We start from the raw sequence: 112977 nt of genomic DNA, 5'->3' as shown, positions 1-112977 counted from the left end.
TAGTATGAGCCGAATCACGCTATTGGTCCTTTCACAGTTTGGAAAACGCAGGACAGTTTCCAGGGTAACAGCACTCCAGTCCACCGTATTGCGCTATTCTGCCACTGCAGGCTGTTTATTCGGTAAAATCGAAAAAAACCTTGGAAATAATGTTTTTTAATGTTAAAGACTTTTGCTTTTTTTTTTTTTTTTACCATTTTTTACCTTCATAGTGTGTCACTTCTAAAGTTTTTCACCATTCTGGAAGGCCTGAATACTTAATTTGTCATTTGAGGGAGATGTCATATATACCTAATACGATTTTAAAGCATACAAAGAGAGAAGAACTATATAGAGAGAAATAACTAAACATGAATACAAATCAACAGAAGGAGTTTAAACATGCATTCTGCCAGCGGCCCTAAAGATTTATGCTGCTAAAATTCACATTAGAGCCATGAAAAACACTAAACATATGATTTACAACATTTACAACAACATTCACTGGGTGGTTATCAATATTTTTGGCATACTAAATTGCAATACATTGAATACATCATGTGTGATGAAGTGTAATGGGGGAGGGGGTTAATTCATTGACTAGATTCACAGTTTCATGAATGTATACAATGGGGCTACTGATAAACTAGTCTGGGTTAAATTGAAAGTGATTTAATTAACTCATTTGGTTTAGAGCCTTTCCCTTTTTTACATCCTGTTGATTAGCCTTTGTCAGCCGTATAGGCTAACTGAATTAATCAGCTAAAATTACATTATTTATTTAGTTCAATTTAGTTTAAAATAAAACTTTTAAATAAAATGAAATATATATAACTTATAATGGAGACTGGGGCTAGTTGTCACAAGACTGCATGTCAAGATAAACAAATGAGTATTTTCTATAGGCCTAGCGGTTTCGTATCCACTTCTCAAACACCTAGTTATAAGACCCTTTTAAATGATAAAAGTTTAAAAACCTTTTTTTCTTTATACTGTCACACGGATGCAGTGTTTTCAGAGGAATCAACCTTCAAGTGTGACAACTAGATCCAATCTTACATGCTGAAAGAGTAATCGTTTGCTGTTGTTGTTGTTGTTGTTGTTTTTTTGCAATGAACAAGTCGTCAAGCTCATTATTTTTCTTACATTTAAGAATATGTTGAGCAATTAAGACTAACACAATTAAATAAGGAAGCTAAATAAAACAAAGAAATACAGACATAGGAAATATATTACAACAACAAACTACAACTGCTGCTGATTTACGATGTGGTCACTGAAGATGTAATTATCTGGAGGAACAGAAAAGAAAGAGAAGCGTTTTGAAAATGGCAGGGCCCTGATCTTTAAGCCCCTATTATTCACTCCCACTCGGTGCTGTGAGGGGCCAAATGCAGTTTGCATCCATTGTTCGATGCCTGATTTAACTGTTAGCCATGCCTACTCTGAGAAACAAAGACACGGTCCCCTGGGCCATGAACCTCAACCGTCAATCGTCTCCCATTACATACATGTCTCATTAAACTCTGATCTGTCGCTCCGCATAAAATAAACTAGTGGAACAGTAGTCACAGTTGTCACACAGAAATGTGTGGCTTTTAAATGTTGACAACAGAAGAGCCAACAGTAATGTGAATGGTTTGAGTTATGTAATCTTTTTACCTTTATTGTTAAGCTTTATTGTTTCTTTTTCCCATGAACACCTAGGTTTGCGTCACTTCTGAGAACATGTGCCTCATGACGCTCTGGAGCGCAACACTAAATCATGTGAAGAGTCAATGTATTGTCTGTTTTCAATGACTTCCAGCTAGCTGAGCAAGGACTTCATCTTCTGCTTCTTCTGGGTATATAATTGGTCACAATTAAAGGGGAGGAAAAGAACACCTCTAACACACTGTTAATGCTTCCTCCGTTGTTTTTCTTAGCTTTTTAATTGGCGAGGTGTGAAGATTTTTCAGATGCAGGTATTGTAATGCAAATTGTAGACTAAGTATCTGTCATTTGTCGCTGAAGATATTGTCAAAAGCTGTTCTATATAAGGAACACTCACCCTATAACACACAAATGCATACACTTTTCATGTCCCTCTATCTTACCAAACCGCATCTAATTTTGGTCGCTCAGCATCTCTTCCTTGCATTGAGTCAGAACCTGGCACATCGCCAGCCCAGGATGCTGCTATTCAATCACGAATGACAGTCTCTCTGTGTTACACACACAATTTCATTCTCAAATAAACAAGAACTATTTTCCCTTTTCCTAGACAGCTATTCATAGCACCCTGTCTGATTCCTATTGGATGATAGACCCATGGGAAAGAACCCATGCATAGGAAATAAGGAAAGTTTTCTTATCACTTATTTGCCTTTATCTCACTGTTTGAAACAGAGAAGAAAAGGTGAGACCGAGAGGAGTGGCAAGATGAAACAGTGAAGATAAGTTTAGATACGGAGAACAGAAAACCACTAAGTATGTGTGAGATGCTTCATAGATTCAGGGATTTATTTTTTATACTAAATAGTCATAAACAATCATACTGTTTAGAACTGTGCTACATCTGTTTTGTCAAATAACTAAGAAAAAAGATTTTCCCCTGTTCTTAACACACCGCCTCTCCATGGTCTCTGCGTTCTCCTGCCGTGTCCCTATGGAGTTGGCCCACCCATCAGGACCATAACAGAGGGATCAGCAGATGCCAGACAGGGAAGATGAAAAACTGAATTAAACAGGTTCAGCACCCCAACCCCCAACACACACACAAAAAAATACTCACTGTCACACATAGACACCGCATACTCGTTCTCTTTATCAGGAAATAGACACAATAGCTCTTACAAAGTCAAGGCTGCTTCATGCTCATCTGTATAGTTCTTTTTTGTCTACTCATACACTAGCTAGCACACGTGCATACAAATCTAAACCACTGTTGTGCCATACTGTAGGCTACGTATTGTTGTTTATAAAGTTAGGGGGAAAACTTGAATGACACATATTATGTTGTGTGTTATGTAACTTTACTCTATAATGAATGCAAGTGTAAGTAGAGAGATACAGGATATTCACTGTGAGCTTGAGTTTATTTTTATTTATGCGCTTGACAGAGTGACTTACTGTTAATTCGAGCTATGCATGTTTATGTAATTTATTTTCCATGATGCAATGACCTTGGTGTTGGTAGCATCATACACTACCAGTTGTACACTACCATACACTACAGGAACAATACAGGAGTAAATTAAGAGCAAGGTAAACAAAATATCCATTTAAATCTTTCATTGGTCGGCCAAACAGGGAGTCCTGCCCCAAATGCATGTCATTTGTGAAGCAAATGTTGCCGTGTCTGGCCGGCAGGGAAGGTCAAACAAACAGAGTGTTTTGGGAAGTCAGCCTACAAATAACTTTCTAATTATTCTCTATGCTTATATGTCTCTGCATGTTGTGCTGGATATAAAAAGTATTTGAATATAACAAAAGAGACATGCGGCTCCTTGAATTTAAGTGCCACAATAAACATATTTTAACTGAGAAGTCGAGTATGCTTATACAGGGCAAAGCAATGCTGTTTCTAGCTAATGTCCTAAATTTCAGCCAACTAAAACTTAAGTATGCTATACTAGTAATGCTGTCATATAATAAGAAACTCATGCATGATCACAAAATTATATCACTGTAAAGATCAATTTCTTCTTCTTCCTCTCATTTCCTTTCATCTTTTCCTAAACACCCCATCCCACCAAATCAAATCCTCTTTCCTTTTCTTCATCTCAACAAGCAGCTGCTGTCCTTCTCCCTATGACAGGAGATCCCCAGGAGAGAAAAGGGATGAGTGTGACTAGACGCTACAGGTCAGAGGTCGATACTGCATGTGCCAAATATGGCACATAAGTTATGTAAGTGAACACATATATCTACAATTATCATACACATACAATCAATAAGACACAATTTCTGTACTGTAAATATATATATATATATATATATATANTATATATATATATATGTATATATTTGGGTCATTCCACCAAACATGTGCCATTTGTGTCCTCAGGGTATTATACTGTATGTATAAAATTGCATGAATAATAACTTTAAAAGAATAAAAACTTAAATTTTATTATTAAACAATATCCTGCACATTAAGCTATAACTCCACATTACAAAATGTATTTTTTTTACATTTGTCCAATACACAGCTTAAACAATAATTTTGAAGAGTCACAACCAGGAAATGGCACTCATTCATTGAAATGACCTAAAAAAAACTATTTTATAAGAAAGATTTACTAACTTTCTTTAAATTTTACTTTCTTTTTCAGTTAGCAAATGCTAATGCGAAGAAATTGGCCGTATTAAACCATCTGACACATGTTTTTGCAGGCAGTAAAACATTATGCAATGACAACACCAAAATCCAGATCAGCCTTTCTCAATTCCTAAAACACCCACACCCACACACATACTCATTAGACGCTGACTGCTGTGTCAAAGATCAAAACCCAGGGGAGCTGACCTCATCAACAAAGCCAGGACTCCTAAGAAGAGGATCTATCTCTTCCTGCGGCACCCTTCCATCCTAAACACACTTCCTTTCACAATCCCTCCCCTCTCTCTCTCTCTCTCTCTCTCTCTCTCTCTCTCTCTTCATTTCTCCATCCATCCAAACTTCACTTCTACTTGTGATATTGAAGTGATACTTCACCCAAAAATGAAAATTCTGTCATCATTTACTCACCTTCGAGTTGTTCCAAATCTGTATAAATTTCTTTGTTCCAATGAACACAGAGAAAGATATTTGGAAGAATGCTTATATCCAGACATATTTTGCCCTCCATTGACTACCATAGTAGGAAAAAATACAATGGTAGTCAAAAGTGCCCCAGAACTGTTTGCTGTCCTACATTCTTCAACATGTATTCTTTTGTGTTCAACAGAACAAAAAAATTATAAAGTAATTTTTCCTACTATGGTAGTCAATGGGGGCTAAATCTGTCTGGTTCAACTTCAACTTCAACACTTCAACGGTCGTGGCACCACCCGTAGCGGCCCTGGGTCAAAGCCATCTTACAGCCGGAGAGGATGTGTTGTAGACTGGGACTCTAGTGGCCACACAGCTGGCAAATTTCTTCTATGCCTTACCAGCGATACAGGTTCTGGGGGCTTGGGAGTGTATCGTACGTAGCCCTGATCAGGAAACTTAACCTTGCCTAGGGCAGCTTCCACAGATCGGCCCATGTGATGGTCCTATCGATTACTGCCTCCCAGGTTGTCCATTTCCCTTGCTGGGATTGGCTCACTGCTCTGATCCTGTAGCTTTCCTCCTCCTCTTTCGTGACCTCCTGGACAATCAGCCTTTTCCTCTCTGTTTTTGTGGCTTTGGACCACATGCTGGTTGCTGTTGTCCATTCGAAGCCTGCCCTGCCTTGCTGGATTAGTCCCACAACCTCTTGGTGTTTCAGACGAGTTATGGCCTGATGCACCCATTTTCTTCTGGTACGAACTCTGGCATTAGCAATTTGTACCACCGGATTGGGAGAGTCTTTAAGCTCGAGCAGCAGCCTCACCTTTTCCAGTTTGCAGCCCGAACTGATGGTTTTAATCGGAAGGCTCAGGGTATTCTTCCCAAATAGAGCTGAGGAGGACAGGCATCGGGGAAGGCCAAGCAACTTCCGGATATAGTTATTTGCTTTCGTGTCCATCTTCAGGACAGTTGATGAGGTGACATCACATAACTTCAGGGGCCACAACAGGCGATGGAATAGGGTGAACTGGTAACACCAGACCTTGAATTTGCCTGTAAGCAGACTTTCATCAATCTTCTTTAGACCATCAGTAAGTTGTGTGGTTACAGAGAAAGCCATGTGTTTGTCTGAAAGGTCAGCGGTGTAGAGCCTTCCCAGGCTTTTCACTGGTTGGTCTATCAAGCGTGGAATCTTCTCACCACTCAAGGAGACGTTGTCCCTCCTGGCTCCTTTCCGGATTGAGAGACTGCGTGACTTGGATGACTTTATCTTCATCCTAGCCAATGTGAACAGGTCTTCAAGCCTTTTCAGAAGCCTGTTGGTGCATGCCGCCATCTGAAGGAGTGTGGTGACATCATCCATATAGACATATATGACAACTGGTGTCAATATATTTGTTTGCTAAGAGGTAACTAGTCATGCGTGTTGCCATCGCAGAGAAAAAAATCTTCCCTTCCACATTCAGAAGAGCAATGCCTCTAAAATGGTTGATGTTACAGGAGTCTTTTTCTTTTGGGATATATACGGTGACTGCCCTACACCATGCTGAAGGAATGGCTTTGGTTTTCCAGGCAACACAAAGGTATAAATGATAGCAGAAGATAAACAGACTTAATAGTGCAAGTGTTTCCAAATGTTGATTGAATTTAAATGGCTTTATTTTTCCACCCACCAATATGTTTCTGTACTGTCGATTTAGCACTTCACACAGGTGAACCTTATGTGACAGTAACATTCTCAGTTGTCAGAATACATTCTCCAATTTATCACGCAAAAATGTATAGATAAAAGGCTGTAAATATCAGAACCCACTTGATTTGGGGTAAAAGTCAGGGGAGTAAATTTGAGACTTGTATGAACTGTGAGACCTATGGAACACAGGGGGAACAGTATCTGACAGTAACTTCTCAGCTATCAGATACAATTTCCCCTTGAAACTGAGAGACAACGTCTAAATCCAAGCACTTTCCAACAGGTTCTCCAGTGGCAAAGCAGTTAACTGCTCTTCGCTTATGACTTGGAGGATCTAGGTTCAAGGCCTGGTTTTGTCAGATTTCTTTCACCCTTTAAACACAGGGGAACCTTATGTGACAGTAACATTCTCAGTTAGAATATCTAAACAAACAAAAAATAGAGACTATATTATTAAAATGTGTATGTCTAGAGCTGTTTTTGTTAACAGAATGACTTTTGAAAGGTTTGTGACTCCTTGTGTAGTATTTCTTCACTTAATTTTCCCCTTTCAATTATGTAGGTTATAATTTTAAAATGCCAGATTATTAAACAGTACAATGATTTTGTAACAGTACAGCTACAGACCAGAGACGAGGAGATGCAAGAACACATAAACACAACAATATAAATGAGGAGACTAAGGAAACCAAAAAAGTAACAACAAGGCAAGACAACCATGACCATGAAAACAGAGTGAGTTCTTATTTACCCTGTCTACACTAGTGTTTTTCTTTGTTTGAAACCGCATCTTTTTCACTCCGTTTTGGCCTTTCTCTTACACTGAGATGGCGTTTTCGTCAACGAAACTGAGCTTTTTGAAAAAGCACTTATAGTCTGCTGATGATGAGGAGATGGCTGACAGGTGTGGGTATTGCCGAGGAGAGACAGGTGAGGGAGCATGGAGAATGCTGGGTAGTGGAGTCCTTGGGGTAGCAGAGGATGGAGAACACAGGGAAACAGACCGGGAACAGACAGGACTGTGACAGATTTTCTGCAAAGAAAGTGAAGACTTAATAGCAATTTATCTCAGTGAATAAACAAAGAATGTACTCTTTCACAGAAGTTCAATGTAAAACCAGATTCATCGCCCTTACTTTCTGACGCATTTTAATGTGCATGTTTTTTTGTGTTGTGCACATGGGCATGTTTGTTTTTATCGTTGTGTTTGGAAAGCTTAAATTTCTGTTGTACAGCGTATCTGTGTATACAGTATGTTTGCATGAGCACTTTAACAGATTAGAGTTAAACATGCAAATTTGGACTTTGACACAGTGGGACTTTGTCTTTGCTACCTGATAAATTTCTCTCTTTTAGACACACACACAAACGCATTGGTCTGTTTTCTTGTATAGGGCTTTACACACACCTCTTATGAAAATGGAAACTATTTTCTTTAAACTTCCTCCTCCACCCAAAAATAACAGCCACACCATTTCTGAATTGACAAGTATCCATTCTATAGAAGTTCCCCACAAACTACACATTGAAGGAAACAATGACTCAAAAAGAGCAAATTCCCTTACTTCCCCAGAACTCACAACACAAGCTGTCACATCTTCCACAGTAAAGTAACAAAGAATTGAAAAAAAGAAAATATTTTCCATTATATTTTGAATGCCGATTTCGGTCATGTTGCACTTTAACTCATTCACAATTTCGGTTGGTTTCCAATGCATTTAAGTGAGCATGTAGTCTTGAATTCACTATTCATTCTTTGGTTCAAACATGTATTAAAACCAGAGACAAACATGCACGTACCAAAAGCACTGGATAAATCATGCCTTACCACCTGTCCGGTTTTTCAGAGGAACGTTGACCAACCACAAACTGTGTTTTAATACTTCAAACATGTGACATTTAAAAGGTTGACACCTCAATAAAATGTTTAGTTAAACTCTCAGGGTTGTTTTGAGTTGATGAGGAACTGATTTGAATAAACAAGCAGAAGTAAAAGCTCTTCGGTATGATGCTGAACGTGTTGCCCATGATACTATAAAAGCGGTTGTTATGCCCTGTTTTACCCTGAAGCCAAATGCTTGACCTCATTTGCTTCATTTCATCTTCTGCCAACAGATAATATGAAAAACTGCAAGCAAGTCAGCCTGATAATCTTGTCACAATTGGAACACTTAATGTCATTATTGTAGCTGAATGTTTGGCAGATCTAGTCAGAACAGAGAAAAATAAACCATAAGTTATAAATGGTGTTTGACGCAGGCCCCATGCATCTTCTAACAAGGCCTGCACTGACTACACTAATGCATCATCTGAGATCCAGCATACATGGCCACTGCTTGGAAGCGTAACTTCATTGAACGAGAGCCAGAGGAGGAGGAGAGGGTTTACATCAAACACAAAGCTGTTACCACACATGAAATGAGCAACAAAAAGCAATTCGCACTTCCTACGTAGGGCACTGGGAGAATGACCCATTTACCCAGCATGCCCTGGGGCGATGAATGGAAAAGATTGTCTTACGGTGCCAGTATGCAAAGTAGGTTAAATTTGAATGGATGAACAGGGAGAGAGGTGTCCCAGTAATCCAGGAGACTGGCAGAAGAAGGTCTTAGTCAAAGCTGTGTGTGCATGGCATTCGCCCTTAGCTGTATTTTTGAGGTCAGGGCTTGTTAGGATTTATGGCCTCACAAGAGTTGGTGTTAAGAGAGTGAATGATATATTATGACTAAAATAGTGACCTTGCAGATTTTGGCATGAGAAAGCATATGGCTATAAAGCTGGATGAACCACATAGACAGAGAAAGTTATAAAACATCTATTTAAGAAATAAAATAGTAATCTTTGTTCTAAATGTAGATGTGTATATGTAGATGCCACATTCAACTGCTCTAGCCAACGTATCTGCCATTTTGGAATGGTCAACATTTTAGTCGCAGTAAACAATAAGTTTTCCAAGATGCCCATAATATCATAAGATGTCACTCAATATTACAATTTTTTAAACTATGGTAACATATTCCTGTTATAACAGCTTTTGTATTAGTTTAGCAATTATAATATTTTGGTCTACACAACAGCACATAACATATGATATTTATGCATGCTAGAGTTGTCAGAGATAGTCAACATGCAATCTAATATTATGTATTAAATATAATGTATAATACGTATACTGACCCATCACTAATTGGGGCATCTGTGTATCTATCACTCAAAAACAAAATACTGCTATATAGCACTAAAAGTGAATCTTTGCTCGTGATCATAGGGGAACCACTTTTAGTGCTATATAGAACCATATTTTGGTGCTTCAGTGGTTCTTTGGGATGACTGAGGTGCTATATAGAACCGCTGAAGAACCATACGGTGCTATATAGCACCTCGGTCACCCCAAAGAACCTCTGAAGAACCACTGAAGCACCAAGATATGGTTCTATCTAGCACTAAAAGTGGTTCCCCTATGATTATGAGCAAAGAACCACTTTTAGTGCTATATAGCATATTTTTTCCCCCGGAGTATCTATTTACACTGAGTACAAATAGCCCGCCTTGTTGGCAGAGATAATTTGCACAAGCTCCGCCCACCAATATGTGATTGGAATAGAGAAAGCATAAGAAAGACATCTTTTGAAACAGCAATTCCAGCGGCGTAAGGAATAAAGTCTGTATGGCTTGTCATGGGAGACAGGGGTTCTAATCCACCTCTTGCTGAACATGCTCTTTAACCTTTTTCTATTACCTTACAGACCATAAAGGCATTTGTTTTCAGTAAAATTGATTTAAGACTTAAAATTCATTTTTATTCATAAAGTTTAGGTTCAGGGTAAGGTTAAGGGTGTAGGGCTTTAATATCTCAATAAGTTACCATCCATCATTTTAGTAATTTTTATAAATATAATGATTTACACTCTGTTATTATTGCATAATGTTTAATGCACAACAATACTGAGCTGCAAATAGTAACATTATCTAAGTAAATAGCATCTAATTACTCCTTCTACTTAATTCAAAGAAAATAAATCTATTTTCGGTTAGTGTAAATAGCATATCGCTAAGAAATGCTGCTTAGTGTAAACAGAACCAACTACTATTTAAACTTAATGTAAATAGCATCTATTGCTATTTACACTTAGTACAAATACTGACTTTTTTAGAGTGTTTTAGAGTGTTCTTTAACCCATGCCGTTATTCTGCACACACACAAAATATTTTTTAAAGGAATAGTTCACCCAAAAATGAAAATTAACCCTCAATTTACTTAACCACCAAGATATGTCTTCCTTTTTTATGAAAAATAATTAACAAAAAATTGATTATAATTTTTTTGGTCCATTGAAATGTTATATACAAGGCATATAAGGGAGTAAATTTTAATATGCATTTTTTGGGGGGTAACTATTCCTTTAAGGAATTTTTACATAAATATAAATCCATATAATGATGGTTCGTTGTGGCTGCAGACAGACAAAAAAATACAGATTTTGAACAACAGAAGGTTGCGTAAATAATGACAGGTTTTTCCTTTTAGTTTCATATCAGTAACGGAAATATCCAGTATCCATCTTTCAATAGAGTAAGATCTGTGGTCAAAAGCAGAAAAAGATCAGAAAAATATTATATAAAAATGTAAACAAAATTTAAAGGTTCAAAGTTAAATTGAGAGGTCAATTTTTCAAGCAAATCTAAAATATCATGACTAAATTTGACAGTAATGAGATGGCAGTGTCCGTTAGTTTCTTGAATCTGCATTAGATTTATGAAATAACAATCACAAGCATTTGCGCCTGTGCTGAAGGGGGCGGCTTATCATTTGCAGATAAACTGCTGGTGAGTTGTGTCTGTTTGGGTGCGGACACAGATAAATGACATGAAGAACCAGACTGACTTCAAGCTAACGGTCAGGAGGGTCGTTTCTCCTTCAATCTTCATCTCAGCATTTTTATTGTTGTGTGATGGGACAGGACAATGCGAGACGCTCGGGGTGGGGGGGCAGAAAGACAAATGGCATATGAGTTTCCTCTAGAGAGCAAAAAATGCTAAATCTGTGCATATGATAGTGAGTTGGAGGAAGGGGCCGTGGGGAACTGAGAGATAACAATGGGTTTAACCACAGAAGAAGCGGGGGTGTACTCTTGGTTTAAACTACTATGTTCGCTTTGGGACACGTGCCACTCTTGGTGGGAGGGGAACGAGTGAAATTAGGGGTACAGAGCCAGTCGTGCCTGAGTTGGCCTTCTGCTTTGTTCTGCCAGCTGTTGGTGTCACGGTCAACACACGAGAATCAGTGAACCCCAACATTACAGTCACAAATCTCAATACTCCAGAGTCTCGACTAGGGATGAGTGAATTAATCTTGAAATATCAGTGCTTATGTTGTGAAGAAGTATTAATAATAATATTAGTGTTTTTGTAACAACAATAGTTTTATTTATTAATTTAACATCACAATTCTTGTGGATCAATCTTTAAAGTTAAGAAATTATCTTGTGTAATTTTTTTTGTTTTGTTTGTAAGACAATAACTATTTTTTTCTTAAACTGGCACAGAAAGGCAGACACACAGGCTCAGACTTAGATCTGAAGCTCTTTCCATTTACTAAACAATGACCAAAGTAAATTTGCCTGTTTTATGTGCTGTTATGTATTGTAGTTTGTTTCTCAAAAATTGCATTGGATAAATGCATCTGCTAAAATAAATAAATGCTAGGTTATCAAATGATTGATATGTTCAATCATTTTTAATAAATATGAAAAAAATAAGTCTGCTAATTAACAGTATGCAATGCAATTTAATTGCATTTAATTTGTATATGCTTTATGAGTCAATTTAACTTAAATTATATTGAACTTACTTTAAATCTAGTTGTACAGTATTTTATAAGTCAGTTCAATATAATTTAAGTTTAATTGACTCATAGACCAAATTTGATTTAAATTAAAACTTTAAGGCAGCTGAAATTGGTGAGTTTTTTATACAGTGAAATAACATAAATTACATTTAATACATTGTTTAATATGGGTATTTGAGAAATATGTGACTTGGTATTGGATCAAACAAAAAGAGTGCCATTCCCTACTCCTTTACAAGTAAAACATAAAAGTAAACTAATATCTATGAATAAAACTTAACTGGTAAAATGAAGAAAATCTTACTTTAAAACTTCTTGGTGTGTGAAACCATTAAAATGAAAGTCACTACACTGATAAACATTAAATATTTTACCTGTCGTCCTATCATCAAAGCTAACCATTATATTCTGAGTTGTTCCCACATTAAATGAAACATTAAAAGTTACGTTTGTAGATTTGTTTGTATGAATCAATAAATTTGTTTAACTCGGTGTCTTTAGAAGTGTGAAATAGTTGTTAAAGCCACTAGACACCTTTCCACATAGACACCTATAGCTGCTGCCCCCTGTGTCAACTGTAGAAATTACAGAAGACCTGCAGCTGGCACTCTGTGAGGTTTAATACTGCCATCTACAGGCTCATGAGGGGTTTTACAACTGACCATACGTCAATAATGCAACAGTCTGTACTATTCATCAAAATGTTTAGGCATTTGGCTGAAATGTCTCACAGCCCTTTAATCCTTATTTGACTCTGGATACACTATCTCTCTTTATAGCATTGGTGACCGTTGGCTGGCTGTTAAGCAGACAGACTCACTGCCAGAGTTATAAAGCAGACCAGTTCAGGTTGCATTAGGCTAAACCAGATCTGAACTGGATGTGATCCAGATCAACTCCCCTTCTCGTTCTTTCCACTCCTCATTTCCCCATATTTTCTTCTGTGCTATGTTCCTCAGGGTCTCAGCCAGTCAGTCAGTCAGTCATATTTATTTATAGAGCACATATAAAACCAACAGCTGTTGGCCAAAGTGCTGTACAAAATTTAAGCATATAACAAAATACAAAAAGTAAACATAGAACACAGCGACAGATAGTGTACTACAGTTATGCCACTGTCTCCACTTCCTGTGTTCTCTGAAAGCTGACCATTTCCTAGAATGCAAATAAAAATTAACAATCCACCAAAAAACTAATTAAATAATTAATTGCTGAATGTGAGAAAGAAAAAATGCAGAAAAAGCAAGCACAAAGTATGTTTGACATGTTGTGAGTTAAACTTTAGTACTGACGCCCCAGTCCGGTCACATGATTTTCTCAGATTGTTTACTTGTACTGGCACAGTCTCTCGCTGTTTAAACCCTTACTAAACCCCACCATCTTTCTCCTTCATGTCTCCTCCCACCCCTGTATCCCTATAATCAGTTATAGTGTCTGTGTGTGCCAGCAGCCCAAGCAGTGACGTACACATAAAGCGAAGCGAGTGCGCGCAATTTTTTGGTTTGTTTGGAGTTTTTTTGCAATCAATCTTTTTTGTGTGCAGTTCTGTCATCCTAATCGTCTCTTCTCTGGAAAACTGTAAGTACGTTGAGGGAACTTTCTAGAAGCATGAGGGGGACTCACAAGCAGGCTGAAAAAAGAAACAGAAGAGCAGAAAACGGAATGTGTGCACTTTTAACTGTGCATGGGTGTTTGTTTTTTTAAAGATGGCATGTATTAAAGACATGCAGCACGAAAGACAACTAAATGCTCATTTTCATGCTCTGACATTTTTGCGTAACAACGCCGACTTTTAACAGCTTTAGGAACTGATGAGCAACAGATGAGAATGAAACTTTTTTCCTTATAGTCATAAAACAATGCTTATTGTGTCCATATTTGGACACATGCAACAGTCTTCTTCAAATCTTAACTAAACGAACAGCTTGTTCTATAATGTATGGAGCTATAGACATATCAATGTAGATTTACAATTAAATCTTTAAAATAGAATGTTATCGTTTGTTTATGTTAAGTTATTGCGAACATTGGCCTTTTGCCAGCTTCGTCCATTTTACTTACAATACTGCACACAGACAGTTTAAACTCTGCACAAATGAATCGACATTCTTTTTTAATATTAACATCACAATACATTTGTATTTTGCTTTAGGATCTATAAAAGTGTATAAAACTAGAACTACTGCATTTAAAATGAATGTCACCTATTAATGTCGCCTTTAAGGTCACAGAGGTTTGCTATGATGTAGCTGTAAAAATGCAAGTATAACATTTGTTTTGCAGGTATTTAATCTACCAGACAGGTGCTGTTGTCTTCCTGAAGGGTTGTGAGTGTATGTTCTTTTTCTCTTGTGATTTAGATGCTGCGTTTGACTGCTGGTCGTGTAGGGGGGCTCTTGTCCAGACGGACAGTGGCTGCATTCAGCTTTGGTAGTGCCAGGATGGCCAGCCGTGGTCATGGTAATATGAAATATCATCCACATGTGTATGCTTCATTTTGCATAATCAAATGATATTGTGCATCAGTAAAATACCTCAAAAGTACATCAAATTTAGTTACAAAGTGTATTTGTTTACAGCTTGACCATGTTTCTGACTTCTCTCTCAGATGTGACTGAGCAGGCTGATATGTCTCTGCCGATGTACTGTGACCGTCTGGACACTCCTCTGCCAGACAGACCATACCGCGAGACCCTCAGTCCTGCAGACAAGAGCCTGAAGCAGAAGGAGAAAGGACCGTGGAACAACCTCTCGAAAGAAGAGAAACTTGCCTGTTGGTATTTTTTCTTTTTTTGTGCCAGGGTTTTTATCACTTCTCTAAAAGTATAGTGTATATTTGAATGGGATTCAAATTCTGGCAAAGAGCTGTGTAAAAACATTGTGTAAAAAATACATCTTTGTAATCTATATTCATATATCTTTATTTAGTCACTGTGGCATTTATTTGCAGTGTACAGGATGACGTTTAACATGACATACGCAGAGATGAAGAGACCATCCAGTGAGTGGAAAACTGTGTTAGGTGGAATTTTCTTCTTTATTGGGTTCACTGGTCTGATTGTTCTCTGGCAGCGGTTTTATGGTAAGAAATGAGATACATATCATTAAACTAGATTATTAACATAGAGGTCTGGCACAGTTCACTTATTGAGTAAACAAAAAAGATTTAAATTATATATTTTTTGTTTAATTTAAATAGCCTTTTTGAACCCCACAAATCATTATTATTAACTTTTTAGACATGTAGTGTATTTTTAGTTAACATTTTTTAAAGATTAAGCACATTCTTTGGCTGGAAAAAGGTTTTGGCTGGAATAAAGGTTTTGGGCATAAAAGTAGGCCTATGTACAAAATTTGTACCTCACTTACAGTAAAAAATGATGTTCCCAGTAAGTCATGTTAAAGTCCCTGTGAACCGGAAGTTTCGATCGTTTTTACTTCCGTATTTTGAAGCATTTCGGAGTGAAATGGAATTTCTAATGAGAAAAAATAGTGGGCGTGGCTTTCGTCTTTCTCTGCGATTTGATTGGATGTATAAAAACAGCCATTGCGTTTTGAAATGGAACTGGCAGCAGACTGACAGTTGAAGGGGAGGAGTTAACGGATGCTCTGCCCAAGTTGTCTAACTTGCGTCATTTGAGATGGATAGTCACTACAGGACCGCAGTGCATTTTCAGATTTTAACTAAAGATTATGAGGGCACACGAATTTTAAAAAGACAATGATAAACTATTTACAATAAACACTGCAATATTTCATGAAAAAATAAGGACTGTCATTTTTTATTTCACTGGGACTTTAACATGTTTTCCATTAACTCGTGAAAATAATTTAACCAATTTCAACCTCATTTTATAAATTATATGAAATGCAACTACATTTTAAAGTTGGTTTAGTGTAATTCAAATTAAAGTGACTTGTAAAGCCAATTTGATTTAGCTTTAAAATTCATGGCATTTTGAACTCAAGTTTTTAAGTTGAAATAGGTGAAAATCTTTTTGCATGGTACCATAAATGTTCTTTACAGTCAATTTCTACATTTTAATCTTTCTTAGTATATCCCCCTCATCCACGTACCCTTGATGATGAGTGGCAGTCCATGCAGGTGAAGAGGATGCTGGACATGCGGGTGAACCCTGTGGAAGGTTTCTCGGCTCAATGGGACTATGAGAAGGGCCAGTGGAAATAGATGAAGTTAATGTAGCTCTGAGCTTCATACATCAAAGCCGTGTGTCTTATCTGCCAATCACCTTAGTCTTCATATGATGTATGCCCTTAAAACAACTATTTGAATGTTACCCATTAGGAAACATGTAAATAAAAATGTATGTGACCAGAGAAATGACTGTTACAAAGTTAACTGATTAAAGTAGCTTTATAAATGTGTATTTTTGATTTACCAAGAAAAGAAAACACACAATGATCACAAGATTAAAAGCGCTCTGTGATTTCAAATGGGTCTTTATTTAAATGATATCAGACAATTAAAAAAACTCCTAAGACAAACAATTAAGGGGTGAAGCAATTTAAATAAACCCAAAACCTTAAAAAAATAGTTTCTTTTTCATCCTTGAATTTTAGGTTAAGATGGCTAAGTACAAACACAATGAACAACAAAAAATACACTTCCAAGGAAATTATGATGAATTTAAGGCCATAGGAACAATGTGAGTTTACATCAAATGTCATAAATAAAAAATTGAAATCAAATGCCTTAAATATTTTACTAAGCTATGATGACCTAGTCTATTTGTCATTTAAGTTAACTAGTTTACATAGTGTCTTGCCAATGCTGGTACACTTCACTCTTAAGCATATTATCAAACTCGTACATTAAACTCTCTCCCTCCCACACAAACACACACGCACACACACACACACACTGCAACATGACAGACACAGACTAATCATGCAAGCAGCAAAGGTTTATAACACGGAATGTATTCTGTGAAATCAGTGTCTACAGAGCAGCAAAAGTGTAAATGTCGACTATTTGAATTCGCTGAGACTCAACTATAATTTTTACATTGTCCTCCAAACACTTCACTTGCAAATTAGGAAATGAAAACAGATAAACCTCACTGGATTTTTCCACGCTTTACAATTTAAACTTAAAGTCAACATGAAATCGCAACCCATTTAATTCCTAACTAAACAGGATGTTCGATTTGTTGGAACACTTCAGAAATTCATTTAAAACGAACATTCCGTCTGTTATGAAGTGCACCGCTAAATCTGCACTAAAAAGCAAAAAACACATTTAAAGTAGATCGTGTTGATTTTGATTTCACGTTGACTTTACAACAAAACGCTCCAGTTTTGGGAATTTCACGTTAGTATCAGGGTCTATTCATCTATACTCCAAGTATCTGAGACCTGTCTAATGCTTACAAACCACAGAGCAATACGACAGACATGTCTTTTCTAGGTTAGGTCTCAAAGGACGTCAGGTTTAGGATCGGTATCTTTTGACTGACACACCAAACGATATCAGCTCCCCCATGGGACCACCAGTTGGGGTTGAAGTCTGAAAATACACCTGTACCACCGTTCCCTTCATCACATCGGTTTGAATTAACCTGCTTGTCAATCATTATTAACTGCGACAAGCGAGGAATATTCGACTTGACGTCCTATTTGAATTAATAATGGGTTGAAGCCTACAGATCGTTTCTCCTGATCTCTGAAAGTGGAGCAGCAGGTGCTCTGACAGAAAAATGGCAGGAGCAGTGAGGAGATAGAAAGGTGATAGAAAGGAGAAACCAACAAGTGAGTTTAGAAGATTAAGTATTTGCTCCATATTTGTTAAAAAAAAAGAATTTTACCATTTCAATCAACAAATCATTCTTAAATATTACCACTTAATGGTACAAAAATGAGGGTATTAAATACTAATATACGCAGCAAAACCATGTTATCTGATCAAAGATTTGTCTATGGGCGGATGTTCAAAACATTGTTGATCATTAACACAATAGGTCAATTCTAATGTGTAAAAAAAACTTTCACACTAGGATAAGTGAATTTTATTATACCATGAATTGAGGGGGATTATGGCTTGGCTCTAAAAAGACCAATGTGCTACACACAAAAACATATCAAACCTCGCTTATCTATTAACAATGTAAGCTATAAACACTAGATCAGTATTCCCAGCACAAGTTTAGCCATTTGTTACTTCCCAATTCTCAAGACCATACAAGACACCAGGTGTTCTTGTGGCAACATGGTTTAGCTCAATTTCTTTCTGCTTAATTCGTTACACGTACTGTGCACATAACACAGTGAAATGACAGCCATTCCTTGCATATACATATCCTCTATGTTCTAGTTACAACAATCCCAAAGATATAAAGGAGTTATTTGTGATACCGCAGTTGAAACTGAAATTTAGGTTTAATAATCCATCATTAAAGGGCAACAAGCATACAGAACTTTCTCTCAAATCAAAACAGAAAATAGAAGATAAAGCTGTTGGTCCTTCGGTTTATGCAGGTACACACACAATTGATGCTTAGCTTGGATGTGAAAAGTAACAGAGTAATGAAATAAAAGGGGAAGGACTTAAATGTTTAATCCGTTCTGCCTTCTAATGGTAGAGATCATAGAATTGAATCCTCCTTCACAGAGGACGCAAGAAATGCCGTGCAGTGCAGGGCCCAAACGTGCCTCTCTGTTTATCTCTTGTACGTCAGACAGGTAACGTGTCACATAGATGTCAGTGCTGATTTAATGACTGAATACTTCAGTTCAGATTCAACTTCCAGCTTTCATTGGGTAATTCAAGAATCGACAATAAGCTTAAAATACAATTAAAGTAAATGTCTGTTTCCTTGTTAGTTGCCAATCTCTTTAAAAATGAGAGAATAATTAGCATACTTGAAAGTCTGACAGTAAAGCTGAAAATAATTATTTATTAAAAAAAAAATTACAGAGATACACACAGAACAAATGTTTGGTCAAACTTTGTAATTTTTCTCATTTTGTTAAGCAGGGTGGAGGGACGTGACTTTGCCTTTTTCGCAGCCCAGCATCCTCCTGCAGTCTGGGTCATATGATGTGACATGACATCACAGGTGAACTTCACATGGTCAACAGGAAACGGTGAGATGTGGGGTGTAAACATGAAACATGAAATTTCTTGGCAATCAATAGGGAAACAAAATAATCCGAAAGGTTTCGTTGAATTTTAAAATTTTTAAAACTGAATTTTAAAGTTCCTTCATATTACTTGGAGGTCTTAATAAAGCGGTGAGTGATTTTGGATCTTCAGTTATCCTTTTTCCTCACAGGCGTTTCTGTGCAATCAGTGACCCCACCACAACACCAGTGAGCAAGGTCACTCCCGCCAGGAACCACTTCTTGAAGTTTTCCTGTGACCTTCTGCTGTCTGCCGCTGCATCTTTCCCAAAGATCTCCGCAAAGCGTTCCTGCAAATAAACACACAAACAACATATGACAGTCATATGACAGTTTCACTCCAAATCAACAGGCAAAATCGAAGTCTTTTTAGGATAGTGGTTCTCAATGGGGAGGTGGGGGTTTAGGGGAGCGTGGCCTACAAGGGGGCCCCAGGTGACCTTTAAGGGGGGGCTCAAGATGACTAGTATTTTAAAATGAGACAAAATGAGTATTATAACACATTAAGAAAACAAAGATAATTCTTATTTGGCAATTTTTATAATGATAAAAAGTTTTCCAGTTAATGTTAAGCTCTAAAATATTTTATTGGATAGAAATTTTGTGAGTGAGAGGGGGTTCTTTGAATATTTACAGTGGGGGCCTTGGATTCAGAACGGTTGGGAACCCCTGTTTTAGGACCATTAAGTCTCATTATAATGTAGGACTGCACGATAATTTATCGCAATACCACTAAATCCTATTGAAATCAAGCTGGCTGCGATATGCAATGTGTCGATATTTTTTTAATGCGTAGCTTGTCCGTGAAGCATGGCTCTGGGATCAATAGGAAATGCTGCTCGATCTAAAAGCAGTGCCAGTTTGAGTCGCTTATAATGTGCATTTGAAAAAGCAACACCCGTCAAACATGATCATTATAATATAAATATATTTTATTATCATAAAAATACCCGATGAGGCTTGAGTAACAGTGATAAAATGATGTCCATAGGCATTTCCTAGATTCTAGAACTTGTTATGGTCTTCTTCTGCAGTGCGAATGCGTATTTGGAGTTTGCGCACGAGCGCGCCCTCTGGCTTTCGGATGCAGCAGCATTTTCCGTACTTCACTCAAAAGCTGTGCATAAATCACGTGATATTTATCGTCGGTTTATCGCGACAGCCCTATTATAATGAGACTTTTTTATGACAAATAATCATGTAATTTAGACATTTTGAGTTTTTAAAATTCCCATTATTCTCAATAGTCAATCTCGTTACTGTAATACAGACATTTGACCTTCCATTATGCATTGATCCTGCTTATTGTAACACACTAGATTTACCTTAAGGCAAGATTTTGAGCTGAAATATTACTCAGACATGCTCCAAGTAAAGTATGTGGAAAATTCCAGAGCTGTAACAAACATTATGACAAGCCATTCATACAGAAGAGGAAAATATTACCATGCCCAACCATCCAATCACATTATTTCCTAAAACTAACTGATTGCCAATTGCCTAACTCTATCCTTGTCCTTCCCCCACAGTCCTACTATTAAGCCCGCCCTTATTTGAGGCACGTTTGTGTGTGACAATGCATTATTCATTCTGTAACCACAAGGGGGCGAGATTTACCTTGTCTGTTTCAAATACTCCCCCCTAACCTAATTTCTCAGCAGGCTTTCACCCCCCCCTCCCTATTTGAAAGGGGATTTCAGGCTTTATAATGTAACCAGTTTCCTCTGGGAGCACACATAAAGTGGAGCACACCAATTGCCAATGAAAGGCGAAATAACTGCAGTGCCTGATCACTGTAAAAAATATATGGCTAAAACATGTTCATTTGGATACAAGCGATTTTCTGTTGGCTACTGACTGCTGATGTGGAGTTAATGCAATTACTGACATCACATTTTTGGTCCAGGCATTACAGCAATGCAACAAAAATAATCAGTGTATGCAGGCGATTACAAAACAAGACTAAAAGTCTTGGGGGACACACAGTCACACACACACTTTTGCGCAGCTATCTTTATGAGGACATACATTGACGCAATGCAATCTGTAGCCCATTACCCTAACCATCAGAACTACATGCCTAACCCTAACCCTTACCCTAAACCTAATTATAACCTAAACCCTAAAACCAAGTCTTCACCCTCAAACAGCCAAAATGTCCTCCTCACTAGGGCTGTCAGATTATTAAATAATCGTCTCATCTCGATTGTTTGACCTCATCGCGATGATTTCGGATCATCGCAATTATCGCACATCTCTATAGAAGACACTAGGGGGAGCTGTAGTGCATCTGCATATTACATATTTTAGTGTATATATTGTTACTAAAGCATGGAAATACTTGTAAAATGTACCACCACAACACAATCACTTAAAAAAAACTAAAACATATACAAATTACCTGCAGTACAATTTAATATTATTTAAGCAAATCTCAGTGTGAAAACCAGTCTACCAAAATCTCATTAACACACAAGTAAAATTTTACTGTAGTCTTGCAAGTGAGAAAAAAACAGACTAGAAGCTTTTCTATGACTGATAGTATTTTAATGGTGGCTTCAATTCACACCTGATCAATTTACTTCATTTACAAGTATTTGGTGGTTGACAGGTAAAAGCCTAAACCTTAAATATATGATGACCCAATTTTTTCCGAAGTATTTCCAAGAAAAAAACATAGTCTTGTATTCAGAACAATATGGTCGTTTCAATCGCTGAATCAAAAATGAATGAGAATTAAATGTCAAAGCTCAAAAACAGACAATTAATCGCCATAATCGCAATGATTTATTAGACAATTAATCGTCAATCAAATTTCATAATCGTGACAGCCCTACTCCTCACTTTACTCTCCTTGTCCTCACACCGCTGGTCTACAACTCAAACCGGTCCTCACAAATATAGATGTACAAGCACGCACGCACACACGCACGCACGCACACACACACACAGGCTTTGGTTGACTATCCCCGTGGGGACAGTCCATAGGCGTAATGTTTTTATACTGTACAAACTGTATATTCTATCCCCTATCTCTAACCCTATCCCTAAACCTAAAGATCATAGAACACTTTTTGCATTTTTAGATTTGTAAAAAATATTGTTCTGTACAATTTATAAGCTTTTTTGCCCCTGGGGACCTCAATTTTGGTCCCCACGGTAACAAGAGTCCCCATGTGTTGGTGTGTATTCAGGTTTAGGTCCCCACCGGGATATACAAACATGAACACACACACACACACACACACACACACACGCACGCACGCACACACACACACGCACACACACAAGCCTCAGACGCCCACCCCTGTTTTCCACTAAAGAACACTGATGTCATCCTTTAGTCCTTCCCGTTGGCCTAGTTATCTATAAAACCTTGAAAACATGGTAAAGTATGTGGAGGACGGAATAAAACCATCTGATGAATTTAACATGTTCACGGTCGCAACAATTACCAGTCACTGGAAGGCAGGGTTTCTCCTCAGAATGAAACAAAAGATGCCACAGCATCTTCACTGACAGCAAGAACTTTCTATGCAATGACTAGGCCATGGCTCCCTGTGTTTGTGCAAGCTTCCCCTACAGTAAGCCTATTGTATACCGTCCCAAAAACAGTTTTACACATAACTGCGCAAACAGAATTGGGTAAAAATAAAATTCACCCAAATCACACAATTATGACACAAATTCAACCAAGCCTGAGGAACATTCTGGGGTGGAGTTACTAATGCGACAGTCAAGTCAAATAACATGCTTAATTAAAATTGAAGTCAAATATTAAAAGTTGTAAATTCGTTCTAAGGCAAAAAGACGCCTCACCTGAAATGTAGGTGGATAAGGCAACGAAGACTAACAAAGGTGAAGTAACGTGAGAGATGGCACAAGTTGGACGTTAAGCGTAAGATCATAGGAATGTGTCACAGGCGTAACCACGGCAACTCCTGTCACACATAAACGTTTACTGATGCAAATGAGAGCTAATTCATAGGAAATTAATGAGCGAGTCTGAGGGAGGGGTGATGGGAGTGGCACAGGCTGATAAAAGACATGCAGTTCCAGAGCAGAGTGGTTATCATGAGCAATGACGCAGCATGTGACATCACAAGCCAGGACTTTAACTCGCTGTCACTCACAGTATGACACTGAACACTCCATGCGCAAACAGATGTGCTCATAAATGCTCAAATCTACTATGGGTGATAATACAAGCGGGTGCGAGGGTGTTATGATGGGTTGAAAATTTGGAACAAATTTCCCTTAAAGTGATAGTTCACCCAAAAATGAAAATTCTGTCATCATTTAGTTAACCTCATGTAATTTCATACCTGTATAAATTAATTTGTTCTGACGAACACAGAGAAAAATATTAGGAAGAATGTTAGCCATTTTCAGTTCTGGAACATCTTTGACTATCATAGTAGGAAAAATTAAATGGTAGTCAAAGGTGCCCCAGAACTAGCCGTTTTCTTAAATTCTTCAAAATATCTCATTTTGTGTTCAACAGAACAAAAAAGATACAATATTTTGTTCCTACTATGGTAGTAGATGATGTCCCAGAACTGAAAATGGCTAACATTCTTACAAATATCTTTCTTTGTGTTTAACAGAACAAAGAAATGTATACAGGTTTGAAACAGAGTAAATGATGACATAATTTTCATTTTTGGGTGAGATAGCCCTTTAAATGTGTCACTTTTTTCATTCATATTATTGGCCACTTGGCAAAACTCATATTGCGTAGATCTCAAAGTAAATATAACTTCACTCGTTCACTTCCTCAGTCACATCTACGTCAACGTCAGGTTGTTTAAACACAGCCAGCGCTGACCTCATTGTGAACGGAGAACAGAGAGGGTGTGCTTCAGTTAATACATGACTGTAGACGATCTATTTAAACATGAGCAACCTCTGAAGGAATGCTAATATTTATGATAGCTGAACCCTCCCTAACACATGCTTTGTTAAAGAACATCTCTGAGAAAAAGGTGGGTGGAATGTTCAGTGGTATGACAGCTATTTTTCTTAGTCAGCCCTAAATCGCAAACATGTTAAGACATGCCGTAGAAGGTATGGCAATTGTGTAACAAGGAGTGCTCAGTAATGTTTTATGTAGATTGAGAAAAGTCAGTACATGTGATAGGTGGATCCATTTATAGAGGTTTGGCTTAAACTTGAGCATACATTTATTCTAGAATGATTAAGCAGAAAAACGAAAATATTTCATTGTCATGCCTAAACGCTAAACTGCTGAAACCTCCAAGGCTTATTTTTGACAAGAGACACAGACTTGCACTGAAATTACTGAGCCATATCTACAACTTCTACACAGTCAAGCATCGCTCACATTTTCTTCTGAAAATGTCAATTAAGATGACAATATGACACATCTGTGAGAGTCTTGCAATCTCCTGTAGATACCAAGAGAAGAGGGGCACCATCTACTGTGAGATCTAAGCATTTCCTATCGAGAGTCCGCTAATAAATCACTAAGTGATCACATAACCTGCTTACTTGTTTTATTAATATAACAGTCTGAACAAACTCCTACAGACAATCATTCATATTGTATTCATACAAGTCATATTGTAGAGTATGAATTTTTTCTGAATATTTTTCTTATTTTTTAACTGTTTTGCTGTTTTATTAGTAGTATTTTACATAATTATTGTTATTTCTAAACACTTCTTTGCTATTTAAATGTAACTTGTGTTGAGTCAGACGTATGATATAGTAATTCTGTGCTCGATATTGATTTGTATTGGTTTCGGAAAGTTTTTTTAAACATGAAATTCCCGTACATAACTTTCTTAGTCCCTTATTGGACAATTCTCCCGGAAAAGCAAGCCCAAGCGTCAACCCGCCAGAGCGAGAAGAAAGAGCACACACACGCGTCAACCAGGGAGAGCGGAGAAGGAGCATGCGCACACGTCAACCAGCTGGAGCAAGAGCGAAGTTCAGGTGTTTGTTTGTTCACTGCATTTCGGTGAGGAATGTAATATAAACGGTGGATATAGCGCTGGATTTGGAGATCGTTTGAAACTGATAGATGGTCATTATGTCTGTGTTTTGTTGGCAATGGGTGCGCACGTGCTTTAGTTCCGCAAGCCCCCCCACCCCGCCCCGCGTGTAGGAGGTCGTATGTTTTCTGAAATAATTGTCAGCTGTATCTATCTTTTAAAAATGTGATCAAACTACAGACGCTACAGATATTTGAAGGGTGCGATACTATTCTGAAAGTACTCAAGATTAATACGAGATATGCAGAAACTGTCGGAGTTATGGCCACTTTAACTTAACATACAATACATAAGCTTATCGGTCCTATACCCAACACACAGGTAGAGCACATGCCCTGACATGTCTAACAATACAGCCAAACACACTTCATCATGCCTGACTATATTCATGACTAGTGTGTTCTTAACAGCTCTCAACCCAACGTGACTATTTTACAACTACGCCTTAAAAGATCTACACCTACAGAACTGATGATCCACAGTAGGTGTGACTGAGTGAATAAGAAAGCATGTGTACATAAACGCTATCTGTCATGAAAACCTGATTTTACTGGCCCCAAACACCGCCGAGGTTATGCGAAATCTCCCAAGAGATACTGGCTGCTAGGCAGCGGAGACTGCCAGGCGTTTTCCACAGCCCTATCAGAACAAAGAGCACATACAAACCTGGAGAGTGAAACCAGGTGCAAGGTGTCTGCGTTTTGTTAGTTACCACAAGCTAATATCCAAATAGAGGCCAGTAAAGGGACCGATTTGGTTTCTGAAAGAGGTAAAGAGCAGGAGAGGCACTGAAGGGGTATTAAACCTGGCAGAGATGATAAAGGGGGGCAAAATTGCAAAGTCATCCTCATCACGTTGCTGCAGTTACAATACAGCTACTGAGCTACTTGGTTCACATCAGTGTATTTCATCAAGTTGAGCTTGATGCAAGACAGAGAGAAAGAAAGAAAAAAGAGATTGGGATGTTGTGAAAGTGTCACACAGAGTCTTCAGTTTGGTTGAGTCAGAGATCCTGGTTTCTCCTCTGTTACACCATCCTGACCCCTTACCCTCACCATGGTGTTTGCTTGGCCAATGACATGCTTTCCGGAACGGCTTGTTCTGTTTACATACACATGATGGATGATGCAGTCACTTACAACATAATGCGTTTCATACAAAACCGTGCATGGCTATTCTTCTGTACTGAAACCGGAGGATTGGTATGTCTGAACATACGCCAGCTACTAAAAAAATCCACAGATGGGTTTCACTGCCCATCACCTTTCATACTTATACCTGTGAAACTGCCTTTTCTTGTTTGGCTGACCAATGATAATTCTCTGTGAGACAATTGCTTTTCTAAAACCTACTGAGCTGCCTACAAAGGCATTTTAAGTCATCGTAGGAGAGCTCGCAATGCGAAGGCTGTTTCTACAGATAAGCATTTTAATTATGCTGCCTAACACCGTGTCCTAACCAGACACATTATTAAAGGTATCTGTAGCGAGGAAGGCGGGACGAGAGCCGTGTGGCAGGAAGGCGGGGCCGGTGGCGTGAGTGATAATGAGTATCAGCTGTGCGCGCACTGGTCCCGCATGCCGACGAGAGAGGACCGGGCCCGGAAATGTTAAGTTTTGTTTATGATCGTGTGGCCAGCAGTCGTCCGTGGGGGCTGCCGGCCTGTTTTTACTACTGTTTATTGTTTATTTATTTTTGATTAAAGTGTTTGAATGTTCGCCGGTTCCCGCCTCCTTCCTCTCCGTTTTATTGAGGTTTGCTACAGTATCTTTTTAATGTTAGCTAGCACAAGAGATATGTGCATTTGGATTCACATGAACAAGAAATCCCATGGAGCAAATAAAACCAAGACAGTTGTGGCAAATTTTTTTGACTACAAATAAACATTTTTCATTAAGTACTGTAAAGCATAGTTAACCAAGCCGCAGTCCACAACTTATATTGGTAAAAATAAATAAATTAGTTATTGCGCATCTACATCTAGTTTATTGCGCGTTTGCAGTCACTTCACCATCCCATAATTTGCAGCAGTAAGCTTATAATAATGTTTTATTAATAAATAATAATATGATATATAAATGTATTAAAGGCATGGTGGGTGATCCTGAAACATTTTTTGTCATGTTGGTTGGAAATCTCTTTACATCCTGATAGCAACCAAGTATATTGGTCAAATCAATTTTTATTATTATATTTCGTCTGTGAAAGGAGTAGAACCAAAAAACGTTCGCCCAATCAAAACGTTCTGGCCGAACGCTGTGACTGGTCATGTGTACATTTTCAGCCAACGTATGTTGCATACCACTGCGCACCCTGTTCACGCAGACATCATACATCATCAGCACCGCAGCACGCTCACATCCGCTGTGTCAATGTAGGGAGAATGGCGAACAATCTGCAACAATCAAGCTTTCCTGCGGAACCGACAACAAGTAAATCTACAAAACGAAAGTCAATTTTTGAAACAGCAGTGACCAAAAAACGTCTGGATCATGAAAGAGGAAAAACTTGAATTAACATCGGTTCAGCTTTTACACGATGGAGACAGCTCCAGCAGGCAAAGGGGCTTAAAAACGATACAATGGTTGCTCTCTTTCTTTTGGACAGGTATGTACATGCTTCGAGAAGAATTTGATGGATTTAGTTTGTAATTCGTTAGATTTACAAAATACATTCATGTGTTTGGAGGAGGCGTGGCTTTGGACAGCGAATGGAACCTTTAATTCTCAACTACCCAAATATAACACAAATAAAAGCTCTCAAGCTGGAGACCAAAAAGATATGGACAGCCTGAGGCTGGCAACCAAACAAAGCAGTCGAGTTCCCATCAGATGAGAGCAATGGAATGTTAAGGAGATGTCTTACAACAACAGAATAGGCCCTGTGGCCTCTATAAAACGCATTGAGCCTGAGTGGTGAGACAAGAAGAAACCGGTGAGATTCTTCAGTGAACTTCACCGGCTCACAGCAGAACAATTATAACCAGTCCGGAAGGGCAGGATTTCCTCACAATCGCAGGAATGTGGACACCGTCATGCCTGTGTGGAAATCAGCTGATATGGAGCAAGCTTTGAGATAGTGAGAGAAAAAAAGCTAAATTCCAACTGTGCACCACATCAAGTCAAGAACAGGCCTAATGTTTTCTCGCTCAATAATCTCTGCTGAGTCACTCGGCTTCCAGCTGAAACATGAAATTTCTGATCTGTGATGGTCAGGATGGTGGAAACTGAGAGGGGAAAGAAAAGAGGTATAAAACACTGAAGCTAAATAATTCCAGTGAATCATCACAAGACAAGACATGTGACAGACACGGTTGTTCTAGAATCACATGAATGTTGCAGAACAAACTGGTTGTCAATAGGCTTTATGTTAAATACGCAGAAACAGGAAAACAGGTCTCAATGCAGGTTCGGGTCTTTTGTATGCACGTTGTTACATATAATAGAGCTGTTTTACTCAAAATGCCTTTACAAAGATCCCAAAGATGAGCTTAATCAAACTACCATAATAGGAAAGGTTTCCTAAAATAAAACATGGCTAATAAAATGTAATGATATTAATTAAAAATATTATCGCTCTACCAAACAATGTCGTTTCTCATAAACAGAACACAGATGCAGCAACATATGCAGTGGTGCAGTGATACCTACGTATGTAATGCGGTTAGCTGTACAGTATATTTCTGGGAATTTTAAAACAGTTTAAATCATGACACATTACAACCAATCATAATCAAGGATCAGAACGAACCATTTAAAAAGAAGACGCTAGATTAGCCAATTATCTCAAAAATGTATAACTGTTTGTTCATACTGTTGTTAACACTTGCTCCAACAAGTCTTCTGGTTTGGTAATGTAACATTCGAGATATACTTTATACTCTATATTTTAGAAATGTGAAACACCTTTTAAGGGGAAAAACAACAAGAAATCAAAGACTGTTTGCCGCGTCTCTGATCAAACTGTACCGGTCATTTCATCATGTTTAGGTCAACAGAGTGTATCATCTCGCTTACTCCAAGGGTGTGATGCTGTGAAGGCAGATGCTTCAGAGTAAATCTGATGTCACCCTGGTATTTACCTATTACATCAACTCACAACAAAGCCAAACATTTTTTTGAGTCTTCCACTCCTTACAGAGAAGTCTCTTTCTCTGGTCAAGTCAATTTCGTTGGAACACATACCTTACATGTTTCCAAATATGGGAAGTAGGTTTCTTTAATGACAGCATCTATTTGTCAGGCACAGAAAGTACAGTTAACTTGAAACCAGAGTAATACGGGCCTGGACAGCAACCTTGTTGCTTCATTTGCACTAAATGTTCTCACACATTGACATTGCTTGGCCAATCAGATTAGATGACCGTAACTGACAAAGAGTGTTGAAATTCAGCTAAACAGAGCTGGGACATACTATTATAATGTTGCATCTTTACAGATCAACAATGTACCCATATTGAGCACAACAGCGCTCTTGCTCGTAACGCATTGCTTAAATCCCCAGCATCCAATTTTCCAGATTACATCAATTTTGTCTTTCCCCTGAAATATCATTAGTGTTTAATTATGCGATCCTTTAAAGGAAGGTGATGACATGTCCAAACACCAAAAGGTCGTAAACTACGCAAATTTAGCTGACAATTACCGCAACTGCTGTGAAAGAGGCTCCACTAAACCCTTGGCCCAAATTAAATTTAGACCACCTAGCATCCAATCAGATTACGGCATGCGATGTAATCCGATAGGCACATCTCCTTGTTTTATTTTAGGCCATATCTGGAGGATATATGTCTGCCGGAGGTGTGCTTTGTGCTCACTTTGGCTATGCGGACGTTTTTGTGTGTACTGTAAATGAATTAAAGAGGAGATTAATGAGTCAGGAGAGAGGGGATCAAACTCCAATCTGTTCCATATCTCACTGGGGAGGCGTCACCATCAGCTCTCATTCTGTCAGAAAAATCCCAGTGAGCACACAGCTGGGTATCCCACACACACAGACCCGGCACAGATTATAGAAAGACACGTAGACCCAAGCCATCATGAAGATGCATAAACACAGATCGAGCCAGATTTTTTCATCCGTCTTAAAACACGCTCATACAGACAGTCTCTAGTGATATTTGTCAGGAAACAGACTGCATATTGGAAGACCTAAAGTGTATGAGCACACTAGCCATGCCAACACGCAAGTCCAGACATGGTATGGTGCCAAGATGGTCATGGCTATAATTGAGTTACAGCGGGTTTGTGATTAGTTAAAAAAAAGAATTTCAATAAATCATTATTTCTTAAGAAGTGTGAAAGCATTGACCGCAATGAGTAAACATTACAGAGTCAACACTGCTTAAACAGATTGTGTTAGACCAGTTATTTATAATTATATACAGTATACAGTAAAATCAGATCAAATTATGATGATCAATGAAGAAATCCAGTGAAATTGATGAAACTAAACTTTGCATCAAACTAAAAATTTGACTATACACAACTTACAAAAAACATAACAAACGATTCAATTATTGCAAACATGCAATATTGCATATTTGCGATATTTTTCGATAAACTGTGCAGCCCTAGTCAGAAGCAATGGCTCTTTGTTCATGACTGTCAATAAACCTTCTGATGTGACCTCAGATTGCTCTCCATAATCTGATATCAACTACAAGTGATGGAGAGGGGGTTTACAGAACATGGAGGAAAAGGGATGAACAGAATGGACAGAGAGAGAGAGAGAGAGAGAGAGAGACAGAGAGAATTGCTCATGACCTGATTTCCAGTGTAAACCCGCTCTGTTTGATCACAGCAGTGCATTGAATACGCATACAGAAACAATCTGATCTCACTGCCCCCCACCACTCTTAATCTGGCATGATTTGGGCATCATACACTCAGATTAGTTTTTATTCTGAGTCAGCTAAATATGAGTTAGTCACCCCTGAAACACTGCAGTGAGCTTTGCTCTCCAATGACTCTATGACTTCATCTCAAAAGTACAAACATGTTTACTCAAAAACATTCACAATAAGGGCCTGTCCAAAATTGCACATTTCATGTGTATTCGCGGTCTTGCGATGACCATTAAGTACACGTACAGAAAACTGTGGGTGATCCATTTGTCATTGTAGGATTTAGAAGGGTGCTTACGAATGCCCCCTTTGTGGTCACCATGCACCTTTAAAGTACAGTGAACTACTACCAAGCAATCCATGCGGCATTACGTTGACAAAGTGTGGCATCAAAGCAAGACAAGAGGGGGCGGCATTTGGAAATTATAATTGTATATTAAAGATCGCGTATCACAGGCAGTTTCTGCCAATCTCATATTAATCTTGAGTGCCTATACAGTAGCATTGCATACGTCGTATCTTCAAAGAGTATTTAGTTTGAACAAATTTATAAAGGAGAGATACAGCTGTACGATTATTTCCAAAAAAACACGAGCTGCTAGTGGTGGGACTAGTGGGACGGAACTACAGCACGAGCAAGCGGCGCATCATCCCTTTGTGTTTTGTACATTATGCACGTACACGCCGATTGCCAACAAAACACAGACGTATGACTAGGGCTGGGAATCGTTTCAATTTTATTGATTCCGATTCCAATTCTGCTTATCGATTTCGATTCTTATCGATTCCCAGTTTCAATTCCACAGTTGAAGTAAAACATTTAGATATCAACCTGTATGGTCATTTAGCCTGCTTATTGACTTGTTTGCAAAATATATATATATATACTGTATATATATATATATATATATATATATATATATTTATGAGCACCGTTTTGTGTATATTTAAACATAGAAACACACAACATAGAAACACACCTTTTCTGATTTATTACAATTTGTATTATCATAGTTGAACTACATCATGGTTAAACTGCAGTTACTATAATGCAACTATGGTTAATTTGTGATTCCTGTGCTTTAATACAAATTCTATAGCTAAACTATGCTTACTATAGTAAAAAATATCGATAATGTTCATAAGGGCTTTTATTGAGATATCAGCAGATCATGCAACGCATGTACTTTTCTGAAAATATGCACACAGGAACTGATACGAGGAATTCAAATTTTAATCTCAAGTATCCGATTCCTATTCCTTTCGATTCCGATTCCAAATTGGAATTGATTTTCGATTCCCAACCCTACGTATGACTTAGTTTGACTTACCGTGTGCAGTTCATGTCCGCATCTTTTAGCACTGGGACCGCGCCATCTATCAGTTTCAAACGATCTCCAAATCCAGTGTTATATCCACCGTTTATATAATATCCATCACTGAAATGCCGTGAACAAACAGACACGCCTTAACTTCACTATCGCAAGAGTAACAAGCTGCAGCGCAGCCCATCTTGACGCAGCGCAGATAACCTTGATGGTAAGCGGGTCTCGCTCGTCGGTTGGCTTGTGGGCGGGCTCTTTTGCCTTCGCCCTGCTTTTGGCAAATAAAAGGAATAGGATCCCTGTGTTAGAAAAAACTTTCTGAAACAAGTTGGAGTGCTGGGCGAGTGTATCAAGTACAGAAATCATACGTCCAACTCGATTTTTAATAAGTTGACCATGTTAAGCATGAGAAGCCAGCACGTTTAACAGTGTAAAGAAGTCAGAATGCATGACATAGCATGATACCCGATCTTTTCAGTTTGTCAGTTTATGGCCACCTGAATCAGAATATAATTGGTGCCATCTTGTCAACAAACCCAAAGGTGATTTCTCGATCAAAAAAGTGATTTGCCTCTTTTTTTGAAGTTCTTCTGAAAAGCAGAAATTCCAATAAAACCGCACCTTACTGCTTGATGTTACTGCAGTTCATAGCTAGAAGCCATTTAGCGTTTGTTCTGAAGTGAAATTGTAATGAATACGCAGCTGTGTGAGAGCACAATGCACACTTTTAAGCCACAATTCGGTCAGATGAACAATGAGCTTAATGTTATCCACTGCTCTGAGACAATAACAATGCCTCTGACAGATAGCAAGTGTTTTCAGTGGGCCGGTGGTCTTTGTTATTGGAAGCTAATTGCAGCGCGGTTTTATGATTCTGGCTAATCTCGGCTAAAGTACATTAGGAAAACCGAGCTTACAGGTGTATGTTGCTCTTCCACACAAATGACTAAACACTCACACAGTGCGTATGTGGAGGATATTTATTAGCTAAGACGACAGGAGAGCAGCAGCTAAGAAGCTAAAAGCACTGGAGTCGAACTTTAAGATACAGAAACATAATGAAAACAATCGCAAGAATATGCTAATTTCTAAATGGGCTGTAGCTGTGAACGTATGCAAGATGTCTGCTAAAGATCTGTAGATCTGGAAAACATCTGCTGTGTAAAAACATCTGATAAACAGCTCAGAAAAGGTAGTTTTACATGCATTCTAAATCATAAACATCTTACAGATATCTTCTAGATTTCTATACGACATCTGACAGAAGACATATCAGAAACGTATGAGCAAACAATCCAAAAAAATATGTCTTGCAGACATCAAGTAGACGTCTCCCAGATGTATGTGTGCTATCAGGGCATGCTCAAACGTGTGGAAGATAATCAATGATCAGAATGTAAAACATGTATGTTCGTGGTTACACAATGTAGTTATCATGCTTACATTATTTACGTTTATTTCTCTAAAGCGACTAACAGTGCATTCAAATCATACATTTGTACCGTATCCACAACCTATGTGCTGCTAACATCATGCTCTTCCATATGAGCTCCAGTTTCAAAATACATATAAATTACTTCAAATTGGTTCAACTTAAAGCATTATCATATTGTAGTGCCCTAAGTAGTGCTCTGCTCTTTACTCCCCCACCGCTCCAACCCTCTCACGGAATGCTCCATTTCCTCCCGTTATCTGGCAGAATGGATCAGGCCAAGCTTTCTTGAAGGTAAGTCCCCCTTCATCTCTCCCCATGTCTGTGACATAAGAGCAGTAGTCCTTCAAATCTCACCTTCCCCCAGCCACCACCCCCCACTCCTTTCCTCTCTCTTTCTCTTGCTGGAAAGGTGGATGCTGGAGGAGCCTGGAAGAGAGATCACACCATCTGTTTACTGACATTTTCACTCTTGTCAGCAACAAACAAACACCAAATTAACACACACACAAAATAAATGCATGTGTGTAGTCAAAAATACAAAACTCAACAAACCAAACAGAAAAAGTAGACTATTTTAAATCTTTTAAATGATGTTTAGCTCTGGCTTCCCCATATCTCATCTGTTATGAGGGCAGAGGTCAGGATGAACTATGACCTTGAGAATAATAATGGGAGAGCATGTGCGGCGCCACTGGCAACTGCGACAAATAAACATTACTGACTGATGTATCACAACATAAAGAATTGCATCTTTCTTCGTGTGTGATGGATGGAGTGGCACATTTTGTGCTCGACATCATCACATCTGGATTGTATGCACTACTGCTGTCATTGTGTGTTTACAGCCAAGTGCCTCACCTGGATGCTGCAGGCTGTATGCGTGTGTGTGTGTACCCGCAGGTTCTTTGTTTAAGGTAATCACATGCTCTGCGTGTGCTATAATCTCATATACCATCGCAAATGAAAGGCGTGTGTAAAAATCCATGAAGTAGAACATTAATGTACACCGCATTTTGAAATGCGACATGCATCCACACACACTAATTGGCGATTCCACGCTGATGAACGCTGGCAAACATGCGCGACTCCAACCCAGACACAATTGACCAGGAGCACAAAAGCAGCCGTATAGTCTGTCATGCGACACGCTCGCAGAGAGGGCGGTGCCGATGTATCGGAGCTTGACGAATGGTTGCGGGAGGTGTTGTGAAGAAGCGTGTCGCAAACACGTCTGGCCAGCACGCGTGGCCATCACGACTGGCAGATCAATTGGAGAGACAGATGACCAGTACAGTGAAGGGATGATGGATGGCGAACGCAGAACGGATGCGACGGCATGAAGGGGTGAACGGGGGCAATAACGTGGTGACGCAGGCATGTTGTTGCATATCTGATCTGCAACACATCCATCCACGTGAGACTGAGGGAAAGGCGGGGGAGACTGAATGAAAGAAAGAAAAAAAAGAAAATCGAAAGAAAGGGAAGAGACGATAAAAGGATGGATGAACAGAAAGTAAAAGCGATGAAGGAAGGGCAATGGAGAGGAGGGGGGTTCCCATGGGTGTTTCCTGTGCAAACAGGATAGACAATGAGAAGCATTTGTACGTGTGACAAACGCGTGTGTTTTGTATCTGCATTTGTATACGTTTGATGAAACTGCAGCGTGACAGCTATACACATAATGCAATGACTAACGTAAATGTGTGACAGTGATTAAAACGTGACAAAAGCGAGACTTTGTTTATAAGCGTGCATGCATGAGTGCATTACTGCATCAGTGTGTTGACTAATGGACCGGGGTGTTCAGAAGTCAATGTTCTTGTTAGGAGCAGAGTAAATGCTTTCCTAAAAGAACTGGACTTGACACGGTGCTAATAAGGGTTTCTAAGGAACAACTCATACTAGGGCTGTGCAATTAATCGAAAATAATTGTAATCGTCAATTTTGGCCTTCAACAATTACAAAAACAAAATAATCACCGTAAAACGATTATTGTGCAACATTCCATTTTGTAAGGATCATCTCTTTTCTTGTGGTATACTGTAAATCCACAGCGCACCCCCTTCCTTTACAGTTGTTCAGCTGTGCTATTTCTTTACATTTATTTTTCAGTTGAATTCAAAGCCAAGTTTTTTTATTTTTCTATGTTGTTTTAAAGCTTAGTGAATAATCATGTTAAATAATCGGGATCTCAATATTGGCCAAAATAATCGTGATTATGATTTTTGTCATAATCGAGCAGCCCCAACTCATACAGAAACACACTAAAGCAGGAACCGTGAACAAAGCAGGTGTAGTAAGAGTGCAGTCCCCACCCAACGCCCGCTTGCATCTCTATTTTGCCCTCCTACCAGTTATTGCCCTTAAACTCTCACCGACCTAAAATAATTGATCTCATACTAGCCTAAATGAACAAAGGCAGTTACCCAGAGCACATTCACATATAATTCAAACCTAATTGGTAATATCCCAACCCCCTACAGCAACGGACTCCTCTAGTGCAATGGTGAATTCAACACTGAAAATACCATCACACACATACACTTTCACATCTGTTATTCTTTACCCGTATCTCCAAGTCCTTTCAATTTCTGTCACCTTGACTCAATTTATTCTCAATCCATTACTTTCCGAGGTATAACCACTTATCAAACAATCACTGTATTTTGGGCATTTTTACAGTATCAGAGTATCTGTTTACACTCTATCTCCTGCACAGATCTTGCCCGGAGCAGAAGAGAGACATGCAGGTATTGACATACACCTGCAACGTGCAGCTGCCAACGACTTTCACTGCATAATTGTGTGCACAGAACGGGAACGAGACAAAAGTGTGGTCGAAAAGTGTGCCTGTGGGAGGGGAAAGCAGACAAAAGTCCCAAAAATGAGTGCGAGACGTGAACGAGTCTAAGTGGGCACTGGGCATACCCCATTTTTATTTGGATTTTTTTGTATTCCACTTGAAGAAAAAGTCATTAAGGTTTAGAATGACACAAGTGAGAGCAAATAGTGACGTATCTGTAAAATGTCCCTTTAAATCCCCCACATGAATCAGTATGCGAACTCTCACTATCGTTCTGCTTCAATGCATGGAAACCTGCACTAGAAAAGCCCCTATTCTGTTCGACAGTGAAAACTGAGAATGCACGTGTGCATATGCATTTCCCTGGCTTCGAGATAAGCTGCACTGGCCTGTTTGAGGTTGAGCATCCGTAAGTGAACCTCTGCTGAAGTTTGACTGGCAGACTTTGAGTGCTGCTGAATGCGAGTGGGATGAAGAGGGTTGAGTGGGTGTGTGCAGAAAGGCGGCCTACATTCATTGAGAGCATGTAACACATGCATGTCTGCCTTTATATGTCAGACACACAGACCTCATTTTCCTTCCCTATTGAGGAAGTGACATCAAGAGCGCATCCTGCAACTTCTGCTAAAAGTGAACCAAAAACGCAGCTGGGTGTAATACTTCAGGATGTGAAGCCGCAAGCCTTCATTCATTTTTTGTCTGTGTAGTGCCATTCAGCACTTTAAACTCATTGTAATACACTGACCGGCATGTCCTTCTTTCCCCACTACTCTGTAGAAATCCTGTTACTTCTTATAATTTGGTTAAGTTAATTCTCTTTGGCGATGCCAGTGGCACAGAAGTTACACACTTCACCTTTAAAGGGATAGTTTACCCATTTACGTTTATTGTATGGGTACAAAACCAATGCAAGTGAATGGATGCCATCGCCGTTACCAACATTCTTCAAAATAGCTTTTCATTTTTTGCAGAAGAAAGAAAGTCATACAGGTTTGAAATAACAAAAGGGTGAGTAAATGATGACAGAATTTTCATTTTAGGGTGAACTATTACTAAGTTTCATAGGTCAGGTTATAGCACGTGTTCACTTTTGCTTCCCAATCAAGACGTCACAAGACACAAGAAAGGAACATCAAGGTTGTTGACTAGAACAAAACAAGAGATTGTGCAAAATGATGTGGTTTAGTAAACATGGACAACATTAACAAAACCAGATCAGAGACAGTGTTTTTTCCTCCACTGTCAAAAAACAGCAGTGCTAACAATGACCTTAGACAATGACATCCATATCTCACCCTCACTGACCACCCAATCAGATCGCAGCCCTGTTCACAAAGAAAAAGAGCTGACTTGGACAGGACACTTCCATTACTGCCGCTTTCAAAAAGCAGAAAACCATCACAAAGGTTTCTCACATGACTTTACTCACGCTTAACTTTCATCTGCTGGACAGCTGATCAAGGGAAGAAACAAATGGAAAACAATAAAAAAAACAGAGAAAAGGAAAGCAAACTGTACAGTCCCCTCTTTTCCCAACCATGTGTGCTCTAATTTAGTCTATAGAGTTTTGATTTACAAAAAAGCTAATGAAGATCAATAATCAGCTGACCAGCAGTTGTGGCTCTGTCATCTTATCTCTCATGTCTTTCCCTTCCACAGAGTTAGAGCATCTCCACCCAAGCCCAAGAGAAGGTGGATTCTAAAAACAGCCCGCATCTGGACCCAAGAGATCCAGCGGATTTGCCCATGCAAAATACACACACAATAAATTGCAACAGAACTTAATAATATCCACTTTTTCCATGTTTAAAAACACCCTTAATTTTACAAACAGGAACTGTTCGAGAAAATCTGTGTAGCTCCACCCCACGTGCGTTGAATCTATACTGCATTGTTTCGCAATTCAAAGCTCGGTTTAACAGAATACACATTTTTGAGAATAGACTGGATAAGAAAAAAAGCTGTAGTAGAAAACAAAAAAGAAAAGACAAAAGTGACTTTGCACTCACCCATCCTCCTTGACTCTGGATCCAGGGCTGAATGTGGTTGTCTATGTAGACGATCATCCATTCTGCGATGCGTCCCACTAACGGGCTCATTTCCTTCTCCACGCACTCGACACACAGAGCCCCTCCGAAGGCAAAAAGACCCACGATGCGGCCCCAGTTCACTCCGTCGCGGAACACCTCATCCATCACGCTCTCGAAGCTCTGGTAAGCCGTGGCGGGCGTGATGTGAAGCTGCGTGGAGAGATCACTGAATGCTCTGGAATAACGCAGTTCGAACTCGTTGGCAGAATCCCGGAGCGCCTCCTTCACAGCGTTCAGACTCCCAGTTCCGTTTGTCTGATGTTGGGGGGATGCTGTGGGGGATCTCGGTGGGGTCCCAGTGGAACTAGCACTCGTTCCATTCAGGGAGCCATTAACCAGGTTCGTCGTTCCTGACGCCCCATCCCCGTTTTCTTCAGCCGCCTGCCCCCCTTCAGTCCGATTTGTGTCTTCTGTGAGTCCAATGTGGTTGCAGGGGTAGTTCCTCTGCGAGAGTTTGTGTTTGATAAAAAATACCACCAGTTCTCTGTTATAGTAAGACATATTTCACGTTGTCGCTCGTTGTTTTCCGACGTCTGGTTATAGCTTCTACTTGCTCGTTCTTAGAACACAGTGCACACCCTCGCGTCCCTCTCAGGCTTCTGCCGACGCTCAGGGATGGTGCAATGGCTCATGCCCTGTAGTAAGACAACAGTGCGATGAATTGATCCGTAAACACGCAATCATTTTCACAAACAGGGAGAGGAGGGGGTCAGGGTGAAACGTTGGAAGGGGTTAAGGGGCACAAAAATAAACAGCTTTTTCACCCTCTAAAGCCCTCTTACTTAATTGAGTGGCTTGATCAAAGGAACAGATGGTAGGCTCTCATCACCTACCTCCTATGAAAAACAGACAATTTCGCCTCTTCCCTTGTTCAAGAGATGGTGGGGAAAGGCAATGTATACTTTGACCTTGACATGAGTGAATTTTTAACAGCAGGGGACATGAACAGCCAGCGTGGCTGGAATAATGATTCCCTCATTTAAACAAATCTGGATATAACGGACTGTAATTATTATGATGGCAGAAGAACCAGTCACAGACAAAACATGCCATAGTGATTCATTGTATTAATCATCACGAACGCCTTTAAATCGTTTTGAACTCTTGCATCACCTGTTTACTTCTTAATAAATATATATTTTCTCAGATTCGGTCAAACGGACAGAAAAATAGTAAATCAATTTCTATTTAAACCGACATATTGTTGAATGATTATCGAATTCATGCGAAATTAGTCTTTAATTTCGGATTATAGTGATAAATCATTTAAATTTATTAAAATCTCTGTTAAACAACATGCTTAACAAACTTATATTATACATTTTCTCATTAATATTGAATCATCAGACGTTTTAGACTAAATCGTTTACGCATTACATTATGCGATACCTCGTGGGAAGGGCGCGCGCACGTTGGGGACACGCGAGTTCCCAGGAAACACTGGATCAGACAAACACGTGCTGACAACAACGAGGCACTGTGAAAAACACATGGCTATTGCAAAGCTGCTCTGAACGTAACGAATGAGGTATAAAAACATAAAATATACATTTTTGAATTATTGAACTTTCACCATTGGTACTTAAAATCATTCAGAAATATGTTCTGATATGACGCATATGGTCTTTCTCTAAATTACAAGGCATATTTAATTCGCACATAATGTACGTTAATACATTGTTATGCTAACAGACGGGCTTGAATAGAGAAACATTGACTTCGAATTCCTGAAATTTCTAGAACGACACTCGGTGTGTTTACGAACAAAACGTTACGATCCCGCAGACACAACCACTAGGGGTGTAAGATACAGACAAAGCTATCCAACGTGTTTAGATTGATGTTTAGGTTGTTTATCTGAGTAACGTAAACAACATTTAAAACCAATCAACAAACTCTAGATAGCTTTCGACTTAAACAGTACGACATTTAAACAGTATTCAACCGACATGTTAGACATTAACCAAAACAAAGTCTATTCATAGAAAATCTTTACTTTATCTGACATTATCGTGTTTGTGACAGAACGAAGAGTAAAAGAGCATTCATCTTACCATAACGCAATCTGCTTACTCTTGTCGTAGATTAAATCAACCAAGCAAATATGTCCGAATGCGCATAAGTTACGTGTGTAAATGCTGGTTATAGTGCAAAGGTCGTGCCACAAAATCAAACCGACACCACGGTAGATCAAAAGTAATACTGTGTGTATAAAGAACAAATCAGCAAGGTCTAGTTATTTCTCTTCAAAGCAGACCTCCCCTCCCTGTGATAGGACATTCACACTCCTATATGGCACGACGCCCGCTGTCTACCCACGCCATTACGTAATAAAAGACTCCATTCTGTAGGGCCCAACGCAGCGGCCGAGCGGAAACAAGCAGTCACTTCTGGAAAGCGACCGCAGCCGACGCACACTCGGAGAAACACGATCACGCTTAACCACGTCATTCAGTGAAAACCATAGGAGACGCCAAATCATTGAGCAAACTAAAATTATTCGCAAAACTCTCCATTACTCTAACTTGAAAGTAAAGAGAGCTTTACAAATGTCGATGCAGTAGATACGCGGGATAACGTTACGAGTACGGGAAACGCTAGCAGATTATAATTTTGACATCTGTTATCGCTGTAACGCTAATCTCTCAATGTCTGTGCTGATTCGCATACAAATGCATGCTGTAACGTAACTAATGTCCGCTGAATGTTTGTATTAATTACGAACAAACGCAACACATTGAATGCGTTTGCGCTTTATAAAAGTACTGCAGTCGCAAGATCAGCCAACACTCGTAAAGAGCAAATTAATAACAAGCTCCATACAATTTATGGTTCTTGCTAGCCAACATTACATTTCGCGTAAAATCCAGACCAACTACGTCAAATTTTCCTCCATTCGGCTAGCTAGCAGTGTAGCTAGCGTCATGGAAGATGGACTGGCTGTTCAGGGAACGACGAAATCAATTGAAAGCAAAATGCGGATGAAAAGATAACGTTTCCAATAAATCCTCCTCGCGGACCTTCGGCAACGTTACTTACTCAGACAGTTGAGAAGGCAAAGTCCTGATCTCCCGCATGATCGATTTCGACGCGTTTCTCCTCTAACAGTCTGCAGTCACTGTGGAGCCGCTGTCAGCAGTGTGCATTCAGCAGCACAGGCTACAGGCGCTGAGTTCCGCCCCTTACAGCTGCTCTCAAAACCAAGGGCCTATTCATTTATTACTGCACATACATCAGATGTGCGTGGAAGTCTGTGGAATAATCTATACTGCACTATAAAGTCCGTTGGTTAAACCCTAATCCAAATTTGAAAAGGAATCATGAGCAGATATGTTTCAAACGCATTTTGCGCTCTAATCACTAAGGTTTAACACTCAGATACTCTGCTGCTAATAACAAACTAAATATACATAAACTCGTTTCCTTGGCAACTTTCACACATTATGTGATATATCAAAAACTAAATAAATACAATTAATTTACCCATAATTATCATGACATTATGGAAAATCGAGGAAATATGTGAATGTGGATATTATGAGCTCTAAACAAAGAGTCGCATAATTACTATGGTAACCTTTGTTACTCCAAAACGCTCTTGGTTCGCAACTATTCTAGCGACACCCCGTGGCGCATTCAAGTAAGTCATAATTGCGTCTTTAAAACGCATTTGAAATGATGGCGTTGTCAATTAAAAAAGTATTAAAGTAACAAAACATCTTAGGAAATTTAACCGTTCAGAATTCAAACTTTATTGATAACTGCACCAAATGCTCGGGAGATTACATCACAATATGTATAGAGCTGGACATTATTCTGCATATTTTACATCAAAACTTTATACAGTCTTGAGAAGAAATGTGTATATTTATATTTCCCAGTCTCAAGTGAGGCAAAGTAGACATCCATAGTTGCAAGGGAAGGAATGCTTTTCCAGAAAATATTTAAATGCACTTCAAGAATGAAATACATCCTTAATGAAAATGAATTAGGGGTATTGGTAATACATTAGTAACCATATGTTGTGGGGGTTTGATGAAGATATACCTGGATTATACAGTATATTCTTATTACTTCCATTTGACTTTTTTTGGTAATGATACTGGCATTCATGATGTACATTTTTAGAAAAGATTCAGTCAGACTCAAAAAGAGCTAACAGCACAATGCACAAATAAAAGGTAAATAGTCTAAGCAAACCTTAGTGTACTAAAATTTTATGTTCATTTGACGTTTTAGGGATTCAGTGATAAATACAGATAAATCGGAATGCAAACTGAAAGAACCCTTCAGAGAAACTATGCAATGGAAACCAAATGAGCAATGATGTGTGACATTTAAGGAATGGCTCGGGTAGATTAACAAGTGCACGTATTGACACCTGTAAAATAAACAACAACTGTTTTCGAAAGCAACGGTTACATTCATAGAACAATTTAGACTTCAGCGTGAACAGACTGAATCTCAAACAGGGTCGTTTACCCCAAAATAAAACTCATTTTAATGCCAGAAAAGAGGCTAGCCTGAATGTGAAACTAGCCCTTACATTTTTAATGGGGATGAATGTTAAATTTTTATAATGGTTTCAGTAAAAGGACGTGACAATGCACATTTCTGGACCAATCCTTTACAGATATCCCACAGCCAGCTGGCAAACGCTAACTGCACATTGTCTGTCATCTACAAAGTCTTAATAGGGGTTGATCACATTTCTGTATTTACTCATATAAATGAATTTCTGTTTTTTTCCATTCTGAGATGTCAACATTTTAGCCTTTAAAACAGACAAAATATTTAACAAGACAAAAGCCAACAAACTGAAATGAATAGACAATCAGAAACCAGCTATACAGTAGTATTGGTATTAAATTATTGTTGCAGCCATCCAAAATAAAGTAAAATAAAAATAAACAAATATGACTCATGACTTTATGGACACAGACGGATGACACAGTGGAGGTGTCAGCGTCGAGAAGCCCTGCTGGGTCACAGTGCTGTTTTCTCATTGGGGAGTGGCGGATGAGTCAGGACTGGCAGAATTAACATGAGGCAGTCACACACAGCCCAGAGTAATTGGTTTCTGCATCAGTCAAAGCATTCCTGTACAGTCCAAAAAGACTACAGGAGAATTGCTTATTCTCCTTGACCATCCATCCCATTTTCAGCCTCTCTTTTTCCCCCCAAAGTTCAGAGCTGTGGTCCCTGTTCGTTTGTCATTTAGGACGATAAAGGATGCGCTTGGCCCAATTGGGTAGCAGCGATGTGGAAGACAGAACCAATACGGAGGAAAAATCGCCGCAACACTGCGCGGAGCTCTGGAATGAGGTCAAACTGCATCATCTCGCACAGATGGTGGTAGTAGCAGGAGGCATGAGGCTTGAACTGCGGGGACAGAGAATGTTACGGTGAGTTATACATAAGAAAATATGATTTAACCCAGTGTCAATCTACAGTTGAACACCTCTGGGAACACCTGATGTTATCAGAACAGTGATGAATGGAAAAGTCTGTTTTAGTAATAGACAAGAAAGATCCCCAGGGCTGTCAGAGGTCTGTCTGCGTAAAAGTCTTATTTGCATATAAAGGTCATCACACTGAAAAGCTGGCGTATCAGCAGGGTGCTTTCCATAATGATAGCCTTAACACTGACCCCTGAATGATAACAGATATTCAAAACGGGGTATCCTTCAGGAAATACCATACCCATTAGCTACACCACGGCTGGACTCCCCCATACATTTAAAAATATATTTTTTGGGTGTTTTAACTTTTTAAAGAAGAAAAGTACAAAATGTTTAACCTAATTTGACAAGAGTATAAACGGCTTTGGCGAGTAAATGAAACTACTAACTGAGAAACTCCAACATAATATCGGTTTAAAATAAACTAGTTTAAAAAGTATTTTGGGATATTTCTAGAAATTTCTCTTCTCGTTCCATGCAATCTAGACCAAGCAAACTACATCATTTTCATTTTTAGGGTGAACTACTGCAATAACCAACGAAAATAAAAATGAGGAACAAACATGTCTACACGGTTTTTTGTGACGGGTGCAAAATCTCAGATTCATAATGCTGTTTGTCAGAAACATTCAGGGAAACAGTTAATTATTGTGTCAATTATAGATGTTCAATTTCATCTAGCCACAACTTGAATATTGGACCCTGCATCTAGTCCTCTAGTGCACTGAGATAATGTTTATGTATATTATTACGTTCTCATCAGGCAGTCTGAGTGTCCGAGTAAGAAGCAGCAATAAGAGACTCGTCCAGGCTTCCCGATGGCTCTCTGAGGTAAGACTGATGAAGTATGCCAGAGCTTCACTACACACTCTAAATCAAAACACACACACAAACACGTGTTATCTCATCTGTCCCAAACCTTCCTGTACAGAACATGTAAATCAGAGAACTTGCGCATGTGACTTATCTGTGAGTTTTACACAAATCTGTTCTTACCATTTTAATAGTCATAAAGATAATCCCTCTGTAATAGCCAAGCACTTTCTGGTGCAAATTTTAGTGATGAGTGTAGCATCTAAATTTAATGATTTAAATAACATATTCAATCATCATAACTGCCGACATGTTAACAATATCACACCCTCATGTAATATAATAATGAATCAAATTAGAACAATTAATTATAATACAAGGTGTATTAGGCATATGACACAGAGTAGATCACAGCTGGTCACTAGGCGTAATGAATAAAGAAAGCAGACGACCGCACTCACTGCAGCAAACGTGTCTGGATGTCTGACAGGGAGTTTTGCAGCTGCGTGTCAGAGTACATGCGAAAAAGGATCCTCAGAGTGCAGGCCAGACTACTGGTCTCCTGCTTTAGAAGATTTGGTTTTGACTTCCCCTTGAAGCCTACACACAAGCCCACACATACAAAGAATAATAAAAAGACAGTCTCCTAAAATGACAGCATTAACCACAACCCAGACAAGGAAATAAAAGATTGACATTTGTGACCATGACATCAGCAGATTAAAGCTTTTCGTGAAGCCGGCAGTGCAGACCTGCTCTCCATAGCGTTGTTCTTTGCTCATTGTTGGAGTTGAAGTCCTTGGCAAACCGATGGGACTCAAGGAGGCAGTCAAGCAGTTTGAAGAGGTGCTGTGACGACAGGTGTTTGTACATGCCCTGATCGGGCTCCGTTTCCCCATCGTCTGCCTCCTCAAGTGCATCTCTCTGTGGAAAAACACACAAAGCCAAAACTAATACTCATATGTCATAGTCTGAATTTTTGTTAAGTTTCTTCTGAAAACCTTTTTTGTTTCTGAAGTAAATCTGAATCTTAAAAAAAGAAAAAATGATAAGGACTCATTAAAAAAAAACTCCAATAGGCTTTAGTTATGTCCCATCTGTGAACTTTGCTTGCTAGTCAGTTGCATGTGGTTTTAGGACAGAGATTCCCAATCTGGAGGACATTTGTTCGGACAAAATATGTATAGTTTTTCCAGCAAGAGAAAGTGTGTAAACCCTAAAGGCACATATCTGCTGAATGTAGATATTGTCATAATTTAACACGATCATATAGATGGTCTCTCAAAGCTAACACACATGAACTAAAAGCTATATAACTTTATTTTTTATTTGGATGGAATATGCTGTGATTGGGTGTGTTATTGTATTATTGACCCCAACAAACCTGAGCGGCGGCCATGTTCTCAGCATCTTCCCTCTTGCTGGTAGCTGGGTAAAATACAATATTGTCTATGGTCTGAATCAACTCCAGCTGTACGACACACTTCATAAGCAGCCCTGCAAACAACCTGTGGTCCGAGACCCCTATAACAAACCAGAGAATTAACATGTTAAAGTACACCTATGGAGAGAGACAAGCAGTAAAGGAATAGTGGGGTAGTTTGGTAAGGGAGAGAATCATTTTGAACGCAACGGTAATAAAGTGTAAGAGAAAGAGTTAATTTAAGTCAAACAGAATATGGCAAGAAACAATGCTTGCCTAAAAATATGCCTAAAAATACGATTTTTAGACTGTAACATTCTCATCAAACACTAGAATCTACTGTGAAACATCCAGCGATACAATGACTTCAAATTTGCATATTACAATCCATGGATTTTAGGGTGATAGTACATACTAGCGTGGGACTTCCCCTTCCAGGTTTCATCGCTGGCTGTGGACATCTGACTGTGTCCTCTTTCTGACAGGGTCCTTTCAAAGCTACTCTGAGACTGAGAATCCACCTCAACATCCTAAACAAACAAACACAAATGCATTTATTTAACCACTGCCTAAAATGCAAATGTCCACTATAAATAGCAAGCAAAGTCTACTGCTGGGTGTGTCTTAGTGCTAACAGAACATGGAAAACTACAATGTATAACAGATTAAGGTCTCAGATGTGCTCATTTGTGGACAATTATCTGTGTGTTCATTGGCAATATTTATTTAAGCTCTTGTCATCTCACCATGTGTTTCCCTTCTCCCACCTCCTCTTCCTGTCCAGCTGGTCGCCATGTCAACAAGCTGTTAAGAGCAAAGTCAGAATCAAACTGTGAGCGCATTTAATGAGCAGAGAAATAAAGCAGCTTAAAAACAGACTGCCAGAACACATATGTTTGGACATCAGAGAGACAAAAACGTATTTGCGTGATGAAACAAAATTTGTTATATACAGAATCTCCCTTTTTTATTAATCTGTATATTCATTAATTTATCTTTTATATAATAGGTCTAATCAAAACGCATCCAGACGAAACGCTTTCAAGTGTCACTGAAACCGATGGTGTATGCAAGATTGTCATACGCATGAGGGCTGGTGGTCTGGAAGATGTCCAGCATGCAGGCACAGGTGACATCCCACACCTCCGGACTGAACTTCTCCCCGTTCAGGATCACCAGGTTCTCCAGACAGTTTGTGCCTGACCGCGCCAAGTGCTCATTATCTGACAACAGATGCAGATTTATAAACGTGCAATACAGTGAAACCTTGTTTACCACACCCAGATGATTTAAAACATCACCACCTGCTGCACCAACATGTTTCCACAAATGCGGCGACATTTGTAGGTGTCACGTTTTAAAGTCCTGCTAATCGTATTACGCAGCAGATGGAGAAGTCCTAAAATTCCCCAATTCTCCCTTCATGATGAGTGCATAATCCCTACCTTGTTTCACACACCACTGAAGCTGTGCAAAAATATCCGCCAACAACACCTCGCTGAGGGGCTCGTAGAACTGCGTGAACACGTCGCAGATCGCATAGAGGGCGTGGTTACATGTTGTCGTCATCCATTCTGTTTTCTACACAAAAATAAACGCAAAGATTAATTAATTATCATTTTGAGCATGCTTGGTTATTGCTTAGCCTACCTGTTGTTATGATCAAAAACAACAATGACAACATAAAACATTTGAATCACTGATTTAAGATAGTTGCTCCCCATTTCACTCACCTCAGTTTGTTGCTCTGGAAGCTTCATGTTGTCAAAAATGCGAAAGATGATCCGGAAGAGGTCATGCCACCAGTGCTTCTCAAAGGTGTGTCCGTAACTCTTCATAATCTCAAACATGACTGTCAGTCCCCTGTAACACACAACAAACTCTCAATGATAGCCACTTCACATTTTACGTAAGAAGATAAAGAGAGGCTGGGCAGACGAGAGGGCCCACCTGGTCCTGACATCCAGTTTACATCGGTTGATGATGCAGGAGAGCTCAAACAGGATGGGGAACCAGCCTCGCACCCAGACACGGTCACCAGGGGCGACATTCATATCATCGCTAGTGTACTCTCTTAGTGCCTGGTAAGGAAGAAAGTGATTTAAAAGCTCTGGGATTATGGGTCATTTTAAGACTGAGGGGACAGCACTAACCTGCGGCCGCTCAGACACGTATCTAGCACAGTGGCGGATTAGCCGAATGGCTTCCATACTGGTGTCAGGAAAGGCAGCGTTGCAAACAAACTCTGATAAACATTTTACAGCGTCTTGGAAAGAGTCAATGGCTGCCCCAAAATGCTGCTGAAATGTGTTCACTGTGGGGAAGATGATAAGATGAGGTTTTTGTAAAAAAACAAACAAAAACATTTTCATAATGAACCCAATTACTGGTACTTACTGACAATATGACCTGTAGTCTGAAACGCAAGATCTACAATGTTCTCATCATGATCTGATGCTGCATGGTGGAACACAGAGAAGATGTTTTTCCAACCAGAACGAATATTAGCAGCCTGAGAGTTCACCATCTGGGCCACACAACGTATCACCATGTCCCGAATAGTGGGTGATCTTAAGAATGGACGAGGAAGATGAATGTACAAGCAACAACAAAGTGAACATGCACGTGTGTAGCATCACCGCATGGTTTTACAAAAATCTGTATTTCCTCAGTTTTTTTGTCTAACCCTGCATGCCTCACCTGTTCTTTTTCACGATGTGTTCAAATGGCCTTAAAAAGTCCTTCTGGAAACGGAAGTTGGCCAGTTCTCCTTTCTCCAGGAACTTCATAGAAAGCTGTCTCAGGGAGTCCACAGCAAAAATGGCCACATCCTCATTGGGATTACAACCCACCTACCATACCAAAAATCACAAAAATCACATACACTTGTTTTTATCAAATAACAGGTTGCTCTGGTGTCACCTCTGGTAAAGTAAACTAACCTTGTTGAAATGATCACCGATGACCTGCCAGATGCGTGACCACTGCAAACGGATACGGTTCATGTTGTAGTAGGAAATCTCCACTATTTTCTGCAGACTGAACATGCGCGGTTGGTGCGCTGAAGCTAGTTCGTCCATGGACACCGCGCATAGCCAACGCACAAAGTCCACTGGAGATGAGAGCACAAACGATACATTATGGTATGGAGCTTGGTCACATTTTGGCCTTAATATAGTTTTATTATGTACATGAACAGAATTATTGGTGGAACTTATGAGTATCTTGTATGCAGGAAGTGTAAAAAAGTGAAGAATTCCTGAATCACTTTAAAAATGTTATGAACTGTGGCATATTTCGAATAGATTTCATCATGAAACCTTGGGTCTATTTTATTAGTCTGATATTGGAAGTCTAAATTTAGAGGTAAATTCCATGTCATATACAAATTAAAGGGGAAATTACCAGCACAGAACGCTCAATTCCAAACAGGAAGCAATTGAGGCTAAACAACCCCTACACACTGTTAGTCACTTCCTTGTGATGTAATGGATCAAATGCATGAATATGTCTTAGACTATGAGAATATCTCATGGAAAACAGGGTCACTATAAAGACCGCCCACTTGCACATAGAAAACACAATATACAATGTAAATAACTTTTGTGCTTTAAAACAAAATCCTACCAATGGCATTTCCATCGAGTCTCGTGGATCCAGTGAAGATTCTAAAAAAAAGAAATGAGGACAAGGAAGGTCAGTCTAAACAGCATAAACAATAACACTGTATATGTTCGTGTTGTCGCGTAACTGCAGTGCACCTGTCCACAGCCACCACTACACTCTGGGAGCTGGTCTCCCCCACCGACTCCTGGATATGAGCCATCTGACGCTTGTCTGGACCTCCAACCAGAGTACCTGTGGGAGACCAATAATACTGTTTTGTTCCATATGGAACTCAGTTGGCACACACAGCAATAAACACACCAGACCGAACGCTTCGGCCCCCTCCGAGAGCTATTAAATGCAGTCAAACAATGGCTTACCTAATCCTAGAGGGATGAATTCATCTCCCCCTGATGGAAAGCCTTTTATACTGCCTCCCTGGTCTCGGACCACACCGGAGATGTAGCGCGTCTTCACTCCTGTTCCAATCAACTGAGCCAACTCCAGCTGACTGATACACCTCAGAATCTACAAGGGGGACAAAAACCAGTCGGATATAAAGAGACAGGCAAGAAACCACAGAAATGTTATCAATAAAGCACAAAAGGAGGTGTAGGGAGTTACAGAGGAGAGCAGGGGTTAATGGCAACCAGGGGAGTCACATTATTTTACCTGGAGAGAAAATCTGCCAATCACTCCAAGATTTACAGTTTTTTCATAAGCAAGTGATACATCATCCAAAATTAAAAATTCTGTAATCATTTATTCACCTTCCTGTCATTCAAAACCTATATGACTCTTTCCCCTGTGGAGCACAAAAGAAGATATTTTGAGAAATCAGTGGTTTTGTGTCCATATAATGGAAATCAATGGGGGCCAATGTTATTTCAAAATATCTTCTTTTGTGTTCTGCAGAAGAAATAAAGTTTTTATAGACATTTCACATATGGGTAATACGTTATTTCCTGATTATTAAGGAAGTTATTAATATCCCAGTTATCGTTAATACCAGTATGTTTTATAGTTACATCAATTATATTTCATTAGTTTAGAAAAACATGTTTCCAGCCATTCACGATCCTGCAAGTTTATACTGAGCAAAATTGTCTGGGATTTCCCTCACCATCGAGTGAGTAAGCAAAAGGCAGGAAATGGAAAACCTGGAACAGAAGCAGACACTGAATGCTGCCATTTAATTTAAACAGCTCTGTTGCTCACCTCGTGCCAGGAGTTGCCCAGGTAGTTTCCGTCGGTGTGGGCGACCATGATAAGAGTCTTTATGGTGTCGATGTTCTTCTGCTTCATCTCTGTGATGCTTGAGCTGGCGGTCAGCAGCGTAAACCTGGCCAGTGCCTGAATGTATGCATCCCTCTCCAGCTGCATGTACAGGAAAATACATCCATAATATTTAGACCAAGCTTTGTAAGAAGGAACTACAGATATGCTTGACATTTGTGCATTAGAAATGCTGATAAGTGCCAATCACAAACCTGCATGTTGAAGATGCAGGCGATCCTGATAGCGCAGCGGATCCCCTCCAGACACAGGGACGCCACTTCCTGATCATCACAGTCCTGAAGTCCGACGCTAAACGCCGCCAACAGAGGAGTCCAGGCCAGCTGTTACACAAAGATCAATACACACATGACAAAACCACACAAAAATTCAAGCATAAACAAACATCCTTTGGTTTCACATAATTCTAACTTTCTAACCTTTCAATATATGTTTCTAGACTAATGTGTGAAACCACTTCCTGTTACATCATCCTGCACAAACTGCCCGTGACCCTATAGTGACCTTTCATGCAAGACTCGATATGTTACCTTGAACATGGGCCGGACATGCTCCAGGTGAGTGGCGCTGAAGAAAGGTGCCTGAGCATGACTTACAGCCTCCATTAGAGCTTTAGCCGTCTTGGCCATATGCTCCATCTCCATGTTATACAGGAGCCTCCTCTGCTTCTCATTGGGTACATCTTAAAGAAAGAAAAACTGGACTTTAATTCAAACCTGAAGCAGGAAATGACACCTCAAACATCAATATGAAGAAATTGATTTTTTCAGGACTCACAAACCCAATACACTTACACAGAATCCCACATCTATAAACACAATATGGCAGGATTCATATAGACAGGAAGATGCTCTTACTCTGTTTGCTGGACTTGGGAGTGATGGAGTATTCTTTACTCTCTTTCATGGCGATCTTCTTGCCTGCGATCTCGTCATAGATGGAAGACAGATATTCCTCAGGCAGGTCCTTGCTGTCATTAATGCCGCGGTTCATTTTTATGTACTGTTCCTTTGTCATCTTGTTCTTCACCTAAAGAGAAAAACCAAACGGTACAGTTGGGGTTACTTCAAACCTCTGGCTAAATGAACACTATTAATAAGCAGTAAAAAAGGATCCGTTTTACCTGTGGGCTGTGCAGGTCTGTGGTTAACATGATGATAGAGTACGCAAGAACATAAGCCGTATCTGCACTGGCGAACAGAGTCTGCCTACAAAGCAACAGACCAATCACGTCAGCATATACAGAAACCCCATAAACAATTGGAAATACGGTCAGATTGCATTACTCACCCCTGATTGCACTCCAGGTAGCGAGCGGCAAACTTCTCCATGAGCCTGTCGATTTTCTGCGCTTCACCCGGAAGCCTGAAGCCTTCCAGAAAGACACGGAGCGCTGACACAAAGTCTTTACCGCAAAAGTCCAGCTGGTCCACGTAACTGTACATCACCTCCTTATTAAACTTCACATTCTCTCCCAGAAACTCTCCAACCTGAGTCTGAATACAGCGGAGACAGAGCTCAACATCAGCACTTGAGTAGTCAAAGTGGTACAAAATATTCTAGTTTGCTGGTTTATTAATGTGCTCACTGTGTCCAGTCGCTCCTCCTGGTGCAAGAACTGGGCTATGTCCTCCGGCGATGTTCCCAGCATGCCTTGCTCCTGCAGGTACAGCAGTCCCCTTTTTGGTTTCTTGTTAAACCTTTAAGACAGACAGAAAATGGTCAGAGAAGTGGAACAATAAAAAACCAGAGATGGAAAAAACAAGAAGTGAAAAACCGCTAAGAAATAGAAGACTCACAGATCAATACCATGCTCGATAATCTCTTTCTGCTGTTTGATGACCTCATATTGTTCAGGGTGATCTGGATGAGTCTGCTGAACACCGGAAGATATGGTGGAATCCAGAGAGCTCACACTATCTCTGCGAGAGGACAGGTGATCAGGGAGCTTTCCATCTGCGCTGTCACCCTCTGCTGGACGCTCCTGACCTACATCACAACACAATACGAATCACAGCCTCGTAAAACAACCAAAGCCTAAAATAATACCAGAAACTACAGTGAACATGTATCAAAACTCTATTGTGAACAAAAGTACCATGCTTTTATACAGGAACTTATTGCAATGCAAGCAATAAGATACACAATTGTCTTACCGAGGTTGGCCTGCAGATTGGGGTTAACGTACAGATCTTTGCTCCATTCCACCATGCACTTCAAAATGGACACCAGACATTCCAGTCCTTTCTTTCTCAAGCTCAACTCCTGAAATGAATTATTACCCGATTTTTTAAGGTGCGACTTGAAATGAAATGCTGGGGTAAATGCACTGAAATGAACCCTACATGATGTTGTAGTAATGTGGAATCATACCAATGTTTCATAATGTCAACATGTTCTGGAAACGAACGGTGTTCTGTATAGTATGCAGTATGATTGGATTCTTTTTAAATACCTGTAACGGAGTCATGCCGAGCTCTTGTCCACTCCTTCCCTGGGCGATTTTAGACAGATCATTTACCAGCCGCTCAAAAATGTTGGCAGCATTGAGATCACAGTCATAGTTCACGTAAATATCCACCACACACTGAGCATCTAGAAGAGGACAGAGACTTACTCAGTACTGGATTTCATATTAGAATCTCGACAAGTGCGTTTATATTTAAATAGTGCATTTCCTCTGACCTGCACAGATTCGAGTGAGAGTCTGGATGACCATCCACTTGTGCTCAAAAGAGCTGGATGATGTCTCCAGGATGGTCAGAAAGATCTCTCTGAAGAACACCTGAGAAGAACCCAGCGTAGTTTTAGAAACAAAATAAGCTCAAATAAGCAATGCAAAGTTATACAATGCAAATCTTGCGTCATCATTTTTTTACCTCGATCTGCATCTTAAGATGCACTTTGAAGTGAGAGAGCAGGGTCAGGAAGATGGCAAGAGAAAGTTCAAATACTTCAGGCACAGACGAGACACCGTTTTTAGACAGCGCCACACACAGGTACTGCTTGATAGCGTTCACGAACATCTCATGGGTTCTGAATACAGGACCGGCACCCTGGAGCACTGACAGCAACAGTTGTAGCGAAACCACCTTAGAACGCAACTCATGAGATCTGTGAGAGAGGAAGAGAATACAGAAATAGTAGACGAGTACTGAGTTACAGTACTCTCAATGTCTCAATGTTACACCCATTGTTTTAGCAAATCACAACCCCACACTAGTCACCCTCTACTTATCCGATAAGTGCTTGGAAAGTAAATACAAGTCCAATAAAATAACAGTTTATTTGTCTGTAAAGATGTATTTAAACCCAAGTCTATAAATATAGCAGTAACAGCATCATTAAATATACAGGCATGGAAAAAAATAGGTTTTTCTGATTACTATTTAAATGTCTGTTTAGGTAAAATGATCATATTGTTTCATTCTGTGAACTAATACATGTGTTTTTACAATGTGAACAATATTTCTCCGAAATTTCAAATAAAAATATTGTTTCTATTTGCATTTATTTACAGAAAATGAAAACTGGAGAAACAGGTCAAACAAACAGAAAATATGCTCTGCATTTATTCAGAACTCAAATACTGCAAAATTACGTTCAGAATCACTTTGAAGCAATACAAGAGTAATATTGTATTAATAATGTATTTAGGAAAAGTCCAAAAATATTTTTTGTATATGCTAACCTAATTTTTATCACAGTTTTCATGCGTCTTGTCATGCTCTCAGTGTTTCACATTGCTGTTGGATGACTTTGTCACTTCTGAGGTTTGATTTTGTTGAAATTCAACAAACACTTGACTGGAATGGCAATGATACATCTAGAAATGCTGATTTGAAATGAAAATTAGGAGCGGTTTCTTAATTTTTTCAACAGCTATTTTTGGTCCTCTGGTTCTTACTTTGGGTCTGGTGGTCCATCAGCTAGTGGCTTCATGGAGAGTTTGCAAAGCGAACGGAACACGAGGAAGGCGTCCTTCTGCAGGATGTGGGAAAAGCGAGCAGCTGTCTGGCTGCCATGCATGGTGTCTGCATCCTGCTCATACAAATAATAAAAGACCAGTCTGACCACAATGAAAGCGTGTCTTTGCAGATAATAACTTAATGTCTCTCATATGAAATGGACTTGCTCACTCGACACCCGTAGTTCAAACTGAAAGCAAATTAAAAACCCACCAGAATATCTGTTGAGGACTCAGAGGCACGATCGTCCACCGTTCCGTTCATCTGCTGCGAGTCCAAACGGACAGCAGGGGGCGGCATTCTGGTTTCAGAGTCAGAATGCTGATCCAAGCCTGTCGGAGAAAGGCCAAAGGTTAGGTAAATCTGCTTTTAAGCAGGAACGAGAGCATATTAGGTTTAAGTGTGACTCACCTCCTTCAACAGAGCTATCTCCCAGACCGCTGTCTGGCTCGGCCTCTTCCAAAACCTCAGTAGCTGCTTCAGTTTCAGGATGTAGATGAGCCTCCTCTGCCTCCAATTTAAGTGTTTGGCTTGACTCTTGAGTGTCTGAGTCATTAAGAGTAAAAGATAAAAAACATGCCAGTGGACACTTAAGCCATGCCACTAAAATATACTACTGAAAGTAACCAGTAGCCAGAAATTTGATGTGTTTGGCCTCATATGTCATTGTAACCTGATACCATTGATACCTGGATGTGGAGGTTCCTTTGAGCTCTCTTTATCTGTAGCAAACTCCTCTTCTGACTTTGACTCTTCTGTCTGGCCATTGATAGAGGATGAGTCTTGAGGGGTGGAGGGGACCACTGGGGGGCTGAGGGAGAAGGAAGGGGAACCGTTCTGTTCCGAGCGGGCTTGACCGAGCCACGGAGATCCGGACCCTCGGCCGGGGGTGGGGGAAGGGTTCTGCGTCACAGGTGAAGGGTTACTGGATACTGGCGAGGGATTGCGCAGCTGTAAATGTTGTCTTTCCTTTTCCAACTCCTGAGCTTCCAGAGCCTGCAAGAGAATCAACAGAAAGTGAAATCCCACCAAAATTTACCAACTCATACTGCCCCAATCAGGCCAAGCAGTTCTAAGAACAGTAAGGAACAGTTACAGTTAAATTTCCACTTGAGCCAGGTTCAGCACAGCACGATTACAAACCTTGGCCCGGAATATTCTGAATGGTCTATCGGTGCCTAACAGGGTTATGTAGTGACCAATGAGCTTCTCTTTTGAGAATTACTATCTCTTTCTTTTCTACTTTTTGGAGTGAACTATGTCCTTAAAAATGACACTAACCGCCTGGTTCTCCATACGGGTGAAGATGACATTAAGCATTTGTGTGAGAGTGGCTTTGGCCGTGGTTTGGTTGATCAGGTTGCGGCTGGCCAGGTAGATGTTGTAGCATGTCCGTACAGTGAGAAGAATCGTTCCCTCATGGATCTCTATGTGCGGTGATGTCACAGCTGTCAGAAGAGCCTGCAGAGCATAATAATTAGGGATGCACCGAAATTAAAATTCTTAGCCGAAGCCGAACATGATGTGAAACACTTGGCCGAAGGCCGAATAATACCGAACACTGAACATGCTTTTTTACATTTCTTCTATTTATTAACCATAATTTTCACTATTGCACAAACTGAATAGTCAAAATGTGCTTTTTATAATTTGTCTTGCTTTTCAATAAAATACAATACAACTTAATATAAAATTGAGCAAAACAAAGTAAATTCAAACAAAAAATTGAGCCTGTGAATAGCCTATATTAATTAGGCCTATAACTGACTGCTAAAAGAATGTAATGTAAGGGTGCGTTTACACTTGGCATTAAGGGTGCGTTTACACTTGGCATTAACATGCGATCTCGGTGATCCGAACAAGCAGATCGGATCTTCAGACAATCAGGACACAGCGCGTTTACACTTGTCAACAAGTGGCTTCCACATCTGGATAACTGATCGGATCTCTATAGTTTCACGCCCATTATTTTAATAGGCCTGCAATTTAAAAATAGACACGTATAACGGGGAGGATGAGCATGTTACACATTTGATACGCAGCCATGTTGAACTCGAGGCAGCGGTGGGAAGTAAACCGCGGTTAAAACGATTAATGATCATATATGTGAAAGTATAAGCAGAGGACGTTTGTAAAATGACAAGCTTTTGTAGCACAGCTGTGGCGGGTTTCACTAGCACGCACACACACACAGACTCTAACGGTGTTTTTAAACACATCATTTGTTTATTCATGTCACAGACACATAAAATAATCACATAAGTAGGCCGAAGTTCCTATGATCAAAAGCGACCACTTACATCGTTCTCGTCTATTTGGGTTGGTTCGGCTGAAAGTGACAGCGCGTCGTTTCTTTGGTCTGCGCCCTAAATAGCGTGTTTACTGACATCAGCTATTAGCAACACAATCTTGTTTCCGTGTGTAAATAATATACGGTGTATTCAGAGCTCCGTTTTAAGCTGCCCGTCTGCCGCTTAATCTGTCTTCCGGGGACGGTACTTTCGAGTCAGATCCGTGGGCGTGGCTTGTTGGTTTTGACTAAATCTTAGGTGTTTCAAGTCTTACGAAACCTTTACCCTAACCCACACCCTAACCTTACTCTAACCATCTAAACTACCTATGATTGTTAAAATTGATGAAAAAACACATTTGGGTCATACGTCAGACTCGAAACACCAAGGATTTAGTGAGAGCCGTACGAGACACAAGCGGCAGCAGCCCTCGGGGAACCGGACGGTTGATTACGCCGTATAGGCTACAGTAAACACACACACGTATGTTAGAAACAAGCTGGTATAGTGTTGCCATTCGTGTCTGTGACATGAAAATAAACAAATGATGCGTTTTAAACTGGTGATGTGTGTGCGAGTCAACGCCATTCATGGCAGTCACAAATACAGTGATGATACAGCTGAAGTGGTCAAGTAAAACATCTCGTGTGATTTGACATAAATCCTCTGTAGGTTAAAGTATCCATGATCATTTCGTGGGAAAATGAACGAGTGTGCAACGCTCGGGAGCAAGAGTAAACTTTCCTCTGTATTTGTCAGCTGCTCCGCAGACAGATACTATTGAGTCTGACAGGTTTCGGACAGACGAGAGAATAATGATAGCGGGAGGGGTTTTCTGTGAAATTGTACCGGTAAATGTAGATAAACTGTCTGGATTGCGTTTACATTACACTGAGATCCGATCACAATGCGTCCTCGACTACCTCTGGATCAGGACACGCTGATCGGATGACATTCCGATCAGAAGCGCGTTTACACTTGTCTTTTCAATGTGTATGTGGACAACATCCAGATACAGATCGCATGTTAATGCCAAGTGTAAACGCATCTGAACCCCTACAACAAAACAGTTCATTAAAAACTGCCATTCCACATTAGGCCTATAAACTAAAAATACGAATAAACTAAAACTGTTGGATTATTATAGGCTACATTGCAAAATGATTTGAGAAAAAAAAACATCCAATGCAAGCATTGTCTCTCTTCCAAACTCCACCCACAAAAGATGACTGTTCTAGAAGGTGCACTCGTGGATGCACCGAACATACTTTGACAAGTTGTTTAGTACAGGGAACTGTGTGCACGCGACCACTGTATAATGTCAAAGGATGTCGCGAGCGGCGGGGCTACTGTCAGACAGCCCGCTTCCGTCTGAAGTAAAGTTACCGACCGGTAAAGACGCTTTCATTCGGAAATTTACTTCCGTGCGGCAAGTCCCGTGCTTTGTCTTTCTCTGACACTTTAAAATGCTCCACACACACGCACAGACACGCACGCACGCACTGCCAAAATGTTTGCGGCAGTAATAAAGCGCACACGTCTTTCTCTTTCTCTGCGCTGGTTGCTGCTTGATCGTATCACGAGTCATGATCGGTAAAATTTATTCGGCCATTTCAGAAATTCGGCCGAACACCGAACTTGCGTTTTTTTGCTATTTTCGGCCGAACATTTTCACTGAATACTGATTTACTTAGATATTGTAGGGTCCAAAGGTTTGAAACCACATTGAATATCTGTGATTTATTCTCTTATTTATACCTGGAAATAAAGTTGTGGGACTAAATTAAATAATAAACAAAAACAAAATGGGACATATTAAGACTAAGACATCAATACAAAAATAGTGTTAATTTCTCAATAAAGCTTTCACTAATATTGTCATGTTACAATTGGTGATTTAAAAAAATAACGCAAAATAATAATATGATTGGTCTCAGAACTAGAACCTTAGACTCTGTTGTATATGAGAACGAACATGATTTAGGGACAATAGCAAGTTTACAGCTACAGGTCAATCCCGACACTAATGAAAACTGATCAAGATAAAATTCACATTTAAGACATTTAATAGGTGGTCTTCTGAGATCATCATGTGAGCATATATTCACACATTTTAGTGATAAACGTTAAAGGGATACTTCACCCAAAAAATGAAAATTCTGTCATCATTTACTCACCTTCAAATTTTTCCACATCTGTATAAATGGGAGTCAATGGGTTAAGATCTGTCTGGTTATAAGCATTCTTCCAAATATCTTTCTCTGTGTTCATCAGAACAAAGAAATGTATACAGATTTGGAACAACTCGAAGGTGAGTAAATGATGACAAAATTTTCATTTTTGGGTGAAGTATCCCTTTAATCTTACAGAAAACTAAAACTAATACACACGTAACAATTTACTCAAGTTGGTGCCCTACCCTATTATGCAAACAGTTCCTCTCTTTATGTAAACAGCCTATTTTTCTCTATGTCTAGAGAGTGACAGAGGAGCTGAAATACAGCATGCTTATCTACAGTGATAACAGTTTGGCTTGAAATCAAAGACTTTGAACCAGTTCTGTCACGATTATGAAATTTGCCTAATAAATTATTCATTTTAGGGGGGGCTTTGACAATTACAAAGTAAAATGTAATGAATCATAAATATTTAAATTCAAATACCTTAAACTTTAGTTCCAGAATCACAGAATTTCAGTGTGTTCTCAAAATATATTGGCATTATATCAGCCATCTCTCCCTCTGTCATAAGGGGTGGGTGCTTGTCTAGAAAAACAAGTTGGCATGATGGAGGGTTGTGTCACCTTAATGATTTGTAGCTGCACCCCTTCATCAGTCTGTGGACCCTGAAAGCAGTTGCAGATTGTCTCCAACAGCCGATCAATCAGTCGTTTTCCTGGAGCCCCGCTGTCAGGGGCGTTTCCTGTGATGTGGCCGTATGCAATGAGCTTCTGTGGTGAGACAAGGAAATATTAAAACAAGTGAGTGGTGAATTACCGAACTAAACTGGTCACCACTTGATGTCCAATGTAAAGTCTGTCTCCTAAAGCTAACCATCTTAAATAACCTTTGTGGTTAGTTCCCTGTAGATCAAATCACAAGTCTGAAAAACCCGAATTGAAAACCTTTCAAGTGTTTTTAATTCAATAATGACAGGTTTGAAATGTCAGGGTTGAACAGGATGACGCAACGCTACAGTCTGAATGCCAGGAGTACAGAACACAGGACGTACCTGCAGGCAGTCGAGAGATGTGCTGACAATGCGCGGGGACTTCGACTGACACGCCAACTCAAACGGCAGGACGTACTTGTCCGCTTCAATGTAGTTAGCTCGGGGTGGAACAATAGTGCCATCCCTGGTACACACAGAATTCACAGCACAGATGAGTATGAAAATATTATATATATATATATATATTATATTATACAGTATAGCAATATTTTTATATATTACCCCGGTTAATCTTAACAACATGGACGCAAAACAGCAACAGCAGTGAATGAGTGTGACTAGTGTTTGATGTTATTACATATCAGGGATGGTTCAGAATAAAGATGCATTAGGCCCGATTCACATTTCGTGTCAAAAACTGCGCGGAAAATGCGAGCCACGCCACTTTCTCTCTTCAAATGAGCGCGGCACTCTGAAAAGTAGAACTATTTCCATCTCGATGCGGCGCTGACACGCCTAAAAAAAATGTGCCTATTTGTGCGCACCTACCGCGTGTCTACATTTAAAATAACAAATATGCGTGCGGGAAAAGACACGAAATGCGAATCGGGCCTTAAACTTCTGTAATCCTTTTCAGAAAAGCTATTAAAATGTTCTCCCAGTGTTATTTCAACGTTTCAGTGAACCTTAAAAGAGACAGATTAAAGGGATATTTCACCCATAAAAAGATATTTGGTCATCATTTATTCACCCTCATGTCATTCAAAACCTGAATGACTCTTTTTCATCTGCAGAACAGAAAACAAGATATTTTGAAGAATGTTGGTAACCAAACAACACTGACTCCCATTTACTTTCATTGTATGGACACAAAACCTCTAAGATATTTCTCAAAATATCTTCTTTGGTGTTCCACACAAAAGTCATAGACAGGTTTTGAATGACATGAGAGTGAATAAATCTTTTAAGAATTTTTATTTTTGGGCAAACTAACTATGCCTTTAATGGATGGTGTATAGTGAATGAGATGAGGTGCAAGGAGCTCAGTTGTAAACTTACTTCTGTTTTTCCAGCTCAAGCTTGATTTCATCTATAAAAAAAAGAGAAACAAATTAACACACGAAGATACTGTTACATCACTGAGAATCATCTACACCCTCCTTCAAAGCAAACAGACCTGAAGAGGAAGAGAGTACTTATTCAGAAAAACACAAAAGGCCAATCAATCAGACACAAAAAGCTTACAGTTTTAATTTATAGATGTCTCATCTCTGTTTTTTTTTTAGTTGATGCTTAATAAGACAATTTGAGTGTCTCAGTCTTGAGTACCATAGGATATCTCTGTAGAAATAACATCTACACATGCCATAACAGTGCTAAAGCTATTAAATACACAAGCAACATCTACTGTATATTGGTGTCTAGTCAGCAAGATGTAGAAATGATTTTAACATTCACATTTAAAATTTTCTTTAGCAACTTAAAAGCTCAAGAACCCATTCAATGACATGGTAAAAAAATCATCTATACAATTTACTGCAATTGTTTCTAAACAAAACATTTCCTATTAATAAATTAAATCTGAGGTCCACGAATAAACATGCTTTCTGGTTTCTTTATTTCTGTTTCACTTACACTTACAAGTGCCTTTAAATTGAAATAGGTTATTATTCATTATCAGGCAGCCATCTCCTTAACAAAAGGCACAGGAAACAGCTTAGGCAACATCATATTTCATAAGACGCACACATTGCAAGGTATTCTAAATAATTTCGTAAAAATCCTATACCTGACAACCTGAGAGAAGGCAGAATTTATTACTACTGCTGAATTGAGAAACTATGTATACAAGCCATAACCTAGCAGTGAATCCGGATGTCTCTTCGACTGTGTAAATATAAGTCTATGGTGGTCAACCTCATTCAATTACATGAGGGAATAAGGGGAGAGAAACAAATCACCCGAGAAATACCTTAACACTGTAGTTATCAGTTGTTTTTTAAGATTACGCAAGCAAATATGCATAAAGAAAAAGACCAAATACTGAGTTTGACTATTCTGTTCAAATGAAGCTCTCTTTATTCTTGACTGACATGTGGAAACCTCCGGAAAAAAGGTTTAATGGTGGAAAAGCTCACCAAGAAACTAGATCCTCCTGTTTCAACAAGTACTCGTTCAGTTAGTAAATAAGTAATGCAGCACAGGCGGGACGAGCCGAATGAGTTTGACCTGCATTTCAGGCTCACATTGAAACAGATACATAACCGTTTCGGTTAGTTTTTCTGCAAAAAACATGCGTTACATTTACAGTTTGTTCCCAGCTAATAGCAATCACACATGACACCATGTGACACGTTAAAACATATTTCATACTATACTTCATAAGAGTTCAAACTGCTAAAGTACAAAAAAAGTATGCGAAATAGGCCCGGCGCTTATCGGCATCACGCACAATGCAGATCGATACCGATGTGTAGATCAGTAACCGATCTTTAATCGATAAGTGACACACAAATCACATATCTGACAGTTAAAGTCACCATAGCAGCTGAATGTTAACAACGTAACATTCAAGCGCATCTTGTCGGATAGCAGCTGATACCAGCTAACATATGCTAACAGCTCGTGATCAACCAAAACAAGACAGGCTGAACACACCGATATGTCATTTAGACCGCTGCATCAACATGTGATTTAATTACCGCTGACAATAAGCATGACAATCTAAACTAAAGAAAAATATCACACAATACGGTCTGACCTGTCACTGACGGCTGCTAGGATGACGTTAGCTCGCTACCCGCAATTTCACGTAAAATGTCAGTGGGCAGCGGCAGCTAACTTATGGGATCTAAATATGCGATTGAGGCCTGAGCTGTTTTCATGAGGATCAAAATAAAAAGTGCTCACCTAGCGCCACTTGACAGGCTTTGCGTAGCTGGCTGTGCTGGCTCCGCTTCACCTCCTTATCCGACAGGATTTTCTCCAGCGCTCGAGACAGAAACATGCTTTTGGTGCTCAGTGTTTCTGTCTGCGTATGCCGTCGATGAATTTCCAGCTGTTCTTGTTCTTTCATCTCTCGGTCGAGGTTAAAGAAGTCCCTCAGGCCGTCATTTCTGGCCCGGTCCCTGCGGTTTGGCAGGTGTGTGAGGGTGTCAGCCAGGAGCGGGCAGCCGTTGTCGCTGTATCAGACACGGAGGCAGTTGGACGCTGCTGCTCTCTCAGCACTGCGTCGCCATGTTGGCCGCACGTCACGTCACGTGACCCAAGGCGCTTACAATGATGTGTACATGCATAGAGCTCGGGTGATATACAAGTCTGGGCACTGGTCAGTTTGGTCAGGGCAGGTATGCGTTGGCATAGGTCAGGAAAAACTGCACGGGGACCAGTGTTTTTCATGGTGTCCAAACATAATATAAAGGAAACGGTGACCATGAAGCTTCCTATAAAGAAACAAACAGTCATAATAAAACTGAGTAGAATCCGTCACTGAATGAATAAAGATCTTGGACTTCACTATTTCAAAATGTGATGATATTATGTCATATGTTTAGACATACATTTGTCATAATAGCATGTTAAGGTCAAATTTATTTTTCAGAATTGCGCAGCCCCATCAAACTTGTATGAAATTCTGCCAATGTTAGAAATAAATAAATACAAAAATAAATCTACATCTACAAAGAAATGTGTACAATAAAACATTTTTCAATAAATAAATACAAAATAAAGGATTACTTGCACTTTCATTTCTTTCTTTTTTGTTTATTGTATTTTCACTCACTTTATTTAAACGTTTGTTTCCACTTTTATTACTTTCCACATTTTTGTGTTTGTTTATGGATTTATGACATAATTGACATATTTCTACATGAATTTATGTATATATTTCTACATTTACATGTCTCTACATTTTTGTGTCCAGAACATTTTTTTTGTATATATTTATTGGATACAGGTATTTATGATAATACCCATTAATTGTTTACAATGTCAGACAACTCCAAAGAAGCAAAAATATTTACTGTAACTTGAGCAGAACTGCATTTTATAAGCTAATTTAACTGAATTCAAATGTAGCTACTTGTCATAGACCTCTGAACAACATGTTTTGCACTTTGACACCCACTGTGCTTATTAAAAAATACAAACACAGTCATGGGCATTTTAACCAATAAAAATGTAGATATTAAAATTATATGTTTATAGTTGATGTGGTTTAGGATGTTGCTACATGCTTTAACCACATGGTGGCATCATGATTTCAGAGTTCGGGGATGGACATTTTGTGAACTTGGTGTATTACAGAACAGTAACTTGACCTCCCTCAAATTGTTCAATTTACCAAAAGGCTGAGGCAGGTTTGCAGAATTGAGTTAGCAACATTGAAACAGTATTATTGTATTAGCACTTTTATTCTGTGCTTTAAATAGTATCACTGACTGCAATAATCCTGCATTGACAAGAAACTGAACACGTGCAAGGGTTTCATAAAACACAAATAACTCCAGCCTATTTTTGCTTGGTGATTGGCCAAGACTTCAAAAAGTTATTTTTAAAGATTTAACTTTAGTTGCTCTTTAACTTTAGTGTCTAATTAAAATATTTTAGTAAAGGTAAATGTAGTTTCACAATTCCTTTACTTCATTTAAAATAATAAATAGATTATATATGAATGCTGGCCTTATAATGTAAATGTAAGCATTTCACACAAAACATTTATCACAGATGAAATTAACGTTCTTTTATTACAACACCAAACAGTTAAGAAACAATATCAATGTTTTTGTACATATTAGTTGATTTCATCCAAGATTTGCTATAATACATGTGCATCTATATCTCAATATATAGCATTAATCTTTTAAAAGTTTCATATTGTGAAACAAATTTACATTATGTAGTACTAATAAGAAAATACTGACAACTTTCAGTACAAATCTATACCTTAGGATTTATCTGGCAAGCTCATTATCAAAAAGAGAAATTGACACATGATAACGCTTAAAAGCCCATTTCTAATTCCCCTATAGGTGGTCATGGATATATGGTCTCCATTAGAAATGTAAAGATATTCACAGTTTGGAAAATAACAGGTTATATTCTTTATATTTATAGTTCCAAAAAGGTGTGAGAATGAAGTTTCACCAAAGATGCTAGTGGACAAAAAATAAAACACGAGATAAAAAAATAATGAGGTTTGTATGTCAAAATACATATTATGTCTGTTTGAAAATAAATAAAACTTTTGTGGTTACAATACCAAATCATGTGTAGTGGTTATTATAAAAAATAAATTAACACAGCTCAAAACTCCATTCAATAAGTTGCTTGTACCTTGAATATGAATGATCTGTAAGAATTATGTATGATTATAGCTTCAGTGCATGTGCTACTACGAACAGGTTTTGGTAATGTACATGATATATTGTAAAGTGTAAGTGCCATTAAAACCTTTGTGTGAAATGAGCTGACATGCTCACAGCATCCAGTGTTTAGATTTCTCATCAGCTTTTATGCAGGTGAGACAGCAGTATTTAGAAATGAAAAGCTATTTCGGCTAAATCTCAGACAGCAGATCTGAACCGTATGGGCTTACAGTGAGGCACATCTTTCCCTCAGTGCATGTTGACACAAATTGTGATCTTATACTTAAGCTTACGTGTGCACACAAAAATCGTGCATGTCTCTATGATACCCATGTGTAAGGACAAAAGAGGGATATGTGTACCTATGGTAATAGCTTCTTGAAGGAATGCTTTGACAAAAGAGCTTAAAGTCCCTGTGAACCGGAAGTTGCGATCGTTTTTACTTGCACATTTTGACGCATTTCCGGGTGAAATAGAATTTTAAATGAGGAAAATAGTGGGCGTGGCTTTCGTCTTTCTCTGCTATTTAACTGGATGTATAAAAACAGCTGTTGCATTTTGAAATGCAACTGGCAGCAGACTGACAGTTGAAGGGGAGGAGTTAACGGATGCTCAGCCCAAGCCGTCTAACAGACGTCATTAAGATGGATAGTCATTACAGGACGGAAGTGCATTTTTAGAGTTTAACTGAAGTTTATGAGGGCACACGATTTTAAAAAGAGAATGACCCACATTGATAAACTATTTACAATAAACGTTGCAATATTTCAGGAAAAAATAGGCATTGTCATTTTTAATTTCACTGGGACTTTAACGTTTGTTCATAAAGATGGATGTTTGTCATTCACACAAGAGGTCATTTGCAAAATAACAATTATATATCAAGTTGGAAGGCCCACCCTTGCCTTACACAAAGGGTGAAGTGTTTGTAAAGGCGTGGAAGTTAGATATGGAGAGAAAGTGTGAACACCATTAAATGTGAATTTTCAGAGACTGAAGGTTCCGGGGCCAAGATTTCAGCCAGGCAAGTTTGCAGAGCATATCTTAAAAAAGATTAAGCTTAAAGGAAAAGTATCACCCAAAAAAGAGAATTCTTCCATCATTTATTCGCCCCCCTCATGTGATTCCAAACCTGTATGAGTCTCTTTCTTCTTCAAAACACGGAAGTAGATATTTTGAAATAACATTGGCCCCCATTGACTTCCATTATATGTACACAAAATGAAGAATTATTGAGAGAATTTTTGTAACCAAACAACACGGACCCCCATTGTATGGACACGAAATATCTTCATTTGTGTTCTACAGAAGAAAGAGTCATATACAAGTTTTAAACCACATGAGGGCGAATAAATGCTGACATATTTTTTTTCTTGTGCAAACTATCTCTTTAAGACCACATTTACTAAACCGCATTTGCTCTGTGCCAAAATTTCTGAATCTCAACCCCATTCTGATGTAACTGTATGGTTTGCCTGGTGCACTGTGGACCCCCAAAGATACGTACAGTTCACACATCACCTAAAAAAATAAGGGAAAATAATCTTCTGGCAGATATTCAATGGTCCCTGTGAATATTCAATGCCAATCAGTTTTTCCTCTCTCTAATTCGCTTGCAACACTTGAGGCTTACAGACACTCTTCATACATGAAGCATCCTTTTGTCCACTTCAGAGTGCACAATAACATCACGATATATTCCAATTCCACAGGGTCACATGGGTCAAAAACCACAGAGCAGGAAGATAGCCCTTGTCAAACAAAATTAAGTGGTACAAATAAAAAAATACCATTATATGACAAAATATGACAATAATCTGTATTTTGGCTATGATTAAAAAATTGAAAATGTACACAGTATCTTAACCGAGGCAGCAGTCTAAAACTTTGAAATGTCCAACTACGCTTTAAAAATAATGACGTTCTAACAATATCCGCCTAGCCTCCGGAAATGTTCACGATTACCTTAGTGCTGTAGACAGGAAATGATGAAAAGCACAATTCAGCATTCCTTCTAAACTTGACACTACTAACTCTCAGTCGGGTTACCATGGCAACACAGTCGCTGGGTAAGCCACCCTACTTTGTTCTCTGTCATAATGCTAAAGCACTCGTAAGGGAGTGGTTGTCAAAGTCAAAGATTGTCATGATTCATTTGGTGTCAAGTTGTTGAGATCACCCTGCAGATATCTGCATTTTTCAATCACGCTGACTCAGTCAGTTCATTATTACTCATGAAGCAGCTATTTTTGGTACAGTGCTGCTCTCAGTGGTGATGTGGTTATAAAGAGGTCCTATAAGGTGCTGTGGTCTCCTCTCTTGGTCCCACACTGTCTGGTCTCTGAATATATAGCCATGCTATACTAGTCTTATGGCACACAAAAGTGCGTATTGGCATGTGTTTCACATGGTTTGTGTTGGATCACTGTCTTTAAAGTGTAATAACCGTGCCATCTTCCTCTAGATTACGTCTCTCCAGGCCCCTCTCGCGGGCATTCAGAGACCCCGTGCTGGCACTCGTTGCCATGGTACCATTGGAGGGTCTGAGATTGAGGTGGGGTTCATATCTGGGCAGAGTGGGCATGCTGGAGCTGGCTGTCGCCCGTGCAACTGCCTGTGGAATGAGTTTAGCCTCGCTGTTCCCCTCAATCACCAGATCTTCATCCTCATCGCTCTCCTCATCCGGCTCATAGTTCTGAATAATATGAGATGGAGTCCTTCCCATGGAGACCGGCGTGGAATAATTGTAGAAACATGTACTGCTGTCCGAGGATCGTCCCGAGCTGCCGCATGTGGCCCCGCCTCCGCTGTTGATGTTGCGTACCACGTTATTGCGCTGATTGGCCGGTTTGACGGTTATAATGAGGTTGTGGCTATTAGCGATCATCATGTCCGTTACTTGGTCCAGGGACTTTCCAGCCACCTCAATGCCATTGACCTCCAGCACTTCATCGTTGACGGCCAGCAGGCCCGTGCTCTCTGCCAGGCCTCCGGGGACCATGCGGGAGATGAAGATGCCCGGAACCTTCTCCAGGCCTTGGGGAGTGACACGTACACTGGAACCATCGCGTATGTAGAAGCCCAGCGGTTTCTCCTGGCCGTGTTTGTAGAGACGAACACGACGGTGTGTTTCTGGTAGGATGTCCACATCGATGATGGACGAAACTGGCCGGAAGTCTTTGGGCAGGCTGATGATGATTGGAGGCTTCTTCTTGTTGGCGTCCGGGCGAAGAAGTACTGCAGCGAGAGCTGCAGGGGTCTTCTTACGGGTCACACTGTCTGTGCCGAATGCAGAGTAGTCGGCCTCCTCTGCACAGGAAAGGAAAAAGAGAGGGAATGTTATGTAAGGCATGTGATGAAAACGCTAATTAATGAAATCCCATGAAATCAAGTTGAAATCAAGTTTTTTTTATGTCTGCTACCTTTAACACTTTTTTCTACAAGTTGACAAAATGAGCTTTTAGCAGACATACACTTTTATAATGTATGGAATGAGAATGTCCATTTCCCTAACCCCACTTATCAAAATCATGTTTCATGGCTGTGATATAACTAAAGTGTAAATATTAAATAGGGCTGCACAACATTGAAAAAAAATGTGATATGCAATAACTTGCTAAATAATGCAATATACAATATGTGATGCTATAATGCAGTTTGTAAAGTGACAAAGTCAGTTATATAAAAATATCTATTTAAATTATATTCAAATATATTGTAAAATATATTTTTTCTTGGAAAAGAAAGGATAATTGCAACTTCTGAACATCCATGTTTTGCTGTTGCAGAACATACAAACTAAAACCATTGCGATATTGCAATACGCACGTTTGCAATATTTGAATAATTTCAATATATTCTGAATTTAATATATATTGGTATGCGTCAAGATGTCAGCTACCACAGAATTTTTTATTTGTTTACAATAATACATTAGCACTGAAAGTCTCTTCCACTGTAAATGTTTAGCGGTCAACACATCTTTTATATGTTTTTACAAGCCGAGGCATGAGCTAAAACTACTTCCTATGGTAGATTTTAGTTTAAACTAAACCCAGACTATTCCTTTATATAAACCTAATTTTTATATTTAAATCAGAATTTTAATTGAAATTAGAAATTGACTAATAGAAACGACTGTACTTCCAAAGGAAATTCCAACACATCACACACTGATTATTTTAAAATAACATTTTATTGAATTTCAATTTGTACACATCATCAAATGCGTTTCTCTGCTCTTGTTGAAATATTCCCACAGCCTTGTAAAGAAAGACTAACAGAAGATACCATAGCAGTGAATGCCTACTTGTTAGTTTCCCTCTGCCCCTCAGCTAATGTGTAATCTACTGTAAACCCAAGCCTCTCTCTCTCTCTCTCTCTCTCTCATGTCTCTCTCTCATGCCTCTCTCTCATGCCTCTCTCTCATGCCTCTCTCTCATGCCTCTCTCTACGCCATTTATGAATTCCTCAGGAGTTTACTCACAGCCTGGACTTTCACCTGCAAGACATTCATACTCAAAATAAAAAATAAAGTAGCAAGACAGTGAAAGATATATCTGGATATAAGGCTAGGAATCTGAAAGTTTAACGCAGTTCCATGTTTACAAAAAACACAACAGGTCTCCTATTAACTGAAAGAGAACAATGGTTAACCTGAGAGTTGTAATCATTAACTAAAACCACCCATGTTATGAGATTATAACTAACATTGCAATTATGTTATTTATTGATCTTTCTTATCCGGGTCAGACAACTCTGAATGTATCTTTAAATGTAAATGTACCCCGTGCTCAATAAACCCAGCACGGCGTAATAAACGGCGTAAGCAAAACCTGCTCGGCAGAGGTAGTTTTTTTCCCATTACTCCGATTTCGTGCTGCATGTAAACGCCTTTACCGGTTTCTCTCAAGTTTTGTTTATGTACACATTTCTGACAATAGTAAATAGTAAATAGTAAAAGTAAAATAGTAAAAGTCCCAAACGGAAGTTATAGTAAAATAACGCATAAAAGTCTGCTCTCGAATCATGCAGTTGACGTAGAAACGTCAAAATGAAGAACTATATATATGCAGGTACTGTGGACATGAGAAGAGATATAAAAATACAGCTTCTGACCATTTTCCAGCTGCATTTTTAATTACTAAACAGACTATCGACGATGACGTCACTGCACTCGAGAAACCCGACAAGTCTAAAACTTCCATGTAAACGAAGTTTTCTGTGTAGCAGGTTTATTACTATGCATGTAAACAAGTGAAAACAGGTTTATTTTTAAGATGAGTTTTGATAGATATTCGTTTATTTTGTGCATGTAAATGCGCTCACTATAATCCTACGGTACTTTTTGGTATACTTTTTTAAAAAGTCCTGAGCGCTTTTTCTGCGTCTTTTGAAGTTTTGAGGCTGAAAAAAGCGCCCTACGTCAAGCACCTTTTTCACAGCTAATCAATGACAGAGACCTGTCGTTTCCATAACAACATGCAAGGAACGTGATTGGTCGAGAAGGCTCAAAATTGTGGCCGAAATACCCGTTGGAGCATAGTTTTGTATAAATGTAAGTTTAATATTCATTTTCAATAACTTTAGGGATGCACCAAAATGAAAATTCTTGGCCGAAGCCGAATAAAAATGAAACCTTGGCCGAAGGCCGAATACCGAACATGGTTTTTTGCATTTCTTCCATTTATTTAGCCATTTTTTTCACTATTGCATAAACTGAATGGTCAAGATGTGCTTTTTATAATTTGTCTTGCTTTTCAATAAAATACAATACAACTTAATATAAAATTGAGCAAAACAAAGTCAATTAAAACAAAAAATTGAAATCGAATAGCCTATATTAGGCCTATAACTGACTGCTAAAAGAATGTAATGTAAGTTACTATGTACCCCTACAACAAAACAGTTCATTAAAAAGTGTCATTCAACATTAGGCCTATAAGCTAAAAATACGAATAAACGAAAACTGTTGGATTATTATAGGCCACATTGTAAAATGATTTTAAGAAAAAAAAACATCCAATGCAAGCAATTCTGACTGACAACCATTTCAGATCATGTCTCTCCTCCAAACTCCGCCCACAAAAGCTGACTGTTCTCTCAGAAGGTGCACTCGTGGCCGGGATGCACCGAACACACTTTGACAAGTTGTTTAGTACAGGGGACTGAGTGCACGCAACAACTGTATGATGTCAAAGGATGTCGCGAGCGGTGGGGCTACTGTCAGACAGCCCGCTTCCGTCTGAAGTAAAGTTACCGACCGGTAAGCTGCCTTCGTGCACAAATGCTATCTTTGAACATTGCTGGCTGCTATTTGTAACACTGCGAGTGTTTTTTTTTACTACAAAAAGCGCCATTGTCAACCTTTTCTTGTCAAAAAAGAAGTCAAGTGTGAACACGGCCTAAGGATGACTAGCTGTTAACAGAACCTTTGGTTGTTTCATCGGGTCAGTGCTGCTCCGCCATCATGTTTAAGTGGTTTTTATGTATTGCAGACATAACATTTGGGGTTTTTGTAATGCGTTGTCTTTCAGTAAGTTTGTTTATATATATGTACAGTAGTAGTCAGTAAGTTTGTTTATATAATTATGTGTACAGTAGTAGTCAATGTATCACTTGAGGCTATTGCATATTTAAAACCTAGTGAACCTAGTGTTTTTTTCCTGCCACATGTAACAATACACTGTTACAAAAGAAATGCATCATTTGTGAAAATTCACAATATTGACCTAACCTGATCGAAAAAACAAATCCATATTCTCAGCCCTTGTTTTTTTTCTTTGTGGTGTTTGTTGAACCATGTTAAAAGAAATGAGACTTTGAGTACCATGTGATTCATGTGAACATAAGTTTAGCTCAAATCGGGCATAACACTTTCTGTCTCTCTCTCTCTCACAAACGCACAAGTCTTAGCTATGCGAGTTGCTGGAGCAATCATGCATGTATGCAGATCTTTTTCATCTCCTCCAGCGTTCCTCTTCTCCTTGCCTTATCTGCTCCACTCTTCCACATTAAAGCTTAACAATGGCTTCATAGACATGTTGAAGGGCATCATGGGAAGTACCCAAGGGCCACTCAAACAGGCACAAACTAGCTTTTCTGATAGGGAAGTATATATTGAAGAAACCCAACCTGTGATATACATGTTAAACATGTAGTTGCACACAAACCTCTTTAATTTTACTTTTTTAATGAAAGATCACCGGCTCTTTGTGAAACCTGATGCCGTCACTATGGAAACCAGTCCGGTCATAATGACTCATTATAAACATGACAGAGACAGGCCTGTGTTCTAATGACACAAAAACACACATTCTACCCCATATGGGTATGCAAGCCTCATTTAAAGTGACAGTTCATCCAAAAATGAAAATTCTATGATCATTTACTCACCCTCTTGTCATTTCGAACCTTTATGACTTTCTTTATTCCGCAGAACACAAAAGAACTATCACTTTAATATGTGTAATTCTAAATTGTTTACTAAACCTCTAAACATTCCCACTAAACACATAAAACGAGGCATAAGACTTATCGGTATCCTTCTACATGTCACCTGGCTCTGTTGGTTTATATACTAAATAATTGAATATGCACACTCAGTTCAGAAGTACGCAGGGACGTTTGTGAGCAGAATCCCACGAGGGGTGTGAAAACAATAGAGATGGCACACCGTGCCTCTGCTCAACACAAAATAAGAGACGGGTTCATCTCATCCAATATTCAGCAGCTTTGTGGAAGACTTTATGAAAGCCGCGCTGCGCTGGCTCATGTTTCACATTTGTGAATGTCTCATTCAGGGATTTTTTGCATGTGGCTACTGTGCGACTTTCTGTTTACTGTCTGACTCCACACAGCAGCTCACAGAGAAATGCGGGCCGATAATTCAGACCAGCAGCTGCTGACAGTATGACAGCATGCATGCAACATTTCTGCTGCTTTAAGTTTAAATCTGGACATCTCCCACATGGTGAGTGTGTGCCATCCCGTTCCAGTCACGGTGCAATACCGGAGGGGGTGGAGAGGGAGGTTAAGAAAGAGGAGAGAACCAGACTGAAAGACTAAAGGTTTATGGGAAAAAATAAATATTATTGAAAAATGTTAGAGGTGCTGCTATTTTGGGCTCACTGTGTGCATACTTCAGCAGCAGTACTGAGATTGAGTAAAACCTCTACTGATAACAGAGAGCACGAGCAAAGCCTGGAGCTGTGAAACATGGGAAAAGCCCTCGAGAATAAGCCACGCTTAAAGAAAAAAAGTAAGAACACGAGGGAAAGTGTATGAAGCTCATGAAATCATGAAAATGCATGTTGCTCTCGGAAGCTGGCATTAAGTAAACACGGCAACTATCCATAAAGTAGTTATACATTTGCCCTATAATGCAGTCAGACTTGTCAACTTATTCTAGCTAAAAAATACTCACTTAAATAATAACAACAGTATAGACCAGCACAGAAATATGTGTAAGCAATGATCAAGCCATTTTAGTCTGAGACTATGCTTTTGCACAATACAACTTTATAATAAGAGTATAACTGGCATCCCATTTTACTCTTATTTTATAGGCAACAATTAATTTCTGTCACAGCTGCTGCTGAAAACCAAAGAAAACAATTTACTCAAGCTTGTTTAACCTGTATTCTTAAGTGATGCATAGCACATCACTGCTTTGATAAGGGTCATTACCTTTATAATGCTAAAGGTTGTTGTGATATATTTACAACCAAGGAAAAAACTGTGATAAATAGGATATGCAGTGTGCGTGTTTAATAAGTGTGTGTGGGTGGAATGACTCCTCCTGTCACATCACTACTGCCGCATTCATCAGTTTTATTCATGCTGACGATGCTCATTGTTCTCTCTCCCACCTCATCTTTATCTCTCTCTACCTTTCTGACACAGTCACTGTCTCTCAGGGACTTTCATGACTGTTTCGCTAACCAGGATGTGAGCTTGTTTCTGCGGGTCTGAGTTTGGCCTGGCCCTAGTCTCTCAATCTCTGAACACAGGCCCACACTGAACGTTTTGTGCATTAATCCTTGCTGGGACCCCCTTTTCTCAAGTTTCTCCAGGAAACGCACACCTTCTCTCTGTCCGCCTCTGATTCTATCAAGAATGTGCACAGGTAAAGGTCACCTGGTCATGGTTTCGTTTTACTGCTCTGAGGTTAATCATACATAGCTTCATCATAAAGCACTAAAGTCGCACTAAAGTCACAGTCATCAGCATTCCTAATTTATGACAGAGGTAATAAAAAATTCTTCTGTTATATATTTAGGTTGGGTTAGGCCAACTACGACACGACACATCATGACACCCTTTAGAGTTAGGCGGTTCATGGCCAGAATAATCTACAATATTCACCACACATTCTGCACTTTAGTCATGTTAAACAATATGAATGACTACCTACTAAATATAGATAAATTACACATACAGTAAATGAAACATACAGTAGTGACCAAAAGTGATGTATGGGGGTATATTTGTTCAGCATTTGCTTTTAATGCCTTTTCAGGTTACATTGAACCATCAAACTATGACGTGTATGGTACAACATCTGACAAAACGTTACGCCGGTGTGACGAGGGAGGCGTGACGAGAGCCGTGAGGCAGGGAGGCGGGGCCGGTGGCGTGAGTGATAGTGGGAATCAGCTGCGTGAACACCGGTCCCGCATGTCTCTGCCTCACGGCTCTAGTCACGCCTCCCTCGTCACAGCCGGTTTTACACATACTCCATTGGCAGTGCGTATATTTTTTACGTGCCCATGTTAACGGATTATATCATTCACACAGCATACGGATGCGGTGTGGTCCGTCCGGTGCAGTTGCGGTGCCGTGCAGCAGTGCAGCGATCGTTTATGCATCAAGTCTAATTTTGCTGTACAGCACGGACTGATTTAAAGCGATAGAACACGTATCATGCTCTAAATCACACAGATGAAAATGTAGTAATTTCACCATAAACGCGTGTCATTAAAGTAAGCCACTAATTTCACAGTCATCTTATAGATCTGATTTCGGGATAAGGCAAGAAAAAGCTAAACACTTAGAGTTGCAAAAACACCTAATCCGGTAAAAAATACATCTAAAAGTATATTTTTATGTGAAAGACACTACACAGTTTGTTAAAATGCATGTAGGGAAGGGGCTTCTCTGCTGAAAGTGAAACTATGTGACAATTGTTGAATTTGTGGGTCACAGAAGCCACGGATCGGCACGGCACGGCAAACGCAGTCTATGTGAAAGGACATCCAGCGCATGCCGCTTTCACACCGTATATGTACTGCAATACATACTGTATATGCACTGCAAACGGAGTATGTGTGAAGCAGGCGATACACGTTTAAGATACCTATTAGACAGCATATCAGGGAAAATTGGTTTATTTAGAATATTTGAAAAAAATGCATAGAAAAAATCTTATACAGAAGAAAACACACAAAATTTTTTCTGTTATCATTGACCCTCTCATGTGGTAAGAATATTAATATATAGTCATTTTTTGTTGCCAAGTCTACTTAAATTCCTCTCAAAGCTGAGCTTCAGTTTACACGCCAAACATACCAAAACATGCATACACTTTTTTAAAGTTTTCTTTAATAAAATATTTGGAAAGAAGTGACGATGTCAATTAAATGTCCCAAGTTAGACATCACTTTTGGCCACTACTGTATATGACCTATCACAGTGGTAAATTATCAGTAAAATATCATGAGAAACCAAAAAAGTCACATATTGGTATATGATTGTATTGACACATCACTACATAATAAATTCTTTAAAAACTGCTCAAATTCAGCAGCACAGCCCTAAATACGTGTTGAATAGAAAAACTTTGTTTTTGTTAGCAACTTCTCTTTTCATCTAAAGCAGTACAAACTAGTGACCAGGTCCTTTTCTGCCCAACAATTGGCAAATAACAAAGTTTTCCTCCTAATAACACTCCTTGCCCTCACAACTTATGTCTTCCTCTTTTGCTCTCTGGTCCCTCACTTCTACATGTTTATAAATGGCTTCATTCCTCACACCCATCTGTAGCTATGCTGTCTTCTCTAATCTAACCAGCAGAAGTGATCACAGTCTGACCACATTCCACACAATGTGCAGTGTGAGCCCTCCCCAATCCTGCAGCTAACTGCCCCTTCCCCCCAAAAACACAGCCTCATCCACAGCATACCCTTCACCCCTCTTTCATCCCTGTTAGTTCATTCACCCCCTTCCCTCTCCGCTTCACTGACAACACTGGACTGATCACATTTGCCCTCTTTACCCAACAGAGAGAGTGAAGTGGCCAGCAAATACCCCTCCACACTCAAAGCATTCCACTCCACACCAGGCTTTCCATCTCCCACCTGTTGCTTATAGGTGAACAAAGACCTGCTTTCCATCAACGGCGTTCATTTGTAAATTTACAACTCGATTGTTAGATTTGTTCAGTGTTTTTTATTATTGTGAACATTTGAGTCATCATGAGTAAATGTCATCATTTACTCACTCTCTAGTTGTTCCAAACCTGTATACATTTCTTTGTATTGTTGAAGCCAAAATAAGAATACAATGTGGGAAACCAATCATATGGGCACCATTGACTAGTATACAGTGTTGGGTGTAACTAGTTACTAAGTAATTAGTTACTGTAATTTAATTACTTTTCACTTGAAAAAGTAAAGTAAGGGATTACTCTTAATTTTTTCTGTAATTTAATTACAGTTACTTTTGATGTAATTAAACTAAATACTTTGTGTAATATACAGTATGTGTGTGCAATAGTGGAATAAATCAGAAATCAGAATTCAAAGTCTAACTTTAAAATGAATGCTTTAAAGGTACAGTGCGGGATGTTTTGTATGATCTATTAACAGAAATGCAATATAACATACAAAACTGTGTCTTTAGATGTGTATAAAAACCTTGCGTAATGAAAAGTTATGTTTTTATTACCTTAGAATAAACCAGTTGTATCTACATAGGGAGCGGGCCTATCTACATGGAATTTGTTATGTTGCGCAGCCATGTTTTGTACAGTAAGCTCTAACAGACAAACAGCTCTACAGAGCGCGTTTCGTATATGTTGGTCTTCGTGTGTGTTTTTAGAAGCAGCTTGCGTCATCACTGAGTTGAAGACGCACAAAGTAGTAATTCGTAGTACGGAGAGGAGGAGGAGTAGTCGTCGTCTAGCTGAAGCAACTGATTGTTCTGTCTTAGAAGTTTTGATAAAATGGAGGACCATGCGTATTGTGCACAAGAGCAGACAGAGCGTGAATCTCCGTCGTCAAAGAAATGCAAACGTGATGCTGCCAGACGAATTAGAGACAAACGGCGGCAGAAATCCAGGATAAACATCGGTGTATCTATTACCAGATGGAAGGCACTGTTGAAAGACAAATGTTTTCAAGGCGACGCCGAAGTTGCCTGTTTTCTGCTAGACTGGTAAGATAATTCAACATTTTCAATATTTCCACTTTTTCAATGTTTTGTTGAAACGGTAACGTTAGCATTTTATACAAATGGCCATATAACCTCCGAATAATAATGTTTTTCCGTCCCTGCGGTACGTACTCTGGTTGTTCCTGACTTTACAAAGGGGGAGACAAACGTCAACTAACTTACACCTAACTGCCTATGTCGCTGTCAGATCAAACGCTTTGAACAGCGTTGCTATTTACGATTAGCTAACTTTAGTTACTTCACTACTCTCAGCGTGTACTAGATAGCACGCAAGAAATATATCTAATTATAGAATTGTAACAGTAACTTTCGCAATAGAATACATGTTATTACATGTAATTACGTTAATATATTGCCTTACCTTTGCAAAGAAACATCGTTGCTTGTATCACTGCTATCCGCTGTCTCAGTAGACGACATCTTTTTTTACTGTTGCGGCCACCGACGTAATTCGAAAGGGAGGGATGGGCAAATGACTCAGAGATTCATTGCAAAACTATAATACAACGCTAGTGGCCGCTGATTTTCAAGAACTGCGCCTTTAATATATAATTCTCACATTTATAATACTTTGGTCAGTAAATAAGAGTACTTTATGTAGTTTATATTATTTATTTGAATGAATTAAAAGAGCTGTTTCATGTCTATCCTTGAATCACTTAACTAATCAAGGTTGATGTAGGATATAGAAAGTAATTAGTAATAAGTAACTAAATACTTTTTGGAGAGAGTAATTTGTACATAATCTAATTACACTATTGAATCTGTAACTAGTAATTAATTACTTTTTCAGAGTAACTTACCCAACACTGCTAGCATATTAGTTTTTTTCCTACTATGGTAGTCAATAGTGCCCCATTACTGTTCGGTTACAAACTTTCTTTATGTTCAGCAGAACAACAAAATTTACACAGATCTGGAACCACTTGAGGGAGAGTAAATGATGCCAAAGAGTTCATTTTGGGGTAAACTACCCCTTTAAGCCAAAGGCCAAATGTGGGTAAATCTCATGGCCAGGGTCACAAGCCTCTCTGTCAGCCGCATCATAATCTTACAATTTCAGTGATGTGAAATATAGGCAAAACAATGAAATAAATTGCAATCTCTGGACTATGACGAAGTTTAGATGTAGTTAACCAAATACAAATCATATTGTTTAGTGCCATTATTAAATATAATGAAACATATAGTACATTTGTACATATAGTACAAGTTTGCATTCTAAAAGTCTAGTGTGACCGCAGAATTCAGGTCACACCAACCCTGTGACTTTCAAAAATACACCTTGTTTTCAGGTAGCCTAAACCGTTCTGCTTCCGCTCTGCTACCCCGGCACAATGACATAACAGTGTTTCTGTCTCAACGCGACATTCTCTGACCCTGGAATTCCTCTCCTTTATTAAAGCGGCTCCTCCTAAAACTGAAACCGCAATAAAAGCTGCAGACGTCACTGGTGTCAGTAAAAACACGAACCCACCCCTGTGCCCTGATTCAGCCCACTGATTCAATGAATGGAAAAGTAAACAAATTTGTGGTTTCAGGAAATAAAGAGGCAGAGGAGAAGCGAAAGAGACAGCGAGTGATTGGGTTTTCAAACATGTGTCACGGCATGAAACTATCCACCTGCGTAGAAATGCTTTCATGAACCACACCTCTGTAAGTCACATGTGGAGAAAACTATGAAATTAATGGAAATAACGTGTAATGAATGATCCAATAAAATGTAATGAAGGAGCTAATATAAGTAACAGTCTGAGACAGCAGGTGTAATTACACAGACTAATAGTATTTAGTGACTCATAAATTAATCATTTGAAACTAAAAAAGAGAACAGAGTTGGACTCGTTTTGTAAAGTTTGAAAGACATGTAATTGATTACTTGTTTACAAGTGACAATTATGTTATTTACACATGAAAGCAAGCAAAGAAACAGGGAGTAATGAGTAAATGAAGAGCAAGATGAGGTTACTTAAGAATGTAAATTGGAGTGTAATATGTAAGGGATAATGTACAGGCAGCCGGTTATTATCGCAGAAATAAGCCCCGACAGTGGGATCTTGTATCACACTGAAGGGGCTTATTTCGCCATAACAGCCGGCTGCTTGTACATTATCCCACTTATTACACGGCTACTTGCCACATGAGAAAAAAACTGGACATAAAATGTGAATTTGAAATATTTTATTAGCTCATTTTTACCGAATGCAGACCTTCCGCGAGGAAAAGCCGTTTAGTTTCGATAGTTTTAATGTAAGAAACTACGTTCAAACGTCACGAACAGGCAAATTGGTTTAATCATTTGTAAATATAATGTCATATATGTGATTAAAAGACATATTTATAATACATTTTTGTGTAATATTAAACTGCCCATCTCAAAATGATTTGCAGCATCCGGGTTACAGGGTGTTATTAGTTTTGAGCGGTTGTTATTTGAAAATAACAACCCTTGGAATGTCGCGACTGGCCAAAGAATCAAGCATTCAAATGAGCCATGTAATAAAGAGAATTGACACATCAATACAGAAAATTCTAATTTGTGTGTGGCACCAAGTTTGTTATATTTGAAATGGCTCATCCAATTTTTGTTTAGCGACTGAATGATTGATTACGGCTAACAGTCTAAACTATGTTTTTTATAATATTAGTTTTACAATTTTCATCATTTTGTTACATTTTGTTGCGTAAGATGCATCGGCCAATAATCGGTATCGGTCAATAAAAGCATCAGGGCCGATATATCATGTCAATTAAAAGAGGACAGGAAAATTCAATAAATTGTCTCTGTAGAAAACGTTAAGAAACATCACCAGTTCGATGTTCAATATTAATAGTCATTATAAGAATTAATAACATACAGAAAATATTCATTTTATCTTTAGAATCATTATCGGCAGATATCAGTCTGAATAATCAGCTTTTGGTATCGTGCTCAGTTTCACTATTCCACCAATTGAGCAGAATACCAGGAGACGAGGGCATGATTAAGGAGAGGAATCGGTCGCTAATGAACTAAAGAATGAGGAGAAGAGAGCGAGACGAAATACAAAGCAAAGTGACCCCCCCATCAGCGTGCGAGCAGGATGTCTGATCAGGAAAACACATGATGCAAATAGCCGACAGGTGCCAACACCCTTTAAGCCAGCAAAAACGTCTCCGCAACAGTCAGCTATGCTAATGTTGCGTGTGTTTTGAATGTAGCTAGCTATCCCAGCATGCTCCAATCACCTCTCAAGAATCCTATGTCATTAATTCCAACCAGCTATGGCCTCTTCACCGATGCCATGGCAACAGGTAAACAAGCATGACTGACGTATTGTGGCTAACCTGAAAAGCGAGCGTGTAACGTGGGACAGGCCACCTATAGAAACACACTTAAACCATCTGTTGCAGTGTCTTGATGTACACATGCCATTTACACTCAAACAGCCAGATCCAGCATGATGAGCTCAAGTCAAGCCACTTGAAAATGCAAAACAGACCAGGACAGAACAAAACCCAGAATTCCAAACACAGACACAGCGCACCACTCAAGAATGTCTCAGACCGACCCCCAACCCCCATGTGAGCTCCTACCACAGTAACGGCTACTTTAACCCTGATCACTGAATGTGTCCCATTCCATTAAAACAACATTTGCTTTACTTTCGGTCCTAATATAGGGCACATATATGTGATTTAAAGCATTGAATTCAACTCACATCGTAGACTGTGATGTACAAAACATTGTGAATAGGATACTTGATCACATTACACTCTCTACTCAGATACCTTGTTAGGGTAATATCACATGTACTGTATCCATGTGGAAAAAGCAACCCTAGAATGCACTGGGAAAAAAATTAATCCAAGATGGAGACAAGTGAAACAATGGCTATAAATATGTTTCACTAACGAACTTTGCGGTGCTGTTACATTATGAACATGTCAAACTAATGTCAAACTCTGTTGAAATCAGTATTTGATTATATTTCTAGCATGCTTCAAATGAGGAGCACTATTCATGGCTAGTGTGCTAATCAGTCCAAATCCGTCACTTAGAACGTCCCGTTTCAGTTTGGTCACTGCCTTTGTAAATTGTAGACAGAAGGAAGGCTCACAAGGCTTAAAAAAACTTGTCTGTCTATATATATATATATATATAAAACTTTATCTATGTACCGTTTAGGCTACACAGCATAGCCTCTGTGTACATGAGGTTTAAAAGTGGGCGGATCTTAATGTGTGCTTCCATGTCACAAGCCTTGCCATGGAAACAGGTCACAGCGTGGCGCCAGGGTCGACCGTGTAATTGAAACACAGGACACACAGCGATACACAGTGACCCCTCTAATCTCCACCAACAAAGTGGCGTACTATCTATAGGTCATATGGCACACTAAAACAGCTTAGAATGGGGCACCCCACAGACAGGATGCCCAACACACCAAAAAGACACACAACGGTGATCAACGCCCATGTGTCACCAGACAAATCTATAACTTCACACTGCTACTTTAAGTGAACTTAGGTGAGGGGTAAACGTCAAAATATGTTCAACCCAAATTAAGAAACACATGGCCACAGGAGCATTAGGGGGATTATGCAACAAACTAAAACTATGTAAAGTCAAACTTCCAAAATACCTTGGGATAAAAACTGTAGCACACAACATCAAGTTATAAATACAAAATGGGTCCCATCAAAAGGCAACAGTGCCTTTATTCTGTATCTAAAATATTAAATTAGAGTTTTGCCTGCAAAATGAGAGATGTTATAACCGTACAGTAAACTGACTTTTCTGACATGTACCTTGAGACTGCAGGCACTGTCACATTATAATCTGATAGCATTGATATATAAACAAAACCACCACTTCTGGTCTGACAACTTCCTGGATCACAGTCATCACCCCCACGTATGTTATCAGTTGAAACAGCTTTTTGCACATCATCAACTATTTTAGAGCTGTACATATTCTCATTGACCAACAAACTATAACTGATGTGAGCTGTGATCATATAACTAAAGATACAAAAAAAATAGGCAGAGTTTTGCTGTGCGAGAGGTATATGGAGTTGAAGTTTGACCGGTCGTGAGGGACCAGTGACCCACTTCAAACACAACCCTCACCTTTCCGCTGCAGAAAGAGGCGGAGCAGGGGCGCTGCCATGGATATAGCTTTGTGGTAATTGTCATCATTGTTGATTGGCAGCAGGTCCCCATGGATGTCGGCGTAACCCACGAGCAAGTCCACATTAGGGATCCGGTGCACATGCTGGAGCAAGCCGTAGAACTCATCGAAGCGTCCCGGCTTGGACCGGTCCAAAGAGAATCGCCTGAATTCTGCTCCAAACTGGAACAGACATCAATACACAATACATATGAAAAACAGCAAGACATATTAAAGTGAATGAAAGCAATCTATTACGCAAATATTGTTACTGTGTAACTACAGAAAAGATGTATTCGTTTATTAATAATGAGTCTTACGCTACAAATGCATGGTTGTCTGTAATGTCTGACACAGACATAATAGGTTAACAAATAATATGTTTATCTTTAAAGAAAACTGTGAAACTAAATTGTCTATAGCTGATTCATAACAACTAAATTTAGAATAGCTGCATTTAAAACACCATATTCCTATTGTCACAGCACAATAACAGGCAAGAAATGTGTTACAAAAATGTAATGAGAGGTAACTGGTCAGATTAGATTGTTTCATGACTTGTAATAAATTATAAAATTATGTATAATGTGATGGATGTCAGATCTAGATTATTATGGTATGTCCATGACAAAGCAGTCCTGTATATTTGTGTTGGTGGAAGTGTGACTAGGACTTTGTTGTTGTCAATAATTAACAAGAAAACGGAGAAATGTATAAACAAAATAAGAACAAAATCGGGGTCTAAAAAGTTGTTCTTACTTATAAGACCACAGTCAGAAGAGCTTGTAATTGAAATTCTGAACTATTTAGACAGAATTTATACTAAAAATGTAATGCTTAAATGTTTATGTCCCGTAACAATTGTAAACTAGTGTTCACGCTACATGTGAGGAAAAAGTGTTTTGACATACAGGTCGATTTACAAACAGCTTTCTTCGCATACATTTTACGGAGCTGACGTGCGGCTTGATGTTTGATTTAACTTGCTCAAGAACAGTCAATATTTAATTTCCACAGACTTGATCTTGTGTTTTGTTTTGGAGGACAAGTTTGGAAAACTTTTCAGAGACAAATGATCAGCAGTTTGTTTATTAGCAAATAGTAAAAGGCTAGGTAAAATTAACTTGATCAGAAACGACTTTCTATTCAGTTACTATCAGGCATGACTCGTTTGGTAACACTTATATAACAACTTGAAAATATATATTTTAACTATTGCCGTAGAATAAGCGCCTGACAAAATGAGATAAGTAACTGTCAAAACAGATAACATAACAACACAAACTCATATAACGTTACATACGCAATTGTGTTCTCGCAATCCTATAGAGTACTCACAATTCGAGGTTGACAAAACTTACAAGGGCCATATAAGCACACCTCAACGTCTAAAGTTCACGTTAAATCTCTAACATTCGTATGTTCTGTACAGACTAAAGAAAGTAATTGGCCCGTAGGCTACACGCACCTTGCTCTTCACCTCCACGGCGTTCAGAGTTCGGTTGCTCGGCACTCGGTGGTTTTTGTTCATCTTTCGCAAGCTGGACTCCTCCACAGAAACACACTTGCCCTCCCGCGGGGCTGCGCTCATCCGCCTTCAGCTCGGATCCCTCCAAAACGGCTTTTCTGGGTTTAATCCGGTTAAAGGCGCGTATCTCGCGAGTAGCGACAACTCCGTGCCTTCGCTTGTATTGTTATCCGAGTCGAGTAGCAACGGCGACGCCTGTCAACTGAACGTGCTCCGAAACTCTGCTCTAACCCTGCCTCTCACATGCACACAAACGCACTCACCCACGCTCTGCCACACAGTACTGGACGGCCTTTCTGTGACGCTGCATGCACCCAGGAAACACAACGTAAAAAGACGCTCTGTCAAGCGCGTCACCTCTGGCCACGAAGGGGACTCGTTGTTGTACGTAGCGGCACACACATTACCAGCCCCTGTCCCTTTAATTAGAAAAAAATGAATACCACGTAAACACGGCAATTATGTAGTAACATGTAATATAAACTATCAAAGTTCCATGTTACAGTGATTATGTGAAACAATTACTGTACTATTGTATATTGCGCAATATTGTACTGGTTTTTTGTTTTGGTAGAAATAGAAAAAGCTCATTTTTCCACTCACAGAAAATTAATGTGCCCGTGACATCTTTATCAACTTTATACTGACATTTTACTCCTCTTTACTCATATAGTGAAAAAACAGAATATGTAAAATTACTCTGTATTAGTTCAGTCACACATCATGTTTTACATTTAAATGTTTGCTTTTGGAAGATCAGCAACAGACTGCAAACAAAGGATTTTAAATGCATATGTCAAAAACAAATGCAACTCAATTAACACTACTAATTACATCTCATTTTGCACGCTATTTTGTATTTATAATATGTATCTAGTCGGTTAATCATAATTTTCAGCAGCTGATATTTTATGTAAAATAAAATAAACTGCATCAAAACATGTAGCATCGAATAGCGCCATCTGGTGTCAAGATTAGAGAAGTTGATGTTTATGCTATGCCGTACCTGTAGAGGGCGATAAAAGACTTTCATCGTGCAATTTTTACTGTGGAGGAAGAGAGTCTGTCAATAGCAAAGACATACAGTAGGTAAACGCGTTTATTATATTTTAGTGAAGGTTTTCAACTTTGTCCAGTAGAAATATATATGTAGTCCGAATATATTATGTAACATGTTTTAAAATTGAGATTGCAGCACAGTAATGACAGGTGTCGTGATAGTCAACACATGTGCTGATGAAACCTTGCTCGAAAATATTAATAGAAACGTAATATAAATGCTTTTGTGAAAGATCATGAGCAATATTGTTCATTTCAAGCTATTTTCGTAAATCAGGCTTTGCCTACTACTTGTTTCTTTGCTTAATCATGCTATTGTTTTTTACTGTCAGTAATATTTTTCCTTCGATTTTAAAGGTAAATACTGAAGATTTGTTAGAAGTTTTTGTCATGACAACAGTCCAAGTGCCTGAAAAACAAGTTGATCATGTGCCAGCTGAGTCCTCATGGATCTCCTCGTGTCCTAGTGGTCTGTGGGAGGTGTACCGAAGGTGGCTTGGACCAAGACTACGAGGGGACATTACGCCCACAATGGGGTCACTTTGTAAACTAAAAGTGCGAAGAAAGAGTGTGGCAGAGGAAAACACACTACAAACTTATTCTAATGAGCATGAATCAACAGCCTTTGCTGATTCGAGTGAGCAGACTACCTCATATCCTCGCTCCCAGGATTCTGTACTTCAGGTCCCATTGGATGAGTGGTTTTTGTTGCGTATTGGAGAGGGACAGTGTGACATTATAGAGGGTTGCCTGGAAGGGATGAAGGCTGGAGAGATGTGTGTGGTAAGGGTAATGCTGGTTTATTTAATACAGTATGTGCAAAATGTAATATGTATGTGTAATATTCTGTCATATGTTGCTTTTCTCCTTGCAGTTCACAATACGTGCCTGGAATGCCAAGACTTCCAATGCAACAGGCAGTGATGCTAATGGTCCCCAAACTAAAAGTACAACAGGAGAGGGATTGTCTCAGCAGTTTATCTGCTTTACGCTTCAGCTACACTCATTAACCTCTGGGCAAGAGTCATGGCAGATGACACCGGGAGAGAAATGGGCTTGGGTGCAGTCTCACAAGCAAAGGGGTGGTCAGCGGTTTGGGAATGGAGATATCTGGGGGGCAGCAGACTGCTACTGCAGAGCTGTAAAACTGGCAATAACTTTACAGGTCCAGACCCGGAGAAATACAGAGGCAGAAAAGTCTAAAGAAGGTGTGGATGAAGATAATGATACTGCTTTGGCATCACCCAATGGTGGTGAAAAGGAGGAGGCAAAAAACTCTGGTGACTCCCATACACCTGCTGACGAGGAGTATAAAACTGTAAAAGCAGAACTTCACTCCAATCTATCTTTGTGACAGTTTAAGCTAGGCCAGCTTCATAAAGCCAGAGACAGCGGTATGAAAGCGACTGAGCTGAACCCAGCGAGCACTAAGGCTTGGTACCGGCTTGGGCAAGCTTGTATGCAGCTTGGGGAATTAGAGGATGCCCGTGAGGCCTTTGGAAAGATACTGGAACTGCAACCTGATTCTGTATCAGCTCGCACTGCTTTAAAACAAGTCAACTCCAGATTAAAAGACTTGAATAATAAACTTGGTCAAAGGCTAAGCAAGATGTTTAACTAGGAAATAAAGAATATAAAGGGAGTTTATTGTAGTCATTTTTAAAAGCTGAGAACAGAACATGTATGTCAATATTGGATAGAAATTCTCAGATTCATGTGACACATGAATCACGTGTCACATGATTCATGGAGCCTTCAGATAGTTCTAGGAAGTTATGTTTTCTCATTAAATGCTTTATTTCTTTCATTTTGTATTAATTAAATTACTTGCGTCGGGTTAAAAAAATGGGTTAAAATTTCACCACAATCGGTCAGTTTAGCCACAGCTCTATGCATTACTAGTAACTTCCGGCAACTATTGAGAGACTCCACGAACCTCCATTGTGGTGAAAAAAACTGTTGATGCAACTCTCTCTCTCAAGGGCTCTGGAAATTATATTGTGGAAAATGTTGACTGTTAAGTAAATAGTCTATTAAAATGTCACTGCTGCTCTGCGTTGTATAATTATTGACTGTCTTACTCTGTAATGTTTATAAATGGTACTTCTGGGCTTTTCTTATACTATAATTTCAAAGTGTATATACTGTATAGTGTATATATATATATATATATGTGTGTGTGTATATATATATATATATATATGTGTGTGTATATATATATATATATTTATGTGTGTGTGTATATACTGTATATATATGTGTGTGTGTATATATATGTGTGTATATATATATGTGTGTGTGTGTATATATATATATATGTGTGTGTGTGTGTGTGTGTGTGTGTGTGTATATACAGGTATATATATATATATATATATATATATACACTTTCTCATTTTCAATGTTAAAACTTCCATTCACTTGAAAGTTGTGTTAAGTAAAAATGGGTTTTTAGGACATTTACTGAATGAAATTGTGTTTTATTTATGTTTTATAAGGATATACTATACTGAAATACTGTTTTGTTGTAAACATTTTATTTCTGTATAATACAGTCATGATACAAGCATTACTGACATTCTGGAAACTTACAATAAACAAGATTATTAGCATTTATTCAGCAGACACCTTTAACTAGGCGAGATGTAAATGATGGCGCATACAGTCTACAAAGTTGTTAAAAAGTAAACAGAGTTGTATTTTCAAGTAAAGCCTTATTGCGTTTAGTACAACACCCTATGATAAAATGACGTAAATCTTAAACCCATTGCACATTGAGTCCGAAATTTGCGTCCGAAATTTCTGCACGTTAAAAAATAAATACGACCTCACGTTGTGTCAATCACATTTACACACCGCCTCCGATATTTTCGTCCGTCATAACAAAATTCGGACCGGGTTCGACTTTCTGCGTTTTCGCATCTGTATCAAGCATTTTGAGTGGCCTTTTATAACAATTCAGAGACACCGTACAAACGAGAGTCAAATACGAAAAACCGCATACGAAAATTTCGGACTGTATGTGCAAAGACCTTAAATAATATGCATGAACACAAACAAACTGCATTGTGTGGTCATTAAGGTCGCGAAGGACAAGTGCTGCTGGGGTGACGTAGTTTTGAAGGCCATACACTTGGAAGATCGCAAAAAATAATCTCTGTGATCAACATAGGTGCGGTACTTACACGTTTTGTCTACCAATATAATCTTTTTTAAAGGACTTGTTTTCCACATGCAAGGTTGGGTTGGGGGAGGGGTTAGTCCTGTTTTGTATGGAGGTAGCAAAATTTGATAGGGATGCATAAATTGGCAGAACACCGGATTTACGGGCTTGACTGGCCCGTTCTCTTTCATTTGATATGTTCAGTCCTATGCCAGTCATCGAATATTTCATTTAAGGTTTGTTTATTGGTCTAGAAGGATTAAATAGTCCTGCCCAAACCATTATGTCATTTAATTAGCTAAAATACCTGTCAATCATGTGGGTGTTTGCTGATTGGTTATTAGAGGTCGCGATGTCCACCGTTGAAACCTGTCTGCATATGACGCTGTTAGAAATGGCGGAGAGGATCTATCGTGATTTGCTGAAAAGAAAACTTAAACGTGATAGGCAGAAACGCGAAAGAAAGAGTCTTATTAAAATGCAAACAATTGACAGATATTTGTATCCTGTTGCACCACAGCCTAATGTTCAAGCAGAAAATCCAGAAGACATCAACCTGCCGGAGGACAGACATAAGTATATGCCACGTTACGGTTTACTTGCTCAAATATTTATGATTCGGTTTTAATAGTTTTACATGCTTGTTATGTACGTTTAATTATTAACTTGGCACTTATATAATCCAACATGTTCCACGTTATTTTATAGTATATTATATGAAACCGGGTTTTTCANAAGGGCTCTGGAAATTATATTGTGGAAAATGTTGACTGTTAAGTAAATAGTCTATTAAAATGTCACTGCTGCTCTGCGTTGTATAATTATTGACTGTCTTACTCTGTAATGTTTATAAATGGTACTTCTGGGCTTTTCTTATACTATAATTTCAAAGTGTATATACTGTATAGTGTATATATATATATATATATGTGTGTGTGTATATATATATATATATATATGTGTGTGTATATATATATATATATTTATGTGTGTGTGTATATACTGTATATATATGTGTGTGTGTATATATATGTGTGTATATATATATGTGTGTGTGTGTATATATATATATATGTGTGTGTGTGTGTGTGTGTGTGTGTGTGTATATACAGGTATATATATATATATATATATATATATACACTTTCTCATTTTCAATGTTAAAACTTCCATTCACTTGAAAGTTGTGTTAAGTAAAAATGGGTTTTTAGGACATTTACTGAATGAAATTGTGTTTTATTTATGTTTTATAAGGATATACTATACTGAAATACTGTTTTGTTGTAAACATTTTATTTCTGTATAATACAGTCATGATGCAAGCATTACTGACATTCTGGAAACTTACAATAAACAAGATTATTAGCATTTATTCAGCAGACACCTTTAACTAGGCGAGATGTAAATGATGGCGCATACAGTCTACAAAGTTGTTAAAAAGTAAACAGAGTTGTATTTTCAAGTAAAGCCTTATTGCGTTTAGTACAACACCCTATGATAAAATTACGTAAATCTTAAACCCATTGCACATTGAGTCCGAAATTTGCGTCCGAAATTTCTGCACGTTAAAAAATAAATACGACCTCACGTTGTGTCAATCACATTTACACACCGCCTCCGATATTTTCGTCCGTCATAACAAAATTCGGACCGGGTTCGACTTTCTGCGTTTTCGCATCTGTATCAAGCATTTTGAGTGGCCTTTTATAACAATTCAGAGACACCGTACAAACGAGAGTCAAATACGAAAAACCGCATACGAAAATTTCGGACTGTATGTGCAAAGACCTTAAATTATATGCATGAACACAAACAAACTGCATTGTGTGGTCATTAAGGTCGCGAAGGACAAGTGCTGCTGGGGTGACGTAGTTTTGAAGGCCATACACTTGGAAGATCGCAAAAAATAATCTCTGTGATCAACATAGGTGCGGTACTTACACGTTTTGTCTACCAATATAATCTTTTTTAAAGGACTTGTTTTCCACATGCAAGGTTGGGTTGGGGGAGGGGTTAGTCCTGTTTTGTATGGAGGTAGCAAAATTTGATAGGGATGCATAAATTGGCAGAACACCGGATTTACGGGCTTGACTGGCCCGTTCTCTTTCATTTGATATGTTCAGTCCTATGCCAGTCATCGAATATTTCATTTAAGGTTTGTTTATTGGTCTAGAAGGATTAAATAGTCCTGCCCAAACCATTATGTCATTTAATTAGCTAAAATACCTGTCAATCATGTGGGTGTTTGCTGATTGGTTATTAGAGGTCGCGATGTCCACCGTTGAAACCTGTCTGCATATGACGCTGTTAGAAATGGCGGAGAGGATCTATCGTGATTTGCTGAAAAGAAAACTTAAACGTGATAGGCAGAAACGCGAAAGAAAGAGTCTTATTAAAATGCAAACAATTGACAGATATTTGTATCCTGTTGCACCACAGCCTAATGTTCAAGCAGAAAATCCAGAAGACATCAACCTGCCGGAGGACAGACATAAGTATATGCCACGTTACGGTTTACTTGCTCAAATATTTATGATTCGGTTTTAATAGTTTTACATGCTTGTTATGTACGTTTAATTATTAACTTGGCACTTATATAATCCAACATGTTCCACGTTATTTTATAGTATATTATATAAAACCGGGTTTTTCAAACTAGGCCGCGAACCACGTGTGGGGCGCATAGGGTAACAATGTGAACGACGTTCGTCTTTGTTAAGTAATGTAATGTAAAAATCAATAAGTATAGCGCATTTTAAACGGCCACATTGTAATTCCACTTTTTATTCGTCATTCGTCGATTGCACGCAATGCAACGAAATTAGATGGCAAACATTAAAGGCCCAGTGAAATCAAAATTCAAGTTTTTTTTCCTTTTATTAAAAATAAGGTAGACTTAAGGACGTCAATAAACTAATGTGCTCCGACGCGCGGACAAAATTCCCATTTAGAAGATATATGGAAGAGATCGGACATCGCAGCCTTGATGAGTAAAGGAGAAGACAAATGCCAGTGTCACTCACCAACATAAATAACTAGCTTCAAATGACACATCACTGGTAACACTGTTCTTTCTATTCTTTTCGATTGACTTTTACACCACTGTGGCTATCACGCTGTGAAATGCAGCTTTGCCAGACTGACTGTGAAAAATAACCAATAGCGTTTCGTTTAGGGCACAGTTAAAATTAAGTCAACATATCAAATAATGCTGAGTGTTTCAAGGCATTGCAGTGGGCCTTTAATGTGCCACCCACAACAGCACAAAGGTATAACATTATATATGTGAAGAGTTTGGTTCCAAAATGAGAACTCCGTTTTAAAAAAAATCGTGCATTTTATTGTGCATTCCAATTAATATCAATCAAACTGCAGTTGGTTTAAGCCATAATAACTAAATAAATACAGCTTACTAACGCAATAAAAATCAACAAAAACATGATAATATAATAAAAAACATGATTTTGAATATCATATACACACACGCGCACACACACACACACACACACACACACACAATGGGCCTCATTCAAGAAACACAAGCAGAACGATTTTTTGTGTAAATCGTTCATAAAGTCGTTTTGATGTAAATTTTCGGATTCATGAAAGTGTTCATATTTTCAAAATGTTAGTTGGTACGAAAAAAAAATGTACGCCTGCTCCATACCATGTGTAAATAGTGCATAAAACTGCACGTAACGTTCTGTATTATTTTAGACAAACTGATGACGCTGCATTTTGGTGCACTATGTATCGTAATGATATTTCACAAGTTATTTAGTCTTTTATCATTTTTTACTTTTTAACTTTGGGTAAAACGCAGATCTTGTCACTACACAGCTGTCCAATCACAGTGGAAAAGAGGCGGGACAAACACTATATTGACCAACCATCATACACAACGATGGAGAAGTTAATATTATTACTGCATTTTCATATTCGGTAATATTTTTCAAAAATCAGATACTAATAACAAGTAGGCTAACTTGCGGATATTCTAAATCACAGCAACCAACGCATCTCCGGAATAACGCGCACTCGCGCAGAGCCTCCAAAGCGTTCTCAGGCGCCACCAGCTGGTCGTTTTCAGAAGAGCACCAGGTATTGTTATTTTAGTTGGCTAAAAACGCTTTGGTGGACACAGTTTAATTGATTAATTTATTGGTAAGCATATAGCCTATTAGTCTCTTATGCATTCATGCAATACAATGTAGCCAAACCAGAGAATGAAGTCCAGAGGAATCCAACATACCTAGATACGTAATTTGCGTAGCCATAAAATCATAGGCGGGATTATGCTAATTGTGAGTGAGCGTGCATGCGCGCCGTGTTTACGAATAATTGGAATTCATTAACATGCACACATTTTACTATGAGATCTGACGTTTACGAAGTATCTGTGAATCTGGAGGAAAGTTTTCGGGAAGGTCTGTTTTACGCACATATTACTCGGCGTTTACTCGTATATTTACGAATGTTTCATGAATGAGGCCCAATGTATGTATATATGCATACCATAATTTGTGTAACACAGTACAAAACACAAAATATACTATAATTTAAAAATACTATAATCTGTAAATAAACATTAACTGCTTCAAAGCTATGATGCATAGTAGTAAGTGAACCCGACAAATTGCCCTTCACATTGGATTTGAAAAGTATTTTAGCAAAAAAAATTATATTATATATAATTTGTTGAACTACTGTCTATTTTGAGATTGTAATTGTTTGTTTTAAAAAATATTTTACTAAAAAAGTGCTGCATTAATCTGCGTCTTTATTAGTAATTCATTTTTTAATTAATTTTGATTCAAATTTACTTATACAACAGCGCTTTTTACAATGTTGCATTGTTTCAAAGCAGCTTTACATGAAAAAATACATACCCCTTGAAATGTGAATACAAAATGTTTAGTTTATTATGGTCATTGAATGCTAATAAGCTCTTATGATAAATGAAATGAACAAGATGCATAAGATATACGATATATAACAAGATATGTAATGACATAATGTATAAATACATTTTACACGATTTGTGATAAGTTTTAGTGTTTAAATATTGTTAGTTTTATAGTGGGTATAAATCGGTATTATTCATGCAACATAAACAAGACCGAAACAGCATAGCACATGGATGTTTTTATTTAAGCAGAAGTTGTAGTTAGATTTTTAAAAGATGTTGAAATAAACAGTTTTTACGTCCTCTTAATGAGTTGTTCAGTACAGGCCAGTACAACCTCAGGAGCCTTACATTCCAGACTTCGCAGGCATCTGTCTCTGTGGCGCAATCGGTTAGCGCGTTCGGCTGTTAACCGAAAGGTTGGTGGTTCAAGCCCACCCAGGGACGGTGAGTTTTTAATTTTTATGTAAAATATGAAGGTTTGTTTCAGACTGTCAATGAAGCATTGCAATAAGGCCAAATGCCTTATTTGGTGTAATGCCTTACACCAAATGCCTCACACCAAATGCCTCGATATCAAATGTGAAATTTGTGCATATTGCATTATGTGCAATTAAATTAGTAATCGTGATTTGTATAGACTTGGACATTTTCTGATTGCTTATACACTTGACTTGCTTTGGTACGCAAATTGCCCTCAGAAACAAATGGCCAGTTTTTGGATACAGGTCCTAAAACAGATTTACACTTTACCTGAATAAACTGAATAAATACATTTTACTCAATGCACCATTTTGTGCTGTTACTAGGTATCTTGGTGTCTTTGCAAGTAGGGCTGTCACGATTATGAAATTTGATTGATGATTAATTGTCTAATAAATCATTGCGATTATGGCGATTAATTGTCTGCTTTAGGCTTTGGCGATTATGACGATTAATTGTCTGTTTTTGAGCTTTGACATTTAATTCTCATTCATTTTTGATTCAGCGATTGAAATGACCATATTGTTCTGAATACAAGACTGTTTTTTTCTTGGAAATACATTGGAAAAAATTGGGTCATCATATATTTAAGGTTTAGGCTTTTACCTGTCAATAATACAACCACCAAATACTTGTAAATGAAGTAAATTGATCAGGTGTGAATTGAAGCCACCATTAAAATACTATCAGTCATAGAAAAGCTTCTAGTCTGTTTTTTTCTCACTTGCAAGACTACAGTAAAATTTTACTTGTGTGTTAATGAAATTTTGGTAGACTGGTTTTCACACTGAGATTTGCTTAAATAATATTAAATTGTACTGCAGGTAATTTGTATATGTTTTAATTTTTTTTTTAAGTGATTGTGTTGTGGTGGTACATTTTACAAGTATTACCATGCTTTAGTAACAATATATACACTAAAATATGTAATATGCAGATGCACTACAGCTCCCCCTAGTGTCTTCTATAGAGATGTGCGATAATTGCGATGATCCGAAATCATCGCGATGAGGTCAAACAATCAAGATGAGACGATTATTTAATAATCGTGACAGCCCTATTTGCAAGTTGGTCTTAATTTTTAGACCTTGGTCAAGGATTGGCAAGCTACAAAAATAACGACTCTGTAAAGAATTTATCATTAAATGCAGCACATTTTGTAGAGGAGTTACTTTGCCCCACAGACAAGTAGACAAGACTCTCCACTCAAGAGCAACTGATGTCAACATACAACATTTACATTCTGTGCAGCTCCTCTAGGGGGCGGTAAAAGACATTTGGAATAATTTTGTTTGTAGCAAGAGGGGTTTCTCCAATGACAATTAATAAATGTATTGTTTTATTTTTTTGTGAACTGTAGGTTGGAGTGTACGAATGAATATTAAATTAAAATGTAAAAGTTTTGAACATTTTAATAGAGATTGGAAATGGAGCTAATAGACTACTGTTATTGGTAACTAACTCATTGCAGTTAGTATGGCCACCTTAACAAGGACAAAAGCTAATATGACACTGCCTGTTTTATTGCAATTGATTGATTAATCATAAATGGATTTGTTTATTTTAATTTTTGTGTATTGACAGGTTATGTTCCATGGAATGAAGCTGCATAAGGTATGTAAATGTAAGGAACATGTTTTTGACTTATAAATTAGGTGTACTATTACTATGTACTAGTAATTATGTGTGCTATTTGTATGTGGTTCCAGAGACCCTTTGTCTATGTTTTTGAAACGATGGTTTCAACCAGTGAAACCAATAGTCTCTGTGGCGCAATCGGTTAGCGCGTTCGGCTGTTAACCGAAAGGTTGGTGGTTCGAGCCCACCCAGGGACGAAATTCTTTGTTTTTTGCATTCCTGTCAGTAAAATGTGTGAATATTATGTTGACAAAGGCATTCTAATAGGGTAAGACACAAAATACATTAAACACACATTGAGTTTGATATTAATGTTGTTTGTTGTGCAAACTGAAATTTACAAATTTAGGTTGTCTTGCCAGGTAGAAGTATGCTTAAAAAAACAATAGATCATGGGCAAGAAATACACTGACTAAATATAAACAGTAAGGAATGGGAATTATAAGAATATATATAATAATAATTATTAATAATAGTATAAAAAATTATATTTTATTGTAGCACCGAATAATAACCACACTTTTTAGTTATGTAAAATAATTGGGGAAATAGGCCAGTTGTACATTTTTCACTCCAGTCAACATTTTTAATATGAATATATTGAAAGTCAGTTTCTGTATGGACGGATCCATGTTACTGAAGAATGTTGCATTTAGATTTTTTTTCTTTTTGATAAAATCTACCTTTAGTACAAAGTTGACCCTTGTATGCTAGTGTTTGTTTATTGTCTTTACTTAAAGGAACAGTTCAACCAAAAATGCATATTCTGTCTTTATTTGCTCTCTCAAGTTGTTCCAAATCTGTTTAATTTCTTTGTTCTGATAAACACAGAGTAAGATATTTGGAAGAATGCTTGTAAACAATCCCACCATTGACTACCATAGTAGGAAAAAATGCTTTATAAATGTCTTTGATCTGTTGAACACAAAAGAAAATATTTTAAAGATTGTTGGAGATCAAACAGTTCTGGGGCACCTTTGACTATAATTTTTCCTACTATGGTAGTCAGTGGTGGCCAGAAACGGTTGGTTACAAGCATTCTTCCAAATATCTTACTCTGTGTTTATCGGAACAAAGAAATTTATACAGATTTGGAACAACTGGAATGTGAGTAAATAATGACAGAATTTTGTTTTTGGATGAACTGTCCCTTTAAGTATATTTCACTGTGTAGTGGTAGAATTTACAAAAACATAATTCTAAATTTGAAGAGATCAGAAGCAAAACCCTATAAATCCGTCAGATGACTTTAAATTTAAAAGAGGATTTTTCATCAGGGTATGGTTGCACCAGCCATTCGTAAATTCCTTCTTAAATGAGAATGTGAAGTTCACACTAAAGGCTTAGTAACTACTAGCTAGTTTGTAACCAGTTCTGTACGTTATTCGGTTGCACCGTTTGCTCTTAAGGCAGAGCGTAGCTAGTAGTTCGTAAGCGCTCCGTAAAGTAATGCGTAGTCTCATATGACGTTTGCCTTCAATAGTCCAATAGCAGCCTTTAAATTTGTGAGAAATAGTGTTGTGAATTTCAAAACGTTCTTTTTTTATTTTACCTCACATAATAACTGTAAAATAAGTTTTTTATTAAATATAATACTACCTAATCATGAATAACATAATAGGTATTTTAATAAATATTTTAAGTTAAACAAAATTAAAAAATAAATGCTGATTAAAAATAATACAAAATATAAAAAATCATAATTAATGACATGTAATACAGGTGATTTCATTTTATTGTCAACCGCCAATGAAATAAAAAAGTTGATTTTATTTTGATATGCACAACACAGGCAGATAGATGCACACACGGAAGCACACTAGGACTGGTTCTTGTTAGAGCCACTAATAAAGTAATGTCATCACATAATGTTCTCTGTTTTAAAAGATACGTGACTGTAAATGTCAGTATTATCATATATGTTCAAAGTATTGAAGAATGTTGAGTGAAACTACAGTTTATTTAGTCTTTTATTCCTACAGTTATTCCTGATGGGACGCTTCCATAAATACTTGAAAGAAGCGTAACGTTATGTAAAAACTAAGTTGAATGGTGCAACTCAAAAATATTTAGTAGTGCGTAAGTTGTAACATAGTGCCCATTTAAGTCAAAACTAGGCTAAGTTGTAACTTAATGGACAGCTGGTGCAACCGGCCCCATGGCTCCTATTTACATTCAGCAATACCAGATATTTCAGACCAGGCAGAGTCAGGGGCGGTTCTAGGGGGGGCCAGAGGGGGCCAGTGCCCCTGTGTCAGCACACTTGGCACCCCACTGGCTCCCCTAAATCTGGAATCGTTTCTGGAATTTTTTACCACAACCGAGCAATTTCGGGTGCAATGCACAGTTTGTCCTGCGAGTGGCAGTAACGATGCTTGTGTGCCAATAGGAAGATTACGCAAGCAAGACGCAAACAATGTCGAGTCTGTGCGCCTTCAGCAAGATTAAGTCTACATCATACAGGTAATGGAAATATTTTGTGAAAATATAACGAAAATGCATATCATTACACATCATATTAAAATACTGACCTATATTTTCCGGTGTTGCGCATATACAAAGACTCAGCTGCTGCCAGAGAACGTGTAACACACTAAAGAAATATTATTTGTTAATGAAATGAGATCAAATGCAACTTACATTTATTGGGGTGAATGTTTGATAAAATGCACTTTTGCCTTCTAATTAAAATAAATGGTCTGTCATTCCCAAGGAATTAGCAGAGCAGAGGTGGACAGTAATGTAGTAAATTTACCTGAGTACTGTACTTATGTACACTTTTGAGTATCTTTACTTGAGTATTATTTTTTATGAGTACTTATACTTTAACTTCACTACATTTGAAAGACAAATAACATACTTTTTACTCCACTACATTTAAAAAAGGTCCAAAAGTAGAAAATGGTTTCTATGCATGTGCTAAAAATATAAAGCTCTTAAAGGAGTTGCTCACTGCAAAATTTGCCCCCATTGACTTTCCATAGTAGGAATAAAAACTACTATGGAAAGTCAATGGGGGCAAATTTTGAAGTGAACTACTCCTTTAATACAACTGATACTGTGAGCTACTCGGTGTATTCAGTAGGTTGCTTCAGAGGCATAAGGTATACGACAATAAAACAATGCACAACTGACATAAAGGAAATTTACTTTTAATACTTGAGTACTTTTAAAATCACGTACTTCTGTACTTTTACTAAGTAAGAATCTGTCTTTACAACTTTTACTTGTAGTGGAGTAATATTTGACTAGTAGTATCTGTACTTTCTCTCAAGTAAGGAAGTTGTGTACTTCGTCCACCTCTGTAGCAGAGTTCAAGTAATCAATACAGTTTATTCTATACTGTCCTGTATATTACTTGTGGTGTATTTGAGAGTCGAGATTTAGGTTTCATTTACACATTTTCATAATTTTCCAATTGCAGTTAAAATGAAGAGAAAAATTCTAAGGACATAATGTCCTTTTTTAATAAGAAAACTAAAGATAATTGTCAGTCAAGGCTGGAGAAAGAAGATGCTTCTGAAAAAGAGTCAGAAATGCACAAAAGCTTAGAGAATGAAGAAAGTCCAATAGAACAGAGGACCCATTAGCAAGGTGATTTAGTTGTGCAGAGAGACAACTTCTGTAACCCTGAAATTCCATGTGAAAAACGAGTTTTTACATGAGTATTTAGTTAACATGGCATTCACATGAAAGTGTGCCAAAACCACATACATCACATGTGAAAATTTTGAAATTCATGGTTTTTTTTCTTTGTGTAAAGGAAATACCTGATAATGTGACTCATGTTAAGATGACTGCTTAAGTTGATTTTTGGATATCTTGTTGTGGGTAGTTTTTCATTTATGTATGTACATTTAAGATGGAGAAAAGTGCCTAAATGTTATTATTGTTGTCATTGTTATTTTTACTATATACAATGTGTTGTGAAATAAATGACCATGGAACATTAATTTGAGCTGAACTTGTTTTATTAGCTTATTAGTTTACTTAGAGAAAACAGTAATACATGACAATGAAAAATGACTGAAAATTAATCATGACACATCTTAGTGTGCCCCCTAAAAGCATAAGTGGCCCCTGCCTGGCCCCCCAGTTACAGTAGTCTAGAACCGCCACTGGGCAGAGTGTGGTGTATATAAAAACAATTGTGCAATTAGACCTTTTTTCTCGAACCTTACAGTTACTTAAACACTTCTTACAATCGGATGGAATTCAGATTAACATGCAATTAATTACTTGGGTGTTAAATTTAAGGCTTTATTTATCAGAAATTAAATTCCATGATTGACATGAATAAAAAATATATATTAAGAGACTCTTATTTTTATGTAATGTTCTGTCATTTGGTCGCGTTTAGATTAAATTATTTTTCTAAAATGTATGGAAACACTCAACACACAAAATAAAAAAGGTCTTAAAGAATAAAGAGCGACCCCTTGTGTTAATCTTAGAGAAAAAACTATAACATTTATATTTTCCACAGCTGGTCCTGTAGAGGGCGGTAGAACACTGACATTGGGAGATTTCTTTGCTCAATATGAGTTGATTAGTATTCCGCAGACGTGAAATGCGAAGTAATTGAAACTGACTCAGGATCGTGAGAGCCGTTATAAAGTTATGTTTAGCAACAAGCTATTGCTGCTTTGTATGTATTTTTTTGTGAAATGATCTTGTCCCTGTTTAAATTAGTGTGACCAATACGAGTGCAAAGGAAAATAAACCGTTTAGCTCCAGTATTTAACCGTTCTGCTGTTGCCCTAAAAACCATAACTCTACGATGTCTAAATCAATCCCAATCCAGTTTAAAGCTTTATAATTAAAACTTTGCAAAGGCAACTGGTATGGAGATGATGAGGCATTTTATGATCCTATTTTCTGAACCTGGAAAGCAGCTGCATTTTGGACTAACGTTAGCTATTAAACTATTTAAATAGAAACAACCCTATTGTCACAGTAATATTATGTTAAGACATTACATTTGCACTATTATGTTATTGTTGCACATAGGCTAAATACTTTTCTGTGTATTATTTGTATTTTTAATATAGATTGCTTGATTATTTTAAGGGATTTGCAGCATCAAACATTTTCATTTTACTGTGAGATGGACAATTAAACATTTATTTGAACCTTAGTTTTTATTAAGACTTCAATGAGATTACTGACCCTGGTTAATGGCACAAAGACTATTCTAGTGGAGGAAGGGGTTGTCTCTGGATGCAAAAGAAATCAGTGCAGATTTTAGGGATTTAGAATGAGCTGGTGTCCTGAAATTTCATCCTACCTGTCAGATTATTCTACCAGGCATGCGCACATCAATGTTACGTCATTTTCTTGCGCTCTAAAATCATACTTGTTTATTTTATACTGCAACGGGAATCTGATTGTGTAATTTTGTTGTTAAATCATTCTAGGCCTACATATTTATTTAGTACTGGTAGTACAATTATAGGGTATTGCGCTGTAAATTAATCATACATTTTTCTTTTATGCTGGTAGGATAATCTGACAGGGTGTTTACGAAGTAAATTTATTTAATGTGTTCATTTTAAACTGGTAAGACTATCTCACAGGGTTTTTTTCCATAGTAAAATCATCCTACCTGTGTATTTTGTCGATGTGGTTTAGATTATAGCCTAAATTTTGCCCTGCGGTAGGAAAAGATGACAGGTTGGACAATTCGAGGTTGAGACACGGCACAGGCTGAGGTCTCGCTTTGTTCTGTTTCAGTGTGGCTCTTCTGGTGTTAAGAAGCGGCACTCCGCCATGCCCCAGTTTTCTTCTCAAGTTTAAGTTTTACCAATTCACTTTTTTATCAGAGATAATCGCGGAAAACCTGATCTATATGCAACATGGTAGGCTAACCAAATCATACTTTTAAAAGCAGCACATTCGCACATAACGAGTGCGAATGTGCTGAGTTGAAAAATGCCCCTAAGGGGTTGTATCCACCGAGGCGCTTTTACGCGGCTGAAAACGCCAGGAGCTCTGCTGAAAACGCCCGCAAGTTGAGCATTTTTCAACTCTGGGCGCTCGGTCGAACGCCGGTGCTGATCGTGGGAAAAACGCATAGCACCAGCGCTGAGCACGGAAAAAACCGCCCCTTAAAAGCCAAAGTTACCTACAGCTATTTAGTACTCCAGTAAGGCCCCACCCACAAACGTGACATCCTTTTTGAGTATTAAGGGGCTGTGCCCACCGAGGCGCATTTACGCTGCTGAAAACGGCAAGAGCTCGGCTGAAAACGAGCGTTCTGCCCAAAGTTGAGCATTTAACTCGGGGCGCTCGGTCGAACGCCGGCGCTGAGCGTGAAAAAAATGCATAGCACCAGCGCAGAGCGCGAAAAAAACCGTCAGCTGATGGCTTTTTTTTTTTAAAGCGCGGCGTTTCCATAGGAAACAATTGAAAAAACACGTCGGCCGCAGGCGTAAACGCCTCGGTGGATACAGCCTCTAAGTTGAATGAAATCATAGGTTATGTACATTTAAACTATATAAAAAAACAGGTTAAATTCTAAACATTCTAAAACATAACAATATTGTCAGATTGATAATACGGTCAACAGAAAGTAGTCTTGCAGCCGAAATAGCTCAGTTGGGAGAGCGTTAGACTGAAGATCTAAAGGTCCCTGGTTCGATCCCGGGTTTCGGCATTTTGATGTTACAAGTTTTATATTATAATTATGTATACTATTGCTTGTCTTTAATATATATATTTTTACAACAGACACCGAAACAGTAAAAGGCACCTTAATTGTGTGCTCCTTAATGTGTTTTTAATAAAATCAGATGCTTTCTGACATTTACCGTCAGTGGTGGAAAGTAACATTACAAATACTCAAATTACTGTAATTGAGTAGTTTTTTTCAGGAATTGTACTTTAAGTAGTTTAAAAACTGTGTACTTTTACTTGAGTACATTTTAGTGCTGTATCTGTACTTTTACTGCGCTATTTTTCCTCACATTGTCGTCGGTACTTTATATGTTTAATTTTCATGTGATTGGCTAAGGAGAATAATCAGTCCCGTCACGTGACCCCGTCCACTCAAATCGCGCATAGAAAACTTGCGTCACACAGATTTCAAGACATCTGCCGCCAATTTAGTTTAATCATGGAGGACGAACGTGTGCGGCAGGCAGGGCGCGTATCAAATGGCGGTTTTGCGCACTTGAAAGTCAATGCGGGAAAGGGACACAATACGAATGCTCGTCCGAGATATGGAGAAATATTGAGTTCCTGTATCACTCCGTTCGCCAACTTTCATACAAACGGCTATATCATGAGATAAAATAGTCCATCTATCTCCAAAGTCTCTACACTAAGTGCTCTGCCCTTATAAGTGAGTAGGAAACATATGCGATTAGAACGCGAAGCAGTTTCGCAAACTGTGCATTACCAGTTATAATGTTGTAAAAAACGTTCAGTTTCTTGCACAATTCGATCGACTCGTTTAAATAAGACGTCATTCCATCGAAAGAAGCGGCAGGAATTACTTTTATGTTGCCTCTATCTGTATTTTGAACTTTTAAAGACATGAACCATGAAAAACCATGGACCACAACTCCAGGTAAAAATCATTATTGTTCTACCTAATAAATAATGTAACATACATCTTGGATGGCTTGAGGTTGAGAAATTGATCAGCCAGCTCCTCTACAGATATGACTGTTAATGCTAATCCAATGCAATTTAGGTTACAAATGTTTTGCATTTTTTGCATGCAGTATTTGGGGATCTTATTTATTAATTTCTGCATTGTGGGGCCTAGTACACATGATTGAACAGTGTTGGAAGTGCATAAATGGTTTTACCTGGAAAACTGAGCTCATAATAGACAGACAGACAGAACAACACATTGAATGGTTATTTTGTCTGAGTTGTATCCAGTTATGTGTTTTGTTATAAGTAGCTATTTTATATATAAATCTCCAAATTTGATTATTAATAATTATTCTTAATTCATTAAATAACACCGCCTTAAAAGTAACGAGTAACTAGTACTCCGAGTAATTTGAGAAGAGTAATTTTTACTTTTACTCAATTACTTTTTTAACACCAGTACTTTTACTTGTAATTGAGTACAATTTCAGCAATGTAACAGTACTTGTACTTAAGTACAAATTTCCAGTACTCTTTCCACCTCTGTTTACCATTAAAGTGATAGTCCACCCAAAAATAAAAATTCTGTCATCATTTACTCACCTTCGAGTTGTTCGAAATCTGTATAAATTTCTTTGTTCTGATAAACACGGAGAAAGATCGTTTGAAGAATGCTTGTAACCAAACAATTCTTGGACCCCACTGACTATCACAAAGTAGGAAAAATTACTTTATATTTTTTTGTTCTGTCGAACACAAAATAATATATTTTGAAGAATGTAGGACCGCAAACAGTTCTGGGGCACTTTTGACCATATAAAATACTTAGACGCGCCATTGTCCGCTGGATTGTACCGCAATGCCGCCACCATATTGGTCAGGGCAAAAGCCAACTATAAACACAAGTGAATGGTGGGGCTGCGGTTTCTGCATATAAACACAATAACGTTTTCATTTCTCAACTAATGTCAATACTTTATTATTTACATAGAGTACAGACACGTTATGGCTCCAGTTAAAGATGGTTAAAGTTGCACGGCAGTGTTATTTGTTTTACTATATCACATATATGTTTTACTACATGTAACCGTTTTACCAGATTTATAAAAGAACATCCTTTATCTTTGAAATTGTATAAAATCATGACAGAAAAGGCCATTTCCACAGTAAAAAACTCTTTATTTTTTAGATAACATGTAAATTGAATTATTTTACCTTGAGTGTTTTGTTCAATGATTCAAATAAAACTCAAAAACAATCTCAACATGTCTGTTTTATTCTCGAATAATACTTCGTGTAGTTATTTTATTCTGTTGCTTGTCTTGCATATCCCCAACATATTCTAGACATGGTGCCATCTAGTGGATTCTCCTGAATAACAGGCTCAATTAATGTATATCTCACTCTCACAATTCCTTATGACAACAATTAATTTGAAAGTATAACTATGGAGATATTAAGTAACTAGAGACATGATAAATTTGTACTTTACGTACAGTATATTGTAGACCATTGAAATGTGTTAAAAAAAATGTAAACGTGATTGTCCTTTTTAAAGCAACAACGAGCCGTTTTGGTGTATAGTTACCCCAAGTGGTTGATGAGCACAATTGTCTGATACATGTGTCGTAAATAATGTCGCAAAGTTTCCCCGTTGTCAGCTCAATACACGTGAATTTGTTTACAAAGCTGATGTAACCGGCATACCCAGATACGTCGTTTTGAAACTGTCCACCGATCAGGTAAAGTAGCACGTCTTACCATATGTTCTTCAGATATCATTACAAAGTTGTATGTATTGTTACACCGTAATTTACTACTATAATGACAACAACTCGCGACCAGGCGTTGTGTTTTGTGTAATAACTACACTCAACTCGCTATGAAAACAGTGCATAGCATATAATTATACATAACGATAACATTTGCCTACTCAACGACTGAACTGTTCAACAATTACATGCATAACTGGTCTGAACTACGTAATCTGCACATTTTTACCACAAAACGTTTAATGTGGTAGTCTTCGTTTACATGCATTACACAAATTCGTGACGAGAAACAACATGCTAGCTATCGACACCGGGGCAACAAAATATTATCTCTCAGCTACCTTACGGTTATAAATTGTGAACCGGTGATGCGCCAATGTACAACCTGAACACATCTTAATAACAAATAAGCTCAAAAGTACAGGAGTGTAAGAAAAATGTACATATAACACTTACAAATTCAGTAGCAGGACCGCCTCCATCAGTTTTGCAACCCGTTGCCTCTTTCAGTTCGCGCCACGGAGTGTAAGCCTGTCCGATATTGATTTGTGATTGGGCTCGTGTCCGATCACTCTCTCTCTTTCTTTTCTTCGCTTCCACCGACAAAACCCTCTTTGTTTTTTTGCAGACTCTGCCATGGTGATAGTTTGGAGACTTGCGTTGAACTAGATGGTCTCGTCTTATTGTTAGATGTTGGCTAACTTCACCCACATATGACATATGCCGTAAAGCAGGTGATGGGCAGGGCTTGTGAACCTACCCGCACACCAAAGTTACAAGTGTGATTTCAGCCGATAGAGGGCTGCTTAGGCAGAAACGGCAGTAAAATTTGTCCAGTTAAGAGTTGTCCTACCACTAAAATAATTTTAGAGAGATTATTTTAAGGACGAAAGACGGCTCGTTGTTGCTTTAATGCTGAAAAAGCGCAGCTCTCCGTTCACTTATATGGGTTTAGTGAGCTTTTGCCCTCAGTAATATGGCGGCACCGTTGATGTATTGCAGCAGCGGAGCAGAGCAGCCAATGCCGCATCTATATTTAAACTAATATTTACGTATTTTCTCCTAAGCACCAGAGAAAGACACTTTGAGATTGTCAAATCGCATCATGTACTGCCAAGCAAATATTTTCACCATATGTTCAATTAATAAAATCTCAGTTGTAATGATCGGAAAACAGGATAGTCAGTTTAGTTACAATAGAACAGCCAGGGCAACCAGCAGTAGATCAGTTAGTGTGAAGATCAGATAGTGTGTTATAAAAACACATTCAAGCTTCATATTTACAAAAATAAATAGGAAACAGCCCTGTTGCAACAGTATTATGACCATTCAATGTTGAACCAGACCAAATTTTAATTACTATAATGAATATTTAACATAAACATTACTTTCCAGCCTTATTTGTATCCATCAACAGTACTGTATAATTCTATTTTTCTAAGTTTATTTTCTCTTCACATATTGTAATAATAAAAATCAAGTTTACAAGTTTAATTCTTTTTAAAGTTAAACATTACTATCGGACTAGCTTCTTTTAGACTTTTCTTTCAGGGCCGCTTTATCAAACATGGATTGAATGGTTGATAACTGACACCATGAATCCAATATAACGATAAGAGGAATGACAATCCATAAAGCATTTAAGAATACAAAGTAGAACCAGAAGTATATGGGGTGACCGTACTCGCTGTGAATGTATCCCTCTTTGTGCTCAGTGAAAAAGTAAAGCACTGCACCATACAGCTGACCTGTAAGAAATAATAAAAGGTCAATAAAAATTTGGCCATAGGGTGTGATGCAATCCAATGTTTCAAGTATAACTAAGTTGACAAGACAAAATAACAGCTGATTTTAATAATAAAAGTATATATGCAGTGAAACCAAAACAACTCACCCAGGGATACGATGAGCTGCAGAACAAATCTGTAAGGACGGTTATATAGGAAGGCTATAACGATCCATATACTGAAGGGACCCCAGAGACAAGCTGTTATCGTCTCCATGCTTACTGTGAAATTATCCGCTCTGAAAAAAGAATTAATGGGGTTAGAGACAAGCAAAAATTCATGCTAAAAGTGTGACAAGTATGTGCAAAACTTACATTGCATATCTGCTGTCTCCTTTGCAATATTCTTTCCCTGTGCCGGATAAAAGATAGTACTTTAGTGCTTAGACATTTAGGTATATACTATTGACTTGATATCACTTAGTAATAGGCATGGGCCGAATACCGCTTTCAAGGTATACCGAGGTTTGAAAGAGTTGAGGTTTCAAAACCACTAAAATTTTCTGTGATACCGTTTCTAAGGTATTTGCTGTGTTTACACAAAAATACATAATTAAGTCATGTAATGCAATGTTTGATGTTTATGCCTAATATATGGGCTAAATATTTTTTTTGAAAGAGTATTATCATTTTAAGGCTTTATTTTTACCTGATATATATGTTCTATGAATGTTGGTTAAAAATAAAATGTATTTGTGCCCAGTTGAAAAGTTGTTTGTATATGCAGACATTTGAAAATAACACACGTTACAGTTGTAATTGCAATACCGTGAAACTGTGACACTTTTGCCAAAGGTTATCATACCATCAAAATCTCATACCAGCCCATGCCTACTTAGTAACTACATGTGTAGTTTATAAAGTTTAAACTTGACTCACAGAGCTGTGAAAGAAAACTCTGGTCTTCAGGAATAATGGTGTAGTATAAAGAGAACCACCCCTCAACTACACCATGGATGAAGCCACACACAGTGAACCAGCACAGAGCTAACCTTCTACCTCCACTGAGCCTGCTCCCGGATACCTTACACCCAGTTAGTGACCAGGTGGCAAGCAGCAGTATCCCAGACACGGAGAACAGGAATATGAGGATTTCAGACATTGAACGGTCATTAGCTACATAGTTTGGAATGGAAAGGTTACGCGGCCAATAGGGATGATTTATGGCATCTGCTTCCTTTAACATCTGTAAGGGCAAATGAAAAAACGAGTATATGTTTAATAGAAGTATAATAGTAGTAGCAGTAAAATTATCAGTGGGGTTGCATAATGCTTTACCTTGCACGAGATAACAGAAATCAAGCCAATTTCACCGACCAGTGCGTTTCAGAACACAGCTGCTCTCTGCTTTGTGATGAAGTGTGAAATATCCTTGAACTGTGATGATTTTCTATATGCAGTTTGCGATGTATGTTGATAAATACAACAATGATCAACGTTACTAACTGCACTTTGAGACCGCAGAAACATCGCGCCATCGAGTCACAGCCTACTCTGAGGCCACGTGATAAACGCGACCCAATCATTCTTGTGCTCTTGAGAATGGAACGTCCCTACCTGAAATGTACTCAGTTTACAGTTGGACGATCGTCTCGGAACATGAATGGCGTCACAATTGCAATAGGTGTGTCTGAGTGGAACACATTACTTGTTACAAAACAATAGGTAAATAGGATTTGACTTTTACATTACGGTTATTACTTGTAAGGATGAGCCACAAATTAGAATTTCAAAGACGAAAAATTAACCCCTTGTGCCGTGATAGGGATTTATCCCTGCCGTGACCCGGATTCGAACCGGGGTTGCTGCGGCCACAACGCAGAGTACTAACCACTATACGATCACGGCGAGCTACCAGAGGTGGTTGAAGATGTTGTTGCAATTGGGCTTTTGTACTTGCATCCACACGTCAGTGTAATTCTGTTTTGAACGCATAATACCTAACTCTGCACGCTATTAACTAATTTGGCTGTTAAGGATTGTTTCATACTCATATAGTATTGTTTCAAAAAGTCATACTCATACAGCATCATATGCTCGTTTGCGTAAGGTAGGTTGTGGCAAAGTTAACCAACTGAAGTTACTCGGTTGTGTTTAAAAACAACAATCATAGATCATGCCGCGGGGTATACAATACAGAAAAGTCGTTAATAGCGGAAATTGGAAACAATTCACCGTGTAGAGAATACACACAACGTTATGTATACTTTTAAAAACTCTTACTTCTTTAACTTCCCAAATCTCCCATATGGTCTAGCGGTTAGGATTCCTGGTTTTCACCCAGGCGGCCCGGGTTCGACTCCCGGTATGGGAAGTGAGTTTTTCTTTCTTATAACAAAAAAATATTTTTTTAGCACGACAATAACGTGTATCATGTACAAAAAAATAAATTGCATCACACAATCTTGCAGCGCTCTTCGTTTGCGCTTGTCAGGTAATTATTGAGTTCAGAATATACATAAATTATAACATCAGGCACATAATAAATCGATGCCTTTTGTACGATCGTTAAAATTGTTCTTATCCAGTGGTTCAGCCATCAAGACACACACGCACACACAAAAAACAGTAAACAGAATTCGTAACCGGTACCATTTCATATCATATGACTTGTTTGTCACGTGACCGGTAAAGCTTCGACGACCTCACTCAGCTAGTGCTAGCGTTTCAGCAAAACATTTCAAATTTAAATTCTGTTGTCAGGTCATTAACTTTACTTCACCGAAATATTGCTTATTTGTATAGTCAGACAAAACAGTAGAAATGCGTGATCAACACATATGTTTGGATGAGCAGTTATTACTGTTCATGGACCAGCTCGAGGCTTTGGAAGAGAAAAGGCACAAACTGAATTCACTTATAGAAGAGGTAAGAGAACAAAAACGAATGCCTAATGAAATTACAACCAGATTTTATATAATTACATATACACATAACATTTGATTTGGAGAATTCTTAATACACTGCTCTTTAATGTTGTTACACAGGGATGGTTTTCTATTGCCAAGGCACGTTATTCAATGGGAAATAAACAAGTCTCCTCTTTACAGTATGCAAGTGAGATGGAACCGCTTGTTCATGTGGAGGACAGGTCCATAAATTGTATAAAACGACATAACATTAATTTGTGAAAAAGTATTAATTTATTTAAATGTATGTTTTTTATGTTTTAACAGCTTGATGGAAAGTGGAACAGTTGAGTTTAAATGTAACAGAGCAGAAAATAAAACAGATGAATTGACAAAAAATAACTTGATAGAAGACATTGGAGTAAAGGAGGGAGGTATGTCTGACTCAATACAATTTAAATTAGATTTTTTAAATTAAAAGTGTTTCCACAGTGGTGCTTTACCGTAGTGTCTAAAGTTGTTTAATGAATGCAGTGTTTTGTTTTTCAACATACTATAATTTCAAATTTCAGGTCTTAGAAGGCGAATAAATACCAAACAAAAGGAGAATAAAGAGGAAGATGCTTCTGAGCAACAGGAGACTGACCATCAAGGAAAAACTAAGACTGAGTCACCCACTCCAGAAAACAGAGATCCATTAAAATGGTTTGGAATTCTTGTACCACAGAATCTGAAACAAGCTCAAGTTGCTTTTAGGGAAGGTGAGCTCGTTTTTAATGTTATGCTTGTTGTTTTTAATGCTCGTTTTTTATGTTTTAATGATATTGCATTGTATAAGTATAATTTGCTAATATGTTTTAAGTGTTTTACCTCTCAGTATTATGGAGGACCACAAGAGTCACAGGAAAAGTAATAAAGCACTTCATTTAATGCTTTATTACTTTTCCCGCAACTCTTGTGGTCCGCCATACTGTATAATTGCCGGCTCAAGCAAATCAAAGTAATGTGAATAGAATAGACTACCTTTACTGTCACTTCACCGCTGGAAGTTTTACACTTCTATTAAACACACACAACAGAGATCCACAGACTTCAGTATCAGTTTGAAGACTTCCAATCAAGCTGTTTTTGTTATAATATAAAGTATATTTTGTTTTCTTGTTGGTTTATTATGCGTCACCAATTTAGCATTTCCCCTCTTTCCACCAGTGATCACTCTCTCAGCAGAGATTGCGTCCATACAGAGCGCAATACTGGCTACAAGGAAAGAAATGCAGGCCCAGATGAAAGAAAAGCAAGAGAAGACAGGAAAGACCAAACCAGAAATAACAAAAGAATAACAGTTACTTTGTTTTTTTTTCATTTACTTCTATAACCTTAATTTATTAACATTTGTATGAACATTGAAGGGATAGTTCAGCCAAAAATGAAAATTATGTCATGAATTACTTTCTAGTGGTTCCAAACCTATATAAATATTTTTGTTTGGTTGAACACAGAAAGATTTGGAAGAATGCTTGTAACCAAACAGTTCTTGGACCCCACTGACTACCATAGTAGGAAAAATACAATGGTAGTCAAAAGTGCCCTAAAACTGTTTGCTGTCCTACATTCTTCAAAATATCTTCTTTTGTGTTCAACAGAACAAAAATATATTTTTTCCTATGGTAGTCAATGGGGTACAGAAACTGTTTGGTTCTTCCAAATATCTTTCTCTGTGTTCATCAGAACAAAGAAATGTATACAGATTTGGAACAACGCGAAGATTTTTATTTTTGGGTGAACTATCCCTTTAAAAAGACACATAATCCCAGTATGTTTTGCAAATGTCACATCCCCAATGTGTTTGACAACTGTTTGTATTAATACATTTTTTTACTGATGGGTCCTCGTGAACCATTGTTATTGTGAGCTGTACTGAAGTAGGAATAAGGCAATGTTTTTACGGGGTAAAGCTCATTTAATAAGTATTCTTCAAAAAATGATGTAAATGATTTGTAAAAATAATTGTAGTCTATTAAATGCAAATATGCTTCATATAGCCGTAAGAATTTTTTAGTCTAAGGAAGTAAAATGGTGAATGATGGCAACAAAAAAAGTGTTCTTGCTGATGATGAATACTGAATGTGTCATGAATGATCATTACAATCCAAATTTTCCAATGTCAAATGGATTAATTGGATTGCATTACCATTAAAACAGGGGTGCTCTTCTGGCACTACCATATTTAAAACCAATGTTTCCTGTGCAACCAGGTGACTCCTTAAATTTTAT

General features: G+C 38.4%; 7 protein-coding genes and 5 non-coding genes across 15 annotated transcripts; 7 read left to right on the top strand and 5 right to left on the bottom strand.

Moving 5' to 3' along the window:
• Nucleotides 1-13626: 13626 nt before the first annotated feature.
• LOC130571843 (cytochrome c oxidase subunit 4 isoform 2, mitochondrial) lies at nucleotides 13627-16711 on the top strand. The gene is made up of 5 exons (XM_057363107.1): nucleotides 13627-13836; nucleotides 14619-14718; nucleotides 14867-15031; nucleotides 15209-15340; nucleotides 16314-16711. Exons 2-5 carry the CDS (start codon nucleotides 14619-14621, stop codon nucleotides 16445-16447), a joined length of 531 nt encoding a protein of 176 aa, XP_057219090.1. The 5' UTR covers nucleotides 13627-13836; the 3' UTR covers nucleotides 16448-16711.
• Nucleotides 16712-19151: 2440 nt separating this feature from the next.
• Nucleotides 19152-42090, bottom strand: bcl2l1 (BCL2 like 1). 3 transcript variants are annotated; one of them, XM_057363104.1, is made up of 3 exons: nucleotides 41953-42086; nucleotides 38833-39548; nucleotides 19152-19688 (listed from the first exon to the last, which is right to left on the bottom strand). In XM_057363104.1, exons 2-3 carry the CDS (start codon nucleotides 39412-39414, stop codon nucleotides 19545-19547), a joined length of 726 nt encoding a protein of 241 aa, XP_057219087.1. In that variant the 5' UTR covers nucleotides 39415-39548; nucleotides 41953-42086; the 3' UTR covers nucleotides 19152-19544. The 3 variants fall into 3 exon arrangements, with proteins under 3 accessions (XP_057219087.1, XP_057219088.1, XP_057219089.1); XM_057363105.1 differs by lacking the exon at nucleotides 41953-42086 and adding an exon at nucleotides 40968-41304; XM_057363106.1 differs by lacking the exon at nucleotides 19152-19688 and adding an exon at nucleotides 32299-34446 and having other exon boundaries at nucleotides 41953-42090.
• Nucleotides 42091-42650: 560 nt separating this feature from the next.
• arfgef2 (ADP-ribosylation factor guanine nucleotide-exchange factor 2 (brefeldin A-inhibited)) lies at nucleotides 42651-64212 on the bottom strand. The gene is made up of 39 exons (XM_057319218.1): nucleotides 63854-64212; nucleotides 62003-62033; nucleotides 61004-61127; nucleotides 60576-60722; nucleotides 56763-56942; nucleotides 56171-56477; nucleotides 55893-56027; nucleotides 55695-55813; nucleotides 55421-55554; nucleotides 54393-54627; nucleotides 54199-54298; nucleotides 53969-54108; nucleotides 53670-53778; nucleotides 53313-53502; nucleotides 53102-53213; nucleotides 52804-53009; nucleotides 52637-52721; nucleotides 52371-52542; nucleotides 52044-52195; nucleotides 51708-51836; nucleotides 51436-51594; nucleotides 50598-50745; nucleotides 50373-50469; nucleotides 50239-50279; nucleotides 49554-49723; nucleotides 49312-49463; nucleotides 49009-49181; nucleotides 48765-48925; nucleotides 48562-48692; nucleotides 48345-48474; nucleotides 48057-48192; nucleotides 47696-47834; nucleotides 47358-47415; nucleotides 47027-47141; nucleotides 46573-46712; nucleotides 45941-46112; nucleotides 45650-45788; nucleotides 45128-45245; nucleotides 42651-44295 (listed from the first exon to the last, which is right to left on the bottom strand). Exons 1-39 carry the CDS (start codon nucleotides 64017-64019, stop codon nucleotides 44131-44133), a joined length of 5517 nt encoding a protein of 1838 aa, XP_057175201.1. The 5' UTR covers nucleotides 64020-64212; the 3' UTR covers nucleotides 42651-44130.
• A 1475-nt stretch (nucleotides 64213-65687) lies between these two features.
• pard6b (par-6 partitioning defective 6 homolog beta (C. elegans)) lies at nucleotides 65688-85772 on the bottom strand. The gene is made up of 3 exons (XM_057319919.1): nucleotides 85386-85772; nucleotides 83878-84100; nucleotides 65688-69621 (listed from the first exon to the last, which is right to left on the bottom strand). Exons 1-3 carry the CDS (start codon nucleotides 85506-85508, stop codon nucleotides 68744-68746), a joined length of 1224 nt encoding a protein of 407 aa, XP_057175902.1. The 5' UTR covers nucleotides 85509-85772; the 3' UTR covers nucleotides 65688-68743.
• A 718-nt stretch (nucleotides 85773-86490) lies between these two features.
• fkbpl (FKBP prolyl isomerase like) lies at nucleotides 86491-88617 on the top strand. 2 transcript variants are annotated; one of them, XM_057319657.1, is made up of 3 exons: nucleotides 86491-86530; nucleotides 86862-87287; nucleotides 87379-88617. In XM_057319657.1, the coding sequence occupies exons 2-3, from the start codon at nucleotides 86895-86897 to the stop codon at nucleotides 87856-87858; spliced, it is 873 nt and encodes a 290-aa protein (XP_057175640.1). In that variant the 5' UTR covers nucleotides 86491-86530; nucleotides 86862-86894; the 3' UTR covers nucleotides 87859-88617. The 2 variants fall into 2 exon arrangements, with proteins under 2 accessions (XP_057175640.1, XP_057175639.1); XM_057319656.1 differs by having other exon boundaries at nucleotides 86494-86534.
• Nucleotides 88618-94946: 6329 nt separating this feature from the next.
• Nucleotides 94947-95020, top strand: trnan-guu (transfer RNA asparagine (anticodon GUU)). The gene has a single exon. It is a non-coding gene; the product is annotated as a tRNA-Asn (tRNA).
• A 1797-nt stretch (nucleotides 95021-96817) lies between these two features.
• trnan-guu (transfer RNA asparagine (anticodon GUU)) lies at nucleotides 96818-96891 on the top strand. Its single transcript has one exon. It is a non-coding gene; the product is annotated as a tRNA-Asn (tRNA).
• A 6385-nt stretch (nucleotides 96892-103276) lies between these two features.
• Nucleotides 103277-103349, top strand: trnaf-gaa (transfer RNA phenylalanine (anticodon GAA)). The gene has a single exon. It is a non-coding gene; the product is annotated as a tRNA-Phe (tRNA).
• Nucleotides 103350-105461: 2112 nt separating this feature from the next.
• ebp (EBP cholestenol delta-isomerase) lies at nucleotides 105462-109361 on the bottom strand. The gene is made up of 5 exons (XM_057319314.1): nucleotides 109133-109361; nucleotides 108734-109040; nucleotides 108170-108206; nucleotides 107963-108093; nucleotides 105462-107816 (listed from the first exon to the last, which is right to left on the bottom strand). Exons 2-5 carry the CDS (start codon nucleotides 109038-109040, stop codon nucleotides 107593-107595), a joined length of 699 nt encoding a protein of 232 aa, XP_057175297.1. The 5' UTR covers nucleotides 109133-109361; the 3' UTR covers nucleotides 105462-107592.
• A 269-nt stretch (nucleotides 109362-109630) lies between these two features.
• Nucleotides 109631-109702, bottom strand: trnah-gug (transfer RNA histidin (anticodon GUG)). The gene has a single exon. It is a non-coding gene; the product is annotated as a tRNA-His (tRNA).
• Nucleotides 109703-110096: 394 nt separating this feature from the next.
• Nucleotides 110097-110168, top strand: trnae-uuc (transfer RNA glutamic acid (anticodon UUC)). Its single transcript has one exon. It is a non-coding gene; the product is annotated as a tRNA-Glu (tRNA).
• Nucleotides 110169-110480: 312 nt separating this feature from the next.
• Nucleotides 110481-112740, top strand: ccdc115 (coiled-coil domain containing 115). The gene is made up of 5 exons (XM_057363293.1): nucleotides 110481-110722; nucleotides 110842-110945; nucleotides 111031-111137; nucleotides 111276-111464; nucleotides 111913-112740. The coding sequence occupies exons 1-5, from the start codon at nucleotides 110618-110620 to the stop codon at nucleotides 112041-112043; spliced, it is 636 nt and encodes a 211-aa protein (XP_057219276.1). The 5' UTR covers nucleotides 110481-110617; the 3' UTR covers nucleotides 112044-112740.
• Nucleotides 112741-112977: the final 237 nt, after the last annotated feature.

The sequence above is a fragment of the Triplophysa rosa genome, linkage group LG21, assembly GCF_024868665.1.
Source record: "Triplophysa rosa linkage group LG21, Trosa_1v2, whole genome shotgun sequence".
In the NCBI taxonomy this organism is placed as follows: domain Eukaryota; kingdom Metazoa; phylum Chordata; class Actinopteri; order Cypriniformes; family Nemacheilidae; genus Triplophysa; species Triplophysa rosa.
This window is presented reverse-complemented; position numbering and strand designations above follow the sequence as displayed.

Excerpts from the sequence above, each read along its gene's own strand:
- pard6b (XM_057319919.1), bottom strand. The coding sequence starts at position 85,508 with ATGAGCGCAGCCCCGCGGGAGGGCAAGTGTGTTTCTGTGGAGGAGTCC. Across the intron at positions 84,101-85,385 it reads CCGTGGAGGTGAAGAGCAAG|TTTGGAGCAGAATTCAGGCG; the intron begins GTGCGTGTAGCC and ends TGTCTGTTCCAG. Across the intron at positions 69,622-83,877 it reads CCTCTTTCTGCAGCGGAAAG|AGGAGGCCGACTACTCTGCA; the intron begins GTGAGGGTTGTG and ends TTTCCTGTGCAG.
- LOC130571843 (XM_057363107.1), top strand. The coding sequence starts at position 14,619 with ATGCTGCGTTTGACTGCTGGTCGTGTAGGGGGGCTCTTGTCCAGACGG. Across the intron at positions 15,032-15,208 it reads GAAAGAAGAGAAACTTGCCT|TGTACAGGATGACGTTTAAC; the intron begins GTTGGTATTTTT and ends ATTTATTTGCAG. Across the intron at positions 15,341-16,313 it reads TCTCTGGCAGCGGTTTTATG|TATATCCCCCTCATCCACGT; the intron begins GTAAGAAATGAG and ends AATCTTTCTTAG.
- fkbpl (XM_057319657.1), top strand. The coding sequence starts at position 86,895 with ATGACAACAGTCCAAGTGCCTGAAAAACAAGTTGATCATGTGCCAGCT. Across the intron at positions 87,288-87,378 it reads AGGCTGGAGAGATGTGTGTG|TTCACAATACGTGCCTGGAA; the intron begins GTAAGGGTAATG and ends TTCTCCTTGCAG.
- bcl2l1 (XM_057363104.1), bottom strand. The coding sequence starts at position 39,414 with ATGTCTTACTATAACAGAGAACTGGTGGTATTTTTTATCAAACACAAA. Across the intron at positions 19,689-38,832 it reads TCCAGAGTCAAGGAGGATGG|GAACGCTTTGCGGAGATCTT; the intron begins GTGAGTGCAAAG and ends GTTTATTTGCAG.
- ccdc115 (XM_057363293.1), top strand. The coding sequence starts at position 110,618 with ATGCGTGATCAACACATATGTTTGGATGAGCAGTTATTACTGTTCATG. Across the intron at positions 110,946-111,030 it reads CTTGTTCATGTGGAGGACAG|CTTGATGGAAAGTGGAACAG; the intron begins GTCCATAAATTG and ends ATGTTTTAACAG. Across the intron at positions 111,465-111,912 it reads TCAAGTTGCTTTTAGGGAAG|TGATCACTCTCTCAGCAGAG; the intron begins GTGAGCTCGTTT and ends TCTTTCCACCAG.
- arfgef2 (XM_057319218.1), bottom strand. The coding sequence starts at position 64,019 with ATGAAAGAACAAGAACAGCTGGAAATTCATCGACGGCATACGCAGACA. Across the intron at positions 54,109-54,198 it reads TCTCACTCGAATCTGTGCAG|ATGCTCAGTGTGTGGTGGAT; the intron begins GTCAGAGGAAAT and ends GTCCTCTTCTAG. Across the intron at positions 53,503-53,669 it reads CAATCTGCAGGCCAACCTCG|GTCAGGAGCGTCCAGCAGAG; the intron begins GTAAGACAATTG and ends GTTGTGATGTAG.
- ebp (XM_057319314.1), bottom strand. The coding sequence starts at position 109,040 with ATGTTAAAGGAAGCAGATGCCATAAATCATCCCTATTGGCCGCGTAAC. Across the intron at positions 108,207-108,733 it reads GAGTTTTCTTTCACAGCTCT|GGAAAGAATATTGCAAAGGA; the intron begins GTGAGTCAAGTT and ends TATCCGGCACAG. Across the intron at positions 108,094-108,169 it reads GGAGACAGCAGATATGCAAT|AGCGGATAATTTCACAGTAA; the intron begins GTAAGTTTTGCA and ends TTCTTTTTTCAG.